Below are 142,983 nucleotides of genomic sequence, written 5' to 3'. Positions count from 1 at the left end.
GGTTTGATCAGATTCGGGTTTGATTTTTTTGGTTTTTTTTAAGCCAGCCAAACACAAAGCGTCACCATGAGTTGGAATCGACCAAGGACGACTGGTTACATCACCATGGTGTTGTGTTCTTCTTTTTGTGCTGCTAGCAATCTTTGATATGTAGTAGCTAGATCCATTAGCTCATTAGGTGTTACAAAATGATGAAATTTCAGCTGTTTCATTGCTATTTAATTTGCTAGCTAGAATACTTCCAGGAAGAGAAACTTCTTTCATCTGCTACATGGTTACTCAGTGGGATAGTTCATACAGGAAAGACCAGTTCTGAACACAGTGAGTTGGTTCATTAGCATCCTCTAACGGTGACCAATTAAAGACTTTTTTGTTGTTTTAAGTGTTGTGATAAACTCATGGCTTTAATCATATTTGATGTGCTTCAAACTATTACAATTATTATACTTATTGATTCTCAAAATATCCCATCTTTAGCCAGTGGGAGTCTCTTCAAGTTGGCTCCTGAATCCTGGTATGTAATGTGTTTCCCGTGTTATTTAAGAATATTCAAATCTATTCGAGAAACAAATAAGGAGGATAAAAAAAGGCAAACCAAACCCACTGCCATGGAGCCGAGTCCGACTCATAGCGACCCTATAGAAGCAGGTAGCTTGTGAAACATATTAGACATTAACAAGTAGAGCAGATGTGTGCTGGTGTAGGAAAAACAGACTAATCAAGTAAGCACTAAATATGCATGAGGTACATGAAACGACAAATGTTTATGAAGCACTTAAACACTCACAAAATCTTAAATAAGCCATCCTTTGTGACAGCCATTGTGGCCCTACGTAGCCTCTGCTTGAGATATACAGATAAAGCCTTTAGGCTGCCAATCAAGGTGATTGGAAAGCTACAGCTATAGCCAGAAATTCCTGCCCTCGCGCTTCCACAACAGAGCAGTACTGCTTGGGCTCCAGTCACCTCCAGCCTCATGAGCTTCCTTGTTCATCCACAACTCTGATCCTGGGAACCATCATCAGGGAAGGCTCATGCGGAAGAGAGAAAGATAGGATGTATGAACACTGCATAACACAGGACTCATCGTGGTTCTTCCACACGCTTGCACCCTAACCTAACTGTGTTAACCTTCACCATCTCTTTTTCCTTACTTCTCACTGATTTTTTTTCAATAATTTACTTTATTTTTGTTGTTGTTGAGAATATACACAGCAGAACATACATCAAGTAAACAGTTTTTACATATACAATTGAAACGGCTCACGTGGTATTCTGTCAATTCCTGTAGGCTTGTTTCTCACCAGTGCCTTCAGTGCAGCTTGGACTTCTTCCTTCGATACCATCGGTTTTTGATCATATGCTACCTCCTGAAATGTTTGAACGTTGATCAATTCTTTTTGGTGACTCCATGTATTCCTTCACACAGCCTATTTTACTCATGAAAATAGAGGCAAAATTACTAAATAAAATATTAGCAATTGACACACATTTCCTTCCATCTTCTTTTGCTGCTTCCTGTGTCTTTCAATATCTTTCCCATAGAATCTTTCAATACTGCAACTCAAGGCTTGAAATTTTTCTTCAGTTCTTTCAGCTTGAGAAATGCCAAGCATGTTCTTCCCTTTATTTTTTTTTTAAATCATGCAAAGACATTCATTCCACTGTGTGGATCATAACAAATTATGGATAATATTACAAAGAATAGGAATTCCAGAACACTTAACTGTGCTCATTCAGAATCTGTACATAGACCAAGAGGCAGTCATTCAAACAGAACAAGAGGATATATGTGGTTTAAAACCAGGAAAACCGTGTGTCAGGGTTGTATCCTTTCACCATACTTACTCAATCTGCATGATGTGCAAATAATCCAAGAAGCTGGATTGTAAAAAAGAACACAGGATCAGGATTGGAGGAAGACTCATTAACAACCTGTGTTATGGAAACGACACAACCTTACTTGCTGAAAGGGAAGAAGACTTGAAGCACTGATTGATGAAGATCAAAGACCACAACCTTCAGTACGTATTACACCTCAACATAAAGAAAACAAAAATCCTCACAACTGGACCAATAAGCAGCATCAGGATAAATGGAGAAAAGGTTGAAGTTGTCAAGGATTTCAATTTACTTGGATCCACAGTCAACACCCATGGAAGCAGCAGTCAAGAAATCAAACGACACATTGCATTGGGCAAATCTGGGGCGAAAGAACCTTTAAAGTGTTAAAGAGTAAAGATGTCACCTTGATGACTAAGGTGTGCTTGATGCAAGACATGGTGCTTTCAGTAGCCTCATATGCATGCAGAAGTTGGACAATGAATAAGGAAGACCGAAGAAGAACTGACGCCTTTGAATTGTGGTGTTGGGGAAGAATGTTGAATATAGCATGGGCTGCCAAAAGAACGAACAAATCTGTCCTGGAACAAGTACAGTTAGAGTACTCCTTAGAAGCAAGGATGGCGAGACTAAGTCTCACATACTTTGGACATGTTATCAGGAGGGATCAGTCCCTGGAGAAGGACATCATGCTTGGTAAAGTAGAGGGTCGGCAAAAAAGAGGAAGACCCTCAACGAGATGGATGGCTCCAACGATGGGCTCAAACATAAGAACAATTGTGAGGATGGCACAAGACCAAGCAATGTTTCATTCTGTTGTACGTAAGGTTGCTATGAGTCAGAACCAACTCAACAGCACCTAACAGCAACAACAACATATAAAATTCGGTGACACTGATTATATTCTTCAAGTTGTGCAACCATTCTCGCCCTCCTTTTCCAAGTTGTTTCTCCCCTATTAACATAAACTCACTGCCTCCTAAGATTCCTATCTAATGTTTCGGTTGCTATTGTCAATTTGATCCCATATAGATAGCTCTTAAAAGAACACAATGCTCAAGGCAGATATTCTTTACTAGTGAAGCTAAACTATTGTTTGGTTCACTGAATGTTCTTAATTGATTTAGAATTTTAATTTGGTCTGTGAACCGCTCTGTTTTATGACTTCTGGGATAGCTTATTATGTAGTGTATTAAGAGGTAAAATATACTACATAAAGGTGTACAACAGGGTTGTATCCTTTCACCACATTTATTGAATCTGTGTGCTGAGAAAATAATCCAAGAACCTGGACTATATGAAAGAGACTGCAGAATGGAGAAAGACTCATTTAACAACCTTCGATATCCAAATGACACAACCTTGCTTGCTGAAAGTGAAGAGGACTTGAAGCATTACTGACGAAGATCTAAGACTACAGCCTTCAGTATGAATTATACCTCAACATAAAGACAACAAAAATCCTCACAACTGGACCAATAAGCAACATCATAAGTGGAGAAAAGATTGAAGTTGTCAAGGATTTTATTTTACTTGGATTGACAATCAACGCCCATGGAAGCAGCGGTCAAGAAATCAAACAACATATTACATTGGGAAAATCTGCTCCAAAAGACCTGGTTAAAATCTTAAAAAGCAAAGATGCCACTTTGATGACTAAGGTGCACCTGACCCAAGCCATCATATTTCCAATCACTTGATATGCATAGGAAAGTTGGGCAATGAATAACGAAGACCAAAGAAGAATTAACACATTTGAATTATGGTGTTGGCAAAGAACATTGAATATACCATGGACTTCCAGATGAACAAACAAATCTGTTTTGGAGGACGTACAGCCAGAATGCTCCTTAGAAGCAAGGATGGCAACACTTTGTCTTATTTACTTTGGACGTATTGTCAGGAGAGACCAATTCCTGGGGAAGGATGTCATGCTTGGTAAAGTAGAGGGTAGTAAAAAAGAGGGAGACTCTCAATGAGATGGATTGACACAGTGGCTGCAACAATGGTCTCAAACAGCAATGATTGTGAGGATGGTGCAGGACCCAGCAGCGTTTTATTCTTTTGTACGTTGGGTTGCTATTTGTCAGAACTGACTCGATGGCATCTAACGACAATAACAATGGCTAACGAAGTTGAGCATCGTTTCATGTGCTTGTTGACAATTTGAATATATCCTCTTCGGTGAAAAGTCTGTTCAAGTCTTTGCCCATTTTTTGATTAAGTTGTCTTTTATTGTAGAAGTTTTATATATGTATTTTGGATATTAAAACCAACTCAATAGCACCTAATAACAACAACAACAGTACAGGCTAACTCTGTTTAATACAAGGGATGTATTCCTTGAAAAGGGAGAGTGAGGACTAACTGAATTGGTATTTCATAGGGCCTTTATAGCATAAGCATACCCTTTGTGGAGATGTGTTCTGGGCATCCTATTCTGTCAATTCCTTTTACCTTCTCGTTAAATTCTGTAACCATGACATGACTACAGCTGTTCTTCACATAGTCACACTTTCCAGACTGCAGTGACGACTATGTGGATTTTATAATGTCCATGGTCTTCCATCAATCCTTAATTACTTCTTGATCTTTACCCTCTGTTTCCTTGACTCATTCATTGAGGCCAGCATAACCCTGATACAAAAATCTAATAAAAACCCTATAGGAAATGAAAATTCAAGCCTATTTTACTTGTGAAAATGGAGGCAAAATTACTAAATAAAATATTAGCAAATTGAATCCAACTGTGTTAAAAAAAAAAAAAAGATAATAAACCACTACCAAGTGGGATTTATCCCAGCTATACAAATTTTTTTTTTATACAACAGTGGCTTAATATTAGAGAATCTATAAACACAATTCGCCACATAAACAGATTAAAACAGAAAAACCATTTAAACATCTCAACAGAACCAGAAAAAGCATTGGATTTTATCCCATTTGTTCATTCAATGAAAAATAAGATTCAGTGAAATCTTTTGTAGACATTACAAAGAAAAAATAAAAGGAGGGCATCCGTAGCTAGAAAGTTTAAAATTCATGCCTATTTAGGACAAAAACTAGGTATACTGAATTAGAAGGGAATTCCTTAACCTGACAAAGAGTAATTATTAACATCCTATGTCAAATGTACCCTAAATGGGAAAATATTAGAAGCATTTCCAGATCAGGAATTAGAGAAGAATGCCCACTGTCCCCACTTTGATTCAGCCTTGTATCAGAGGCCCCACCCAGTGCAGTACAGCAAGAAAACAAATTAGAATCTTATGGAACAAAAAAGAGGCAATGAAAAGCTGTCATTGTTTACAGTGACGTGATTTTTTACATTACCAAAATGAAAGAATATAGACAAATGATTAGGAATAATAGGGTATTTTGGCAAGGAAACTGGATGTAAGATTAATATATATATAGTATTAATAAACATTTCTATGTACCAAGAGCCATCAACTAAAACATAATAAAAAAGATACTATTTACTGTAATATCAGAGTATGCTCAGTACCTAAAAAGAAATCTAACAAAAAAATATATATGACCTATGTGGGGAAATTATAAACCATTATTAAGAGACATTTAAAAATAATAAATGGAGAGCTATACCAAGTTCATGTTTCCAAACACTTAATATCATAAAGATATCAATTCTCCCCAAATGGATTTCTAAGTTTATTCCATTTTCATGAAACTTAGTAAGACGATTTTAAAATTTATGTGGAGAAGTAAAAAGCCATGAACAACCAGGACACTTCTAAAAGAGAAGAGCAAGGCAGGAAACTTCCTTTATCAGATACTAAAATTTCTTATAAAGCTATAATAATTAAGATGATGTGATATTGGTTCAGGGATAGAAAAATTAGCTGCTGAAATAATATTTAACGTATAAATTAGACCTTTGCATGTACAAAACACTGATATAGAAGTGACATGTCTCATCAGTGGAGAAAGGACAGACTATTCAAAATGTGGAGCTGGAAAGACATGGTTTGCCATATGGAAAAAAAAAAAGAAATTGAATCTCTAGCTTGCTTCAAAAATTAACTGCAGATGGTTTAAGGGGCGGGGGAGGCAGGCAGGAAACAGTTGGTTTTCATTATACAAGCCTTGCAGTCCTATTTAACTTTTGATAAAAATGGAAATCAATTCTAAGAGTACAAATTAACTTTTTAAGAGAAATAAAAATATTCCCAGTGTTTAGCAAAGATGTGACAAAACAATAGTATTCGTATGCTATGTGTGTGTAAATTGGTGAAACTTTTGGGGAGGACAGTTTTACAGTACCTGTCAAAATTTTAACTTCACGTATCCTTTGGTCCAGCAATCTCTCTTCTTTGAGCTTATCCAACAGATGTACTTGCTGAAAGATACATGTACGTGGATGTTTATTATAGGTTCATTTAAAATAACAACAAAAACCTGTATACAACCAAAATGACCACCGCTTGAGGACTGCTCAAATAAATAATGGTATCTGTATTCAATGGAATCTTTTACAGCCATTACAAAGAAAAAATAAAAAGTAGGAGTCCAAAGCTAGAAAGTTTGAAATTTCAGATGTGGGAAAATACCAAGTGGTAACAAAGTCACACACTTGGGAGTACCTCAAGTGGAGTGGAGATAAAGGCCATTGAAGTTGGGGAAGTCAAAAACTTCTGAAGCCGGAAAGTTGAATTACTCAAGGTGCTGGGGATAGAGAAAAAAGTGTAAACCAGGTACAGAAGTCACTAGTGAATATGGAAAGAGGGAGAGTGGCAAAACCATCCAAAGAGGAGAGGGGAGAAACAGCCCAAGGAGAAGACTTGAGGCCTGACAGTTTATTTGGAAGTTGATCATAGGAAGCCAAAACCAGCGAGTAGGGAGAGTGAGACAGGTAACCAGAGAGCCAGTGAAGGCTACATTGTTAAGTTTTTTACTGCTCTAGGCAGTGACCTAAGCCATGATCTTTTCAATGGCCTCATATGCATGTGAAAGTTGCACACACACACACACACACAAAAAAAAAGAATTGATGTACTTGAATTGTGGTGTTGGCAAAGAATATTGAATATACCGTGGACTACTAGAAGAATGAACAAGTCAGTCTTAAAAAAAATACAACCGGGGTGCTCCTTAGAAGCGAGGATGGTGAAACTTCGTCTTGCTTACTTTGGACACATCTTCAGGAAAGACGAATTCCTAGAAAAGGACATCATGTTTGGTAAAATAGAGTCAGGAAAAAGGAGGGAAATCCTCAGTGAGATGGATCGACACAATAAATAGCCACAACAATGGGCTCAAACCTATCAAAGATCATTGCGATGGCACAGGACCAGGCAATGTTTTCTTCTGTTCTATGTTATATGCCAAGAGCCGTAGCTGACTCAACAGGCATTAATAACAACTGCTGTAGGCATCTGGAACTCAGTCTCTTTGGAGACCTCTGAGGAACCACGCAGAATGCATTACAGAATGGGATTTCTGAAGGATGGAAAGTTGGGGCCTGATCTACTAACTCCCTTCCCCAGCTAATTGGAGGCTGCCTCCTGTAGCATTCACTCTCTACCCTCCCACTCCACCCCCATTCAGAATTCTGCCTGCCTGTAAACTGAGACAGCTCCTGTGACTTACTTGAGAAGAAACACATGCGTTGTATCACCAGGCTTTTGAATTGTTCACATGATAAATCAAACTTTGTTGTTGTTGTTTGCCACCGAGTAGATTCCGAGTAATGGCAACCCCATGTGTGCACAGTAGAACTGCTCCATAGGATTTCAAGGCTTTCGGAAGCAGATCACCGGGCCTGTTTTCCCAGATGCTTCTGGGTGGGTTCGAACTGCCACCTTCCTGCTAGTAGTCGAGCACTTGACCTTTTGTGCCACCCAGGGACTCCATCAACAGAGAAGGCATCAGTATACCTCAAAACTGACTACCAGAGCTGCAACCAAAGTCAGAGCCGGGCTCAGGGGATGAGGCATCTGTAGTGGGAAAACGCAAAAATAATTGGCTGAGAGGATCAGTAAGGAAAAAGCAGAATTTTCAACCTTTTATTCTCTTGATTCTTACCCTATGATGGAGTGCAGGCTTTTGGAGAAAGATCCTGTTTTATGAGTGGGGAGGGAAAAGAAGAGCCAGGTTCCAGGCAATATAGGAGGCAGGATGAAAAAGGGTGGATGGTCTAGGGTAGTCTCTTTACAAAGGAATTCAGAGTGGCTTGAGAGAAAGACCTGAGAGGAACAATGGGATGGGGCAGAATGCAGCTCAGCTGGGGAATTAAGATGAGGAGGGAGGTTAGGTAGCCTAAGGCAAAGCATGGAGATAAGAGGCTCGGATGGAATGGACTGGTCTCAAGGTTTCCTCTTTAGGCCTAAACTTACTTTAGTGCCAAAACTGGCGACAAGACCTGAGGGTCCTCTCTGCTGGGTATAAAATGAGAGCACTGCTTGGAGATTGCAAGTTTGCAAGAACCAGAGAGAAGATGGGGACCGCTCACAAGCCAGAAGGGGAGAACATGCATGAGCACCCTCCTAGGCAGAGTGGGATCCTGGGCTCTCTAGAGGCTTGTGGCTCATGTTGAGTGAGAGCAAAATGTAGAGAAGTAGACACACCTCCTGCCAAGGGTGTGTCCATAAAGCTGATTCCCCAGTCAGTTACTGCCTCCTCCTGTTCATTTTGGGAGGGACTCAGAGACTAAGTTTGGTAAACCCAGGGTGGAGCTCCTATTCTAGAACAGATTCTCAGCTGAGATGGTGCTCCTTTCTAGACGGCCTTTTGTAAATGGGTTGTTTGTGTGGGATGTCAGAGGCATTTAGTGATGGCGCAGCAGGGGGAATCGGAAATGCTGGCATCTTCAATGCCCAGAATGGTCAGCAAAACAAAGCCTTGTCTGACATCTCACACGACTTGCAAATGGTCCATGGAATATTTATGGAGCTGAAAAGCCTGGTTCATGTCATCTGAATGTAGACCCTAACTCTATTTTATGCAATTTTGGCGGGGAGAGGGGGTTGCATGGTCTTAATATACCTTGAATATTCCAGGAATGTAACAATCAGGTAGTTTAAGGGAAGATTGTTTTGTTCAGAATGTTATGAATAATCGTTCACCATTACGGAAAACCACATCCCTTAGAGTCACCTGTACCATCCAATAGTTGGCTTTCGAAACCGAGCATTCCCTTTGATTACACAACTGACTCTTTAATTTTATCTTCTAGTGTGGATGTGTGTGCCAAAGGATTTATTTTATTATGTATTTCTTTACTCAGAGCATTGAATTGATTTGGGGGGAAATTATGTGTGTAGCTAGATTTTATTTTCTATGATTTCATTTCAGGATAGTAAAGAAATCCCTGGGTGGTACAAATAGTTAAGCACTCCACTATAATACGAAAGGCTGGGGGTTCAAACACGCCCGGAGGCGGAAGGCAGGCCTGGAGATCTTCCGAAAGGACACAGCTTTGAAAACCCTGTGAAACAGCTCTACTCTGTACACGTGGCATCACCTGTACAGAGTAGAATCTGAATCGACTCCACGGCAACTAAGAACAACAAAGGGGACGTTACAAAACAGTTGTTACACAAAGTGAGGATTTTGTCTCATGGGGTTGGGAATGACCACGTTATAAACTGGGACAGCCTTTTATTGCTCTAGTCTGTGCCGTTCCGACTGGCTGGGAACTGTTTGGTGCTGGAGGGAAAAAGACCTTAAGACGGAAAGGACGTGAGGACAGATCTTGGAGGATAGGAGAAGCAAGACGGGCGTGTTTACACGCTGATATTAAAAGTGCATGCAAATTAGATTCACACCTATTTGAAAATTAGCATCAATTCTTTTTTTCCTTTGAAATAGTGGTTTGCAGCTAGTTGTATAAGTAATACATATTCATTACAGAAAATTTCAAAGAGAAAAATTTGGGAAGAAAACTAAAAGTGTTCTATTTCTAGTCATGGGCCATTTTTGTAGACATGTTGCTGTAGTCTTTTCCTGCTGCTTTTCTAAACATACATTCACATTTTACGTGGTGGGATTATACTGTGCGTGAATTGAGAGAAGCCTCTGTCTTGATCCGTGAACTTGGAACGTTCCAGCCTCCACAACTGCGTGAGCTGTTTTCCTTGATACAAAACTCTCTCCGTATGTATTTATAGGCTTTACCGGTTTCGCTTCTCTAGAGAGCCCAGCCTACGACAGTGTGCCTGTGTCTGTGCATTTCTTTTTCTTAGGTGTGATTTACGTACAACAAAATGTACCCATTTTAAGAATATAGTTTGGAAATTCTTTGGCTTTTTTTTTTTACGGTTTGGGAATTTTAACAAATGTATAAACCATGTAGCCACCATTTCAATCAAGCTATAGAACATTTTCATCACCCCTAAAAAATTGTCTCAAGTCCCTTTGCAGCTAGCCTACCACCCACCTCCAGCCTCAGGCAACAAATGGTCTGCGTTCTGTCACTATAAACAATTTTTACTATTCTAGAATATCATGTAAATAGAGCTATGCAGCACATACTCTTTTTGTCTGGCTTCTTTTACTTAAAATAAAGTTTTTAAGATATATCCATGTTTTTGCATGTATCAGTAGTTTGCTTCTTTTTATTACTGAGTAGTATTCCATTATATAAATATACCACAATTTATTTGTTCATTCATCTATTTTTGGACATTTAGGTTGTTTTCATTTGGGGCCATTATGATTTAAAAAAAACCACTATGAACGTTCATATAAATGTCTTTTGTGGACACATATTTTTTATTTCTCTTGGGTAAATACCTAGATGTAGAACTGCTGAGTTACAATGTAAAGGTATGTTAACTTTAGTTTTTATGTTTAGGTCTGACTCATTTCAAGTTATTTATTTATTTATTTGTTTATTTTATTGTTCTTTAGGTGAAGGTTTACAGAACCAACTAGCTTCTCATTAAACAGTTAGTACACATATTGTTTTATGACATTGGTTAACAATCCCAGGTCAAGTCAACACTCTTCCTTCTTGACCTTGGGTTCCCCATTACCAGCTTTCCTGTCCCTTCCTGCCTTCTAGTCCTTGCCCCTCGGCTAATATTCCCATTTAGTCTCGTTTTGTTTTACGGGCCTGTCTAATCATTGGCTGAAAGGTGAACCTCAGGAATGACTTTATTTCTGAGCTAAAAGGGGGCGTACTCTCAGGGTTTTTCCAGTCTCTGTTAGGCCAGCAAGTCTAGTCTTTTTTTGTGAATTAGAAGTTTGATCTACGTTTTTCTCCAGCTCTGTCCAGGACCCTCTACTGTGATCCCTGTCAGAGCAGTCAGTGGTGGTAGCCAGGCACCATCTAGTTGTACTGGACTCAGTCTGGTGGAGGCCGTGGTAGTTGTGGTCCATTAGTCCTTTGGACTAATCTTTGCCTTGTGTCTTTGATTTTCTTCATTTTCCCTTTCTCCCAAAAGGGTAAGACCAGTGGAGTATCTTAGATGTACACTCACAGGCTTTTAAGACCCCAGACACTACCTACCAAAGTAGAATGTAGAGCTTTTTTTTTATATATAAACTGTTATGCCAGTTGAGCTAGATGTTCCCTAGACCATGGTCTCCAGCTCTCAGCCAAGTAATTCGGTCCCTCAGGGAGTTTGAATGTGTCTATGGAGCTTCCGACTCATAGCGACCCTCGCTATGAGTCCAAATCGACTCGACGGCCCTGGGTTTTTGGTTTATGGAGCTTCCGTGACCTTGCCTTGGACAAGTTGTGCCGGCTTCCCCCAGTACAGTGTACTGTCTTACCCTTCACCACTTATCTATTGTCTGTTTAGTGTTTTTTCCATCCCCACCCCTCCCTTCCCTCGTAACCATCAAAGATTGTGTTTTTTTGTGTGTATACCTTTTCATGAGTTTTTATATTAGCGGTTTCATATAATATTTGTTCTTTTGTGATCAACTTATTTCACCCCGCATAATGCCCTCCAGATTCATCCATGTAGTGAGATGCTTCGCAGATTTATCCTTGTTCTTTATCATTGCATAACATTCCATTGTGTATGTCTTAGGCTGGGTTCTCTAGAGAAGGAAAACCAGTAAAGCATATAAATATATATAAAGAGAGATTTACATCAAGGAAATGGCTCATGTGGTTGTAGAGGCTGGAATGTCCCAAGTCCATGGGTCAGGGTTCTCCTGATGCACGCAGCCACAGGGGCTGGCAAACCCAAGATCGGCAGATTGGAGAGCAGGCTGTGAAGATCACAAATCTGAAAGATCAGCAGGCAACACTGCAGGTAAGCTGCTAGCTCAAGTTCCAAGAACAGAGATCAGATAAACAGGAGCCAGCTGCAGGATCCAGAATGGGCAAAAGCCTACAAGCCTTGCCAAAATATCCCCTTCTATTCAACGTAGGCCACATACCCAAGGAAACTCCCGTTCAACTGATTGGCGACTCACAGTAAATCTCATCATGGAGGTGATCCCATAATATCAAATTTCATCATGGAAGTGATCACCATTATATGACTATCAAATCACTGAGGATTATGGCCCAGCCAAGTTGACCCATGACCTTAACCATTACAGTGTGTTTGTACCAAAATTTGTTTATCCATTCATCTGTTGATGGGCATCTAGGTTGTTTCCATCTTCTTGCTATTATGAACAATGCTACGATGAACATGGGTGTGCATATGTCAATTCATGTGACAGCACTCATTTCTCTTTTTTTTTTTTTATAGTCCTAGAGTGGGATTGCTGGGTCATATGGTATTTCTATTTCTAGCTTTCTAAAGAAGCACCATATCATTTTCCAAAATGGTTGTACCATTTTGCATTCCCACCTGCAGTGCATAAGAGTTCCAATCTCCCTGCAGCTTCTCCAACATTTGTCATTTTGTTTTTTTTGATTCATGCCAGTAATGCCAGAATGAGTTGGTATCTCATTGTGGTTTTGATTTGTACTTCTCTAATGTCTTTTTTTTTTTTTTTTTTTTTTAGTGATCTTGAGCATTTCCTCATGTGTCTGTTAGCTACTTGAAAGTCTTCTTTGGAGAAGTGACTGTTCGTTTCCTTTGCCCATTTTTTAATTGGGTTATTTGCTTTTTTGTTATAGAAGTTTTGGATTTTCCTGTAGATTTTAGAGATTAGATCTTTGTCCGATTTGTGCCAAAAATTTTTTCCCAGTCTGTAGGTTCTCTTTTTACTGTTTTGGTGAAGTCTTTTGATGAGCATAAGTGTTTAATTTTTAGAAGATCCCAGTTATCTAGCTTATCTTCTGGAGTTTGTGTGTCATTAGTTATGGTTTTTATCCTGTTAATGCTGTTTATTAAGGCCTCTAGTGTTGATCCTACTTTTTCTTCTATGATCTTTATAGTTTTTGGTTTTATATTTAGGCCTTTGATCCATTTTGAATTAGTTTTTGTGTATGGTGTGAGGTGTGGGTCCTGTTTCATTTTTTTGCAGATGGACATGCAGTTTTGCCAGCACCATTTGTTAAAAAGACTGTCTTTTCCCCATTTAATGGACTTTGGGCCCTTGTCAAAGATCAGGTGACCTTAGGTGGATGGATTTATATATGGGTTTTCAACTCTATTCCGTTGGTCAAAGTATCTGTCCTTGCACCAGTACCAGTCTGTTTTGACTACCATAGCTGTATAGTAGGTTCTGAAGTCGGGTAGTGCAAGTCCTCCTATTTTATTCTTCTTCTTCAATAGTGCTTTGCTTATCCAGGGTGCTTTTCTTTTTTATTTATGTGGTGGATTACGTTGATTGATTTTCTAATGTTGAACCATCCTTGCATACCTGGTATGAATCCTACTTGGTCATGGCGTATTATTTTTTTGATATGATGCTGAATTCTGCTGGCTAGAATTTTGTTGAAAATTTTCGCATCTGTATTCATGAGAGCTACTGCTCTCTAGTTTTCTTTTTTTGTGGTGTCTTTGCCTGGTTTTGGTATGAGGGTTATGCCGGCTTCATAGAATGAATTTGGAACTATCCTTTCATCTTCTATGTTCTGAAATAGTTTGAGTAGTACTGGTGTAAGCTCTTCTCTGAATGTGTGGTAGAATTCTCTAGTGAAGCTGCCCCCCAAAAATGTGTACATCAACTTGGTTAGGCCATGATTCCCGGTATTGTGTGGTTGTCCTCCATTTTGTGAACGTAACTTTATGCTGAGAGGATTAGGGTGGAATTGTAATACCACCCTCACTCAGGTCACCTCCCTGATCCAAGGTAAAGGGAGTTTCCCTGGGGTGTGGCCTGCACCACCTTTTATCTCTCAAGATAAAGGAAAGGGAAGCAAGCAGAGAGTCGGGTTCCTCGTACCACCAAGAAAGCAGCACCAGGAGCAGAGCGCGTCCTTTGGACCTGGGGTCCCTGCACCTGAGAAGCTCCTCGGCCACGGAGGACAAGGACCTTCCTCCAGAGCTGAGAGAGAGAGAGAAAGCCTTCCCCTGGAGCTGACGCCTTGAATTTGGACTTTCAGCTTACTTTACTGTGAGGAAATAAACTTCCCTTTGTTAAAGCCATCTAATGTGGTCTTTCTGTTATGGCAGCACTGGATGACTAAGACAGAAGCCCTCTGGGCCAGGGCTTTTTTTGTTGTCAGGAGTTTTTTTTAAGGTAATAAAAAAGGTTTTTTTTTTTATTACCTTTTCAATCTCTCCTCTTGCTATGGGTCTGTTCAGATTTTCAACATCATTTTCTGTTAGTTTGGTTAGGTGGCGTGTTTCTAGAAATTTGTCCATTTCCTCTAGGTTTTCAAATTTGTTGGAGTACAGTTTTTCATAATACTCTGCTTTGATCCTTTTTATTTCAGTTGGGTCTGTTTTAATGTCCCCTATTTCATTTCTTATTTGGGTTATTTGAGTCCTCTCCTGTTTTTCTTTTGTCTATTTGGCCAGTGGTTTGTCGATCCTTTCAAAGAACCAACTTTTGGTATTGCTGATTCTTTCTATTGTTTTTCTATTCTCTATTCCATTTATTTCTGTTCTGATCTTTATTATTTCCTTTCTTCTGGTGGCTGCGGGCTTCTTTTGCTGTTCTCTTTCTATTTGTTTGAGTTGTGTAGCTAATGTTTTGATTTTGTCCCTTTCTTCATTTTTGATGTGTGCATCTATTGCTATATATTGACCTCTGAGCACTGCCTTTGCTGTGTCCCAGAGGTTTTGGTATGATGTGTTTTCATTCTCATTTGATTCTAGGAATTTTTTTATTCTGTCTTTGATTTCTTCTATTACCCAGTGGTTTTTAAGCAGGGTGTTATTCAGTTTCTATGTAATTGATTCTTTTTTTTTTTTTTTTTTTTGCTCTTTCTGTTGTTGATTTCTACTTTGATGGTGTCATGATCTGAGAAGATACTTTGTATTATTTCAATATTTTGGATTTTGTTAAGGGTTACTTTGTGGCCTAAGGTGTGGTCTATCCTGGAGATCGTTCCATGTGCTTTGAAAAAGAATGTGTACTTTGCAGCTGTTGTTTGGAGTATTCTATATATGTCTATGTGTTCAAGTTGGCTGATTGTGTTCTTTAGGTCTTCTGTATCTTTGTTGAATGTCCTTCTAGATATTCTGCCCTTTACCGAGAGTGGTGTGTTGAAGTCTCCTACTATTATTATGGAACTGTCAATTTCTTTTTTCAATGCTGTTAGAGTTTGTTTTAGGTATTTTGGAGCCTGTCATTTGGTGCATAGATATTTATTATGGTTATGTCTTCATGATGGATTGTCTCTTCAGTCATTATATAATACCCTTCTTTGTCTTTTATGGTGGGTTTCATTTTAAAGCCTGTATTATCTGAGATTAGTGTTGCCATTCCTGCTCTTTTTTAGTAGCTGTTTGCTTGATATATTTTTTTCTACCCTTTGATTTTTAATACATTTATGTCTTTGTTTCTAGGATGTGTCGCTTGCAGACAGCATATTGATGGATTCTGTTTTTTTATCCATTCTGTCATTCTCTCTTTACGGGTGCATTTAGGCCATTTACATTCACTGTAATTATTGATAGGTATGAGTTTATTGCTGTATTTTATAGTGCTCTTTTTTTTATGGTGCTGACGTTTTGTTTGTTCTTCCTACTCTCCTGTGCTGAATTCCTTTTGTTTGTATATTTTTTTCATTTCTTATATTTTGTAGATTTTGTTTTTACTGAGACTTTATGTTTTTCTTCTTTATTTTGATGAGTAGGTTTGTTAACTTTCTTTGTCATTACCTTGAAATTTTTACCCTTATCTTCCTAGGTTTGAACTAGTCTTTTCTTACTTGATATTGCTTTGTCTTCCTCTCCATTAGAAAGTTTTATACCTACACTGTTTATTCCCTGTTTTATTGTTCTGACATTGTTGTCATTTACAAATTAATCTTTCTGAATTCCCTGTTGTAAATCTTTTAGTTTTGAATAGTCTTTGAGTGTTCATTTCCCAAGGTTGGTATCTGGCTGGTATGATCTTGCATCCTAAATTCAGACTGTTATCTGAGTTGTTTGTTCTCAAACCAAAGGACTCCATTTAATAATTCTTGTAACTTTGGCTTGGTTTTTACGTATTCCCTTAATTTCTGTTTATCTGGAAAATGTCCTAATTTCACCGTAATATTTGAATGGGAGTTTTGCAGGATATATTATTCTTGGTTGGCAATTTTTTTCTTTCAAGGTTTTATATATATCATCCCATTGCCTTCTTGCCTACATGGTTTCTGCTGAGTAATCAGAGTTTAGCCCTATTGTTTCCCCTGTGTATGTGACTTTTTGTTTTTCTCGAGCTGATCTCAGGATTCTTTCTTTGTCTTTGGTTTTAGCGAGTGTGATTATAAGCCCTTGTGTTTTTCTTTTGAGGTCTATGCTGTATGGGGTTTGTAGAGCTTTTTGGATGATCAGCGTTTCTCATCTTTCATGATATTAGGGAAGTTTCCTGTCAGCAATTCTTTAATGATTCTCTCTGTGTTTTCCATTTTCTCCCCCTGTTCTGGAACTCTGGTCACTCGTAATTTTTTGCTTTTGACTGTATCCTACATCATTCTCAGGGTTTCTTCATTTTTCTTCATTCTTTTTTTTTTGATTTTTCCTCAAAGTGGTATCCAAGTGTTTCTCTTCAATTTCCCTGATCCTGTCTTCCATTGTTTCAGCCCTGCTCCTCAGACCTTCTGTGACAGTGCTTATTTCTGAAATCTTGTTTATCTTTTGGATTTCTAATTGTTATTTTTGTATAATTTCTAGTTGTGAATTTATTTTGATGTTTTGTTCCTGTATTGTTTTCCTAAATTTTTCTATTGTTTTGTCTGTTTTCCATGATTCTGTTTGTCTTTTCCTTGAATTTATCTATTTTTTCCTCTGTTTTGCCTGCTTTTTGCTTCAACTCTTGGATAGCTCTGAATATTGGAGATTTGAATTCCTTATCAGGTAGTTCTAGTGCCTTTTCTTCTACTAGAAATTTACCTGGTGTTTTTATTTTGGATGCCTACTGGAACCATCCTGTCCTGTTAATTTAATATGTTCTGATATTGTCTGCTGTCTTGGGGACATTCAGTAGTTATTTTCTTTGGTTATTGATTATAGATATGTTTGTTTCATCCTATTTTTTTGTTTTATTTGGTTATGTCCCAACACGCGGGCTGTGCGTTCTTTGTTGTTTCTGTATCTGTGGGCCTAATACTTTTCACCTCCTTGTCCAATGGGCAGGACCAGTTGCTCAGCTATGGTGCAGCAGGGCAAGTCCACTCAAGGGGAGGAGCTGGGTAGTTTTATGCATGGTATGAGATAAGGGTTGAAGTTTATTTTTTTCCTAAGGGTTGAAGTTTATTTTTTCCCTAACAGATGTCTATCTAGTTGTACCAGGATCATTTGTTGAAGAGACTACTCTACCCCATTGCATTATCTTCACACCTTTGTATTCAATTGGTTATATAGGTTAGAGTATATTTCTGGACTCTCTATTCCATTCTTTTTAATTATATGTCTATTTCAATTCCAGCAATACACTTGTAAATATCCATCAGTCGAAGATAAAATAACAACATAAATTAGAGTTTTTTTAACTGAAAAAGTAAAATACAACATATTATAATTTGCGAGATGCAGCTAAAGCAGAGCTTATAGGGAAATTTATAAGTCCAGATGCATATATTAAAAAATAGCTTTCAAATAAGAAAATCTCAGAAATATTATAAACAAAATCTAGCAACACACAGGAAGGATAATATATCACAACCAAAGTGGATTTATTTCAGGACTACAAGGTTATTTTAGCATTAGAAAGCCAAATAATATGATTTATCAATTAACAGAATAAAGTAGAAAAATCATGATTATCTTAATAGGTACAAAAAAAGCATTTAACAAGTTCAGCAACTATTTATGATAAAACTGTTAGCAAAATAGAAATACAACGGAACCTTTCTACTGGGATAAGAATTTCTACAAAAACAAAGAAAGGAAAAAACCTATAGCAAACGTTATATCTAATGATGAAATGAGATCAAGAATGGGACAAGAATTCCCACCCTCACCACTTCTATTCAGCATTGAAGATCCTGACCCGTGGTATAAGACAAAAAAAAAAAAAATTAAAGGTATAAGAATTGGAAAGGATTCTCAAATGATACGGTTGTGTATGTAGAAAATCCAAAATAATTTAGAGATAAATTAGGAGAATTAGTAGGTGGTTTTAGCAAAGTTGCTGGGTATAAGGTCAATATATTAGAAAGGGTTCAATCACAGAAGCAGAACCATCAGAGTGATGCAGATTAAAGAATTTATTTTAGAGGTTTGACCTTTTACACAATTGTGAGAGCTGGTGTCTTAGTCATCTAGTGTTGCTACAACAGTAGATGGCTTTAACAAAGAGAAATTTATTCTCTCACAATCTAGTAGATTATAAGTTCAAATTCAGGGCGTTGGTTCCAGGGGAAGATTTTCTCTCTTTGTCAGCCCTGGAGAAAGGTCCTTGTCCTCAATCTTCCCCTGGTCGAGGAGCTTCTCGGGCATAGGGACCCTGGGTCCAAAGGATGCACTCTGCTTCTGGTGCTGCTTTCTTGGTGGTGTGAGGTCTCCAACTCTCTGACTGCTTTCCTTTCCTTTTATCTCTCGAGAGATAAAAGGTGGTGCAGGCCACACCCCAGGGAAATTCCCTTTGCCTTGGATCTGGGAGGTGACCTGAGTAAGGGTGGTGTTACAATCCCACCCTAGTCCTCTCAACAGAAAATTACAATCACAAAATGGAGGACAACCACACAGTACTGGGAATCATGGCCTAACCAAGTTGATGTATACATTTTTGGGGGGACATAATTCAATCCATGACAGCTGGTAAACAACATCAGTTTGGCTGTTTCTTCTGCAACTGGTGCTGAACCTGTATTCACAGGGCACCTGGTCAGGAAGGATAGATGGACACGAAGTGGGGAAAACAAGTACTACTCTAACCTATAAGGATCAATCTAGAACCTATTTATCTCTTTCTCACCAGAACCCACATTGGCCTTATCCAATCTCCAGGCCTCCAACCTCAATACCCTGAATGACCTTCTGTAGATGACCAGTCATGGAACCACACTCACATCTGGCCCAGTTATTTGAAGATGCTGAAGGAAAAGATACCACAGGAACCCAAAGATCTGTGGGTCCAGCTGCTGCGCACATCAACAAGCTAAGCCAGCAGATCTGCAAAAACTTGCTTGAGCTATAACAAGGCCTGACCTACATCAACATTTGGAGAATAAGCATGGATATTGCTTTACTCCTGCCTTCCAAATCTGGGTCAATCTTTTGTAGCTAATTTTGTAGTTAATCTTTTGTAATGAGAGTCATTACACTCAATGTTCAAAAATTCATTTCTACATACTTGTATCAAATAGGAAATGCAATTTTCAAAATATCATTTATAACATCATCAAAAAATCATATGCTGAGCCTAAATCTAAAAAATATGTGTAAAACTTTTACACAGAAAGCTATGAAACATTTTTTTGAAAGAAGTTCTGAATAAATGGAGGAATTCCATGTTTATGGAATGGAAAACTCAATATTGTGAATATGTCAATTTCTCCCCAAACTGATCTCTAGAGTGAGTGCAATCTTAATAAAAATTTTAATGGTCTGTTTTATTAATAGAACTTGACAAGTTGATTCCAAATTTAAATGAAAATGCAAAGGCCTGAGAATTGCTAAGACACTCTTGAAGAAGAAGGAGAAAGGGAAGAAGGAGGTGGGAGGACTTTCTGTACTGTATCTCATGACTTTTCATAATTCCACAATAATTAAGTCAATGTGGTATTGGCACAAGGATAGACAAATAGACCAATTTAACAGAATAGAGAGTTCAAAAACAGACCTACACATATATGGACACTTGACTATCTTTTAAATAAATAGTACTGGATCATCCCTGGATTGATGCAAACAGTTAAACACTCAGCTAACAACCAAAAGTTTGGCCGTTCAAGCCTGCTCAGATGTGTCTCTGAAGACAGGCCTGGCAATCTGCTTCCAGATGGTCACAGCCTTGAAAACCCTATGGAACAGTTCCACTTGCACACATGGGGTCACCATAAGTCCAAATCAACTTAGCAGCAACAACATGGGAAAAAATTACACTAGACTTTACACGGTGTAGAAAAGTCAGTTACATATGGATTATAAACCTAAATGTGAAGGTTAAAACAATAAAATTCCTAGAGGATAATATAGAACATTATCTTCATAAATTTAGGGTGAGAAGAAATACTAAACAGGACTCAATAATGCTAGCTACAAAAGAAACTACTGCTACTACCTGTTGCCATTGAGTCAATTCCGACCCATAGCAATGCTACAGGATAGAGTAGAACTGCCACATAGGGTTTTCAAGGAATGGCTGGTGAATTCGAACTGCTGACCTTTTGTGTGTGTGTGTGTGTGCTTTATGTGAAAGTTTACAGCTCAAGTCAGTTTCACATACAAAAATTTATATACACATTGTTATGTGACTCTAGTTGCTTTCCCTATAATGTAACAGCACACTCCTCCTTTCCACCCCAGATTTCCCATGTCCATTCAACCAGCTCTTATCCCTTTCTGCCTTATCATCTCACCTCTGGACAGGAACTTCCCATCTAGTCTTGTGTATCTACTTGAACTAAGAAGCTCACTCTTCATGAGTATCATTTTATGTCTTGCAGTCCAGTCTATTCTTTGTCTGAAGAGTTGGCTTCAGGAATGGTCTGGGGGCCATGTCTTCTGGGGTTCTTCCAGTCTCAGTCAGACCATTAAGTCTTATCTTTTTACTGGAATTTGAGTTCTGCACCACACTTTTCTCCGGCTCCCTCAGGGACTCTGTTGTGTTCCCTGTAGGGCAGTCATTGGTGGTAGCCGGGCACCATCTAGTCAAAATGCAGACCTTTCGATTAGCAGCCTGAGCTCTTAACCACTACGCCATCAGAACTTCTATAAAAGATTGATAAATTGGATAATATTAAAACTAGGAGCTTAAGTTCAGTAAAAGCCGCCACTGGGAGAGTGAAAAGCCAAACAGGGAGAAAATAATTGCAATACAACTAAATGACATAGTATTCAAAATACATTAACAACTCCTACAAACAAGAAGAAGATCAACAATTCAATGAAAATGGACAAAGTGGGCTCATCACAAGAGAGGATATTAAAATATCCAAAAACATGAAAACCTAATCAATCCCATTAGTCACCAGGGAAATAAGCATTAAAACCACAGAGAGATATCACTACACACCTGTAAGGATGGCTAAAGTTAAAAAGATTGAAAATACCAAGTACTGAAGAGCATGTGAAACTGTAATTCTCAAACATTGATGAAAATAATGCAAATTGGCACAAATGCTTTGGAAAAATGTATCATTGTCTGCTAAAATTGAACGTATGTATTCCTCTGTTGCTATTGTTGTGTGCCATGGAGTTGATTCCGACTCAGAGTGACCCTATAGGGCAGAAGAGAACTACCCCATGGGGTACCCTAAGGGGTAATATTTATGGGAGCAGTTGCTATGTCTTTTCTCCTGCAGAGTAGCTGGTGGTAGCCAAGCGCTTTAGCCATTGCATCACCAGGGCTCCTTACGTATACTCTATGACCCAGCAACACTTTTCCTAAATATATACCCAATGGTTCACAGCATCACTGTTTATAACAGCCCCAAACTGAAAAAACCCAAATGTCCTTCAAGAGTTGTTGTTGTTAGGTGCCCTCGAGTCAGTTCCAACTCACAGCAACCCTATGCACAACAGAACGAGACACTGGCCGGTCCTGCGCCATCCTTACAATCATTGTTATGCTTGAGCTCATTGTTGCAGCCACTGTGTCAATCCATCTCTTTGAGGGTCTCCCTCTTTTCCGCTGACCCCGTACTCTGCCAAGCATGATGTTCTTCCCCAGGGACTGATCCCTCCTGACAACATGTCCAAAGTATGTAAGACGCAGTCTCGTCATCCTTGCTTCTAAGGAGCATTCTGGTTGTACTTCTTCCAAGACAGATTTGTTCATTCTTTTGGCAGCCCATGGTATATTCAATATTCTTCGCCAACACCACAATTCAAAGGCATCAATTCTTCTTCAGTCTTCCTTATTCATTGTCCAGCTTTCACATCCATATGATGTGACTGAAAATACCCTAGCTTGGGTCAGGTGCACCTTAGTCTTCAAGGTGATATCTTCGCTCTTCAACACTTTAAAGAGGTCCTTTGCAGCAGATTTACCCAATGCAATGCGTCTTTTGATTTCCTGACTGCTGCTTCCATGGCTGTTGATTGTGGATCCAAGTAAAATGAAATCCTTGACAACTCCAATCTTTTCTCTATTTATCATGATGTTGCCCATTGGTCCAGCTGTGAGGATTTTTGTTTTCTTTATGTTAAGGTGCAACCCTTACTAAAGGCCGTGGCCTTTGATCTTCATTAGTAAGTGCTTCAAGTCTTCTTCACTTTCAGCAAGCAAGGTTGTGTTATCTGCATAACGCAGGTTGTTAATGAGTCTTCGTCCAATCCTGAGGCCCCGTTCTTCTTCATATAGTCCAGCATCTCGGATTATTTGCTCAGCATAAAGATTGAATAGGTACGGTGAGAGAATACACCCCGGATGCATACCTTTCCTGACTTTAAACCAATCAGTATCCCCTTGTTCTGTCCAAACAACTGCCTCTTGATCTATGTAAAGATTCCTTATGAGCACAATTAAGTGCTCTGGAATTCCCATTCTTCACAGTGTTATCCATAGTTTGTTATCATCCACACAGTCAAATGCCTTTGCATAGTCAATAAAACACAGGTAAACATCCTTTTGGTATTCTCTGTTTTCAGCCAGGATCCATCTGACATCAGCGCTGATATCCCACATCCTCTTCTGAAACTGGCCTGAATTTCTGGCAGTTCCTTGTTGATATACTGCTGCAGCCATTTTTGAATGATCTTCAGCAAGATATTGCTTGCGTGTGATATTAATGATATTGTTCTATAATTTCCACATTTGCTTGGATCCCCTTTCTGGGTAATAGGCATAAATATGGATCTCTTCCAGTCAGTTGGCCAGGAAGCTGTCTTCCATATTTCTTGGCATAGACGAGTGAGCACCTCCAGCGCTGCATCTGTTTGTTGAAACATCTCAGTTGATATTCCACCAATTCCTAGAGCCTTGTTTTTCGCCAATGCCTTCAGAGCAGCTTGGACTTCTTCCTTCAGTACCATCGGTTCCTGATCATATGCCACCTCTTGAAATGGTTGAACATCGACTAATTCTTTTTGGTATAATGACTCTGTGTATTCCACCTATCTTCTTTTGATGCTTCCTGCATCGTTTAATATTTTCCCCATGGAATCCTTCACTATTTCAACTCGAGGCTTGAATTTTTTCTTCAGTTCTTTCAGCTTGAGAAACACCGAGCGTATTCTTCCCTTTTCTTTTTCCATCTCCAGCTCTTTGCACATGTCATTATAATACTTTACTTTGTCTTCTCAAGACGCCCTTTGAAATCTTCTGTTCAGTTGTATTACTTCATCAATTCTTCCTTTTGCTTTAGCTGCTTGACGTTCGATAGCAAGTTTCAGAGTGTCCTCTGACATCCAACTTGGTCTTTTCTTTCTTTCCTGTCTCTTCAATGACCTCTTGCTTTCTTCATGTATGATGTCCTGGATGTCATTCCACAGCTCGTCTGGCCTTCAATCACTAGTGTTTAATGCATCAAATCTGTTCTTCAGATAGTCTCTAGATTCAGGTGGGATATACTCAAGGTCATATTTTGGCTCTCGTGGACTTGCTCTGATTTTCTTCACTTTCAGCTTGAACTTGCATATGAACAGTTGGTGGTCTGTTCCACAGTCAGCCCCTGGCCTTGTTCTGACTGATGATATTGAGCTTTTCCATCGTCTCTTTCCACAGATGTAGTCAATTTGATTTCTGTGTGTTCCATCTGGTGAGGTCCATGTGTATTGTCGCCGTTTATGTTGGTAAAAGAAGGTATTTGCAATGAAGAAGTCGTTGATCTTGCAAAATTCTATCGTCCTATCTCCGGCATTGTTTCTATCACCAAGGCCATATTTTCCAACTACCGGTCCTTCTTCTTTGTTTCAAACTTTCTCATTCCAATTGTCAGTGATTACCAATGCATCTTGATTGCATGCTTGATCAATTTCAGACTGCAGCAACTGATAAAAATCTTCTATTTCTTCACCTTTGGCCCTAGTGGTTGGTGTGTAAATTTGAATAATAGTCATATTAACTGGTCTTCCTTGTAGGCGTATCGATATTAACCTATCACTGACAGCGTTGTACTTCAGAATACAACTTGAAACGTTCTTTTTGATGATGAATGCAACACCATTCCTCTTCGAGTTGTCATTCCCAGCATAGTAGACTATATGATTGTCCAATTCAAAATGGCCGATACAGGTCCAATTCAGCTAACTAATGCCTGAGATATCTATGTTTATGTGTTCCATTTCATTTCTGATGGTTTCCAGTATTCCTAGATTCATACTTAGTACATTCCAGGTTCCGATTATTAATGGATGTTTGCAGCTGTTCCTTCTCATTTTGCGTCCTGCCACATCAGCAAATCAAGGCGCCGAAAGCTTTACTCCATTCACATCATTAAGGTCGACTCCACTTTGAGGAGGCAGCTCTTCCCCAGTCAGCTTTTGAGTGCCTTCCAACCTGGGGGACTCATCTTCCAGCACTATATCAGACAATGTTCCACTGCTATTCATAAGGTTTTCACTGGCTAATGCTTTTCAGAAGTAGACTGCCAGGTCCTTCTTCCTAGTCTGTGTTAGTCTGGAAGCTCAGCTGAAACGTGTCCTCCATGGGTGAGCCTGCTGGTATCTGAATACCAGTGGCATAGCTTCCAGCATCACAGCAACACACAAGCCTCCACGGTATGACACACTGACAGACACAGAATGAGTAATAAATTGTGGCATAATGCAGTATGATACAGAAATGAAAAAAGTGAACTACAACCAAATGCAACAACATGTAAGAATTTCATAAACATAATGTTGAGCAAAAGAAGACAGACACTAGTGTGATGAATGATTCCATTTATATAAGACTCACAAAACATGTAACAGTGATGTTATTATATAAAGGAAGACAACATTAAAATAATAAACAGGGACTAAGAAATGTAACCACACACCTTCCATATGGAGATGAAAATACAGCGATACAAAGATATAAAAGTTAGGTTTAAATTTAGAAAAATAGGGGCATAAAGTAAGCACAAAGGAGACAAAGTACTCTACTCCTCAAAATAAAATGCAAGAAAAAAGCAGAGACTCAGCAGAAACAAAATCAACAACAACAAATATGAGAAAAGGACAATATATAAAGATAATCTACTCAGCACATAAAATTAAGTGGGAAAAAGAAACTGTCAACAACACACAAAAAAAGACATCAAAATGATACCACTAAATTCATAACTATCCATAATTACGCTCAAAGTAAATGGACAAAATGCACCAATAAAGAGACAGAGACCGGCAGAATGGATTAAAAAACAAGATCCATCTACATGCTGCCTACAAGAGACACACCTTAGACTCGGAGACACAAACAAACTAAAACTCAAAGGATGGAAAAAAATACATCAAGCAAACAACAATAGAAAAAGAGCAGGAGTGGCAATATTAATTTCTGACAAGGTAGACTTTAAAGTTAAATCCATCCTACAGGATAAGGAAGGACACTATATAATGATTAAAGAGACATTATACTGAGAAGATATAACCATATTAAATATTTATGCACCCAATGACAGGGCTGCAAGATACATAAAACAAACTCTATCAGCATTGAAAAGTGAGATAGCCCCACAACAATAGTAGGAGGCTTTAACACACTACTTTCGGTGAAGGACAAGACATCCAGAAAGAAGCTCAATAAAGACACGGAAGATCTAAATGCCACAATCAACCAACTTGACCTTGTAGGCATATACAGAATACTCCACCCAACAGCAGCCAAGTATACTTTTTTATCTAGTGCACATGGAACATTCTCTAGAATAGACCACATATTAGGTCATAAAGCAAGCCTTAGCAGAATCCAAAATATTGAAATATTAAAAACCATCTTCTCTGACCATAAGACCATGAAAGTAGAAATCAATAACAGAAAAAGCAGGGAGAAGAAATCAAACACTTAGAAACTGAACAATACCCTGCTCAAAAAAGACTGGATTAGAGAAGACATTAAGGATGGAATAAAGAAATTCATAGAATCCAATGAGAATGAAAACACTTCCTATCAGAACTTTTGGGACAAAGTAAAAGTGGCGCTCAGAGGCCAATTTATATCAATAAATGCACACATCCAAAAAGAAGAAAGGGCCAAAATCAAAGAACTATTCCTACAACTTGAACAATAGAAAGAGACAACAAAAGAAACCCTCGGGCACCAGAAGAAAACAAATAATAAAAATTAGAGCAGAACTAAAGGAAATAGAAAACAGAAAAACAGTTGAAACAATTAGCAAGACCAAAAGCTGGTTCTTTGAAAAAAATCAACAAAACTAATAAACCATTGGCCAAACTGCCAAAAGAAAAACAGGAGAGGAAGCAAATAACCTGAATGAGAAATGAGATGGGCGATATTACAATAGGACCAACAGAAATTAAAAGAATCATATCAGATTACTATGAAAAATTGTACTCTAACAAATTTGAAAACCTAGAAGAAATGGATGAATTCCTAGAAACACACTACCTACCTAAACTAACACAAACAGAGGTAGAACAACTAAATAGACCCATAAAGAAAGAAGAGATTGAAATGGTAATCAAAAAACTCCCAACAAAAAAAGCCCTGGTCCAGACGACTTCACTGCAGAGTTCTACCAAACTTTCAGAGAAGAGTAAACACCACTACTACTAAAGGTATTTCAGAGCATAGAAAAGGACGGAATACTACCAAACTCATTCTATGAAGCCACCATATCCCTGACACCAAAACCAGCTAAAGACACCACAAAAAAAAGAAAATTACAGACCTATATCCCTCATGAACATAGATGCAAAAATCCTCAACAAAATTCTAGCCAATAGAATTCAACAACATATCAAAAAAATAATCCACCACAACCAAGTGGGATTTATACCAGGTATGCAAGGCTGGTTTAATATTAGAAAAACCATTAATGTAATCCACCGTATAAATAAAACAAAAGACAAAAACAACATGATCTTATCAATTGATGCAGAAAAGGCATTTGACAAAGTCCAACACCCATTTATGATCAAAACTCTCAGCAAAATAGGAATTGAAGGAAAATTCCTCAACATTTTTTTTTATACAAAGCCAACAGCCAACATCACTCTAAATGGAGAGAGCCTGAAAGCATTTCCCCTGAGAACGGAAACCACACAAGGATGCCCTTTATCACCGCTCTTTTTTTTATTATTATTCAACATTGTGTTGGAGGTCCTAGCCAGAGCAATTAGGCTAGATAAAGAAATAAAGGGCATCCAGATTGGCAAGGAAGAAGTAAAAGTATCTCTATTTGCAGATGACATGATCTTATACACAGAAAACCCTAAAGAATCCTCAAGAAAACTACTGAAACTAATAGAAGAGTTCAGCAGAGCATCGGGATACAAGATAAACATACAAAAATTGGCTGGATTCCTCTACACCAACAAAAAGAACATCGAAGAGGAAATCACCAAATCAATACCATTCACAGTAGCCCCCAAGAAGATAAAATACTTAGGAATAAATCTTACCAAAGATGTAAAAGATCTATACAAAGAAAACTACAAAGTACTACTGCAAGAAACTAAAAAGGACCTACTTAAGTGGAAAAACATACCTTGCTCATGGATAGGAAGACTTACCATAGTAAAAATGTCTATTCTACCAAAAGCCATCTATACATACAATGCACTTCCAATCCAAATTCCAATGACATTTTTTAATGTGATGGAGAAACAAATCACCAACTTCATATGGAAGGGAAAGAAGCCTCGGATAAGTAAAGCATTACTGAAAAAGAAGAAGAAAGTGGGAGGCCTCACTCTACCTGATTTTAGAACCTGTTATACAGCCACAGTAGTCAAAACAGCCTGGTACAGGTACAACAACAGGCACATAGACCAATGGAACAGAATTGAGAACCCAGATAGAAATCCATCCACATATGAGCAGCTGATATTTGACAAAGGCCCAGTGTCAGTTAATTGGGGAAAAGGTAGTCTTTTTAACAAATGGTGCTGGCATAACTGGATATCCATTTGCAAAAAAATGAAACAGGACCCATACCTCACACCACGCACAAAAACTAACTCCAAGTGGATCAAAGACCTAAACATAAAGACTAAAACGATAAAGATCATGGAAGAAAAAATAGGGACAATGTTAGGAGCCCTAATACAAGGCATAAACAGAATACAAAATATTACCAAAAATGACAAAGAGAAACCAGATAACTGGGAGCTCCTAAAAATCAAACACCTATGCTCATCTAAAGACTTCACCAAAAGAGTAAAAAGACCACCTACAGATTGGGAAAGAATTTTCAGCTATGACATCTCCGACCAGTGCCTGATCTCTAAAATCTATATGATTCTGTTAAAATTCAACCACAAAAAGACAAACAACCCAATCAAGAAATGGGCAAAGGATGTGAACACGCACTTCACTAAAGAAGATATTCAAGCAGCTAATGGATACACAAGAAAATGCTCTTGATCATTAGCCATTAGAGAAATGCAAATTAAAACTACGATGAGATTCCATCTCACTCCAACAAGGCTGGCATTAATCCAAAAAACACAAAATAATAAATGTTGGAGAGGCTGCGGAGAGATTGGAACTCTTATACACTGCTGGTGGGAATGTAAAATGGTACAACCACTTTGGAAATCTATCTGGTGTTTTCTTAAAAAGTTAGAAATAGAACTACCATACAACCCAGAAATCCCACTCCTCGGAATATACCCTAGAGAAATAAGAGCCTTTACACGAACAGATATATGCACACTCATGTTTATTGCAGCTCTGTTTACAATAGCAAAAAGCTGGAAGCAACCGAGGTGTCCATCAACGGATGAATGGATAAATAAATTATGGTATATTCACATAATGGAATACTACGCATCGATAAAGAACAGTGACGAATCTGTGAAACATTTCATAACATGGAGGAACCTGGAAGGCATTATGCTGAGTGAAATTAGTCAGAGGCAAAAGGACAAATATTGTATAAGACCACTATTATAAGATCTTGAGAAATAGTATAAACTGAGAAGAACAGATACTTTTGTGGTTGCGAGGAGGGGAGGGAGGAAGGGTGGGAGAGGGTTTTTACTGATTAGTTAGTAGATAAGAACTACTTTAGGTGAAGGGAAGGACAATTCAATACACAGAAGGTCAGCTCAACTGGACTGGACTAAAAGCAAAGAAGTGTCCGGGATAAACTGAATGTTTCAAAGGTCAGCAGAGCAAGGGCGGAGGTTTGGGGACTATGGCTTAAGGGAACTTCTAAGTCAATTGGCAAAATAATACTACTATGAAAACATTCTGCATCCCACTTTGAAATATGGTGTCTGGGATCTTAAATGCTAACAAGCGGCCATCTAAGATGCATCGATTGGTCTCAACCCACCTGGATCAAAGGAGAATGAAAGAACACCAAGGTCACACGATAACTATGAGCCCAAGAGACAGAAAGGGCCACATGAACCAGAGACTTACATGATCCTGAGACCAGAAGAACAAATGGTGCCTGGCCACAAACGATGACTGCCCTGACAGGGAGCACAACAGAGAACCCCTGAGGGAGCAGGAGATCAGTGGGATGCAGACCCCAAATTCTCATAAAAAGACCAGACTTAATGGTCTGACTGAGACTAGAGGAATCCCAGCGGTCATGGTCCCCAAACCTTCTGTTGGCCCAGGACAGGAACCATTCCCGAAGACAACTCATCAGACATGGAAGGGACTGGACAATGGGTTGGAGAGAGATGCTGATGAAGAGTGAGCTACTTGTATCAGGTGGACACTTGAGACTGTGTTGGCATCTCCTGTCTGGAGGGGAGGGAGATGGGAGGGTAGAGAGGGTTAGAAACTGGCAAAATTGTCACAAAAGGAGAGACTGGAAGGGCTGACTCATTAGGGGGAGAGTAAGTGGGAGTATGGAGTAAGGTGTATATAAGCTTATATGTGACAGACTGACTTGATTTGTAAACGTTCACTTAAAGCTCAATAAAAATTATAGAAAAAAAATAATAATTCACCATGACAAAGTGGGATCCATACCAGGTGTGCAGGGATGGTTCAACATTAGAAAAACAATTAATGTAATCCGTGATATAAATAAAACAAAAGACAAGAATCACATGATTTTACCAATTGATGCAGAAAAGGCATTTGAGAAAGTTCAACACCAATTCATGATAAAAACTCTCAGCAAAATAGGAATAGAAGGAAAATTCCTCAACATAATAAAAGGCATTTATACAAAGCCAATAGCCAACATCATCCTAAATGGAAAGAGCCTGAAAGCACTCCCCTTGAGAACCGGAACCAGACAAGGATGCCCTTTATCACCGCTCTTATTCAACATTGTGCTGGAAGTCCTAGCCAGAGCAATTAGGCTAGATAAAGAAATAAAGGGCATCCAGATTGGCAAGGAAGAAGTAAAAGTATCTCTATTTGCAGATGACATGATCTTTTACACAGAAAACCCTAAGGAATCCTCCAGAAAACTACTGAAACTAATAGAAGAGTTTGGCAGAGCATCGGGATACAAGATAAACATGCAAAAATTGGCTGGATTCCTCTACACCAACAAAAAGAACATCGAAGAGGAAATCACCAAATCAATGCCATTTACAGTAGCCCCCAAGAAGATAAAATTCTTAGGAATAAATCTTACCAGAGATGTAAAAGACTTATACAAAGAAAACTACAGTACACTTCTGCAGGAAACCAAAAGAGACTTACATAAGTGGAAAAACATACCTTGCTCATGGATAGGAAGACTTAACATTATAAAAATGTCTATTCTACCAAAAGCGATCTATATATTTAATGCAATTCCGATCCAAATCCCAACGACATTCTTTAATGAGATGGAGAAACAAATCACAAACTTCATATGGAAGAGAAAGAGGCCCCAGACAAATAAAGCATTACTGAAAAAGAAGAACAAGGTGGGAGGCCTTACTTTACCTGATTTTAGAACCTGTTTTACCACCACAGTAGTCAAAACAGCCTGATACTGGTACAACAACAGATGCATAGATCAATGGAACAGAATTGAGAATCCAGAGCAGTTGATATTTGACAAAGGCCCCAGAACAGTTAAATGGGGAAAAGACAGCCTTTTTTAACAAATGGTGCTGGCGTAACTGGATATCCATCTGCAAAAAAAACGAAACAAGACCCATACCTCACTCCATGCACAAAAACGAGCTCAAAATGCATCAAAGACCTAAATATAAAATCTAAAACGATAAAGATCATGGAAGAAAAAATAGGGACACCATTAGGAGCCCTAATACATGGCATAAACAGTATACAAAACATTACTAACAAGGCAGAAGAAAAACTAGATAACTGGGAGCTCCCAAAAATCAAACACCTATGCTCATCCAAAGACTTCACCCAAAGAGTAAAAAGATTACCTACAGACTGGGAAAAAATTTTTAGCTATGACATTTCCTATCAGCGCCTGATCTCTAAAATCTATATGAAACTGCAAAAACTCAACTACAAAAAGACAAATAACCCAATTAAAAAATGGGCAAAAGATATGAATAGACACTTCACTAAAGAAGACATTCAGGTAGCTAACAGATACATGAGGAAATGTTCACGATCATTAGCCATTAGAGAAATGCAAATCAGAACTGCCATGAGACTTCATCTCACTCCAACAAGGCTGGCATTAATCCAAAAAACACAAAATAATAAATGTTGGAGAGGCTGTGGAGAGATTGGAATATTTATACACTGCTGGTGGGAATGTCAAATGGTACAAACACTTTGGAAATCGATTTGGCACTTCCTTAAAAAGCTAGGAATAGAACTACCATAGGATCCAGCAACCCCACTCCTCGGAATATATCCTAGAGAAATAAGAGCCTTTACAGGAACAGATATATGCATACCCACATTCACTGCAGCATTGTTCACAATAGCAAAAAGATGGAAGCAACCAAGGTGCCCATCAATGGATGAATGGATAAATAAATTATGGTATAGTCACACAATGGAATGCTACACACCGATAAAGAACAGTGAGGAATCTGTGAAACATTTCATAACATGGAGGAACCTGGAAGGCATTATGCTGTGTGAAATTAATCAGTTGCAAAGGACAAATATTTTACAAGACCACTATTATAAGAATTTGAGAAATAGTTTAAACTGACAAGAAAACATTCTTTTGTGGTTATAAGATGGGGGAGGGAGGGAATGTGGGAGGGGGTATTCACTAATTAGATAGTAGATAAGAACTACTTTAGGTGAAGGGAAAGACACCACACTATACAGGGGAGGTCAGCACAACTGGAGTAAACCAAAAGCAAAGAAGTTTCCTGAATAAACTGAGTGCTTCAAAGGCCAGCATAGCAGGGGCAAGGGTTTGGGGACCATGGTTTCAGGGGACATCTAAGTCAATTGGCATAATAAAATCTATTAAGAAAACATTCTGAATCCCACTTTGAAGAGTGGCATCTGGGGTCTTAGCGCTAGCAAGCAGCCATCTAAGATGCATCAACTGGTCTCAACCCACCTGGATCAAAGGAGAATCAAGAAAACCAAGGACACAAGGTAATTGCGAGCCCAAGAGACAGAAAGGGCCACATAACCAGAGACTACATCATCCTGAGACCAGAAGAACTTGATGGTGCCCAGCTACAACTGATGACTGCCCTGACAGGGAACACAACAGAGAACCCCTGAGGGAGCAGGAGAGCAGGGAGATGCAGACCCCAAATTCTCATAAAAAGACCAGACTTAATGGTCTGACTGAGACTAGAAGGACCCCGGTGTCATGGTCCCCAGACCTTCTGTTGGCCCAGGACAGGAACCATTTCCGAAGCCAACTCCAGACATGGAATGGACTGGACAATGTGCTGGAGAGGGATGCTGGTGAGGAGTGAGCTTCTTGGATCAGGTGGGCACTTGAGACTATGTTGGCATCCCATGCTTGGAGGGGAGATGAGAGGGTGGAGAGGCTTAGAAGCTGGCGAAATGGACACGAAAAGAGAGAGTGGGGGAGAGAGCAGGCTGTCTCATCAGGGGGAGAGTAATTGGGAATATGTAGCAAGGTGTGTGTAGTATTTTGTGTGAGAGACTGACTTGATTTGTAAACTTTCACTTAAAGCACAGTAAAAATTATAAAAAAAAAATGAAAAAACTCACAAAACAGACAAAGGTAAATTATAGCATATAGAGATGCATGCTATTGCACGGTATAGTAGACACTGTTGGTGCCTTGCCCAGATCCCCTTTATCTGGCTGGTACCCCCATCTCCAAGCTTCTGGGAGTGTTGGCTGTTAATAGCTGACAACCCCACTGCTCACCTGAGAATTGCCCTCCTCTGGCAAGAAGCTGTCTTGACTAGAAATGCCTGGGAGTTTACCCCTTTCCCCCAGGGGCATCTTGCAGCCAATAACTGATTGGTGGAAGATTGATATGGGGGTATAAAAGGCCAGCCTCCTGCCTCAAGGCAAGACAACTCAGTGGAGTTCTTCTCTGGAGCTCCCCTGAGATCAGACTGAGGCCAGACTTCAGCTGAACCTACACTTTGAACTAGCCTCTTCTTCTCCTAACCCGCTTTCCTTACTCCTTTACGGGATTCACCTGAGGGCACTCCCCAACTAAATACAGGAATTGCCGTCTCAAGCTCTGCTTCTGCAGGACCAATCTTAAGACAGTTGGTACCAGAGCGGTTCTTAAAAGCAGATTTTAAGGATGGAATTCTGGAGTCGGATAACTTGTCAGCCAGTTGGCAACAAAGACATCAGCACCTTATGGCTGATGGCTTACAACACGATTAATGTAACTGGTATATATCACTAAGTTGTACACACGAAAAATATTGAACTGGCAAATGTTACGTTTTATATATATTATTACAACAATTTAAAAAAACATTTTTTTTAAGACCCTATCGCCATGATGGAAGATTGATAGTCCCTGTGGGAAACTGGGACAGGATTAAAGTGGAAAGGGACGCGCTTGTTCATTAAATATCTCTGGCATGTGAAAAGTTCAAGTAAATATTACTGTTATGTGAGGACAGTACTATATAAGGACTGTGGTACTGGGTGGCTGTAGCTTAGAATGGCTGATGTGCTGAAGAGAGAAAATGGCAGGCTTAGATTAATTAATTACCAATTTAAAGTAAAGCGTGAGAACCAGAAGGTCTCCTCAGCAGCATAGAGAACTTCATCTCCTGTGGCCAGAGGGCAGTCTGAGCTGAAGATAAGGCACAGATCTTCCTTATAAGAGTATAAGAATTTCAGAGAAGGATGAATTTTCAGCCTGAGAAAGTCACTTATGACAAAATCAGGGTATGACAAAGAAGAAGTGGGAACCTGAGGCTGGGATGGGAATATCTGGGCAAATGTGGTTTAGATCCGTGAACCGCCAAATATCCCTGAACCGTCTGGGACCGGCCTAAAGAAGTGGCCCATACATTCAGAGGCCTCATATACGGCAGGTGCCTTACAAGACACCATCAGCCCTCCTCAGGATCTGCCCTGACATCCCCTCCTGATCACCAGGTCAACAACTAGAGTCAAATCTCAAGACGACCCAACTGGGGAAGTGCTGGGACTGCTAAGAGAGGAGAGAGATGAAGGCGCCAAAGCAGTTGCAGGGTCTGGCTAACGTGTCCTGGCAAGAAGTGGATGAATATGCCCACGAGTGGTACAAGGATCAAGTGGGCAGAATAAAAAGCCGGATAGAGGAGGCTTTGTCAATATGGGGTCTCTTTCATGTGACACAGGATTTAACACCTGGTCATGGTGGCAGAGTGGTTAAGAGCTACGCTGCTAACCAAAGGGTCATCAGTTCAAATCCACCAGGTGCTCCTTGGAAACCCTATGAGGCAGTACTACTCTGTCCTTAGGGTCACTAGAAGCCGGAATCGACTCGATGGCAATGGGTTGTTTTATGGGCCTGGAAGCGGTCCCTGGATGGCACAAACGGTTAAGCATTTGGCTTCTAAACGAAAGGTTCGCAGTTCAGACTCACTTAGGGGTGCCTCGGAAGAAAGGTTTGGCCATCTGCTTCTGAAAAATCATAGCCTTGAAAACCCTATGAAGTACAATTCTGTTCTGCAACACCTGGGGTCTCCATGGGTCAGAATTAACTTGACAGCAACTGGGTCTTTTGGTTTATGGGCCTGGGAGATTGGATTAATACGCTGCTAGAAAATCTCTGGAGTGTTGGTAAAAGTGGGTCCACATTAAATGAAGTGGAAAATATCAGAACTGCTGTGGCAGAGTGTGGAAAAAGGACTGAAAAGTCTTACAGAAGTGAGCATGCTAGAATGAACCTAAAATATAATAGCAGAAAATTCATCAGCTGATTATATCTTTCAGGAGCACCTAGAGGGCACTCTGTTTACCAAATGCATTCTGGTGAGGGGGGCACCAGCATTGCTGGGAAGCTCAGTTGTTTTTGTTAGGTGCCGACGAATTGGTTCATAGCAACCCTACCAACAGAATGAAGCATTGCCGGTCCTGCCCCATCCTCGTAATCATTGTTATGCTTGAGCCCATTGTTGCAGCCGCTGTGTCCATCCATCTCATTAAGGGTCTTCCTCTTTCCGCTGACCCTTTACCAAGCACGATGTCCTTCTCCAGGGACTGGTCCCTCTTGATAACATGTCCACAGTATGTGAGACCAAGTCTTACCATCTTTGCTTCTAGGGAGTATTCTGGCTGTACTTCGTCCAAGACAGATTTGTTCTTTCCTTTTTTTTTTTTTTTTAATTTTTATTGTGCTTTAAGTGAAAGTTTTCAAATCAAGTCAGTCTCTCATAGAAAAATTTACACCATGCTATATACTCCTAATTGCTCTCCCCCTAATGAGACAGCCTGCTCCTTCCCTCCGCTCTCTCTTTTCATGTCCATTCTGCCAACTTCTAACCCACTCTTCCCTCTCATCTCCCCTCCAGGTAGGAGATGCCAACAGTCTCAAGCGTCTACTTGATCCAAGAAGCGCATTCTTCACCAGCATCTTTTTCCATCCCAATGTCCAGTCCAATCTCTGTCTGAAGAGTTGGCTTTGGGTACGGTTCCTGTCCTGGGCTAACAGAAGGTCTGGGGGCCATGACCACTAGAGTCCTTCTAGCATCAGTCAGACCATTAAGTCTGGTCTTTTTATGAGAATTTGGGGTCTGCATCCCACTGCTCTTCTCCTCCCTCAGGGGTTTTCTGTTGTGTTCCCTGTCAGGGCAGTCATCGGTTGTAGCCAGGCACCATCGAGTTCTTCTGGTCTCAGGATGATGTAGTCTCTGGTTATGTGGCCCTTTCTGTCTCTTGGGCTCGCAATTACCTTGTGTCCTTGGTTTTCTTGATTCTCCTTTGATCCAGGTGGGTTGAGACCAGTTGATGCATCTTAGATGGCTGCTTGCTAGCGTTTAAGACCCCAGACGCCACTCACCAAAGTGGGATGCAGAATGTTTTCTTAATGATTTTATTATGCCAATTGTCTTAGATGTCCCCTGAAAACATGGTCCCCAAAACCCTGCCCCTGCTATGCTGGCCTTCGAAGCATTCAGTTTATTCAGGAAACTTCTTTGTTTTTGGTTTACTCCAGTTGTGCTGACCTCCCCTGTATAGTGTGGTGTCTTTCCCTTCACCTAAAGTAGTTCTTATCTACTATCTAATTGGTGAAAGCCCCTCTCCCTCCCTCCCTCCCTCCCTCCCTCTCCCCTCTCATAACCATCAAAGAATATATTCTTGTCAGTTTAAACTATTTCTTGAGTTCTTGTAATAGTGGTCTTGTACAATATTTGTCCTTTGCAACTGATTAATTTCACACAGCATAGTGCCTTCCAGGTTCCTCCATGTTATGAAATGTTTCACAGATTCCTCACTGTTCTTTATTTGTGTGTAGCATTCCATTGTGTGACTATACCATAATTTATTTATCCATTCATCCATTGATGGGCACCTTGGTTGCTTCCATCTTTTTGCTATTGTAAACAATGCTGCAATGAATGTGGGTATGCATATATCTGTTCCTGTAAAGGCTCTTATTTCTCTAGGATATATTCCGAGGAGTGGGGTTGCTGGATCCTATGGTAGTTCTATTCCTAGCTTTTTAAGGAAGTGCCAAATCGATTTCCAAAGTGTTTGTACCATTTGACATTCCCACCAGCAGTGTATAAATATTCCAATCTCTCCACAGCCTCTCCAACATTTATTATTTTGTGTTTTTTGGATTAATGCCAGCCTTGTTGGAGTGAGATGAAGTCTCATGGCAGTTTTGATTTGCATTTCTCTAATGGCTAATGATCGTGAACATTTCCTCATGTATCTGTTAGCTACCTGAATGTCTTCTTTAGTGAAGTGTCTATTCATATCTTTTGCCCATTTTTTAATTGGGTTATTTGTCTTTTTGTAGTTGAGTTTTTGCAGTGTCATATAGATTTTAGAGATCAGGCGCTGATAGGAAATGTCATAGCTAAAAACTTTTTCCCAGTCTGTAGGTAATCTTTTTACTCTTTGGGTGAAGTCTTTGGATGAGCATAGGTGTTTGATTTTTAGGAGCTCCCAGTTATCTAGTTTTTCTTCTGCCTTGTTAGTAATGTTTTGTATACTGTTTATGCCATGTATTAGGGCTCCTAATGTTGTCCCTATTTTTTCTTCCATGATCTTTATCGTTTTAGATTTTATATTTAGGTCTTTGATGCATTTTGAGCTCGTTTTTGTGCATGGAGTGAGGTATGGGTCTTGTTTCGTTTTTTTTGCAGATGGATATCCAGTTATGCCAGCACCATTTGTTAAAAAAGGCTGTCTTTTCCCCATTTAACTGTTTTGGGGCCTTTGTCAAATATCAACTGCTCTGGATTCTCAATTCTGTTCCATTGGTCTATGCATCTGTTGTTGTACCAGTATCAGGCTGTTTTGACTACTGTGGCGGTAAAATAGGTTCTAAAATCAGGTAAAGTAAGGCCTCCCACCTTGTTCTTCTTTTTCAGTAATGCTTTATTTGTCCGGGGCCTCTTTCCCTTCCATATGAAGTTTGTGATTTGTTTCTCCATCTCATTAAAGAATGTCGTTGGGATTTGGATCGGAATTGCATTAAATGGATAGATCGCTTTTGGTAGAATAGACATTTTTATAATGCTAAGTCTTCCTATCCGTGAGCAAGGTATGTTTTTTCCACTTATGTAAGTCTCTTTGGTTTCCTGCAGAAGTGTACTGTAGTTTTCTTTATATAAGTCTTTTACATCTCTGGTAAGATTTATTCCTAAGTGTTTTATCTTCTCGGGGGCTACTGTAAATGGCATTGATTTGGTGATTTCCTCTTCGATGTTCTTTTTGTTGGTGTAGAGGAATCCAGCCAATTTTTGTATGTTTATCTTGTATCCCGATGCTCTGCTGAGCTCTTCTATTAGTTTCAGTAGTTTTCTCGAGGAGTCCTTAGGGTTTTCTGTGCATAAGATCATGTCATCTACAAACAGAGATACTTTGACTTTTTCCTTGCCAATCTGGATGCCCTTTATTTCTTTATCTAGCCTAATTGCTCTGGCTAGGACCTCCAACACAATGTTGAGTAAGAGTGGTGATAAAGTTGAGTAAGAGTGGTGATAAAGTGGTGATAAAGAGTGGTGATAAAAGAGTGGTGATAAAGTGGTGATAAAGGGCATCCTTGTGTGGTTTCCCTTCTCAAGGGGAATGCTTTCAGGCTCTTTCCATTTAGGATGATGTTGGCTATTGGCTTTGTATAAATGCCTTTTATTATGTTGAGGAATTTTCCTTCAATTCCTATTTTGCTGAGAGTTTTTATCATGAATTGGTGTTGAACTTTCTCAAATGCCTTTTCTGCATCAATTGGTAAAATCATGTGATTCTTGTCTTTTGTTTTATTTATATCATGGATTACATTAATTGTTTTTCTAATGTTGAACCATCCCTGCACACCTGGTATGGATCCCACTTTGCCATCGTGAATTATTATTTTGATATGTTGTTGAATTCGATTGGCTATTATTTTGTTGAGGATTTTTGCATCTAAGTTCATGAGGAATATAGGTCTGTAATTTTCTTTTTTTTGTGGTGTCTTTAGCTGGTTTTGGTATCAGGGTTATGCTGGCTTCATAGAATGAGTTAGGTAGTATTCTGTCCTTTTCTATGCTTTGAAATACCTTTAGTAGTAGTGGTGTTTACTCTTCTCTGAAAGGTGGTGGAACTCTGCAGTGAAGTCGCCTGGACCAGGGGTTTTTTTTTGTTGGGAGTTTTTTGATTACTTTTTCAATCTCTTCTTTTGTTATGGGTCTATTTAGTTGTTCTACCTCTGTTTGTGTTAGTTTAGGTAGGTAGTGTGTTTCTAGGAATTCATCCATTTCTTCTGTGTTTTCAAATTTGTTAGAGTACAATTTTTCATAGTAATCTGATATGATTCTTTTAATTTCTGTTGGGCCTGTTGTAATATCGCCCATCTCATTTCTTATTCAGGTTATTTGCTTCCTCTCCTGTTTTTCTTTTGGCAGTTTGGCCAATGGTTTATTAGTTTTGTTGATTTTTTTCAAAGAATCAGCTTTTGGTCTTGTTAATTGTTTCAACTGTTTTTCTGTTTTCTATTTCCTTTAGTTCTGCTCTAATTTTTATTATTTGTTTTCTTCTGGTGCCTGAGAGATTCTTTTGTTGCTCTCTTCCTAATTGTTCGAGTTGTAGGGATAGTTCTTTGATTTTGGCCCTTTTTTCTTTTTCGATGTGTGCATTTATTGATATAAATTGGCCTCTGAGCGCCACTTTTACTGTGTCCCAAAAGTTCTAATAGGAAGTGTTTTCATTCTCATTGGATTCTATGAATTTCTTTATTCCATCCTTAATGTCTTCTCTAATCCAGTCTTTTTTGAGCAGGGTATTGTTCAGTTTCTAAGTGTTTGATTTCTTCTCCCTGCTTTTTCTGTTATTGATTTCTACTTTCATGATCTTATGGTCAGAGAAGATGCTTTGTAATATTTCAATGTTTTGGATTCTGCTAAGGCTTGCTTTATGACCTAATATGTGGTCTATTCTAGAGAATGTTCCATGTGTACTAGAAAAGAAAGTATACTTGGCTACTGTTGGGTGGAGTGTTCTGTATATGTCTACGAAGTCAAGTTGTTTGATTGTGGCATTTAGATCTTCCGTGTCTTTATTGACCTTTTTTTGGATGTCCTGTCCTTCACTGAAAGTGGTGTGTTGAAGTCTTCTACTATTATTGTGGAGCTGTGTATCTCAGTTTTCAGTGCCGTTAGAGTTTGTTTTATGTATCTTGTAGCCCTGTCATTGGGTGCATAAACATTTAACATGGTTATATCTTCTTGGTATATTGTCCCTTTAATCGTTATATAGTGACCTTCCTTATCCTGTAGGATAGATTTAACTTTAAAGTCTATTTTGTGAGAAATTAATATTGCCACTCCTGCTCTTTTTCTATTGTTGTTTGCTTGATGTATTTTTTTCCATCCTTTGAGTTTTAGTTTGTTTGTGTCTCCGAGTCTAAGGTGTGTCTCTTGTAGGCAGCATGTAGATGGATCTTGTTTTTTAATCCATTCTGCCGGTCTCTGTCTCTTTATTGGCACATTTAGTCCATTTACATTCAGCCTAATTATAGGTAGGTATGAATTTAATGGTATCATTTTGATGTCTTTTTTTGCGTGTTGTTGACGGTTTCTTTTTCCCACTTAATTTTTTGTGCCGAGTAGATTATTTTTATATATTGTCTTTTCCTCCTGTTCGTTTTTGTTGCTTTTGTTTTATGTATCTTGATTTTGTTTCTGCTAAGTCTCTATTTTTTTCTTGTATTTTATTTTAATGTGTAGCATAGTTTGTCTCCTTTGTGGTTACCTTATTATTTACCCTTATTTTTCTAAATTCAAACCTAACTTTTATTTCTTTGTATCCCCTTGTCTTCCTCTCCATATGAAAGATCTATGACTACATTTCTTAGTCCCTCTTTATTGTTTTAATGTTGTCTTCTTTACATAATAACATTGCTGTTTCCCTGTTTTGAGCGTTTTTTTATCTTGATTTATTTTTGTGATTTCCCTTTCTGGGTTGACATCTGATTGCTCTGCCCAATGTTCTAGTCTTGGGTTGATACCTGATATTATTGATTTTCTAACCAAAGGACTCCGTTAAGTATTTCTTATAGTTTTGGTTTGGTTTTTACGATTTCTCTAAACTTCTCTTTATCTAGAAATGTCCTAATTTCACCTTCATATTTGAGAGACAGTTTTGCTGGATGTATGATTCTTGGCTGGCAATTTTTTTCCTTCAATTTTTTATGTAAGTCATTCCGTTGTCTTCTTGCCTGCATGGTTTCTGCTGAGTAGTCCGAGCTTATTCTTAGTGACCCTTCTTTGTAGGTGACTTTTCGTTTATCCCTAACTGCTCTTAAAATTCTCTTCATCTTTGGTTTTGGCAAGTTTAATTATAATATGTCTTGGTGACTTTCTTTTAAAATCTACCTTAAGTGGAGTTCGATGAGCATCTTAGATAAATATCTTCTCATCTTTCACGATATGAGGGAAGTTTTCCACCAACAAATCTTCAACAATTCTCTCTGTATTTTCTGTTATCTTTCCCTGTTCTGGAACTCCAGTCACCCATGGGTTATTTCTCTTGATAGAGTCCCACATAATTCTTAAGGTTTCTTCATCTTTTTAAATTCTTTTATCTGATTTTTCTTCAAATATATTGGTGCCAAGTGCTTTATCTTCATGTTCACAAATTCTGCCTTCCACTTGCTCATTTCTGCTCCTCTGACTTTCTATTGAGTTGTCTGATTCTGTAATTTTATTGTTAATCTTTTGAATTTCTGATATCTGTCTATGGATTTTTCTAGCTTAGTAAATTTTTCATTATGTTCCTGAATAACCTTTTTAATTTCTTCAACTGCTTTATCTGTGCGTTCCTTGGCTTGTTCTGCATATTGCCTAATTTCTTTCCTGATGTCTTGAAGGGTTCTGTATATTAATCTTTTGTATTCTGCCTCTGGTAATTCCGGGAAGGCACTTTCATCTAGAAGATCCCTTGATTCTTCGTTTTGAGAGCATGTTGAGGCAATCATGGTCTGTTTCTTTATGTGACTTGATGTTGACTGTTGCCTCCAAGCCATCTATAAGTTATTGTATTATTTTATTTTATGTTTGCTTACTGTATCCTAGCTTCTTGCTTTGTTTTGTTTTGATATGCCCAGATGGGTAGCTTGAGTGAGCTAGCTTAATTATTTTTGCCTTTGGAGCTCTGACGTTCTGTCCCCAGACGGCTATAGCTGTTATCAGGTATATCAGCCTAGGAGTCCATTCACTTTTCTTGTATGAATTCAGCTCAGGTGTCCACGTAGCTGATCATCAATTGTGTGGTACAGGCTCTGTCCTACAGTCTAGGGGCAGGGGTGATTGGTGTAGGTATCGGTATCTGATTGCAGCAGGGGGTCACACTCTGAACAAGGCAGGGGGCTGAGAATCATCCCCCAAGTGTCTCTGAGGAAAGTGTGCCCCTGTTCCCTAGAGCGTATAGGTGGGTGGGTTCTGCAGCTGGACCATGGGCACGCAGGGTTTTTTGTTGCAAGGACTGGGAGGTACCAGTTATCCTTGGACCCCTGTCGCAGGTGGCTCAGTGACCTGAGTAAAGCCACCAGTCCTTAGGCCCCTGACGTGGGTAGATGGGGACCCTGTTTATTAGGCAAAGCAGTGTCAAACATCAATCACCCACCTCTCCGCCGCACGGCTGAAACAGATGTAGAGACGCCAATGAGGGCCTAGTCTCCCGAAATAGGCCCACACAGGTCCATGCAGGGGAGGAAGGTACTCAAAGTCCACAGACCGTTCATGCCTGGACGGGAGCTGCTTCTGTCCTGAGCTCCCCCAGTTAGTGGAGCTGGCAAATTATCTTTTCCTCCAGTTGCAAATTTATTCCTTCTCCAGGGCCTGGAGGATGGCTCTTGGTGCTCAGCAGGGCCTATCTCAGGCCCAGGGGAATGAACAGCCTCTGAAGCCAGCTTGGGGGTAAGGGGGCCATGGTTAAATATACACAAGTACTTAGCTTTTGCCAAGAGCAGGTTCTTCTCTGGTTCCGGAGGTGTGAGTAGGCTGTGCGGCTGGTTGCTTCTTCCTGAGGAAACTGCCTCCGAACGCTAGTACCAGCCCACTGCAGCCACTCCCAGGAATAGTGCCTGAGGGCTCCCGGCAATTCAGGTCCTTTCTCCTCCTGAACTGTCTCTTCCTTCCCCTGCCCCTCAGTTCATTTTCTAACCTTGCCTTTGATGTTCAGGGCTCCTAGCTTGTCATAAATATACTCTTTTCACTTGTTTTTTTCTGCTATTTGTTGTAAGAGGGCTCACCGGAGGCATGTGTGTATTCCGCCATCTTGGCCCCACCTCAGATTTGTTCTTTCTTTTGGCAGGCCTTGGTATATTCAATATTCTTTGCTAATGCCATAATTCAAAGGCATCAGTTTTTCTTTGGCCTTCCTTATTCATTGTCTAGCTTTCACATGCGTGTGAGGTAATTGAAAATACTGCGGCTTGGGTCAGGCGCACCTTAGTCCTTAAAGTGACACCTTTGCTTTTTAACTCTTTAAAGAGGTCTTTTGCAACAGATTTGCCCAATGCAATATGTCATTTGATTTCTTGACTTCTCCTTCCATGGGCATTGATTGTGGATCCAAGTAAAATGAAAACCTTGACAGCTTCAACCTTTTCTCCATTTATCATGATGTTGCTTATTTGTCCAGTTGTGAGGATTTTTATTTTCTTTACATTGAAGTGCAGTCCATACTGAATGGTGTAGTCCTTGAACTTCCTCAGTAAATGCTTCAAGTCCTCTTCATTTTCAGCAAGTAAGTTTGTGTCATCTGTATAACACAGGTTGTTAATGAGTCATCCTCCAAGTCTGATGACCCCTTCTTCTTCTTAGAGTCTAGCTTCTCAAATTATTTGCTCAGCATATGGATTGAATAAGTATGATGAAAGGATACAACCCTGACACACACCTGTCCTGAATTTGTACCACTCAGAATCCCCTTGTTCTTTTCAAACAACTACTTCTTTGTCTATGTACAGATTCCTCGTGAGCACGATTAAGTGTTCTGGAATTCCAACTCTTTGTAATATTATCCATAATTAATTATGATCCACACATTCAAGTGCCCAAGCTCAATAGCGGTTGCCTAATGTAGGCCTTAGGGGTGGAGCATGGGTGGTAAAGTGGTAGAATCTCACCCTCCATGCAGGAGAACCAGCTTCCATTCCTGGCCAATGCACATCCAGCACCTGTCTGTCATTGGAGCTTGCATGTTGCTAAGATGTTCAACAGGTTTCAGTGAAGCTTCCAGACTAAGATGGACTGGGAAGAAAGGCCTGGTGATCTACTTCCAAAAACCAGCCAGTGAAAACCCTATGATGGGATCATCATGAGTCAGAGACCAACTCTAGGCAGTTAACAACAACAACAATGTGGGCCTGGGCTGAAGGTAGGAGATACTGTTATAGACCTAGGCTCCCTAGCAGTTAGGTTAGGATCCCAAAGGGCAGAGGCCAGGTGATAGCACTTAAATTTCAAAGCAGTGGGCATCAAGGTCTGAATGCCAACCAGGGCCCTGATTCACAGGAATCTATGGAGATGGCTGATAGAATATGGTGTTCCTAGGGTAAGGTTGTCAGATTTACTAAATGAAAATACTAGATTCCCAGTTAAGTTTGAATTTTAAATAAACAACAAATTATTTTTTTAGAATGCCCCATGCATATCTAGCAACTGTATCCTAGGGGCCAAGACAGGTAGACAGCCAACAAGGGTACTGCTATATATATAGTCAAAGGAGATCCAAAAATGAATGATTAGAAGGCTGAAGTAAGCTGCCCCAATGGAAAGTCATACTCCCCTTCTCAGTTTCCAGACCCGAGCGAGTTCTCAGATTCAGAACTCATCAACTGAGATTACAACATTGTGGTAGGTATAACCTAGAATTATAGAAAGGGAAATATCCAGGTCATCCAAGGGCCATTGGATACAGGGTCCCAGTTGACGGTTATAACTAGGGTTCCAAAGCACCATCATGGCTGTTAAAGGAGAAGAATACGGGGGTCAGGTGATAAATGGAATCCTACCCCAGGTCCTTCACACAGACACACCTAATATCATTTACCTGCTTCCCAAAAGTATAATTGGAGTGGTCATAGAAGTTGGAAAAACACTCACCTCAATTTCTTGACCCATGGAGCAAGAGCTATTGAATTAGGAAAAGCTAAGTGGAAGCCCTTGAAGCTTTCCCTGAACCCTCCACAAGCCAAGATAGTAAATTAAAAAATATATATATATTGCTCAGAAACCTGTACACCAATGCTCATTGCAGCACTATTTACAATAGCCAAAAGGTAAAAAACAACCTAAATGTCCATCAACAGATTAATGGATAAACAAAACATGGTAGAACTCACAATGGAATATTACTCAGACATAAAGAGAAAGTCCTGATACATGCCACAACATGGATGAACCTTGAAAATATGCTGAGTAAAATAAGTCAGTCACAGGACAAATACTGTATGGTCTCACTTACATGAAATAAGCAAACATACAGAAATATATAGAAACCAAAGCCTCCCAGGGCTGAGAGGGAGAAGGGAAGGCAGGGTTACTGTTTAGGGGATATAGAGCTTATGTTAATGGGAATGAAATGATTTGGAAAAGCAATAATTTTGCACGACAGAAGAATGTAGTCAATGTCACTGAGTTACACATGTAAAAAATCATTGAATTGGCAAATGTTTTATTATGTATATTTGTAACACATTAAAAATATTATATATATATATATATACACACACACACACACACATACATGTGGAGCCCTGGTGGCATAGTGGTTAAGAGCTTAGCTGCTAACCAAAAGGCTGGCAGTTCAAATCCACCAGTTGCTCCTTGGAAACTCTGTGGAGCAGTTCTACTCTGCCCTGTAGGGTCAGTGTGAGTTGGGGTCGACTCCACAGCAACGGGTGTAAATACACACACACACACACACACACACACGTATACCTCCTAACAGTAGAGATTAGTGCCACTTTCAAAGACTTCAAGGATGCAGGGATATTGTAGTCCTGTCATATCCCCTATTTAATTGATTCATTTGGCCCCCACAAAAACTGAAGAATCATTGTGGATGACAGTGGGCTACTGCAAAGCTTTTATTATGTTTAACATTGTTGTATTATATTCTTCCATTTTTTGCATTATTCGGTCTTCCCAAGATGTGCTTTCAGTCCTTTCATCACGTTCATTTGAATGGTCTATCGTTTCTCTTTTCTTTTGCTTCTTGTGATTTTTTTGTTGGGGTATGGAATTTTTGAGGGTGTTAATTTTCTCAGTTCTCCCCAGTATTTGGTGTTTTTGCCTGCACCTCTTTCTGCAAAAAACTCCTAGGTAGGCAGAGCCTTCAGCCTTTGCTTACAGTTTCCTCTTCCTCTCTGTGATAGCTCCTTCTCCCTCCCCGGTTTAATTAAGATCCCAATGTTCCAGATCTCAGTTTTCAATTTTCAATGTCTCTCAAACACACTAGAGAACACGCTGTGGTCTATCTGTTCACCAGTGGGCATCGCCATTCAGGAGAGATATCATGCACTAATCAGTCTCTCTACTAGGGTGCACAGTCCTCTGTCTATAGTTATTACTCCCTTGCCTTCTCTGTTTCTGCAACCACATTTTCAGTTGGAAAACCCACATCAAGTGAGCCCCCTTTGGGGCTGGGTGTTGCCCTCCAGTTTTGCCTGAGGCTTCCTTCCCTGCTCTGTGGGGGCTGCTTATATCTAAGCTGGCATTCAAGTGAAGCACAGACAGACTTTCTTCTGTTTCATAAGGAGGAGGGGCTGGCACTCCCCAGAGGGATCTCCAAGAGATCTCTCTTCTTGGTTTTAGAGCTCCAGTGGCCCTGTGGTGTTTGGGAGAGCAATCTCCACTTAAGTAACCTGCCTCTTGGCTCCACTGCAGAGAATCTTCTGTAAGAGTTTGTATCAATCCAGCAGCCAACAGGTACCAGAGGGGAAGGGGTTATTGCACTCCCACCAAATCCCCAGGGAGGTCTACCTTGTTGCTATCAGAGCGTGCTCCGTAGTATGTTGGCTGTGGGTATAGCCTCCATTCAGGATGCCTGCTTCCTAGTACACAACAGCCTACCTCAGCAGTCCTCAATGACAACCGGAAGGGGCCAGACAGACCCAAACTAACTCCCAGGGAGGTCTGCCCTGTTGGTTTCAGAGGCCTGAGCTATGGGGTGTGCAGGGAGGCAGGTGGAGTGTTGGCTATGAGAGTGGACTCTACTGCAGGGGCCTTCTATAGTAATTAATAGTTGGTTTGCAATCAACAGTGTCCACATGGGGGAGGGGCTGGCACACTCCAAATGGACTCCCCAGGGAGGTCTGCCTTATTGATTTTAGAGCAGAAGCTTGGGGTTCTGTCTCTTTGTTCAGGCAGAGGATGTGGTGGTTAGAAAAGCAGGCTTTTTTGCTAGGGCCACCTCCCCTGTTCACAGCAGCCAGCAGCCTGTGTGACTGAGTGGGGATGGGCAAGGATGGTAGGAGAAGCAATTTTCCTACAGTATGTGACTCGTTAATTCATTGAGTCTTGCCTGTCTGCAGGTCCTCACTGCTTTTCTCTGCGCTCTGATTCAGAGTTCCTCAAAGCTAAACACCGTTTCCTTGTTGTATTTGTGGGGGAGGTAAGGTGGGGTCTGGGACTGTTGTTATACAAGCCCTTCTACACTTTTTTTTTTTTTTTAGTTGTTATTGTGGTAAAATATATATAACAAAATATGTGCCATTTTAATCATTCTTAAGTGTGCAATTCAGTGACATTAATTGCATTCACCATACTGTGCAATCATCATCACTATTCATTTTCAGATGTTTTTCATTCTCCTAAACAGTCCTTACATCTCAGTAAGAACTCCCCATCTCCCCTCCCCCGACCCTCGGTAACCACTAATAAACTCTTGTCTCCGTGTATTAACTATTCTAAGTATTTCATATCAGTGAGGTCATAGAGTAATTGTTCTTTTCTGTCTGAGCTCAACATGTATTCAAGATTCATCCATGTTGTGGCATATATTAGAACTTCATTTCTCTTTATGGATGAATAATACTCCCTTGTATGGATACACCACATTTGTTTATCCGTTCATTTGTTGATGGACGCTTGGATTGTTTCCAGCTTTTGGCTACTGTGAATAATGCTGCAATAAACATTGGTTTACAAGTATCTTTTTGAGTTACTTCTTTCAGTTCTTTTGGGCCTATACCTAGGAATGGAATTGGATCATATGGTAATTCTATGTGTAACTTTTTGAGGAACTGCCAAAATGTTTTCCACAGCAGGTGGAGCATTTTACAATCCCATGAGCAGTGGATGAAGATTCTAATTTCTCCACATCCTTGCCAACACTTGTTATTTTCCATTTTTCTGATAATAGCCATCCTAGTGGGTGTGAAGTGGTATCTTTTTGTGGTTTTCATTTGTATTTTCCTAATGACTATTGACATTGAGTAGCATTTCATGTACTTATTGGCCATTTGTATATCTTCTTTGGAGAAATACCTGTTCAAGCCTTTTGCTCATTTTTTAATTGTGTGATTTGTCTTTTGTTGTTGAGTTGTAGAAGTTCTTTATATAATCTGTTTTTAACATATGCATTTATTACTTCCACAATTAATTTTTTTACTTAAAAATTAAAAGAAATTTAAAGGATCTGATTCTGTCACTCCTGTGTTTAAAACTCGTCAATTTGTCCATACAATGGAGTATTAGTCAGTGATTTAAAAAATGAGCTATCAAGTCATGAAAAACATGAAGGAGCTTTAAATGCATATTGCTGAGTATAAGAAGCCAAACCACCGAGACTCATAGCCCAGCCAAGTCGACACACAACCTTAATGATCACAGCCTACCCCTTATCAGCTTGGCACCTGTACATATATAATCTCTGAATAAAGACAACTATAAGGTCATACTTGCACCTACCATGATACAATGAACACACACACAACTGAAAATGCACTAGCCATGTTTATATCTTATATTTTATATGAAAACAAAAATATTTGATGCAGTGCTCGCTTCGGCAGCACATGTACTAAAAATTGGAATGGTACAGAGAAGGTTAGCTTGTTTCCCTGTGCAAGGATGACATGCAAATTTGTGAAGTGCTCCATATTTTTAAAAATGAAACAAGACCCATACCATGCACAAAACGAACTCTAAATGGATCAAAGGCCTAAATATAAAATCTAAAACAATAAAGATCATGGAAGAAAAAATAGTGACAATATTAAGAGCCCTAATATGTGGCATAAACAGTATATAAAACATTACTAACAATGCACAAACACCAGAAGAGAAACTAGATAACTGGGAGCTCCTAAAAATCAAACACTTACCAAAGACTTCACCAAAAGAGTAAAAAGCTTACCTACAGACTGGGAAAATTTTTTTAGCTACAACAATTCTAATCAGCAGCTGATCTCTAAAATCTACATGATCCTGCAAAAACTCAACAATAAAAAGACAAAAAACCCAATTAAAAAATGGGCAAACCATATGAATAGGCACGTCACCAAAGAAGACATTCAGGCAGCTAACAGGTACATGAGGAAATGCTCATGACCATTAGCCATTAAAAAAAGAGAGAAATGCAAATCAAAACTACAATGACATTCCATCTCACTCCAACAAGACTGACATTAATCCAAAAAACACAAAATAATAAACGTTGGAGAGGTTGTAGAGAGACTGGAACATTTATACATCGCTGGTGGGAATGTAAAATGGTACAACCACTTTGGAAATTGATTTAGCACTTCCTTAAAAAGCTAGAAATAGAACTACCATATGATCCAGCAATCCCACTTCTCAGAATATATCCTAGAAAAATAGGAGCCTTTACACGAACAGATATATGCACACCCATGTTCACTGCAGCATTGTTTACAATAGCAAAAAGATGAAAGCAACCAAGGTGCCCATCAATGGATGAATGGATAAATAAATTATGGTATATTCACACAAAGGAATATTATACAACAATATAGAACAATAATGAATCCGTAAAACATCTCATAACATGGAGGAATCTGGAAGGCATTATGCTGAGTGAAACTAGTCAGTTGCAAAAGGACAAATATTGTACAAGACCACTATTATAAGAACTCAAAAAATAGTTTTAACACAGAAAAAAATATTCTTTGATGTTTATGAAGATGGGGAGAGAGGGAGGGAGGAGATATTTAGTAAATAGATAGTAGACAAGAACTATTTTAGGTGAAGGAAAAGACACCACACAATACAGGAGAGGTCAGCACAACTGGACTAAACCAAAAGCAGTTTCCTGAATGCATCCGAAAAATTCAAAGGCCAGAGTAGCCGGGGTGGGGGTCTGGGGACCATGGTTTCAGGGGACATCGGGGTCAATTGGCATAATGAAATATACTAAGAAAACATTCTGCATCCTACTTTGGTGAGGGGCGTCTGGGGTCTTAAACGCTACCGAGCGGCCATCTAAGATGCATCAGATGGTCTCAACCCACCTGGAGCAAAGGAGAATGAAGAGCACTAAAGACCCAAGGTAATTATGAGCCCAAGAGAAAGAAAGGGCCACATAAACCAGAGACCCCATCAGCCTGAGACCAGAAGAACTAGATGGTGCCCAGCTACAACTGATGACTGCCCTGAAAAGGAACACAACAGAGAATCTCTGATGGAGCAGGAGAACAGTGGGATGCAGACATCAAATTCTCATTAAAAGTCCAGATTTAATGGTCTGACTAAGACTAGAAGGACCCCAGAAGTCATGGTCCCAGACCTTCTGTTAGCCCAAAACCGGAACCATTCCCAAAGCCTTCTCTTCAGATGGGGATTGGACTGGACTATAAGACAAAAAATGAGACCGGTGAGGAGTAAGTTTCTTGGCTCAGGTAGACACATGAGACTATGTGGACAGCTCCTGTCTGGAGGTGAGATTAAAAGGCAGAGGGGACAGGAGCTGGCTGAATGGACACAGGGAATACAGGATGGAGAGGTGGAGTGTGCTGTCTCATTAGGGGGAGAGCAACTAGGAGTACGTAGCAATATAAGTTTTTGTATGAGAGACTGTCTTGATTTGCAAACTTTCACTTAAAGCACAATTATATATATGTAATTTTTTATATACATATATATATTCAATGCACACATACGAGGCAGAAATAATTCTAACAATTACAGTCCTCATTCCTGCAACTGATCATGTGGTTATAACTGGTATTTAAAACTACCTTCTTCCATCACCCATTCCGTATTGCCTTTGCCTTCAACAAGCACCTCAGCTGGTTGTGGTTTTTGCCTGGTGGGTGGCCCAAACGTTCATTACTGAAGGGTCTGGGCGATTAGTAGTCATCTTGGGATTGGGTTGGTGTAGCTTTCCATTGACATTAATCCCAAGTCATAGTAGCACTAAGAGATACTCATCTCAACTCAAGATATTCATCTTTACCTCCATTATGTAATATCAATCTGATTTCCTTTTGGTAATCTGGACCAATCACGCTAGTCAATATTGTAACTCCCTTCTTTGCATGTTATCCAGAAGCATAAGGAGCCCAAAGTGGCCAGGTGGCATTTTTAACCCACTTCAATGGAAGGAGCATTCCTCCCTCTGGAACTAAGACCTCTAATCCTGCATAACATAGGGTCACCTTCTGGTGCCATAACTGTGTCTTTAGAAATCCATTCCATCATTTTATCAAGCTACCCCCTTCTTTTTTTTACCCCCTTCAGGATGATGGGGAACATGGTAAGACCAGTGACTTCCTTCAACACAGGGCCATTGTTGCACTTCATTTGCTGTGAAGTGAGTCCCTTAATCTGAGGCGATGCTGTATGGAATACCATGATGTGGACAGCACATTACAAAAATCCACAGAGGGTAGTTTTGGAAGAAGCATTGCATGTGGGGAAGGCAAATCCATATCCAGAGTAAGTGTCTATTCCAGTAAGAACAAAACACTGCCCTTTCCATGATGGAAGTGGTCCAATGTACTTAGTTTGCCACCAGATTGCTGGCTGATCACCTTGAGGAATGATGCCATACTGGGTACTCAGTTTTGGTCTCTTCTGCTGGCAGATTAGGCACTCAGCAGTGCCTAATTGGCTTTGGTAAGTGGAAGTCCATGTTGCTGAGCCCATGCATAACCTCCATCCCTGCCACCGTGGCCACTTTGTTCACGAGCCCATTGGGCAATGACGGGGATGGCTAGGAGAAGAGGACAACTGGTTTCCTGGTAAAAATTCTCCTCTGCCAAGGTCATCCTTTGGTGAGCATTCACATGAGACACAAATATCTTTACTTGTTTGGCTCATTCAGAGGGGTCTATCCACACACTTCTTCCCCACACCTCCTTGTCTCCAATTTTCCAATCATGTTCTTTCCAACTGCCTGACCATCCAGTCAAACCATTGGCCCATGAATTGGCCCATGATCGCATATCTAGCTATTTCTCCTTCCAAGAAAAGTGAACAACAAAGTGCACTGCTTGAAGTTCTGCCCATTGAAAGGATTTCTCTTCACCACTCTCCTTCAGTGAGGTCCCAGCAAGGGACTGTAGTGCTACCACTGTCCACTTTCAAGTGGTGCCTGCAGATCACGCAAAACCTCAGTCAAGTGATCCTAAGGAACTGCCCATGAGACCATAGGTGCAGATTGTGAGATGGAAGGTAAGGTGACAGGAGTGGAAACCATGGGCATTTGGGTCACTTCCTCACGCAACTTACTTCTCCACTCAGGTCCTATTTGGGCTTGATCTCTTATATACCACTTCCATTTAATCACGGAGTGCTCCTGTGCACGTCCAACTTTATGACTCTGTGGGTCAGACAACACCCAGTTCATGACGGGAAGCTCAGGCTACACGGTGACTTGGTGGCCCATGTTTAAGCATTCAGTCTCTACTAAGGCCCAGTAACAAGCCAAAAGTTGTTTATCAAAAGGAGAGTGGTCATCTGCAGAGGATGGCAGGGCTTTGCTCCAGAATCCTAAGGGCCTGCCCTGTGATTCACCAATAGGGGCCTGCCAAAGACTCCAAACAGCATCTCTATCTGCCACTGACACCTCAAGCACCATTGAATCAGCCAGATCATACGGCCCAAGCGACAGAGCCACTTGCACGGCACCCCGAACCTGTTGCAGAGCCGTGTCTTGGTCTGGGCCCCGCTCAAAACTAGCAGCTTTTTGAGTCACTTGAGAAATTGGTCAGAGTGTTGTTGTTGTTGTTGGGTGCTGTCGAGTCTGCTCTGACTTACAGTGACCCGAGGTACCACAGACCGAAATACTGCCCAGTCCTGCACCATCTTCATAATCATTGTTGTAAAAGGCCGTAGGTTCTTTTGTGGAAGGCTGGGAGAAAGATTAAATGTATAAAACTTTTGGCAGTGTAGTGAGGTCCTTCCTCAAAGGGACCCAGTCTCCCCTTCATTCAAGGGGTTGTGGGTCTTTAAACTTGCTCAAGTCTGAGAATTGAGGGTCGCAACTCTATTGTGGCAATTCGAGTTAAGCTGCTGTTCAGTTGACCTAGAATTCTTCTACTTGGACAGATTCAGTAAATATTTAGCAGATTTCCTGTCTGTTGCACTCCTAGGGACACCATGACTGAGTAGCCAAAGCCATATGTCTATGCGAATGGGACAGTTCTGATTACTGCTTTGACTCTGCTGTCCATTACTGTAACCACGCACACCTCGTCTCTGTGTATTGAGTGCAGCCACTTGGCCCCTACCACTGAGACAGTGAAGAGATTGGGCTGGCTGAATTAAATAAGGGCTACATTTCAAGGCCCTGTGTGCTTGACCAGCTATAATTAAATAGTCTCTGAATCTAAACCTAAGTGCAGACCACCATATAACTTTTGCTGCTGGCACCTGAAAACTACTTGTGATTAGCAAACTAGGTGCTTAGACAAGATAAAGGGCTACATTTCAAGGCCCTTTGTGCTTGACCAGCTATAAATTACTGATAATCCTCCTGAGTTGTTTTTCAAGGCCCCACCAGGTACAGAGCGTGCTCAGTAAAGATCAACGTGGCCTATGAATGACCTTCCACATTAGACAAACATGAACAGGGACCCCTTGCCAGGGCTCGAACCAAGATCCAGAGGCATCACGCATACTCAACATCCCAGAATAAGTCCTGTTCGACATCCTGATAGCCTTTGTGACAGACTCCATCTTAGTGCTAGCAACCTCTGTGAGGAAGTCCATCTTGAATTCTAACTGCATGCGCATTTTTACAATCCTTACCCTTTTCCTGGAAATCTCCCCCTATCTAATGAATAAAGATAATGCCTTCCCCTCCCGCAACCTAAAAACTTTTATAGTAAAAATTATAAGCCCTAAGAAATCCTTTGGAAACCCTGGTGGTGTAGTGGTTAAGTACTATGGCTGCCAACCAAAGGGTCGACAGTTCGAATCCACCAGGCACTCCTTGGAAACTCTATGGGGCAGTTCTACTCTTTCCTATAGGGTTGCTATGAGTCAGAATCGACTCGATGGCACTGGGTTTGGTTTGGTTAAGAAACCCTCTGTTCAGTGAGAGACTGGAGGCTAGCGTAGGTGGCAAACCCTCTCCCTCTCTCCCTCACAAGCCTTTTACTTTCTTTCTGTCCTTAACGAACCTTTGTTCGTGTGGAACTTCTGAGCCTCTCCTGGTCATTCCTGGCCGGAAGATGGTAAGAACCTAGGCAGGGCTTAGTCCCAAGCTGGGAAGCCCTGCCCTGCAACACTACCACGGGCTCCAATCAGCCCCATTGTAGTTAGGTGTCTTAATTCGGTTACAGCTGTTCCCACTGTCAAGTCTGCCTTACATAAAATAGCAATCACGGCAGTCTTCAAGGATACTGGGGCTCCCTTCACAAATTTGTTCCTCACCATTGTGGTAAAAAGGAAGTACTCTGGGCACTCCAAGTGTGGATCTGGGATCTAACCTGATAAATCCACTCTAATATGTCAGTTTCCTTAAGCCTTTGGATACCTTCCTCTACAGTATACCAAGGCAGAGCTGGTACTTCAGTTTGATTTAGTGTAGGCCACCACATAATTCATGCTTCAGGGACCCATCCAAATAAACTATTAGATCCTTTCCTAACCTCTCAAGCTGAAACACTGAATGAAGAATCTGTACTTAGTGGGCCTGTATCAATAAACTCGGACTGATCCATCTTTATGTTCCTTGCACCATTATCCCACACCCTTAGTAGCCATCACCACACATATTCCCCAGGTTTCTGTTTGTACGTATTAGAAAAGTCAAGCAGTTCATTTGGAGCATAGTGTACCTCCTCCTGGGTCACACTTTGCACTTCGCCTTTCAGGGCTTGCTGAGACTTAAGTCTAGCTATAGCTCTAGAATGGGTAGTGGGGATGTGTTTTGAGGCCAGTCAGCACTGCCTTGTAAGGCATATGCTTCAGGTGATGCCCCAGGCAACTACTCAAAGGCTGTTTAGACATAGCAGGGTTAATCTCATCCAATGGGAGTGGAGGAGCTGTAATACAGGTGAAGGGCTACAGCACTAAGCTGATACCACTCACTGAGCTGATAACACTGAGGACAGAGACAAACAGAGGCAAGAAGAGCAAGAACCGAATGGCAGAGAAATGAAAGCTGTGGTGCAGGCGATGGGAACATTGAGAACAGCAAAGAGTGATGGTGGGCAGAGTCAGCCCACAGAGAAGACAGTGGGCAGTGGACGAATTGTCCCACAGAGTGGAACTGGGCACCTTTGGGTGGTAGGTTTCCGACAGAGCTGGGCACCTTTGGGCAAGGAGAAGCTTGGGCATACACCATACAAGGGTTGTGCCTAAAAGGTTTGCCAAGAGAACTGTCGTAACATCAACCTAATCCTGGCATTGGCCCAGGGTTGCCCCAAAGCTGCTGGTTGAGAGCTAGACCAGCAAGCACAGAGGACCAGACCCAGCCAAGAAAAGCCACAAGAGACACAGAAGACAGAGAGAGATGAACACAGTCACACTGCACCTGACCTGACCTGACAACATACCTGCTGAGAGAGAGAGAGAGACCTGCTGACACCTGGTCCATGGTGTGCCTGCCTGGGGACACAGAAATGGACATGGATAATTTGGGAAGGGTGAGTGGGTACCCTTTTAGACATAAGTGGGTTTCTCTCATAGGGTCGTAGTGGGGTACTCGTGAGGATGAAGGGGATCAGTTCACCTCAAATCTGTTTCTGTTGTTTACTGTTTGCTTTCTATAAGTAATCTGTTCTTGCTGTTTACTGTTTAAATAATAATTTTCAATTACCAACACTGTGAGTGTTTTGTCTGTATGACCCACGATTGGATAGGAGAGTCCTCATCTCAGTAGTCTTACTGCCGCTAATAATTTTGAGGCAACTGGAATGTGTTTATGTACACAAACCCAAATGTCCATAAATAAACATGTTGTTATTGTTGTTGTTAGGTGCCAACAAGTCAGTTCCAACTCATAGCAACCCTATGTACAACAGAACAAAACACTGCCCAGTCTAGTGCCATCCTCACAGTCTTCGCTATGTTTGCGCCCATTGTTGCAGCCACTGTGTCAATCCCGCTTGTTGAGTGTCTACTTCTTTTTCGCTGACCCTCTACCTTACGAAGCATGATGTCCTTCTCTAGGGACTGGTTCATCCTGATAACCTGTCCAAGTATATGAGACAAAGTCTCGCCATCCTCACTTCCAAGGGGCACTCTGACCGTACTCCTTCCAAAACAGGCGTGTTCATTCATTCATTCCATGGTATGTTCAATATTCTTTGCCAACACCATAATTCAAAGGCATCAATTCTTCTTTGGTCTTTCTTATTCATAGTCCAGCTTTCACATGCATATGTGGAGACAGAAAATACCATGGTTTGGGTCAGGCACACCTAGTCCTCAAAGTGACATCTTTGCTTTTGAGCACTTTAAAGAGGTCTTTTATAGCAGATTTGCATGCAATACGTCACTGGATTTCTTGACTGCTGCTTCCATGGGTGTTGATTGTGGATCCAAGTAAAATGAAGTCCTTGACAACTTCGATCTTTTCTCCCTTTATCATGATGTTGCTTTTTGGTTCAGTTGTGAGAATTTTTGTTTTCTTTATGTTGAGGTGCAGTCCATACTGAAGGCTGTGCTCTTTGATCTTCAGCAGTAAGGGCTTAAAGTCTTCTTCACTGTTCAGCAAGCAAGGCTGTGTCATCTGCATAACACAGTTGTTAATGAGTCTTCCACCAATCCTGATGCCACGTTTTTCTTCATGTAGTCCAGCTTCTCAGATTGTTTGCTCAGCATACAGATTGAATAAATATGTTGAAAGGATACAACCCTGGTGCACACCTTTCCTGATTTTACAGCATGCAGTATCCCCTTGTTCTGTTTGAACAACTGTCTCTTGGTCTACGTACAGGTTCTGCATGAGTACAATTAAATGTTCTGAAACTCCCATTCTTTGCAATGTTATCCATAATTCGTTATGATCTACACAGTTGAATACCTTTGCATAGTTGTTATGGGTTGAATTGTGTCCTCACAAAATGTGTGTTAACTCAGCTAAGCCGTGATTCCCGTAATTGTGTGGTTTTCCCGCATTTTATGATCTGATGTAATTTTCCTATACGTTGTAAATCCAAATCTCTGCCTGTGGTTAATGAGGCAAGACTAGATTATGTTGAAGAGGATTAGGGTGGGATGCAACACCTTTACTCAGGTCACAGCCCTGATCCAGGTAAGGGTAGTTTCCCTGGGGTGTGGCCTGTACCACCTTTTATCTTCCAAAAACCAAACCCACGGCCGTGGAGTTGATTACAACTCATAGTGACCCTAGAGGACTGGGTAGAACCGCCCAATAGAGTTTCCAAGGAGCGCCTGGTGGATTCAAACTGCTGACCTTTTGGTTAGCAGCCGTAACACTTAACCACTAAGCCACCAGGGTTTATCTTATAAGAGATAGAAGGAGAGATGAGCAAGCAGAGAGAGGGGGACTTCATGCCACCAAGAAAGAAGTGCTGGTAGCAGAGCGTGTCATTTGGACTCAGGGATCCCTGCACTGAGAAGCTCCTAGACCAGGGGAAGATTGCTGACGAGAACTTTCCCCCAGAGATGACAGAGAGAGAAAGCCTCCCCTGGAACGGGCATCCTGATTTCAGACTTCTAGCCTCCTAGACTGTGAGAGAATAAATTTATTTTTGTTAAAGCCATCCACTTGTGGTATTTCTGTTATAGCCACACTAGAAAACTAAGACGATAGTCAATAAAACACTGGTAAACATCTTTCTGGTATTCTCTACTTTCAACCAAAATCCTTCCGACATCAGCAATGATATCCCTCATTTCATGTACTCTTCTGAATCCAACTTGAATTCCTGGCAGATCCCTGTCTATGTACTGCTGCAACTGTTTTTGAAATATCTTCAGCAAAATTTACTGTGTGATATTTATGATAGTGTTTGATAATTTCCATATTCTGTTGAATCACCTTTCTTTGGAATCAGATCTCTTCCAGTCGGTTGGCCAGATAGCTGTCTTCCGAATTTCTTGGCATAGACAAGTGAACACCTCCAGCGCGGCATCTGTTTGTTGAAACATCTCAACTGGTGCTCTGTCAATTCCTGGAACCTTGTTTGTCGCCGGTGCCTCCAGTGCAGCTTGGACTTCTTCCTTCAATACCATCAGTTCTTTATCATATGCTGCCTCCTGAAATGATTGAAAGTCTAAAAATTATTTTTGTAACAGTGACTCCGTATATTCCTTGCATCTTCTTTTGATGCTTCCTGCATTGTCCAATATTTTGCCCAATAGAATCCTTCAAAATTGTAAACAGAGGCTTGAATTTTTGCATCAGTTCTTTTAGCTTGAGAAATGCTGAGCATGGCCTTCCCTTTTGATTTTCTAAATCCAGGTCTTTGTACGTGTCATTATAATACTTTACTTTGTCTTCTCGAGCCACCCCTTGATATCTTCTGTTCAGCTCTTTTGCTTCATCATTTCTTAGAGACAGTACAAAGATCGGTGGTTTCCAGGGGCTCAAGGGGAGGAGTGTGTCATGGGTAGAATTGTGTCCCCCCAAAATATCTGTCAATTTGGCTAAGTCCTGATTCCCACTATTATATGATTGTCTACCATTTTGTCACCTGATGTGATTTCCCTGTGTGTTGTAAATCCTATCACTATGATGTTAATGAGATGAATTAGTAGAAGTTATATTGATGAGACCTACAAGATTAGATAGCGTCTTTAGCCAATCTCTTTTGAGATATAAAAGGGAGAAGCGAGCAGAGAGACAGGGGGACCTCTTAACGCCAAGAAAGCAACACTGGGAGCAGAGCGCGTCATTTGGACCTGAGGTTCCTGCACTGAGATGCTCCCAGACCAAGGGAAGACTGATGACAAGGACCTTCCTCCAGAGCTGACCGAGAGGAAAAAGCCTTCCCCTGGAGCCGGCGCCCTGAGTTTGGACTCCTAGACTACTGGACCGTGAGAGAATAGATTCCTGTTTGGTAAAGCCAGCCACTTGCGGCGTTTCTGCTGTGGCAGCACTGAATGACTGAGACAGCGGGGAAGAATGAATCTATGAGGCACAGGGCATTTTAAGGGCAGCGGAGCTATTCTGCATGATACTGTAATGGTGGGTACGTGATATTACGCATTTGTCAAAATCCATGAAACTATACAACACAAGTATCTAGAGCTATGGACTTTAGTTGATAATAATATATCACTACTGGCTCACACTCGGTACAGTTGTAACAAACGTACCACACTAATGCAAGATGCTAATAAACAGGAGAAACTGTGTACAGAAGGGAGATGGAGTATACAGAACTCTCTGGACTGTCTGTGTAATTTTTCTGTAACCTAAAACTGCCCTAAAAAGTAAAGTGTATTAAAAAAAAAAAAAAAAACTTCAATTTCTTCATAGTAACCTTAGAATAATCCTGAAAAATCCTTAACATGGCTTGTAAATCCCTCCCCGTATAGCCCCTGATGTGTTTCTAATCTCATTTTTGGCCACTCCGCCTCACTCTCCCTGCCTTTCTGAACTTTTGTTTTCTTAATGAATTTCTCTTAGGTCTCGGCTTCAAATGTGCTGCTCCCTTCTCTCTGTCTGGAATATTTTTCCCATCCTCCTCTCCACCTGTATCATTCCTATTCAATCATCAGATTCAGCTTCAGTGAGACCTTCTCCAGTCTATAGATTAGATAGATAGATAGATGATAGATAGATAGAGAGAGAGAGAGAGAGAGAGAGAGATTAGACAGACAGACAGGCAGGCAGATAGACAGATAGATATAGATAGCTGCTGTTGAGTTGATTCCAACTCATGGTGACCTTATGGATAAAATGTTGCCTGGTCCTATGTCACCCTCACAAATGCCGACATGTTGGGGTCCATTGTTGTGGCTATTGTGCCAATCCACCTCACTGAGGGTCCCCCTCACCCTCACTGGCCCTCTCCTTCACCAGACATGATATCCTTCTCCAGCGATTGGTCCCTCCTGATGATATGTGAGGCGGACAATGCTCCACTGTGAACCATAAGATTTTCATTGGCTAAATTTTTTTTAACTTTTCGAAGTAGATCACAAGACCTTCCTTCCTAGTCTGTCTTATTCTGGTAGCCCCACTGAAACCTGTCCACCATGGGTGACTCTGCTAGTAATTAAAATAGCAGTGGCATAGTTTCCAGCATCACAGCAACATACAAACCACCACAGCACAATTAGCTGATAGAGAGGTGGGGGCTAGGCTCCCCTTTTATCACAGCCATAGTATCTGTATTTCCTCTTTCTTATCATGAGTCTCCTGTAAGTATCTAATTATCACGCACATTTCCTTTATTTCTCCATAAAGACAGAAAGCCTATCTTGTTACTGCTATATCACTAGCACCCAGCACATTAAATAAGTACTTACTAAATTAAAGAATATTGCCAAATATTTGCTAGAAACTAAGTTCTGTAACATAAGACAGGTTATACTGCCTATCTGAGCCTCAGTTTCTCAAGCATAAATGAGGCTAAAAATAATAGCTACCTCATTGAGTTGTTTTGAGGATATATGAGGTATGTCTATAAAGTCCTTAGCACTGTGACTGGCAAATGGTAAGCATTTGGTTAACGAATGGTTAAAAATAAAGAAAGCCTGTATCAATTTACAATCACATCAGCAGATTTTGAGATTATCATTCTTTATTCTTTCCAATATTGACTATTGTGGGGTTTAAAAAAAAAAAAATACTATAGGCAAAATGGCATCTGGTGGTTTTAAGCCAATATGTATTTTTAAGTTAACTGCTTTTGATAGTGAGATAGTTGCATCCTGCTGCTCCGTGCCAGGTATAGCATAGAGCAAACATTCATGCCCCTCTCTCTCCCTGTCATACTCCCTGTCACAGCTTATTTCTGGTGGGGGTAGGGAGTGGTATTTGAGAAGAGAGCCCCCAATTTGGATGCATATTGTGCAACGCCTGGGCAGTTGAATTGCAGGTATTTTTCACAGACACCTTCAGGTTTTGTCAGAGTCCTTTTTTTAATCCTTATGGGAAGGCTGTGGGGCCCAACTCCCTCCTCAACCAACCCAGGTGGCTGCCTCTTCCTTGAACGTTTCCAAGTGACGTAGAGCCCTGCAGGCTCAGAGCCCCCTCCACACTTCCTGTCTGGGGTTCAGAAACCTGCCTCCTCTCCCATCCTTGGGTGCCTGCTTCGGAAAATGGTAAGTCTCCCTCATATAAAGCCCCCCTTTTCATCCTACCATTAGGAGGAATGGCCCCAGGGGCCTCATCTCCAGGAGATGTTTTGAAAAAATTCTCTGGTTTCTTTTTCAGAAGTAATAAACCTACCCACCTCCGCCATCTTAGGTAAAGTAAGTGTCCAGTAAGGGAAGGATGCAGCTGGGTGCTCTCTGGGTAGTTCTGGGACTCTGCCTCTTATCAGGTGAGTAGGGTGGAAGGGAAAGGGATGGTGTTTCTCCAGACCACAGGGAAGCTCACAACTTTACCTGGGCTGCCCAGTGACACCAAAAAGCCTCATTTACCAGAAGATACAAGGAACTACTTGTGCTATGATAGTGTGGGGAGTCAGGGCTGGAGGTTAATAAAAAAGATGTTGCCCAGGTGCCTGAGATGATCATGTCTACTGAAAGCGGAGATCTCTCTGCCTGCAAGAAAAAGCTTGTTCTGTCAGTGAGCCTACCAAGCCGTTAGAGACTAGTACAAAAGAGATTACAAGAGCTAACCCTGATTCTTTGTTTTGGGAAGACCAGGTAGGTGTAAGACAAATAGTGGAACCCAAACTGTGCACAGTGTAGAGCAAGTTTAGTATCTTCGAAACAGTAAAACGTCTCTTAATGGTTAGTCCTTTCCAGTTGGTCATGAGCCTTTTACCAGCTTAATCCTTTGTGAAGCAAGGTGGAATACAAATTGATAAATAACAAAGATTGTTTATATCTCTCATATGAGGTCAATAATACCCAAAAAAAAAAAAAAAAGGTTGCCATTTACCGAGTGCCAGATACCGTGTAAAGAAAAGTACATACTTTACATGTGTTAACTAATCATTACCTCCAGCTTGGAAAATGGGCATTACATGCCTTATTTTACAGATGAAGAAACTGGTACTGAAAAAAGTTGAATAATTTGTTTAAATCCACACAGCTACTAAGTGCTGAGGCTGACCTGGAAAGCCAGGTCTCCCTGTCCACAAGACCTGTCCTCTTAATGGCAGCACATGAAGCAGAATGCTTCCAAACGGATTTGTTTCAGAGACCTAGAAAATGCCATCACGTTTCCCAGCCGGGCCTGCTATCGCAGAGCTGCAGCCATGATGTCTCCACTTCCTGCTTCATCTTCAGAGTTGTTATGCTCGGGCGTCTCAGCCTCGACTGCATACTCTAGTCACCCAGGAATCTTGTTAAAATGCAGCTTCTGCTTCAGGAGGTCTGGTGGGGGACTGGGATTCTGCATTTCCAACCAGCTCCCAGGTGATTCTCTGCTCCTGGTTCGAGGGACACACTCTGAGCAGCAAGAGGCAGGGTGTGACTTCTGCAGGGAGCAGTCAGGCATTTTCTTAGAGGCCTATAGAGGCTTCTTTCAGGGCTGGATTACCCAATAAGCAAGGTACACACGGGTTTACTGGTGTATATTTACTAATCTGTAGTAACAATTTCACCTGTTTTTCACCAAGTCAAAGATGTGGTGAGACCCACGCGAAATTGTTCACTACAAATTTGTAAGTAAACACAATTAACCAAAATTTTTTTTTTTTTTGTACCTTGCTTACTGGTTAATCCGCCCCTGTGCTCTTTCTAAAAAAGGGGAACTATCAAAGGCCTGAGCCCCCACACCCGCCTAGAAATTTGGCATGGTGAGAACGTGTCTAATCTGCTCTGGCAAGGGACTCTCACCCACTATAGAGGCTGTTGGTTCAAGGGAGGTCCAGGTGAACAGAAAACTTCCAGGCAGTGCCAGGGAAACTGATCATTTAATGAATCTGACTTACTGCTGGGCAAGGGGACTCTCAGGGCCCAGTGGAAATGTGATCAGGTTTTTCTATGCACAGGCTCTAGTTGGTGAGTAATCGGGTGTCAGATATTTCCATCTCTGTCTCAGGGAGAAAACAAATGGAACAACTGAACCATCAGACAAGCAGAAGCCAGAGACGGAACAAGAATCCCTGTGTTTATACCGAAACAAGAGCATATTTTTCCTTCATAGTCAAATAGCAATTTTCAAAATGAAAGTTTATTTGCAAAATTCTTTCACTCTTTCTCCACAAAAAATGGACCCAACTTTTTTAACTTCTGTTTCTCAAATATCGTGTGTTCACGTTTAATGCTAAATGCTTCTTCCTTGCTCTGTTTCATTCTGAATTGGCCCAGAATCCCTGAAGCATCATTCCTCTGGGAGTTAGAACGACGGTGACCCAGCAGTGGGTCGGAAGGACTTTAGATGCTCATAAATGGTCAGGGTGGACCATAGCCCATTTTCTGTTTGAAATTACAGGCACTCATGACATTTATTAACTCTTTTTTTTAATTATTATTTCTTTTCTAGGTGGTACTTGGGGGCAGCCAGGTGAGATATTCTTTCCTTCCTTTTTATGAAATCAGAATTCTTTGTGTTTATGAGTGGAGCTTTCTCCAGGCCTCCCACAGAGCATCCACAGAGACAGTAAAAGAGGTTTCTACCATCTTCTCCTTTGCCTTTTCCTCAGAACTTGAAAGATATTTTTAGTCAGGAAGAGGAAAACGCCAGAGATCATAAGAAAGAGTGAGACTTAAATATTCAAAAGGAAAAAAAATGGAGACAATTAAGTTGAAAGTGCCAACGGTTTTTGTTCATTTGCGTTTCATATTTGGTGTGAGATTTTGTAGAGGGTTTGCTGTTGGAATATGTGTCTGGGGATGCACTGGATAAGCCACACTGTACAGGGATGCTGCTTCCCCCCTCGGGGGCAGCTTTTGAGTACGCAGTTGACATCACACATCTGAATACTCTGAGCGTGTCTATACCTGCGTATGTGTGTGTGTGCACATGCGTATGAGTATGCCTGGCCTGGATTTACCTTCTCAATCATAGCAGTAGAGCCAGGGGTGACTCAATATCGGAAGCCTCTCTATTCAGTTGATGGAGCCAATTTCATGTTCAAAGGCAACCACTATCCTGGTCTGCACTCTGGTGCACTGCCTAATTTGTAGTGCGTGTAGGGGTCATTGTCAAAAATGGCCATCAGTTTAAAGTAGAATCTAGAGCCCATATGTAGCAATGAGGAATTTGAAAATCCATGGTTTTCTAAAGGATAAGGGAAGAGTCCTATAACCCATAGGAGCAGGGGCTGACCTTAATAGCTGATAAGAGTGTTGCTAATGGTTTCTTATCATTTCCTTTTCAGAGAGTGAAGAACCTGGTAAGAGGATTTTCACTTTATATAACCTCTTTTCAAACGTGGAGCATAACGGTCATAGAGAACAATCACAGTGATTAAGAACCAGAGCTGTTAAAGGGAAAATACGACTATCTTTCAGTAGGATCTATATGAGATGTGACTATATTTGTTGTTAGCGGTCATGTCTGACTACAGCTAAGCATGATCAAGCGATGTATGACAAGTATCCCCGAGCATATGATCGGGGAAGAATACACATGTGGGTGAGGGCTGGAGTGACCACACATTTTAGGGTAAACTATGAGTTCCTTGAAAGCAGGGACAGCATCTTATTTACCTGGCCTAGTACCTGCCACATACTGGTTGCTCAAAGAATATTTTTTGAATGAACAAATGAACAAGCACATGAATACATTGCTAATTCTCTCTCCTCCAGAAGCTGGTGGTCTTGTGTGAGAGACAAATAATCCATAATATGATGTGTTATGTGCTATGATATGGGTGGATACCGAGTAAAATAAAGTATATAGAGAGGACTGGTCAACTCTACAGAGGGTAGCTGGGGAAGGCTCCCCAGAGGAGGTCATTCTTGAGCTAAGTCTCAAAGGATGAGCTGACACTCTATGGAAGAAGAATGTCTTAGGCAGAGGGGATAAAGCTGTACAGCATGAGGCAAAGGCTCTAACTCTGAAGCTAGACAGCTGTGTTTGAATCTTGGCTCAACTCCTTACTTGCTGGGTGTCTTTGAATAATTTACTTAACTTCTCTGTGCCATAGCGACATCATCTGTAAAATGAAGGATGGGACCCTCTTTGGGAATGCCTGGGGCAGTATCTAGTCTCACCTGAATAATTGGACCTGCAATTTAAAACTTAAACTAAGGTTATTCTCTTACCACTCTTTTCTTTTCTCATTTTCAGATGAAGATACACAGAAGAGTGAGTTTGTCAAGTCTTTTATTTATGCCCTTTCTGAGAATGTGTATTCAGTGGGTAGAGGAACCTAGTTTATAGGTTCATTGTGAGGATTATATGAGCAATTTATTTAAGGCACTTAGAATATTAGCTAGTATATAGAAGGTAGGAGGTAAATTTTAGTTATTATTATATAGAAAACAGTTTAATAAGCACCTTTGTTCTAGATGTTGCCTAAATATTTTACCTGAATTTCCTCATTTAACGTCCCCATTTTACAGATAAGGAAACTGAGGCTTAGAAAATAAATGGTGCAATCACAGAAATAGATATAAGTGCAGATTTATCAGATACTGAAGCTCCTTTTCTTAACCACTATGAATTACGGTTTCTGGACGTGTAAAAAATCTTTGTAAGCACAACTATTTCCAAGCACAGACATGGCCTCTTGTAGGAGCACGTGTAAGCTCTGCAACTGAATTTGTTCCGATAAAAGACAAGTTAGGAGCAATTTTCTTTACATTTTTTTTCAGACAAATACACCAAGCGCGGTATAATATTCGTTTATTTTCGAATTACTCTATTTGTGATTGCCAGTTGATTTAACATTTCTAGAAAACATCAGTGCCAAAAAATCATTTATGATCCCAAATCATATCAATTACCTGTTGTCGTTATACTCAACTCCTAATTATCAGCAGGTGGGTAAACCACTGGGGAGTGATCTGTTTACATTCTGTGCAGTCTCGCCGGAGGACTCCCTGAGCACCTGGGTCAGAGCTCAGTTCCGTTCTCCATTGTAGCAGGAGCCCAGGGAGGAGAAGAGGAAAAGAACTAACATCCTTCCTGAGCATCTGCTGTGTGTCATTCACTTTCACCTTCATAACCATTTATTTCTCACAAAAACCCAGGGAGGTGGGTCTTTAATCTCCGTTTCCCTGATGAAGAAACTGAGGTTTAAAAAAAAAAAAAAAGGTTAAATGACCTGCCCTTGCTTACATGCCCTAGAGTAGAGCTGGGATTCCAGCTGCGGGCTCCTGACTCTGAGCCCCATTTCATGCTGTAGCAAAATGCCCCTAACAGGGAGAGGGCTAACTCTGAGTGCCACCACCTCTCCTCTCTACCAGCTGTCATGTCCACCCCCTGGCATAGTCTTGTGCTGCCCAGCATCCTAGTCCAAAGACCCCCAGGAAACAGAGATGTACCCAGGACCCCACCTCCCACAGCAAAACTGCCTGCTATGAGCAACGTGGCTGGATCCCCAAATTACATTGGTGGATTATTTATGGATTTCAGTTGTCTGCACCAATGGTCCCTGCCTCTAACAAAAATAACTGAGGTGATTTAAAATAAAGTTGCCTTTTATTGGAAGAACCATTCCTAACAATATGCAGAGTACTTCAAGTCACTATAACGGAAGTAACAGAGAAGTAACAGTGTATGGAATAAGAAAAAAAGATGTTTGATCTCAATTATAGACTGTTTGTTTTAAGAAAAAATTCATGAATAATGGGAAATAGGTAAGCCCAAGAATCAGTGATTCAAAGTTCTTTATCTGTAAGGAGATCCTTCATCTCCATCTGGAGTGTGGTCTGGCTGATGCAGGAGGATCAGAATTCTGGAATTCACTTTCAGCTTTAGGACCTAAAAGCTTCGGTGCATCTAGGTCTAGGAGTACATACTGGTAGGTTTGCCATTGGGAGTATCTGAGCTATATCTGCGAGCATACTCTTGGGCTAAGTGTATACCTCACCTCCAAGGCCTGGGGCTCACTGAAGGATGGGACCCTCTTTGGGAATGCCTGGGGCAGTGTCTAGTCTCACGTGAAAAATTGGACCTGCAATTTAAACTTAAACTGAGGTTATTCTCTTACCACTTTTTTCTTTTTTCATTTTCAGCTGAAGATACATGGAAGAGTGAGTCTATCAGTCCTTTATTTATGCCCTTTCTGAGAATGCGTATTCAGTGGGTAGAGGCGAAGGAATTGATTCAGAGAGATTAACCCTAAGAACTAAGGTTTTCGCAATGATACGTTCCCAACCTCCATTTTGAAAAGATTCCAAACAGGGACCTTTATACTTTACTTCCGTCCTCCCCCTGCCATGTTTAAACCCTGAAGGCACCTTTTAAAATGTTCTCCAGTTCCGCTCCTCCCACATACCCCTCTTTTACACCCTCTACACACAGCCAGTAGTGTTCCCTTCTGACAAGCCAACCTAAGACCCTAATGACAGGTAACTTTCTGCATTTGGTTGGCTCTTTTGTCAGTAGTTTGCTTTTTCTGAAATCCTCCTGGTTTCTGCCTCTGATTTCTCTTCTCTTCTTTACTGTTCCCCAGAATATAAAGTCTCCATCTCTGGAACCAGGGTAGTGCTGACATGCCCCGTGGAATCAGAACAAATACAATGGGAGCACAATAAAGTGCTCCTACGCGCTGAATCTGAAGTCCAGCTAGTACGGGAGTATTTTTCAGAAGTGGAGAACAGTGGTCGTTACTCCTGCTGTAAAAGCACCGACAAGGAGAACAAGCACCATCTCTACCTGAAAGCAAGAGGTAGTACCGGTCTCGGGGCAAGGACTACCAGATTGGGGAGGATCACTGTGAAAGGGCGTTCCCAATTCTTTCCTGTAACCCAGCTCACAGTTCCCTGGCATCCCTGTGCTTCCTTCTACACTTAATCCTGGGGTTCTCTAGTACCACCCAGCATCAGTGTTTTCTGAAATATGGATTAAACACCAACGTGGGGCTGTCTGGGCAACCTAAGTCAGCCCTGGACCTCAAGCAGCAACCTCCCAAGAAACAGGATGGGGCCATTTGCATTGTACCATGCTCAGAATTATGACACATCCGTATGAGTTTCTCTGATGCTTTATCCAGAGAAGTCAGAAGGATTTGCAAAGGAGACTCAAAGCCACTATAATAAAATTTCTTAAGCTAAGGCATAATAGTAATATAATAATGATAGCTAACAGGTTGCAGGAGAAAGATATGGCAGTCTGCTTTCCTAGAGACTTACAGCCTTGGAAACCATATGGGGCCTCTATGAGTTGGAATCAACTTGATGGCAGTGCGTTTGATTTTTTAAACGCAGGTACCATACCAAATATTTGCCAGGGATTATTTCCTATAATTCTCTCAACCATCATATGCATTAAGTACTATTTTATTTCCATTGTATAGATGAGGAAACAGAAGCTATGTGGGTTAAAAACACATTTCACAATTCTCACAGCTAGTGATTAAAGGAGCTAGGACTTGAACCCAGGACTGTCTGGCTCCAGAGGCTCAAGCTGTAACCACCACACTTGGCTCAGTGGCATTGTTGTTATTATAAACATATTGAATAGGAGGGCTCCGGCTATCCAAGCAAGTGAGTACAGAGGGGAGAATCACCTTCATTTTTCGTTTATCATATCCAGTTCCCTCATGTTTTTCCTTTCTTCTCACCTCTCTATACCCCTGCCACAGTGTGCGAGAGCTGCATGGAGGTGAATCTGATGGCGGTGGTCGCAATCATCATAGTTGATATCTGCATCACTCTGGGCTTGCTGGTGGTGGTTTATTACTGGAGCAAGAACAGAAAGGCCAAGGCCAAGCCTGTGAAGCGAGGGATGGGTGCTGGCGGCAGGTCCAGGGGTAAGAGCTCAGAGCTGGGTCTGAGGTGATTCCCACCAAGGGAGAGTCCAACCTGGGCCACATAGGCTTCCATAGAACATGCCTGTGAGGCCAAGATCGCAGCAGAAGGTTGTGTCTCTGGTCATTCCTCTCCTTCCCAACCTAGAAAAGTATCAAAGAAGTCTATTAACATATAGCTTCCTCAAGAAGTCTATTAACATATGTTGTTGTTGTTAGGTGCCCTGTGTGCAACATAGCGACCTTATGTACAACAGAAGGAGACATTGCCAAGTCCTGCGCCATCCTCACAATCGTTGCTATGTTTGAGCCCATTGTTGCAGCCACTGTGTCAATCCATCTCCTTGAAGGTCTTCCTCTTCTTCGCTGACCCTCTACTTTATCAAGCATGATGGCCTTCTCCAGGGACTGGTCTCTATATTAACACATAACTTCCTCAAATGCCCATCAGTGTTCTGGAGTAATCAGATTCCATCCCCAAGCTACGTGAAGAGAGACCTTGGGTCATTAGTTAGTGCCTTTTCCTTACCCTTCCCCAGTAAAAGAAACATTGGGAGAATCTTGAATCGAATGTCACAAAAGGATGAGAGAAGAAGGTAGGGTCTTTAGTAATGGGATGAAAGAAAGAAAGGAGAAAGGGAAGCTGCAATGGGAAAAGGGAGAAGTAAAGGAGAGAATGAAGGGCTTTGACATCCTTGAGCTGGGTCTCATCAAGGCAGCCATTACTGCAAGATTGGTGTTACCTCTTGGAAACAAATCCCTTTCCCCTCCCTCCTCTGCAGGACAAAACAAGGAGAGGCCGCCACCTGTTCCCAACCCGGACTACGAGGTAATGGGATAAAGTAGGCCAGGAAGTGGGGGGGGGGGCCTTCTAGGGGAAAAGGGAACAGAAGGGACCACCCATCTTTCCTGCCAGAGTCTTCAAAGCACCTCACTCAGGGCTCCCAGGAGAACCCACCATGTGCCCACCTCTGCCTTCTCATGGTAGGGCAGGACCGTCTGTCTCTAAGGCTCCACAGCTTCCACAGTCATGATGGGAAGTGGGGAAGAAGGCAGACACACTCTTCTTTTCCTGACTTATTCACTGGCTGGGATATGGCCATGGAGAATACCATATATGTAAATTCTAACACCATAAACTCAAGGCTGATACTCTACTACCAGGCACCAGTACACTTAACATTAGTTATTAAAATATTGAAATACTTCATTGGTAAATAGCCCCAAGCTTGCCCCCCTACACACACACACACACACACGCGCGCGCGCGCGCGCACACACACACAGCCAGCTATCAAAGCCCCTCCCACAGATCCCACTGGTCTGCCTCTTGATTTGGCAACTAAAGAGTTAATGTTTGGCATACCAGGGGACCACCAGAATTATTCTGACTGGTTGGTATGTGTGCACTCCCAGTTGTTAAACATTTTGAATATCACCCATGGATAAACTCAACAAATATTTATTGAGCACCAACCAGCCAAGTATATATGGTATTCACTTTCTCATGAATGGTTTCATTTAACCCTGACAAAAGCCCTGAGAGGTGGGTCTTTAGATTCCCAACTTTGAGATGGGAAAGCTGAGGCTCACAGGAGAGGACCAGCTGAAGTCTCCTACCCAAACCCCACCCAGTCTCCTACCAGTCAGGGCTAAATCAGGATTCGAGCCCACCTCCTGACTCCAAGTCCAAGTTCCTTCCATTGCACTAAACTTACATCTTCAGAGACCCTTCTTTCTTGGGAACTACTTCCACCCACCTTCCTGACCAGACCCTCTCTCTTTCACCCCCAGCCCATCCGGAAAGGCCAGCGGGAGCTGTATTCTGGTCTGAATCAGAGAAACGTCTGAGGGCTCCTGATGATCCCTGCCTCCCACCACCCAGGTCTGGCTCCTCTCTGGGCCCCCTGCTACTGCCTGTTCCCTGGACAAATCTTGGACCCCACAAGAGAATCGTCCCTCTGCCTTGTGGTGAACTCACACCCTACAGCCTTTTGCCCAGCTCCCACCTTCCTGCCTTCTCTGTTCAGACCTAGGATATTACTGTTCTGTTGCCCTTTGAAACATCATTGCTAGGCACCCCCTCACACCTGGCAGCCCCTCTTGTCAGGATATTTATTTCTGCTCTTCACTTCTCCCCACCCCACCCCCATGTCTGTTCCTTCTCCCTTCAGTTCCCTCCTTTTCCGTATAGAAGTTGTCCCATTCCTAACTATTCCATCTGCCTTTCTATTTTCCAGCTCCTGCCCCTTTCACAGAGCCTGGACCTGGAGCCAGCCCTGGGCTCCCTCCCCTCTGCCTCCACTCAGGGCCCCCGGGCAGTCACTGGCATCACCCCCAGCAATGCTCTAGCTCCTCATCAGCTGAGAAAGAAGAGAAATAAAGTGTCTTTGCCTGTAAGAGCCACTGTCCCTCTTTTCTCGGAAGCCCTCAGGGGCCACATTAATTCCTAAGGCGTCTCAGGTCCTCCCTGCCATCCCCACCCTTCCTTTCACTAAATTCTCACCACAGTCACAAAGGCAAGTACGGCCTATTTTCGCAGCTGGTAGGGGGATTTTTCTGAAGCTGTCCTTTGCAGAGGGCATCAGGGAGCAACTGTTTGACTAACTTCTCTTGGAGGAAAACATGAAGGGTGACAGGGAGTGGCTGATGGGTAGCCGACAGAGTGGTCAGCTCAGAAAACAAGCGAGACAGAAACAGAGGCCTTAGCAGGTAGATGAGGCAGCAGAAGAAGGGGGGGAGGTGTAATGGGGCTGGGGGGTGGGGCACAGGTTTCCGCATGCTGCCAGGAAGAGTGAAAAGCCAGGGTTGGGGGAAGGAGGTGCTCTCAAGCAGGCACCGCTCCCTCCACCGGAGGGGCAGCTGCCTGAAGCCAGAGCCAGGCTGCGGTTCGGGGCGCAGGATGTGGTCTTCGCTCTCTCGAGGCTGTGAGAGGTGGGGCGGCAGGAACCCAGAGGCTGGACCCCGGTGGGGAAGACTTCTTTCTCATGCTCCCACAGCACACCTCAGCTGGTAGCAAACAGAGACCAGAGCTTTGAGGGCCTGTCCAGATCAACCCAGCAGGCTCTTCTCTTCCTCTCTGCACTCAGAACCTTCCCGACCTACCACACAACTATTTATGTGTATGACCACGACTAAAGAGACCATTTGTGGTTAGCAGCCCTCCACACACTGTCCACACTCGGCTTTGGGCTGTGTCTACAGCTCCTATTTGTCAGTCCCCTGTTGAAGTGTATGATGTTGCCCACCACTCACTAACTGCTGATTCGCAGGCTAGCTTGGAGGCTACAGTTCTGACCCAAGCACATTTGGTTGTGACCGATCAAGGGGAGGCATGGCTCAGCGTGATAAAACCTGTAACAACTAACATTTATTGAGCATTACTTTGCTCCAGAAATTGTGCTTAGCACTTTACATCTGTTATCTCATTTAATCCTTATGCCAACCCGATGCAGTAGATGCTGTCATCCTCGTTTTACAAACAGGATACCGAGGATGAGAGAGGTTAAGTTCCTTGCCCAAGGCACACAGTTAGTGAAGGACATAGCGGAAATTAGCAGACAAGGCTGTCCGACTCCAGTGCTCTGGATGGCTACTCGGTACTGACTGTGACCATCACGAATGTTCTCCATTTTCCTGTTCAGTGCCATAGCAACAGGCTAGCCTCCACGGATCAGCAAGGGGTGGCTGCACGTGAGATGCGTTGGTCAGGAATTGAACCTGGGTCTCCTGCACGGAAGGCAAGAATTCTACCACTGAACCTCCCATGCCCCGTGTGCTAGTTGCTTAACCCTGTTGCTGCTGAGTCAATTCCAACTCATAGCAACCCTATAGGACAGAAGAGAACCGCCCCATAGGGTTTCCAAGGCCATAAACTTTTGGGAAGCAAACTACCACATCTTTCTCCCACAGAGTGGCTGCTGGGTTAAAACCTAAAAACCAAACCCATTACAGTCCAGTCAATTCTGACTCACAGCAACACTATAGAACAGAGTAGATCTGCCCATAGGATACCCAAGCAGCGGCTGGTGGGGCAGAACTGTCAACCTTTTGGTTAGCAGCCATGCCCTTAACTACTGTGCCATCAGGGCTCCAGCTGGTGGGTTAGGAAATGTAAATAAATAGTTTCTGTCTTTAAGGAGCATGCAATTATATGAGGGGCCAAGCTGTGCAACAAGAGCAACACAAGAACAAGTGATGTGGTTAAGCAAACAGTTACAGTGTTACAGGCATTCAGGGGAGAAATTGAGGGAGGTGAGGAGGAGGAGAGATTTGATCTGGACCTTGAAGGAAAGGATGGATAGAATTTGGAGACAAAGGAGAAAGCCGTCCAGACTGGGGGAGGTGCGTGAACTTAAGACTTAGAGGCAAGCATGCCTCTCACATCCCCAGCCCACGACCCACTCCCAGAAACAAATAAGCATAAGGAAAGGAGAAGGAAGCTGACCCTTGTAGGCACTTACTACTTGCAGGCCCTGTCCTAAGTACTCAACCAGCTGCTGTTGAGTTGACTCCCACTCATGGTAACCCCGTGTGTGTCAGAGTAGAACTGTGCTCCCTCAGGTTTTCATTGTCTGATTTTTCAGAAGTAGATGGCCAGGTCTTTCCTCCAAGGTGCCTCTGGGAAGACATGAACCTCCAATGTTTTGGTTAGCAGCCAAGCGCGTTACCTGTTTACAGGACCCAGGGACTCCTTCCTAAGCACTAGATACGCATTATCTGTGCTGCAATATAGTTGGCAGCTCCTGAGGACCCCTGCCTCCCACCTGCACGAGTAAGATAAGGTAACTGAGTCTCAGGAATAGTCAGTAACTTCCTTAAGATCTCACAGCAGGGAAGCATTGGCACTGAAATTAAAAACCAGGTCTATCCACACATCTTACTCCACAAATGCCTGGCTCTGCTTTGCTGAGATACCATGAGTATGGCAGGTCCCCCCACTGCATCCCAGGACTTTGTGGTTTCCTGGCTGTGTCTGGCCACGTCAACGTAGAGAGTTTGGCCATCTTTTTTCTTGTCCTACTCAGCTACTCATCTCCTTCTCATTTTCCCCTGAGCAGCTGTGCCACACCTTCAACACTATCCTCAAACTCCCACCCAAGCCCTACCCTGCCCCCAGTCTGAGCGGATGATGTCAGCTCCAGCTTCATAGACAAAAAGAAGGCCACCCATTAGGCCTGCAGCCAGTCTCCTACTTACCCTCTCACCTGCCTCCCACCTTCCCTCCTGGTGTCAAGGAAGAGACATTTCTCATATACCTAACTCTCGAACCCCTCTCCTTTCAACTGCTCTAGTGTCTTAGTATCACCTCTCTCTCTCCCCACTATTACCAAATCTCCCTTTTTACTTGCTCTTTCCCTTCTCTCTCACATTTCTCCTGTGCTAAGAAGAGCTCCCTGGACCCTGCATGCCCCTTGCTGCCCCAGCCCAAATGCTTCCCTTTCTTTCTATTTCCATCTTAGCCAAGTTTCCCAAAAGAGAAGTCTAGACGAACTAGCTCAACTTCCTCATTTCCCTTCCACTCACCTGAACACTCCAGAAACGCCCACTGAGTCACAGCGTCTCCTGATACCAATTCCTAGAAGCATATCATGGTCCTTTCATAGTACACCTCTCAGAGGCATGTGAAATGTTGACTGCTCACTGCCCTGGTTTCCATGACTCCACTCTTCCCTTGCTTCCCTCACAGTTGCTTCTCACTCTGCCTCCTGGGCTCCTCCTCTACCTGCTCCTTCAACACTGCTGTTTCTCAAGGTCTGTTCTCATCCCACTGTTCTGCGTACTTCACATATATTCCTTGGATTCCCATATCTCTAGACCTAAACCTGACCAGATCTCCCCTGGAACATTAGACATATTTTGGGTGTATCCACATGGAAGCCAACAGACATCTCAAATTCAAGATTTTCAAAACTGAAGTCATTGTTCAACCCCCACCCTCCCACATCCTCCAACGATCTCCTCCACCTGTATATCCTACCCCAGTGGCATACCTATAGACTAGGCCAGAAACGTGGCAGTTGGCCTGGATGCCACCTCATCTTGCAAATCCAGTTGGTCACTATCTTAGTCATCTAGTACTGCTATAACAGATATACTACAAGTGAGTGGCTTTAACAAAGAGAAGTTTATTTTCTCACAGTCTAGTAGGCTAGAAGTCCAAATTCAGGGTGTCAGCTCCAGGGTAAGGCTTTCTCTATCTGTCAGCTGTAGAGGAAAGTCCTTGTCATCAGTCTTCTCCTGGGCTGGGAGCATCTCAGCACAGGAACCTCAGGTCTGAAGGACACACTCTTCTCCTGGAGCTGCTTTCTTGGTGGTATGAGGTTCCCATGTCTCTCTGCTCACTTCTCTCTTTTATATCTCAAAAGAGATTGGCTTAAGACACTACCTAATCTTGTAGACCTCATAAACATAGCTGCCACTAATCCATCTTATTCCATCATGATGATAGGGTTTACAACACATAGGGAAATCACTTCAGAAGATAAAGCAAACGGTAGACAATCATACAAGGGAATCAGACCTAATCAAGTTGACAGATATTTTGGGGGGACACAATTCAATCCATGACAGTCACCAAGGCCTGCTAATTGTTCTCCCTAAATAGCTCTTCAACCTGACTTCTCCTCACTGTTTCGGCTACCACTGCCCTACATGTGGCCCTCATCATCTTGCTTTTTCTGAAGTATTTTCTAACTGAGGCTCATGTCTCCAGGCTTGTTCTTGCTCTCCTCAGTTCCATTCCCTTCACTCCTGCAAGAGTTAAGTCTCCCCATATCACTTCCTGCTTGAAGCCCTTCAAGGACTCATCATCACCTCCTTCAGGAAAAACCACACTCCTCAGCCTTGCACTAGCAGCCCTCCACCTTGGATCCCTTCCACCTCTGCAGGTCACTCCTGACACTCTACACCTTGAGTTTCATACTCTTGTAAAATTAAACCTCTTGAAGCTCTCCTGATCTCCACCTCCGTGATGTTTCTCACCACCATATCTTTGCTTATGCTGCTTCCTCTGCCTGAACTATCTTTTCCTTGCCTCCAGTTTTCATCTGGCTGACTTCCACATGTCCACAAAAATTTAACCAACTATCATCTCCTCCAGGAAGTCTTCCAAATTCCTTCCCAGAATGGGCTACGAGTCACTATTCTGTGGTGCCGTAAAACCAAGCCAAACTCATTGCCATCAAGTCGATTCCAACTCATAGCAACCCTGTAGGACAGAGTAGCACTGGCCCATAGGGTTTCCAAGGAGCAGCTGGTGGATTTGAAACGCCAACCTTTTGGTTATCAGCCAAGCTCTTAAGTACTGCGCCACCAGGGCTCCTGTGGTGCCATAGAAGCCTGTTTATAAATCTATCATTTCTTACCACTATATTAAATTTACCTGTTTGTACAGATGCAGAAGAAATATTTGACAATACCCAACATCTATTTTTGGTAGAAATTCTCACCAAACTAGAGAGGGGAAGTTCCTCAACATGTTGTAGAGCATTTAAGAAAAACCTACAACTCACATTGTATTTAATGATGGAATACTGAACACTTTCCCCCTAAGGTCATGAACAAAACAAGGTTTTGTTTTTGTTTTTGTTTTTTTTCTCTCCTCCTACTCAACTTTGCACTGGAGGTTCTAGCCAGTGCAATAAGCCAAGAAACAGAAACAAAATGTATCCAGATTGGAAAGGGAAAAGTTAAACTATCTTTATTCACAGGCAACATGATTGCCTATGTAGACTATCCAATGGAATCTACAAAAAAAGCTACTAGAATCAGTAAGTGAGTTTAGCAAATTTGCAGGATACAAGATCAATACACAAAAATCAATCGTATTTCTATATACTATCAATGAACAATTAGAAATTGAAATTTTAAAAATGCCACATATACCCCCTGGACTCTCTGTTAGCCCAAAACTAAAACCATCCCCAAAGCCAACTCTTCGGACAAAGATTAGACTGGACTATAACGCATAAAATGATACTGGCTAGGAGTGTCCTTCTTACCTCAAGTAGACACATGAGACTATGTGGGCAGCTCCTGTCGGGAGGTGAGATGAGAAGGCAGAGGGGGACAAGAGCTGGTTGAATGGACAGGGGGAATACAGAGTGGAGAGGGGGAGTATGCTGTCACGTTACAGGGAGAGCAACTAGGGTCACGTAACAATGTGCGTATAAGTATTTGTATGAGAAACTGATTTGAACTGTAAACTTTCACTTAAAGCACAATAAAAAAAAGGAAAAAAATGCCACATATAGTAGCATCAAAAATATAAAATACTTAGGGATAAATTTGACAAAAGATGTGTTCATGGATTGGGAGACTCAATATTGTTAAGACGTCAGTTCTCCCCAAACTGATCTATAAATTCAATGAAATCCTGTTCAAAATCCCAGAAGGCTTTTGTGAAGTAACTGAGCAGCCAACTTTAAAATTCATGTGACGGCGCAAAGGACCTATAGTAGCCAAAACAATTTTCTTAAAAAGTTGAACATATACCTATCGTATATCCCAGCCATTCTACTTCTGGCTATTCACCCAGAAGAAATGTCCACACAGTGACTTATGTATAAGCATTTATAGCAGCTTTATTTGTAATAGCCCAAAACAGGAGACAACATAAAAGACTATCACAAGTGAATGAGTGACAAATTGTGGCATAGCTACACAGAGGAATACCATTGACCGATAAAAAGAAAGGAGCCACTGATACGTGCAACAAGATGGATGAATCTCAAAACGATTATGCTGAGTGAAAGAAGCTAGACCCCCCAAAAAAGTACATAGTACAATATTTTATTTACGTAAAATTCTAAAAAAAATGAAAATGAGTCTATAATGACAGGTCAGTGGTTACCTGGGAAGGGGGTAGGGGAGGGAGATGTGGTAGGAGGGAGGGATTGCAAAGGCATACGAGGAAACTTTGGGGGATGTTGGATATGTTCATTATCTTGACTGTGGTGATATTTCACAAGTGCATATATTGTCAAAACTTCTCCAATTGTTTTAAATAAATGCAATTTATTTACGTCAGTTAAACTTCAATAAAGCTGTTGCTTAAAAGCACAACAAAAGAGAACAGAAGCAACACGGGTTCAGGAAGGGCTGAGGTGGAGGGCCGTGATCCTCACCCTTGGCTTCACATTAGAATCCCCTGAGGCAGTTTTAAAAACTCCAGTGTCCAAGCTGCACCCCAGACCAACAAAATCAGAGTTTCTGGGGATGGCATCAGCATCCGCTCCCCAGGAGATTCCAATGAGCAGCCAACACTGACACTCAGCGCACAGGGGATGAAAGAGAACGTGTGGCATATATGAGGAATACAAGGCAGAAGGCACATACACCTACACCTTACCATATCCATATATCCATATATCCACATACACATATGTGCAGGGTATAGGAAGGATACAAAGTATTAGTGAAATACTGGCCATGGAAAGGATGCCCATGGTAGTGGGATCCAATGTGAAAGCAGGATCCAGGGTTAGAAGGGCTACAGTACTAGGTAGATAATGGGTAGGAATAAATCAGAACCGGGGAATGGAGCATGTGTAAATTGGAAGTTCGTTCTGTCTCTAACAAAATTAGCATCTTGTGTCTTGAGGAGATGGTGGGCAGAATCATCCAGGTCTCAGGCCATGTGGTTGTTAATTTGCTTCTCCTTTGGGAGGTACCTGGACCATGGTCTAGGAAATTCCCGCTGTCATTAAACTGTCCTGAAGTTCCTTAAATTATTCTGTATTCAGAGAACGGAAGGGGGTATTCCCAGCTATGGGAAGCCAGGAATGGAGCATAAAGGACACAGGAGAGTAAGTGGCCTCGGTTCTTCTTTTAAACCAAAGGTTCTCTAAATCTGGACTACTTCAGAATCACCTGGGGAGCATATGCCTAGAGTAGGGCCCCACTATCTATAATTTGGAAAAGTCCCTGAGACTCCCAAAGTTTCAGAATGACAGCTAACCCATTTCCTGAAGCCAACATCTGTTTCAAATTGTCCAAGTTCCCACCTAGTCTCTAACCCCAGCTTCCCAAGTCGGGGGAGAGGGATAATGAGCTTTAATTGATGAACAGTTTCTGATCCAGTTTATTGTGCAGAAGGCAGGGACAGGGCAGGGACAGGTCCTGGGGAAGAGAAGAGTAAAAAGGTACCTTCAATACAAAGGTACCTGGGTGTTACAAACAGTTAACCTGCTTGGCTGCTAACTGAAAGGTTGGAGGTCTGAGTCTGCCCAGAGGCACCTCAGAAGAAAGGTCTGGCAACCCACTTCTGAAAAATCAGCCACTGAAAACCCTGTGGAGCACAGTTCTACTCTGACACACAAGGGGTCACCATGAATTGGCATCGACTTGGTGGTGGCTGGTCATACAGGGGGAAAGGGAGTGCTGAAGGGTCCTCAACTGAGACTCCTCATAGCTAGTGACAACCACTCAAAGCCAAGGCAAGTCCCTCAGCAGCAGTGAGACTTTGTCATACACACATCCTTTCAAGTCTTGACAAGAAGTGAGTCCCAGGGCCCTTTGATGTCTCTGCCACCCCCACGCATGATGTCATGGAAACCCCACAGTTTCTGTGTAGCTGGACTCCTGAACTCAGCCGCCTTCCCTCAGCTGTGGTGAGGCAGCTGACACCCTGGAAGGGTTGCTATAGAGGACCGGAGTCAACAAGCAGTTGAGGGAGTGTAATGGGGCACAGCCTTGAACTTCCACCCACAGGACCCAGTAGGTCAGAAGAGTAGGGAGCCTGCGGGCCACGTTTTGTCCATGCAGGGCAGAGGAAGGAAAGAGATGAAAGAAAGACAGAGGTGGGCAAGGTGGACAGAGAGCACAAAGTCCTAGCCAAGTCAGGCCAACTCCTATCTCTTGCCCAGGAGTCTTGAAAAACCCAGAAACCTGTTGAGTGAAAGCAGACATTTTTATTGGCTGAGAAAGTACAGTTGATAAGTGATGCTCTTGTAAGCCACCAGTCTCAGGTTCACTTGTTCCGAGGCCAGTTTCCTCCAAGACGGCTGTACTGAGCATCATCCCGATTTCTGAGGGGCTAAAAGATGAGAAGGGAGAACAGTGAAGCAGGGCCAGAACTCTTCTGGATAGGGCTCCAGCAGGCCCCAGAGGGGAGAGCTCATGTATGACCGTTCCAGACTCTCAGTGATGAATTCCCCACCATGACTCTTCACACATGCGCATAACACCTAGTGTCTATCCCTCCGTCCCATTCACACTTCCTCCCATTCTTGTCTCTTCCTCACCTGGTAGAGCTGGTCATTCTTGAACAGAGCTTGAGTGTCAGCAGCTAGAAGAAGCAGGGAAAGAGAGTCATCAAGGGCCTAGAGGACAGACCAGTGAGACCCCAGAGACACTGCTAGGGGGGTTGCAGCTGGCCACACCCTTCCAGGCCCTCTGGATCTACATAAGCAAAATGGGCACACAAGTTCTTTCAATAGCCAGTTGTAAGAGTCCTGAGGGGATAAGAGTGACTCCCAGGTGAGAATAAACCTCATCACTAGCCTCATTCCCTAGCAGGTGCATGAGCTCCTTGGGAAATCACACATACACACACTCTCCCCCTCCCACTTACCCCCAGAGAGCCTTCCAGTCTCATGTCCTGCAAAGCAGTAGACCCCCAAAGCAAGGAGCAGAGTGGCAATGATGTCAGTGATGACGATGCCAGCCAGGGTGGCTGAGTCCAGCTCCACACAGTTCTGACACACTGTGGGGAGGGAGGAGAGAGGAAAAGTAGAAAGCCTTCAGGATCAGGAGCCTACTCGGCTTCTGAGGGCAGCTCCAGGATCTCTCATGACAAGACCCAGACTTCAGTAAGATCCTAGGAAAGAGGCCTGCTGATGGCCTAGCTATGTCCACCTCTACCTTTAATCCCAAGGAATTCCTGAGGACAGCCAAGAAGCTGTCTCAGCCTTGTGGGGCTATGAACAAGGAGATGAGCCAAACCATTCCCCCAACCAAGCCCCAGGCTCCTACTGCTCTTCCTCACTTAGCTAAGCTCACTCTCCCACTCTGAGGCCACCAAAAGCAGGGCTTACAAGAGAGTAGACCCAGTGTGTTTAGAGAACAGGTTGGTTCAAAACAACCCCCTCCCACCAGGAAGTTCTCATATCCAAAGGCCCCATCCACTCCAACCCAAAGGGTCCAGGAGGCACGTACTGCGAAAGTATACTTCCAAAGTATATGTTTTGCTGTCTTTATCATCAGCCTTCTCGTAACACTGGTACAGTCCTCGTGGGTCCAGGAGGCCTTTTCCCAGGTCCATACTTTTATTGTCTGACAACAGTTTTCCGTTTGTTCCCTCTAAGACCGTGATGTTGCCATTGCAATTCAAAATCACTTTATCCTCATGTTCTTCCACGGTCATCTCAGAGAAGCTTACTGAAGAAAAAGGAAAAAAAAAAATACAATTGGTGCCACCTCTTTGCTCTGCACCAGACCCTTTTTTCTGCTGAGGGTCATACTACTGAAGGATCACTCCTAGTTTTGGGCAGTATATCAGTACAGTGTTCCTAGGAGAGAGACAGTGTCACAAGAGAAGGCTTTAGAATGTTCCCCATGAGATGCAGGGGCAAAGATACAAGGATGCAGTTGTCCATGCAAAGGACAGGTCCTAAGGGGCACAGAGCAAAAGAGAAATCTATGGAGCTGGGTTGATCTGAGAACCTTTCTAGAAATGCATTCAGACCACTGACTAGAAGTAGGAGGGAAGCACAGATGGCTGAAACACCCAAGAGATATGGAAAGGCAGAAGAACATTCCTCGGTTGGTCATGTCTGCATTTTTTCTCCAAGAAAACTTCTAATCCTATTTCCCAGCCACCTGCAACACTCACATTTCAACTTCTCATCCTTTTTCTTCCCCATTGCCCCACCCTCAACAACAATTACCAAGGGCATGAGCCTCTCACTACTAAAGCCTTTGCCAGGGCCAATGATGTTTGGAGATGGAGGAGAATCTGGCATAAATTATGAGCCCAGTAGTCTAGAGGGAGCCCAGAGCAAACCCCATGTAAACTTTTTTAGCTCTTCTACCCTTGCTGGGTAGGGAGTGGGAAAGTTTGTATTGAATCCATTCTTGGGGCTCCAGCTTCTGGGTGTCATCCCACAAGTCAAGTCTAGTGGAGTGGAGGGGTTGGAGGTGAGCACAGTACGTGTCCAGATCCACTGACTTGCTATTGATCTCTGACAAAATAGACTTACAGGCAAAAACCAGCCTAAGAGATGAAGAAAGGCACTATATAATGCTTAAAGGGACAAACCAACCAGAGGACGTAACCATAATAAATATCTATACACTCATTGAAAGAGCTCCAAGATACATAAAACAACTTTAACAGAGTTGAAAAGAGAAGCAAACAACTCCACGGTAATAGTAGGAGACTTAATTCACCACTTTCAGGGAAAGAACAACCAGAAAGAAACTCAAGAAAGCTCCTGTCATGGATGGAATCGTGTCCCCAAAAACATGCGTCGACTTGGTGAGGCCATGATTCCCAGTATTGTGGTTGTCCTCCATTTTGTGATTGTAATTTTCTGTTGAGAGGATTAGGGTGGGATTTGTAACACCACCCTTACTCAGGTCACCTTCCTGATCCAAGGTAAAGGGAGTTTCCCTGGCGTGTGGCCTGCACCACCTATTATCTCTCAAGAGATAAAAGGAAAGGGAAGCAAGCAGAAAGTTGGGGACCTCAGACCACCAAGAAAGCAGCACCGGGAGCAGAGTACATCCTTTGGACACAGGGTCCCTGTGCCTGAGAAGCTCCTCGACCAGGGGATGATTGAGGACAAGGACCTTCCTCCAGAGCCGACAGAGAGACAAAGCCTTCCCCTGGAGCTGTTGGCCTGAACTTGGACTTGTAACCTACTAGACTGTGAGAAAATAAATTTGTCTTTGTTAAAGCCATCCACTTTTGGTATTTCTGTTATGGCAGCACTAGGTGACTAAGACAGATACAGACGATCTAAACAGCACAATGAACCAAAGTGACCTCATAGACATATACAGAATACTCCACACACCAACAGCACAGCACACATTCTTTTCCAGTGCGTATGGATCATTCTCCAGGATAGACTATAAGTTAGGCCATAAAGCAAGCCTCAAAAATTCAAAAACATCAAAATAATACAAAGCGCCTTCTTGGATCACAACACTAAAAAGTGAGAAAACAATAACAGGAAGAACAAGAGAAAAAAATCAAATACATGGAAACTGAATAACACCCTTTTTTTTATTAGAATCAAATAGATCTACTAACTTGCTGTGACGGCCTGAGAGCATCTCCACAGGCCACGGGAATCAGTATCTTCAGCTCCAGGGAAAAGTGGAATCCACGTTCTCTCTGAGCTTCGTACTCTATTACCAACTTGAATACAAGAGCATCCTAGAGCCCCTAAATAGTAGTAGCTTCTCGTACCTCTGAAGCAGGGAGACACATGTACATCAGATGCTTCATATCCTACAGGCATGTGTTCCTTAAGGATCTGTCTCCAGTGGAAATTCCTGTGTCCTGGCGCAGCTATGAGGATGACCAATTGTCACTTTAAGGACTGAGGTGCACCTGATGCAAGCCATGGTGTTTTTAATCACCTCATATACATGCAAAAGCCAGAAAATGAATAAGGAAGGCCAAAGAAGAACTGACACCTTTGAATTACAGTGTTGGTGAAGAATATTCCATATATCATGGACTGTCAGAAGAACAAACAGATCTGTTTTGGAAGAAGCACAGCTAGAATGCTTCTTAGGAGCAAAGATAGTGAGATATTGTCTCACATACTATGGACATGCTATCAGGAGGAACCAGTTCCTAGAGAAAGATGTCATGCTTGGTAGACAGTCAGGGAAAAAGAGGAAGACCCCCAAAGAAATGGATTGACACAGTGGCTGCAACAATGGGCTCAAGGGTAACAACAATTGGGAGGATGGCACAGGACACCTGGCAGCAATGCTTCCTTCTGTCTTGCGTAGGGTCCCTATGAGTTGCAATTGACTCCATGGCGCCTAAAACAACAATCATCCCAGTATGCCCAGGATGAGGGAGTTTCTGAGACACAAGACTTTCAGGTTGAAAACCAAGACAGCATGCAAACCAGGATGAGTTGCTCACCCTACTGACTACGCAGTAACCTCCCAAATCAGCCCTCCCTCGCCCTCAATCTCAAGTTCACTGTTCTCTTAAGGCCTTCCCCCTGGGAGCTGAGGCATGAGTCCGTGTGATGATATACTGATGCCAAATGACATCTGCCCCGGAAGGCGCAATGCATGTAGCTCTGCTCTTTTTACCTGCCTCAGGCTTAGGCACACACACACTGCCCCACTTCCTGCAGATTTCGGGCCTAAGGCCTTCAGAGAGCCATTCAAGGCCAAGAAGCACCCCTGGCTAGAGTGGGTCAGAAGTCAAGGGCCTGTTTTCCAGATGCTGTGCTACATCCCAACCCTGCCCTCCTTTTCACCCTGGGGTGCCTATGAATGCTAGTATTGAGAAAGATTCTCAAGTGGACCTCACTGGATATGCTCTCAGTGGTAATGTCCCTCTCAAATCCCTTCTCCAAGATGCCCACCCACCTGAAGAAGCCTTACCTTGGGGGAGAAGGGCAGCCAGGATCAGGGCAGCCAGAAACCTGCTGTGCTTCATCTTTCAGCCAAATTCATCCAGTAGACCCAGATCAAAGAGCAATCAGCCAGAGTGAGAGCGGCCCTCCCGCACTGACTCACGGGTACCCGGAAAAAGTAAAGGGTGAGGGAGGAACCAGAAGGCGAATATTTCTCTGCCTTCTGCTGCTGATGATGGGTAGAGGTAGAGGCTGGTGATGGGGTAGGAAGGAAGCAGGTGCAAATTGCTCTTTCTCTGAGCAGTGAGCTTGGGGGCGGGGTGGAAGGGAGCACAGAGAATATGGAAAAGCTTGCCTGGTTTGTAGGAAGTGAAAAGAACTTTAGGATTGCCTTTCCTAAGCTGCTGATGAAAAACAAGAACTTTAGAGTCCCGTTAACAACATTACTACATTTTCTCACTACCTAAAAACCGTAGTGAGAAACCCCTTGAGAGAAACTGTGAGCTCCATTGTACAAGCCGTAACAGCTAGGCTCCTCCTGTCCCTGATCTTTCCTCAGGGTCCTTCACTGGGCAGCCTGGGACACCAGACAAAGCAGTTTCTTTCCGGGGGAAGGTTGGACCTTAGAGCCACCCGGCCAGAGATTTGAATTCTGGCTCCAGTACTACTTACATGTGGAGAGTGGGTGGAGTCACTGGGCGGTGCAAACAGTTAATGTACTCGGCTGCTAACCGAAAGACTGGCAGTTCAAATCCACCCAGCAGTGCCTCAGAAGGAAGGCCTGGTGATCTACTTCCAAAACTCCAGCCGTTGAGAAATCCGTGGAGCACAGCTCTACTCTGACACTCATGGGGTCGCCATGAGTCAGAAGCCATTCAACAGCAACTGGTGTGGATATTTTTTGGTGGGGCCTGGGCCTGCCATGTAACTTTTCAGAGCCTAATTCCCTCAGTATTATCATAAGGATTCAAACAAAATGTTTGCATGATGCCTGCCACGTCATATAGGCTCGGTAAGAGGGAGTTTTTAATAACAATATCATTGATTCACAGGCAGGATTGAGCCTCCCCAGAAAACAGAGACTTTTCCCCTATGGCCTGTGGGCATCTGAAACTCTACCTGCCCTAATCAAGCTATAATTTACCTGAGGGCAGGGATAATGTCTTTCTTGTTCACTGCTGTATTCTCAACACCTAGCTTATGCCTCGTACAACATGAGGACTCTGTAAGCACTTTTTGATTGATTGACCGAATGAGTGACTGAAGGAGACAGGGCCCTGAGGCCCTGGAGAGTCAGTCCAGGCCCGGCCCTGGGCATATGCTGGCCTGTCTTGTGGAAATCATCCCACCTATGCCCTTCCAGGCAGGCACCACTTTGATGATCTCATCTCAAAAGAAATCTCCAAAACCCCTGAATGAAGACCTGGGCTGAGGTGGCTTTGCGTTCAGAGCTGCAGCCCCTAGCACCTAAGGGCCATGCCTAAATTCATTAGTTCTAGTAACAACTGGCAACAGGAAAATTTCTCTCCCACAGGAAGAAAGGGGCTCAGGATCAACTCCCAAGATGGCTCTGTGAAAGCCCAATCTCTGAGATGGCAGCACTTTCTCCCTACCCCTCCCACCACCTCCCACCTTCTACTCCATCCATACCCCGAGCAGCCTTAACGGAAAAGCAAGAGACATCTGCACCTGCAGCTCTGCTCAGACCCTGCCTCCCACGCTTGAAGCAGAGAGAGGAGGCTCTGGGTTCTTGCAGGGGCCCCAGCCTGAAGGGTGCTGGGCGGAGCCAGGCTAACTGCTACGCAGGCCAGAGGACTGCTAACTAAGGGTTGCTCAGTGCTTTTGCAGGGAAGAGCAAGACTGAGATGGAGCAGGGGAAGGGTCTGGCCAGCCTCACACTGGCTATCATTCTTCTTCAAGGTAAGGGACCTCAGGAGGGTTCTGGAAGCCTAGGGAAGGGCTCAAGGGATGAAACCAAGGGAGGGGCAGGAATATCGCGATCCCTAGCCTCAAACCTACCTCAGCTGTTACCCTAAAGTTCAAAAACCAAGGGTGGAAATGAAGCCTGCTACTGTTCCCTGCTAGAAAGAAGCAGTGCTTCCTCAGAGAGCTGGGGTCCTAGTCTCTGAGAGATCAAAACAGGAGCCTTAACTCGCTAGAGAGAGGACTCTGCTGCCGCCATCTTAGGCTTGAATGTAACCCAAAAGGGCACAGGCCAGGAACCCGAAAGGAAAAGGTACGTGTTCTCTAGCTCATAGCTGGGGTTAGGAGGAGATCTATAAAGATCACTCGGCTGGTCAGTTGGTCAACAAATATGGCTGAGATTCTACTATGTGATAGACAGGATGATATAAAAATGAATAAAAAATATCTACCCTAAGGAGCTCACTGTCTAATGGGACAGATAAGTTCAGTGTTACCAGACTGGTGTGAGGTGCCTGTAGGTATATATTCAACAGGAGATGGATTAATGAGGCTGAAGCCTGGAGTCTGGACTAGAGATGGTTCTCCACATATTCAACCTATTGCCGTCAAGTCAATTCCAATTCATAACGACCCTGTGGGACAGGGTAGAGCTGTCCCATAGAGTTTCCAAGGAGTGTATGGTGGATTTGAACTGCTGACCTTTGGTTAGCAGCCGTAGCACTTAACTACTACACCACCAGGGCTTCCCTCCACATATTAAGCGGTAGCCAAAACCATGAATGTTGTTAAAATCACACAAGTACTGTGTGATATGTGAGAAAGAGAGAGCTGAGGATAGAACTGTGAGGACACCAACCTTGAAGGGACAATTACATAAAAAATGATCTCAAGAAAGAAGCAAAGTAATGATCAAAGAGCTAGGAGAAGGAGGCGAGTGCCTCACCTCTCCCCATCACAAGCTCTACCTCTACCATGTACTTTTCCAAATATGTTTCCTTGTTCAGCTATTCTTTCTACCCAGAATGCCTTTCTCTTTCTGGTGAATTCCTTCTACTCATTCTTCAAGCCAAGCCAAATGTCGCCACCTCAATTTAAGCCTTCTCTGACCCTCCACCCTTGGGCAAAATTAATAGTTTAATAGATTCTTCTTCCATTCATATGCATTTATAATAGGTACTAAAAGAGCATTTACCAGTTCTATTAATTATATATAATTTGTTTTTTCACTTCATCGTAAACTCTCTGGAAGCAGTGACTGGTTCCTTATATTATTGCCTTTTTCTTTCACAATGTTTAACCGTGCCAGGCACATAAATAATACTCAGTGAATGTTTGGATTGAACTACTCCGATGGTAAGTCTCTGTAATACATCTAACATACAACTCTACTACTCTGAGCTTTGAGACAGATTTGAGGGCTATTGGATAGCTAACTCCTCTGGGACATCTAGGGTTTCCATATGAAATGAATCACCAAGGCCGAAGAGTTTAGAAGTAACTCAGCATTAAAAAGTCTGAATTCTTTGGCTAGTACAGACCCACTCCTTACCAGGGCTTTTCCTGCTGAAGGAGCAGAGTATTATGGACTATGCAGGCAATACCCTGAATCCAATTTGGTAGTTTAGGCAATGATCCAGGAAGTAGGTATAGATACTGTCATCTCTGGTCTTGGCCTTAACTGATGATGAGAATGATATCACAGGGCGTCTGGACAATTCCATACCAGCTGATCCTCTCCCTCTCATCTGTCTCTACAGGTACTATGGTCGAGTTGAAACAAGGTAGGGGAAATACCTTCTTTTTATGATCAAACACTGAGAAAATTCACAGAAATGTGGCTTCCTACAACAGTAGTCCTACAAAAGCCAACAATTTAAGAGGGATGGGATGATGGGGGTAGGGTTGGATAGCCGGCCTCTCCATTACCAACCAAATCACTGGCCAGCCATGACCTGTTCTAGGCAGCTTTCCAATAGTTAAGCAATTAATGGTCTAATTCTTGCAGGAGAAACAGGACCTTAGTAGCTAGGCAGTACCCAAAATGTGATCCATGAACCAACAGCATAGGCCTCACCCATGAGCATGTCAGAAATCTCAGAACTACTGAATAGAATCTAAATTTTTAACAAATGCCCATATGACTCAAGTTTACATTAAAGTTTGAACAGTACTGCTTTAGTGGTCTTCTCCTGGTACTTGTGGCAGGGAGAATACCAGAGTCAAGATCCAGACCAGAACCATGGCTTTTCCCTTTTTAGGAGAATATTTGCTAAAAGTGGATGACAGTCGAGAAGATGGCTCAGTACTTTTGACTTGTAACTTGGCAGATAAACATGTCAAATGGTTTAAAGATGACAAGGAAATAAACACCTTAAATACATCTAAAACATGGAATCTGGGAAGTGCTACCAAGGACCCTCAAGGGACGTACTGGTGCCAAGGACAAAACAGCACTTCAGAACATCTCCTAGTGTATTTTAGAAGTATGTAATACCCTTTGATTTGTTCATTGGTTGGTTGCGAAATTAAGCAGTACTTGTTGTTCTGGTGAGCTTCCTGTCTGGGGTGAGGGTGGAAATGGACGCTAAGCAATGATATACCAGCCAGTTGTCTTAATCTCACCTTGCCTTCCTTTGAATGTGACAAGACAGTTATCCCAGCATAGCCAGTTCTTTCTGTAAAACCTGGCTTACTTTTGGGTGGGCCCCACGGATTGGAGCAGCTTATCTTCTTTTGTAATCTGCATGTGGGGGGAGGTGAATGAGGGCAATAACTGCACGGTGCTTAGCAGTGTGGCGTGGAGGGCAGCTGAGCATGGAGAAGGGCATCTGGCTTTTCTCCCAGCCTGTATAGTTTCAGTGAGGTTACATGGGTTTCCCCAGGACTCCAGGGACACTGAGAAACATCAAGAAACATAGCGTTCTTAGTCTAAGGGTATTCTCAAGCAATTCTGTTGCCATATCACCTACAGAAGGAGAAGCCTGCGGTCCTAGACAGACGCAGTATAGCTGGTAGGCAGGAGAAAAAGATTCAGGCAAAGCAACTTTCCCAGCCTGAAGGAGGCCTTTCCCTGCCTTTTCCCACAGTGTGTCAGAACTGCATTGAACTAAACGCAGCCACAGTAACCGGCTTTATCTTTGCTGAAATCATCAGCATTTTCTTCCTCGCTCTTGGGGTTTACTTCATTGCTGGGCAGGATGGAGTTCATCAGTCACGAGGTAAAAGAATGTTCTTAGATGAAAGATGTGACCACCTGGGACCCTCAGCCCCCTTCCTACCAAAAGAGACCAAATAGAAGAGACTGAGTTGGCATGTGCGGCTAATGTGCACAGTCGGGTGAGGCCCTTTGTGTGGCAGGAGGAAAGGATGCCTGGGACTATGACAGCATATTTGCCTGTCTTCAGATCTGCCTTCCTCGGACTTGTCCTCGTGTTGTTAAAAACTTTTTATCAAAGTGAAACATACGTGCAGAAAAGTGGATAAATCACAGCCTACAGATCAAAAAATTTAACACACACACACACACACACACACACACACACACACCCATCAATTCAGCACCCAGTCCAAGAATGTTACCAACACTCTAGAAGCCCCCCCTTGTGGTCACTTCCAGTCACTACCTATTCCTAAAACTAAGCACTATTTCGACTTCTAACATGGATTAATTTTGCCTGTTTTTGTTCTTTATATAGACTTGTAGAGTAAGTACTTCTGTGTATGGTTTCTTTCATTCAACAATATGCTTGTGAGACTTATCTATATTGTTGTGTGTAGGTGTTGTTTACTAATTCTTATTGCTGTTTTGTAACCCAATTTATTATCCATTCTCTTTTGTGTGTTTTGTTCTTTGTACAGCTTCAGACAAGCAGACTCTGTTGCCCAATGATCAGCTCTACCAGGTAAGGGAATTATGAATCAAAGAGATATTGCTTCAATCAGAGGGGGTAAAACTTCTGGATTTGGGGGCAAGTCATTTGGAAGATACTCTACAGATAAAAGGAGCCGTCATGGCCGTACAGCGATTACAGTACTTGGCTGCTAACCAAAAGGTCAGTGGTTTGAACCCACCGGCCATTCTGTGGGAGAAAGATGTGGCAGTCTGCTTGCATAAAGACTCCAGCCTTGAAAACCCTATGGGGCATTTCTACTCTGTCCTATAGGGTTCCTGCGAGTCATATTCAACTCATGGGTTGAAGGCTTTTGGTTTGGGATACAGATAAGGAACTGCTTAAGGCACACCAGATGATGGGATAACTATCCCTTTGGGTAAATGAATGAAATAAAGATAAGAGTTGAGAGAGACTGAGGTCAGGACCCAGTGAGAAAAGCTGAAGAACATACTGACAAAGACACAAGGAACTGTATCCAGAGCCTCCATCTCCTTGCCCTTTCTCTGCCCCCAGGGCCGTGAAGCACCCACTCCAAACCCTTGCACATAAAAAGCACTCAATAAACATGTATCAAATTAATTAACAGGATGGAGAAAAACAGACTTATGATTGTGCATTCTTTTTAGCCCCTCAAGGATCGAGAAGATGACCAATACAGCCACCTTCAAGGAAACCAACTCAGGAAGAACTGAGATCAGGACTCAGAGTAGGTGTGTCCTTCAAACACCAATTCTAAGAAATTACCTTGGCATTACCTGCCCTCCCAATTGCTGCCAACGCTATCTGCCCGCCCCAAGCACTGTAAGGATCAGACTGTGGGGTAAGACTGATCATAGAGGCCTTTTTTTTTTAAGGCATTGGGCCAGTATTGATTTTCTTTGCCTAAGAAAATGTGAATGCTGTGTGTGTATGTAATCCTCTTAGAGCAGGGCCTAAAGCAAGGGAGATGCTGAGTATTAATGTTAACCTGTATCAGGGTTTCTCAGCATCTGCACTATTGACATTTCGAGCTAGATAGCACTTCGGGGTGGGCGGCTGTCCTGTGCACTGTAGGGTGTTTAGCAGCATTCCTCATCTGAATCCACTACACGTCGGCAGCACCCCTCATTCATGACAACCAAGAATGTCCCCAGACATTGCCAAGTGCCTCCTACTGGGCAAAACTGCCCGTGGTTGAGAACCACTGACCCACATCAACCTTTCAATCAGTCAACCAGAAATTTTAATCAAGAAGACAAAGCCACAAGCATTATTTGGTTTTCTGAACCAATTGCTATTTTTTTTTTTTTCTTTTCAGTCCAGGCGTTATCTCTTCTATTCACTTCTCAGCATCAAAGCAATATATTTTGGAGAACTCTTAGCAGAGAGACTTTCAGCCCTAAATCTAGACTTACGGTCTCCCAGAGGTACCAAATGAAGAAGAAAGATCATTAGAACAAACTTGGCTTGGGTTTTTCTCAAAATAAGATAAGCAGATTTTTAGGCAGATAAAAATATATGAGGTGTTTCAGGAGCGCCACCTATTGGGAAATAATTCTTCAGTAAAAGAAAAATGAAAAAGCTTAAATAATCCCGTTTTTTTTTTATTTGCATAGAATTTTTTTAGGTTTTAGTTTTTACGTAGCGTTTTTGTACGTAATTTACATGGTTTAAAATATGCAGTGAAAAGCCACCATCCACCTCCCTCCCCCAGCCATCCAGTTGCCCTCTCCAGAAGCAAATAATGTAACTAGCTTCTTAGATACCCTTTAGGAGGTACTCTAAGCACATACAAGCAAATTCTGAAGTATACATTCCTCCCCCTGCCCCATTTCCTACACAAATGGTATCGTGCTATACATCTTGTACTTTTCATTTAATAAAACCTAAATATTACTTCACATCAGTATTAAAAAGCTTTTTTTTTTTTTTCCAGCCACATTGCACAGATACACTATAATTTATTTAACTAGTCTTCTACTGGTGGAAAGTGGAGCCCTGGTGGTGCAACGGTTAACAGCTTGGCTGCTAAGCAAAAGGTCGGCAGTTCAAACCCACTAGCTACTCCATGGGAGAAAGATGTGGCAGTCTATTCCCGTAAAGTTTACAGTTTTGGAAACCCAGTCGGGCATTTCCTCTCTGTCCAGTAGAGTCACTGAGATTCGGAATGAACTCAATAGCAATGGATTGAATTATCTGCTCATGGACATTTAAGTTGGGTTCAATCTTCTGCCCTTACAACAATGACAAACATTGTATAAATGTCATTTTTTTTAAACAATTTTATTGAGATATAACTTACATGCCATAAAATTGATTCATTTTAAGTGATTTCTCCTATTTACTGTGATTTTTAGTAAATTTACCCAGTTGTACAGCCATCATCATAATCCAATTTTAAAACATTTCCATCACTCTCTTAAGATCTTTTGTGCTGTCTGCAGTTACTCCCTGTTTCCACCCCCAGCCCCAAGCAACCACTATTTTCTGTCTCTTTAGATTTGCCTTTTCTGGACATTTCATATAAATGGAATTACATAATGTGAGGTCTTTTGTATCTAGCTTTTTTCACTTAGCATAATGGCTTCAAGGTTCATCTATATTGTATCACGTATCAGTATTTTGTTTCTTTTTACTGATGAATAGTATTCATTCTATGAATACAGCACGTTTTGTTTATCCATTCACCCATTGATGGACGTTTGAGTTGTTTCCATTTTTTAGTCATGAATAATGCTGCTACGAACTTTCTCCTGCAAGTCTTTGTGTGGACCTATGTTTTTATTTCTCTAGGGTAGATACCAGTCATATGGTAAATTTATGTTTAGCTTTTTTTAAAAAGCTGTTTTCCAAAGTCTCACCAGCAATGGATGAGGGTTCCTGTTTCCCCACATCCTCACCAATATTTATTAGTTTGTCTTTTTTATCATAGCCTTTCTATTGGCTGTAACGGAGTCCCTGGGCGGTGCAGATGGTTAATGAACTGAGCTGCTAACCAAAAGGTTGGAGATTCAAGTCCACCCAGAGGACCTCAAAAGAAAGGCCTGGAGATCCACTTGCAAAAATTCAGCCGTTGAAAACCTTATGGGACACAGTTCTACTCTGACACAAACGGGGTCCTCGCCAGTTAGAGTCAACTCGACAGCAGCTGGTTTGGTTTTGCTTTTGCTTTTCTTTTAGTGGATGAAAAATGGTATCTCATTATAGTTTTAATTTGCTTTTTTTTTTTTTAATGACTAATGATGTTGAAAATCTCTTCAAGTGCTTATTTGCCACTCAGATATCTTCTTTGGCGAGATGTCTATTCAAATCTTTTGTGCATTTTTTTTAATTGGGTTGTTTGTCTTCTTACTACTGAGTTGCAGAAGTTCTTTACATTTTCTGAATACAAGTCCTTTATCAGATACATAATTTGCAAATATTTTCCCCCAATCTGTGACTTGTCTTTCATTTTCTTAATAATGTCTTATGAAGTGCAAAAGTTCTGAATTTTGTTAAGTCCATTCGATCAATATCTTATTTTTTTGGATTGTGCTTTTGATATCATCTCTAAGAAATATTTGCTGAACTCAGTTCACATAGATTTTCTCCCATGTCTTCTCCATGTCTTCTTCTCTATCTCTAGCAATAAATGTCATTTTGAACATGATTAAGACCATTTTGTAACAGAAATACAAATAAATGAAATTACTGGGCCATAATGTATTTGCACTTGTAATTTTACTAAATATTGACAAAATGGAACTCCACAGAGGTTGTATCAATACATACTCCCACCAATAGACAAGAGTGCCTATTACTCAACCTTTCCAAGTATATTATTAAACTTTTAAAACTTTGCCAATATAAGTTAAAAATGTCATCTCAGCGTAGTTTTAATTTGCATTTTTCTTATTAAAAATGGGAGTGAGCCATTTGTTTTTCATTTTCATGAAATATTCGCTCATATTGGTCTTTTTCGTCTTGGCTTGCAACACTCCTTTATATTTTGGAAAACCATGTCTTTTGTCTGTGATAACAGCTGCAAGTGTTTTTCTAATTTTGTTATTTTTTAGTTTGCTTATGATTGGTTTTCCATGCACATTTTAAAAAATATTTTTAAGTAGTAGAATTCACTTATCTTTTCTTTTATGGCTTCTAGGTTATGTTTCATATTTACAGTCTTCTCCATTTTAAGATTATTCTTTTCAAGAAGTTTTCCCATGAATTCATTAGCATTTTCATGGTTTCATTTTATACATTTAAATCTTTGATCTTTCTGGAACTTTACTGTAAATCCTAACACACTGACCAACTTTTAAACCACAGATTTATCCAGTTATTCCAGAGCTATTTGTTGGATAATACATTTTGTGTCCATTGATTTTACAAGCTATGCTGCCACCCCACCCTTACCAGACTGCAAACTCCAGGAAGACTTCACACCAGTATTACAAAGCTCTTTTGGACCAGTAGTGCCTAGGACAGGGTAGGCACTCAAATACCTGAAAAAAAAAAAATGAAAATACAAAATTCCCATTGCGTAGCGCTTCTAATACTTGAAAAGTATGCTTCCATTGCCTTTTTGTACCTCATAACCTTGTAGGACGCATACTGTCTACACTTTGCTGTTAAGAAAACTGAAAATTCAACAAACGATAACTTATTATCTACAAAGACTACTCAAACAAGCATAAGACTGGCGGGGAAAATAGAAAGCAGGGGACCACTAACGCGGCAGACCATACTAAGGACCGGTTTCCAACACCCTGCCTCAAATTCCACTAACCTCCAACCCACCCCGTCGGATCTCCGCCCGAACCTCAACCCCACGCTCACTTCCTGCCACTTCCGCCGCGCCCCCAGCCGGCATCAACTAAGCCAGCGCATGCGTTGTGGGGATGTTTGCGCGCCCGCTACCGGTGCGCAGCGACACAACCTGCTTCCGGCGCGTAGAGGAGATTAAACAAGCGCGGGCCCCTACAGATGACGTAAGCTCCGGTTGCCGACCTGAGTCGGAAGTGGGACCCCCTTCGGCCGCTGGAAGTCAGTTGTGTCGTCGCTGCTGGCCCTTCAGGCTCTGGTAAGAAAGAAAATTGCTTGCGGGGAGGGAATCGAAGGTCTGCCGTGAGCTTTTTAACCCCTAGTCGAATGCCTGTCCAGGCCTCTACACTTTTACCTCCTCCAAATTCCTTCTGCTCTGCTTTCCTGACCTATGACCCTCTGCTTCATGAGCTTCGATCCTGTCTGATTTGAGACCCTTTACAGTGCTGCAGCTTTTGGTGTCTCTGTGCACATTTCTTTCCCCCTCTTTGCCATGCCCTTCGTAGAAAAGGCTGGAATACTCGCCTTGCATTACCTTTTGATTTCCTTTCTCTAGAACGTGTACCGGGCAGGCGGGTCTCCCTCCCTACCCCGTATCTCTTATGGAACCTGGAGGGACAAAATATAAAGGGTAAACAGCAGATAGTCAGATGCCAAAGAAGATGAAGTTAAGCACGAGCCGGAAATTAAGCCAGCTGAATGCGTATGGCAGGGTGTTGACATTTCTTAAGGCGAGTGATCAAAACCTCAAACCCTCCTGGCACCCTGCTTCATCCTCCCTCAGCAGTTGGATTTAGAAGACACTTCTAAAATTGAGTAATCAAAGCCCAGGAACTTATATTTTGATGAGTCTTCCCCTTGGGATCAGTTTTTCGCTGTCATGAACTGTTTTGGTCCCACGTGGGAGCCTATCGGAGATAAAATGGAGCTCAACAAGGAATGCTGCTCTCTTTTTGACTTGAGAGTCCCTTCTAGTTTGCTGATGTATTGAAAGGTCTGTGGCCTCATAAACATGGCTTGAAAGGATTATTGGATGGAACATATAACAGCAAAACCATTTTTTTATTTCTGTTTTGGTTTGATACATGCATCACCCTCCAGGACAGAGGTGTTTATGGAGTATGATTTAATAGAGCTTGATTTTACCAATGCCAGTTGTATGAAGTATTCCAGATATTTCTGTTTAGAAATATCGAGTCTGATGTTAAAGTATTTATGTGTTCATCCCTTTAAGAGCTGATAATGACACTTAAGGAGTTAGTACTGTCCGTAAACAAAAGATTGAATCATGAGAGGGTGAGAGGATTTTGTAGAACTGGAGGAAGACAGTTATTTTAGATGTAGCTCGTAGTGGTGGGTGTATCAGAGAGAAACTTGTTTTCAAGCGGGACATACTCAAAAATAATTAAATTCGAAAGTTTCTAAGTATTGGTAGTTGAGTACCACCCCAAAGGCTGACAACAGGATAGTGCTATATCTCTGTATGACAGTTAAAAATAGATTATAAATCCCCAGTGACTATTGAGTATTTAAAAAAAAAATCAAGGTTTTGTTTTATCAGATCTTTCTTTTGGGGTGGGTGATATCTGTGTACTCTAATTTATATCTGTAAGACCATTGAACAGCTCTAAACTGGCGTCTCCACAAAGGTTTTTTTTTTTTCCACAGACAGAAGAGATTTGTTTACTTTTCTCTTATTCTACACATGCTGAAATCCAAAAGAGCCACATTGTCTGGCTCTGTAGATTGGCTTTCCACTGCAATCCAAGACAAATAGTAAAGCCCTTATCTTCAAGTAGGATCATAGGTGCTGCTGTTAATTATGAGGAAGTCAGGAGTAATTACATGTGAGATTGGGTCAATCAGTAAATATTTAATTAGATTTCATGATTGTGATGTATAATGCCAGGCACAGAAGAATAGAAAGAATAATCAGATATGAACCTATACTCAAAGAGCTTATAGTCTAACAAAGTAGAAGATCTACATTAATCATACAATGTAGAAGGTTATGAATCCTACTAAAATGTATCGATAAAGTATAATGGAAATCTAGTTTCTTTTTATAGTATGGTAGTATAGTATTTTGAAAGAAGGAACTCATGCAATTATGATGATAAATCCTCTTTCCATCTCTCTTGATAGTCTTAAGAGCCTTTCTGCATCATATGTTCTATATTCCTGGCTTTCAGTTTACTTCCTTCTGCATAGGTGGTGCAGATAATGTATCCCCTTTGTATTAATCTGACTCTTTTAAATTGTGGTGTTTTTTTTTTTTTAATTCAACCTAGCTTACACAATATACAAAAAAAAAAAAACTAAACCCATTGCTGTCTGGTCAATTCCAACTCATAGTGACCCTACAGGACAGGGCAGAACTGTCCCAATAGGTTTTCCGTGGGGCACCTAGTAGATTCAAACTGCTGACCTTTTAGTTATCAGCTGTACCTCTTAACCACTGTGCCACCAGGGCTCAAGCTTACACAATATAGGGGAATTTTATTGGCTATTATAACTAAAAAGTCTAAAATACTTTTTTTGTTGTTGTTACTTCTCTCAGCTCTGTTTTTCTGTGAGTTTGTTGACTTAGTCTTATGCCAGACCTTCTCCAAATGGTGAAAAGATGGCCAGTTTATATCTTACCAGCCTGGCAACTCAAGCAGAAAAAAAAAAGTTCCTTTTGCTGTCAGTTTAGCCAGAAGCCTGGAGTTGGTGTGCCTTGGCTCTGATAGGCCTTACTAGGGTCTTGCGCCCACTTCTGAATCAGTCACTTTGCCCGGAGGAGTCTGTACTCCTTTTGGCTTGAGCAGAGTCATATGCCCATTCTTGGAGCTAGTAGGTAGTCTCAACACATGGACTGAGAGTGGGGTGGATCCCCAAAGAAAAAATGTTGGGTGTCATGTGAAAAAAGAGGAAAATGTTTTGGAGATGGAAAATAATAAGTGCCAACTACACCTTTTGCATTCCTGTGGACTTCAAGGTACCTTCGGATGATGGTACGGTGGTGGTCAGCTAGCAATTGGACAAGCCTTGGCACCTCTACACAAATTAGGGGTAATAATTAAGTTTATGCAGTGGTTGGATAAGGATTGTTGATTCCAACACTAAATATGATTATCTTTTTTTTTTTTTTTTTGCATTACTAAGCTCATCTAAAATGTATATAGCAAAAGATAAAATACATAGTACAACATCTAACAGTCCAATTCCTTGAAGCAGTAATGCCCAGCACCATGCTGAGAGGAGACTAGACTGTCTGCCTAAGTCATTACAGCTAATTAGCCAGTAGTTCTTACGCAGAAAACACCACAGAGGAGCGTGAAGCAACTGGTGGAGACGCCTCAGAATTGTCAAGAAATGTTATAGTCTCTCTTTCTCCAATTAATAAGGGTAACTTTTCTGGCTTACGTTAGCTTTTGTTAATATGATTCTGTAAGGAGTCTTACCTCAATAAACTAAAGGTAGACTGAATGTTCTTTTTTTCTCTCTCCTTCTCTTCTACCCCCACACCCACTCTTTCTAAGCTTCTGTCCTTATAGCAGCTCAGCATCCTTGTAAGCACAATATTCATACCCTTTGTCTCTTCCCACCCTTTTCAGGGTTGTATTTCTATGCTGTGGCCTTAAAATTTCAGAAAGGGGAGAAAGCCTTTCAGGGAGGTCTGTTCATCCTGTTATGCCACTGAGTCCACTTGGCGCTTGAATGAGGAAATGTAACCGGAAGAGTGCAAGTGCAGGTTCTGTCAGCTCCACTAAATACCTTTGAGGTATATGCCCCCTTCATGTTACACGTTGGACCTGACAGTTGGAATTTGTGTCTCCCTTCATTGTTGTAAAAAATCAAATATACAAAACAATACAAAAAATCAAACAATGAAAGTTACATACAGACTTAAGCAAAGATCATTTAGTTTTTAGTGGGAGAAATATCAGTTTTAAGCCTAGGAGTAGACATAATTGCTCGATATGTATTAAAAGCCCACAGCATAAAGCTGATCTGGCTCCTGTCCTGATTCGCCATTCCAAATCTATGATGTGGGCTTAAAATTAGTTTATAGACCAGATCAATATGTAGCTAACTAATTCTCGGCTATAACCTGAGCCACAGAATTCTGAGCAAGTGCTACTTTGTCCTCCCCATGGTAGATGAAAACTAGTCTTCCAGCTTAGAGATTCATGGGAATCCAGTAGTTCTTGTTTTATTATTTTTTAAGTGCCAGTCAGTTGATGGGAGCCCTGGTGGTGCAGTGCTTAAGAGCTGTGGCTGCTAACCAAAAGGCTGGCAGTTCGAATCCTCCAGCTGCTCCTTTGTAACCCTATGGGGCAGTTCTGCTGTGTCCTGTAACGTCACTATGAGTCAGAATCAACTTGATAGCAACGGGTTTGGTGTTCTTTCGTTTGTTTTTTTGGTTTATTGGTTGGTGAGATCTCTCTTTGGCTTCAACAATTCTTTCCTTTTAACCTACTTTTTTAAAGGTATAGCTGAACATTTTTTAGGCCTTTTGGTTTTACCAAAACAAAACCCACTGTTGTCGAGTCGATTCCAACTCATAGTGACCCTATAGGACAGAGTAGAATTGAACCATTGGACTTCCAAGGCTGTAAATCTTTATGGAAGCACACAGCCACATCTTTCTCCCATGGAGCAGCTGGTGGGTTCAAACTGCCAACCTTTCGGTTAGCAGCCAAGTGTGTGTAGCTACCCCCAAATCAGGCCACCTTGTGCAGTTGGTAGGTTTGTAACCATTTCGCCAAAAATGCCTCGCATCTTGGAACAGGGAGTGGAAAGTTCTACCCCTAAAGCCTTTTAAAATGTATTTGAGAGCTGGGAGAAGGAACACCTGTAGGTATGCTACAGCTGTTGTGTTACCTGTCCGTCTCTGTCTAATGCCTGTCTTTTCTAAAGCCCCTCCCCCCAGGTCTGGATGGAGGATACTTTCAAGTGAAATGACAGACCAGGAGAATAACAACAACATCTCAAGTAACCCCTTTGCTGCTCTTTTTGGCTCCCTGGCTGATGCCAAGCAGTTTGCAGCAATCCAAAAAGAGCAGCTGAAGCAGCAATCTGGTAAGTGGAAGAGCCAATAGCAGCAGAAGAGATGACCTAGAATGGGATCTTCTCAAATTAAGTGTTCTTTGGGTCCTCAATTGTAATTGTAGTTTTAAGTTTAGGGCAGAAGTTATTTGTTTAGGGTATATGTTGATTTTGTTTGTTTTTGTTTTGGGGTCCTCCCCTTTTTCCCCTTCCCTCTTGCATACAAAGAGAACCCTGCAGTAACAGATACCCGTAGTGATTCCAAAGCTGTCCAGTTGTTTTGGTTTTCAATCACCCAGTAAAAACCATTTAAATCTACTTTTTAACATAGAAAACTGCGGTTGGCGGCTTAGATGTGGAAAGCAAGTCACGTGCAGTTGTAGAAAGTGTATGTATAAAAGGAACAGTGATCAGACTTCTTGGCTTGTAGACAGATAAATGAGATTTGTTCCCAAGCCCGGTGCTGCAGTGGCCCGCTCAAGCAAAATAACTTGCATTTCACTGATTGGCCTCTTTACTGCTGTTAGGAAAGACTGCTGAGAAAATTTGATCCTTAGCCCTAATGTGAAAAAAATCAGAGCAATATTTACTAGTCAGAGAAACGACTTTCCTAATCTGGGACGAAATTTAAGATCAAGTCCAGCTTCCCATCAGAAGACATACAAGCTAGAAGAATTAGGATGTTTCTCAAGTATATTGGTCTTGTGAGGGCACTCAAAATCTTTCAAAACAGAAATTGCTCCCTTTCTCTTTCCCCCAAAGAGACTGATAGTGTTTTTCTTTTGAGAAAGGAGAAATGTTTACATTTTCCCTTTCTTTTGTATATTTCAAAAAAGAATCAGATGTATAGCTGAGCTGTGACCTTGCTGTCTGATTACCAAAAACCCATTGCCCTCGAGTTGATTCCAACTCGTAGTGACCCTATAGCACAGAGTAGAACTGCCCCGTAGGGTTTCTAAGGAGCACCTGTGGATTCAATCTGCCCACCTTTTGGTTAGCAGCCAGAGCTCTTAACCACCACGCCATCAGGGTTTCCACTGTCTAATTAAGATTGAATAAAAAGGAAATAAGACAAGACAGATGAGTGGTAGACAGGGTGATGGATGGAACACGTGAGAAATAACCAGAGTGCTGACTTTTTAATATGATGAATTAAGCAGCTCTGGGTCGCTGTCTCTGAAATCTCTCCCAGATTTTTATGATAACAGGCTCAGACTGTGAAACCCTGGAACTGGAGGTGGTAGGAGAGAAACGAGAGTGAGGAATAGGAAAACCGGGGAAATGGAAAAGTATAATCTAGGGGCATGTAGTTGAGGGGAATCTTGCTAAACAGTTTCTTACCTCCTACCACTCTTGGCGCTCGGAGAACTTAGCAGTATAGGAGCAGAGTGACAGAACATTCTTCCTTCTAGCTGTAAACAGACGTAAGGCTGGCTGGAGCTGAGGGCATTGCAGGCACCAAGCAGTGGGGAACAAATCAGGTACATGCCCTTCTGTTAGTATTTTGGCACCTCATCTTAGCTTGTTTACACTGGGTTTATCATGCTACCAGGTCTAACCTGTTTTCCACCAGCGATGGGTACTCTGCCAAAACCTTTGACCTTCTAAATTACGCTTCACTTTTACTGAATTCTCCACACTGAGGCAACTCTTACTTCCGAGAGTTTTGCCTGACTTAAAGAATAGCCGTTTTGTCAGTAGAGAAAAGCACATACAGTCTCCTGCGTGGCTTTTAGCGAGTGAAACTACTTTTATCCAGCACAAGTGCTGTTCTGAGAGTTACTCTTTCATGTTACTTTATACTAAAAATTAAAGGAATTCTCTCATCTACTGTTGGTGGGCATGTAAGTGAGAGCAGTCTTTCTGAGAGTAATTTGGTAATATGTGTTAACTTTTAAATGTTCATGCTCTTTGACCCAGCAATTCTGCTTCTATGAATTTATTCTGCCAAAATACAGAGTTGCACAAAAAGGGTAACATATTCAGTGCAGTATTGTTCAGATAAGGAGTCTTGGTGGGGCAGTGGCTAAACACCTGGCTCCACAGGAGAAAGATGTGGCAGTCTGCTCCTGTAAAGATCACAGCCTAGGAAACCCTATGGGGCTGTTCTACTCTGTACTATAGGGTCGCTATGAGTCGGAATAGACTCGATGGCAACGAGTTTGGTTTTTTATTTTGTTGTTCAAAATCATGAGAAATTGGAAATAGCCCAAATGTTCATCAGTTGATAAGAAGCTACAGAAATCACAGTGCGTGCATGCAATGCGATACAGTGCAGCTATTGAGAATGGGGTAGGTGTATAAATGACCTAACAGGGAAAGACGTTCATGCCGATTGTTAAGAAAGTTAAAAAAAAAAAAAGTATTATAGTATGATCCCATTTAATTTAAAAAAAAAACAGCCTCGACTAAAACTCATAGTAAAGCATTTGCATAGGAATAGGAAAAAAATCTGAAACACTTTACTAAGTTAAGCAGTTGTCAGTAAGGAATTGGTTTGCCAGAGACTTTCTTCGTTGTATTTTCTTGTATAGTTTGGAATTGTCACAAGTGTGTCCTCTTAAAATCAGGAAAAAGCCATATATTTAAAATAATTAAATGCAGTTTGATCTATTGGAATTCCGTAGGGAAGGCAGTGTTGCTATTTTTGGCGGGGTAGAATATATTGTGAGCTGAAATAATATTTTTGCTTTGTAAATGCAGTAGGATATATAGCTAGAGATTTCAGAATCCTGTACTTTTAACTTGCCTGCCTTGAGACGTTCACTAATTAGGTGACTAACTTCTTTCACATCCCAAATTATCCTCCTTTTGGTTACATTTATCATTTTTGGTAGTATACTTATTTCTTTCTTACAGAGAGGGGCGTAATTTTTAACGGCTTACATTTTCTGACAGATGAACCCCCAACTACCCCGGATGACTCAGATAATAGTGTGTCAGAGAGCCTGGATGAATTTGATTACTCCGTGGCTGAGATTAGCCGCTCGTTCCGTTCACAGCAGGAAATATGTGAGCAACTCAACATCAATCACATGATCCAAAGGATCTTCCTCATCACTCTGGACAACAGTGAGTGATAGACTGGCAATCAGCGTATTTGTTACTCTGCCTTTCCTACTTGCGCTAAGCACTTGCTCTCAGAAACCTGTTGCTTCTAGTAGTTAAACTCACAGTCCTGCCTGGAACACAGGGCTTAGGTTTCAGTGAAGCTTGTGGTGTGACCTAAAAAGATGTTTAGATGTAATTTTAACTTTCATTCCCGTTTTGATACTGACTGGGCCATACAACTACTTGCCTCTACTACCTTAGAGGGGAAATGGGAATGGCAGCCAATGGTTAGGTGAACTACACATCCAGTGGCAGTCCCTAGAGGTCTCATACTGTGTTTTCTCTGTGGGCCCTAACTTGTAGTTAAACCCCAAAGTTAGTGCTGTTGTCTTATCACTGGGATTTGCTCTTTAAATACCACCATGTTAGGTTTAGAGCCCTGGTGGCGCAGTGCTTAAGAGCTTGGCTGCTAACCAAAAGGATGGCAGTTCAAATCCACCAGCTGCTCTTTGGAAGCTGGAGGAGTTTCCACCCTATCCCATAGGGCCACTGTGTGTCGGAAATGACTCGATGGCAACAGGTCAGATATGTTAGGTTTATAGCAGAGCCCATGTTCTGTGACTGGAAAAAGATTTAAATCTTTAGCTACTGTTTTGTGTGCCAGGATCATTTTTGTATTACCTGACAGCTTAGAGTTCAAGAGAAATGCTGTCGAGGTAAGTATTCTGAATACGAAGCATTATCCTTAACTACCAGATTAAAAACCATTCCCCAGGTGACCCAAGCTTGAAAAGTGGGAATGGCATCCCCAGCCGTTGTGTGTATTTGGAAGAAATGGCAGTAGACCTGGATGATCAAGACTGGCTTGATATGAACAACATTGAGCAGGTACCATTCTTATGTTGCTAATGTGTGCCCTCAGCAAAAATTGGCCATGCCCCCGAACTCTACTCCCCTCTCTCCAACAGTGCCTGTGTTTACCTCCATCTCTTAACACTGTTTGTGGTATTTTTCTTTTGGAGTTATCTCATCTACCATGGCCAAATGTTCAGATCTACTCATTCTTTAAGACCCAATTAAAATGCCATCTTATTTACCAAGCCTTGCCAGGTAGGAGTGGTTACTCCCTCCTCTGAGTTCCTAGAGTGATCTATGTACCTCTAATGGTAATTGTCACATTCTCTCACATAGTGGGTTTTTATGTACCTGTCTTATCTCCCCTACTGGACTCACATTCTTGAGAGCACGACCCACCTCTCTTGTCCTCTTTATATCCGTTCCAAAATCAAAGTAGCGCTTTGTACCTTGTAGGCACCCAATTAGCATTAAAGAAATAAAAGCGTGATAGGAAAGACACTTGACAACTTGCCAGTTAACCTTACACATTTAAATTATGTTTAAATAAGTCTGGGTGAGATCAACAATCACATAGAGTAGTAGATTTCACACATAAGTTTAATCATAGATTCTCACCACCATTCAACAGATACTCTTTTAAACCTGCTGTGTGCTAGGGGATATGCTAGGTAGTTAAGGCTTGATTTAGGATTACTTTATGTCCATAGTTATTTTCTAATGTTCTATGGGCAGATGTAGTCTGCAAAATAATAAGATACTGAGTTCTCTGTTAACCCTTCATTCTGTATCCAAGTCTGTGGTTCTGACACACTTCCTGTCTAGAGATAACCTGTGCCAAAATTGCCTTTTACGTTTTGATGTTCTAAGATTAACTTTGAAGTGGTTTAGTTTTTTGTTTGTTTGTTTTCCTTCATAGGCCCTCTTCTCTCGCTTATTACTTCAAGATCCAGGCAACCACTTGATTAACATGACTTCTTCTACAACATTGAATCTCTCCGCTGACCGAGATGCAGGGGAGAAGCACAGTTTTTGTTACCTTTACTCCTGCTTCCAAAGAGCCAAGGAAGAGGTAAACAAGTAATCCTCGTTGAGCGCTATATTGCCCTACAACTTCAGCATGTAAGCCAGAGAGTTGGGTCAGTGTTTTACATACTAGTTTTTATATATATCATAGCGTATCTGGAACTGTAGATCAGAAACATTACTCATTTGTCTTCTAAAGCTTTAGTCTCCCCATTCTGTGGCTTACGTTCTATCTCACATACTGGGGTCCTCCCCTTTGTCCAGTTAACCAGTGCCTCTTACTCTGTCAACAAAGCGTTTCCGGTGAGATGTAAAAAATAGACTAGGCTAAGCAAAATCACTTCTAGGGCTGGAATTTTAACAGATAGTGATTCCTTAAGCCAAGGCATGAATCTCGTGAGTTCTCAAACGTCCGCAGGAGAGCAGTATCTTTTGTCTGTTCTGTTCTATTTGCTGTGTCTACTGTTGTTCTAGGTCATAGAACTAGACTTTTCCTCGTCTTCATTTTGTTTCCAGATTACCAAAGTCCCAGAGAACCTGCTACCCTTTGCAGTGCAGTGCAGGAACCTCACTGTGTCCAATACCCGAACAGTTCTCCTCACCCCAGAAATCTATGTTGACCAAAACATCCATGAGCAACTGGTAGATTTGCTGTTAGAAGCCATCCAAGGAGCCCGTGAGTACATAAGCAAGATAAGTGAGCTTCAACATTTTGATTTCCCAATGTAAAATTCTTCTAAATGCACTAGAAAGTCTCAGAATCATTATGGTTCCAGTATAAATTAAGGAAGAGTGCTCACACCTTGGCCTGGGAGGTTGAATGCCAGTTAAAGCAGAAGGGTAAGTATTAGTTCTGATTAGGCAATATCCAACCAATTAGCACGACAAAGTTGAAATTTCTCAGTAGAACTACGAAAAGTATCAGAAGAGTAAAGAGCCAGTGTGTAAAGGCATATCAAAAAGTCCTCTGGCCTCCTTTCTCTCTTTGCCTTCTGTTAGATTTTGAAGATGTTACTGAGTTTCTGGAAGAAGTCATTGAAGCCTTGACAGTGGATCAGGAAGTTCGGACATTTCCAGAAGTCATGATTCCAGTGTTCGATATTTTATTGGGCCGAATAAAAGATCTAGAGCTCTGTCAGATCCTCCTGTATGCGTATCTGGATGTTCTTCTCTATTTTACCAGGCAGAAGGATATGGCAAAGGTAGGTCTGCAAGGTGGTATTAAGTTGAGCTGGAGATTGAATGCTTCATGCTTCCCTGTCCTAGAGGTACTTTATAGGTATCTGTACTAAAGTAAAATTCCCTATAAGATAAGAGAAAGTTATACTGATGGTTGTATGGGCGTAACTCTTTGGCGCCCTCTTACTCCTATCGTCTTTGTCTCACCGTACAGAAGGATAAATAGAACTTGTCTTCTCCTATAGGTTTTTGTAGAATACATTCAACCCAAGGACCCTAGCAATGGGCAGATGTACCAGAAGACCTTGCTGGGAGTAATTCTGAGTATCTCCTGCTTGTTGAAGACTCCAGGTGTGGTAGAAAATCATGGCTACTTCCTGAATCCATCTCGCTCCAGTCCCCAGGAGATCAAAGTACAGGAAGCCAACATCCATCAGGTAGGGCCGTTTACCGGGGTCTCCCAGACCCCTGATCTTAAACTAAGAAGAGTTTCTTCAGGAAGGAAATGCAGATAAGGCTACTTGAGCGTCTTTGGGAAAGCAGATTGATCTGGTTGGCTTTCTACCTTAACCATGTAAAGAAATCGCCCTCTTCTTAGCATGCACTTAGAACAGAGGATAAACTAGGCTCTGAGGATACGCTGCTGCTGGCGCACTGCCATTTCCCCTCAATCTTCATTTTTCTCATCAAACTCTTTCTTGTAACTTGAGCTTCTAAAATCTTTCGGTGAAACTCCACTCTAGAAGCTCCAAATTTTTTTGGTTTTGTTTTTCTTTCCTTCCCTCCACCTATGTCCTCTTTATTAGGCTTCTTAGCATAAATTATAGTAGAGGTCTGGCCAGTGTGAGGCAGTAAATGGTTGAATTTGGGCTAGTTTAAGCCTCTCATTTTACCGTTTATTAATCGACACAACTCTCTAAAGCAGGGGTTGGAAAATTACAGTCATTACAAAATGTGACCTGCCACCTGTTTTTGTAGATAAAGTTTTATTGAACATAGCCACACCCATTCATGTATATACTGTTTATGCCTTGATTTCACGCTACAACAGTAGAGTTGAATAGTTACTACAGAGACCAGTTGACCTGCGAAGCTGAAAATATTTCTTACCTGGCCCTTTGCAGAAAAAGTTCACCGACCCCTGCTCTAAAGCTATATAATTCATCTTCAGTTTGACAGCTCACCAAGGAATCTTTCATAAGTGGCCAGAACTGGGGGGTGAGGCATAGGAAGAGTGAGGGGGATCATTAGGATGAGCGTGCTTTCGGACACTGCCAGTTGCTAAAGTTTGAGAGTAAAAACTATTAGGATTGTGAAACTGGAATGTTCTGTGGTTGTGTTTTCTGGTTAAACAGTTCATGGCTCAGTTCCATGAAAAGATCTACCAGATGCTGAAGAACTTACTCCAGCTCTCTCCAGAAACCAAACACTGTATCTTGTCCTGGCTTGGAAACTGTTTGCATGCAAATGCAGGCCGCACCAAGATTTGGGCCAATCAGATGCCAGAAATCTTCTTCCAAATGTATGCCTCGGATGCCTTCTTTCTGAATCTGGGTGCTGCTCTTCTGAAGCTATGCCAGCCATTTTGCAAACCCAGATCCTCTCGGCTCCTCACCTTTAATCCCACTTACTGTGCCCTGAAGGAGTTGAATGATGAAGAACGAAAAATAAAAAATGTACACATGAGAGGTAGGGGGGAACTGGACTTCTCAAAATTGTGTGTATGTGTGTGCATGTGCGTGTGTATGTAATATCCAAGGCATTCACTCTTTTTTCCTTTTTCACAAAGGTGCCTCTTTGTCTCAAAGGAGATGAGGCAGAGAGAAGAGCTTTTTCTAATTAAAAAAAATGAGGCAGACTTAAAAAAAAAAAGGTAGCTTTTTAGGTTGTTTGCTTTAGTGAAACCTTTTTTCTGGATTTGGTAGTCCTGGGTTTTACTCATTTTTCTTTATAAAAGTGAATAAAACACAGTCCCTGTCCTTTCTAACTCAGAGGCTCCAGGAGAAGGCAGATATATTAACAGATAATGATAATATGGTACAGGGCCAAGCTGTGAGAACACATTTCTGCAGAAGGTGAAGGTTATGGAAGTCCCCAAACAGCCTTGAATCAGGAGTTGCATTTTACCAAAGAAGCGAAAGAATATGCTTTGTCTGAGGGAATAACAAATATAAAGGCACAAAGCTGTGGAAAGGCTTGACTGAGGAATAGTGAGAAGCTCAGTGTAGCTGTATCAAGGGGGCAGGTAGAGGACTGGGGGTGGAAAGTGGTAGGAGGTCAGTCTGGGGAGGAAGGAGATCTCAGCTGGAGGACCCTGAACAATACAGAGAAGTGTAAAGAAGAAAAGTCACTTGTAATCCCACCACTGAAAATGAATCACTCTTAATTTTTAATTTTGGTTCCAGTTTTTTAAACTGTTCTATTTATAAAACTAATACATGCTCAAAAGCAAATAATCTCAAATATAGGAAAGTGCAATGATCCGTCATCTATCACTTGGAAAGATCTACAATGTTAATCATTCTTTTTAAATTTTGGTAATTTTATGATCAAACTGAAGAGATATAACTTCACTTCTGTAGGCAGCAAGAAGCCAAAAGATGTTTTTAAACAAGGAGGTAATGTGCTAAGATTTGTTTTTAAGAAGGCATCATTGGTAGCAGTGTGGAAGTTGGACTAGAGTAAGGGGAGACTGGAGACCAAGATAGATGTCTGCGGCACCTGTCCAGCCACTCAGTGTTGCTTTTTTTAAACTTCTTTGAGGTTTGGACAAAGAAACCTGTTTGATCCCAGCTGTTCAGGAGCCGAAATTTCCCCAGAACTACAACCTTGTAACAGAGAACCTTGTCCTGACAGAGTATACTTTGTACCTAGGATTTCACAGGTAACTACTCTGATGTCATTAGTAAAGAACTGTGTAGTTGTATTGATAACCAGAAGGTTGAAAATGAGCCTTAGAGATATATTCTCTCTTTATTCTAAAGACTTACATTAGGATTCAGTAGGAAAAGGGCATTATATTGCGTTTATTTGTGTTTACATGAGTCAGCTGTGTTCAAATAGTGGATTTGTTTCCAATTTTTAGCCTGTTAACATTTTAAAACTAGAGGTACACTAGTGTTCTTCTCTAAATCTGTGAATTTTTAAATCACCATCTTTCTGTTGTCATCTGAGAAAGTAGAATTGCTTTTATTTTACGTTTTATTTTCTGTTCTTCAATTGTCATTAGTTACTACTCCTGATGAAAAAAAAAAGGCAAAGCTCTATTCTACAGGGTAGAGGCAAAATTAAGGAAATGTTTATAAGGGATTCAAATGAGATCAGTAGAACCACAAAAGATCTATGTACCCAAGATAAAGATGATTCTAGATGTGTGAAGATTTGAACACTAGAGTGTATGATCATTGCACTTGTGTGGTGTAAAACTATCCTGTCAGGCTTCTTGTACTTTGCCAAATAGCCATTAATTTTGCCTAATAACAGTCCAGTCTACACTGTGCTCAACCAAGCTGCTGTTATTTAGATGGTGCATTTCAACTGAAGGCTGCTAACTTACTTGTAGTTAGCTTCAATTATGTTGGGTACTTGATAACATTTTGCTGGTCCAATGTCCCCTGCCTCTGTCTTGTCAGTAACTTTTATGACTGCCTCTGTGTCATAGCAGTTGTAGCTCCATATAGGCTGAAAGAGAAATCTAAAATGAGGATTTGTTTTTCTGGAATAGTCTGTACTGGACTGCCCCTACATGAGCCTCTCTGACCGCATCTCCTTTGCTTTCTTGGAGGCAGGTTGCATGATCAAATGGTAAAAATCAACCAAAATCTGCATCGGCTGCAGGTTGCCTGGCGGGATGCTCAACAAAGTTCTAGCCCTGCCGCTGACAACCTCCGTGAGCAGTTTGAACGACTGATGACCATTTACCTTTCTACCAAGACTGCCATGACTGAGCCTCAGATGTTACAAAACTGCCTAAACTTGCAGGTGTCCATGGCTGTTCTTCTGGTCCAGCTGGCCATAGGCAATGAGGGCTCACAGCCAATAGAGCTAACTTTTCCTTTGCCAGATGGCTACAGCTCTTTAGCTTATGTGCCAGGTAAGCAGGCTCTCTCCTGGGAACTTCCTATTTATAGCCATCTAAGTTTAACTGGGTCACTTTAGAAGTTTAATCCTCAGAATGCCCTCCATTAGTTATCATTCTGCTGCTTTTGGAGAAACATCTGTGACTTGTTCTTCCCAGTTCAGTCATGGCCAAGGAAGCAAAACCGGAACAGACTCAAATTTTCAAAATTTGAGTGAACCGGAATGGGAAAAATTAAGAGTTGAAGCCCTGCTAGCAACCTAATCTCCCCCTTAGAAAACAAGGGTAGCATACGCGTTGCATAGGAACGAAATCTCTTGCCCGTCAGATTTTTAGCAGAGTCAGAAACAGTGGCGCCAACTGCCGCTTTGAACGTGTATCGTTCCCCACAGTCCTGCCAATAATGCAGCCTCACACATCAGGCCCCTGGGAGGCGTTGTGAGGCCTCTTCAGAGTCTCCCGTTCCGGGGTTTTGATCTGTAATTTTTCCTGTTTCAGTTACCATTCTGGATCACCAGAACTGTAAAAATTTGGGTCTCTTCCGGTTTCACTTCATGGCCAAGGCTGAACTGGTTCAAACCTGTTCAAAGCCCTGCTATCTACTGGGGAAAGTATGGGGAAACACGCAGCTTGTTCCTCAGCCTCCTGTCCCCATTGTATGCACATCAAAACAGTCTTCAGAGTATTAAATGCAGTCAGGGTTTTCAGAGCTTTTAGTTTCTACCATTAATATTGTTTGTTACTCAACTTACAAATATATCTAACTCTTCCTGTGCTTCTCTTTAGAAATAAAATCATCATCTGTTGGTTTACCCAGAAGGGAGAGATAGATTGTGTGTGTGTGGTTGGGGAGGAAGAGAGGGGGACAGCAGGTATTGTCCATCAAATCAAATTTTATCTTCTTGATCACTATGTTCGTTATCTATTGCTATGTACAAAATTACCCCAAAACATAGCAGATTAAAACAACTAATAGTTTCTGTGGGTCAGGAATCCAGGAGTACCTTAGCTGGGTGGTTCTCACTCAGGGTTTCTCATGAAATTACAGTTAAGCTGTTAACCAGGTTTGTGGGCATCTGAAAACTCAACTAGGGCTGAAGGATCCACTGAACACCCTCAACCACATGGTGTTTGACAGGCCTCAGTTCCTTGCTGGCTATTGGTCAGCATCCTCTTTTCAGGCTATATGGGCCTCTCCATAATACTGCTCACGAAATGGCATTTGGCTTCCCCCTAGAGCGAATGACCAAAATGGAATCTGCAAGCTTTTATACCCTAATCTCAGCAATGACATACCATCACTTCTGCTGTATGCCTCAGGGATTATCTTCTACCCTGAAAACTTTGTAGGAGAGGACTACACAAGGGCATGAATACAAGGAGGCATGGACTATTGGGAGGCCATTCTGGAGGCTGGCTACCATAGTCAACTAATGAATTATCCTTTTTAGAGATTCTTCACATCCAAAGGGTTGTTCAAACCTTATCTAACCTTGAGAGTAGAAAAAAAAAAAGAATACTTCTGTAAACTTAGTAAGTGTACTTTGCATGTTAATGATTTTTTATGTCATTACCGTTCATATATTTACTTGGATAAAAATGAAAACTAACATTTAAAAGAGATTTTACAATTATTAACCTACCGCTATTCCTAGTAATTAGGGAGTCCTGGTGGTGCAGTGGTTAAGAGCTCGGCTGCTTACCCAAAAGGTCAGCAGTTTGAATCCATCAGCTGCTCCTTGGAAAACCCTGCAGGGCAGTTCTGTTCTGTCGTATAGGATTGCTATGAGTCGGAATCAGCTCAACAGCAACGGGTTTATCCCTAGTACCTACAAGACATTTGGTTTTTTTAAACTTCATTCAGTAGGGTGAAAGGCAGAAGTTTAAATGTTGCTTAGTTCAACTAGATAGATGTTTGGCTAATTCCAGTCAACATTTCCCTTTCAGAATTTTTTGCAGATAACCTGGGTGATTTCCTCATTTTTCTCCGCCGCTTTGCGGATGACATCTTGGAGACGTCAGCAGATTCCCTGGAGCATGTCCTTCACTTTATCACCATTTTCACTGGAAGCATAGAAAGGTGAAGTGGTGACAGCTTGGCTCTGTCACTGTTTAGAGCTGCAAAACATTTAGAAGACTTCTAGACCAAGAGATAAACAAGCCTGAATCATAAGGGGTTGCCTTCAGAAGTTATGTTAACATTAATGAACCACCTGACCATCCTTATGGGTAGCAAGAAATCCCACTCTTGAGAGGCATAATAAGCAAAGGACTTTGCCCACAGAGAATTTGAACCTGCATATAAGGTACCTGATGGGAATTCCACTGCTAGTCCCTGGTTAAAATAGTTACCATAATGCCAGAAACCTTACCAGTTGCAGTCAGGTGCTAATGATCTTCTAAAATAACTAGAAAATAACAAAGCTTGCTTTTGCAATACTGGGTTAGATGAGCAGTAAATCTCAGTAAATGTTTTTTCTGATCTCAAACACTCACTCATAGCTTCTAGTCCTCTTGCCCAAAGGAAGATACTCACTGTGACCAGTAGAGTTGCATCTCTGAATCTTTGGTGCCTTCACCAAAGGAGATAGAAACTGTGTAAATAAGTGAAGATTCACTGCACCGAGAAGAAAATGATCCACAAATCCCCGAACGATGTCAGTGAGAATTAGGTAGGAGCCAATCCTTCACTGAGCTGAGCAGACCTAACGAAAAATCATTAGTCTACATGTATTTATTAGGCATATGTGGTCTACGTCATGGATGATAATAGCCTAGCACTTGCCCTCAGGGAGTTCAGAGAAGTGAGTTTAGCCCAGATGGAACTGTCAAAGAAGAGTAAGCAATAAATAATGCGTCATCATAGAGAAGTGAACAGAATGGTTAATCGGTACACGGAAACTTTAGCACTTACCCTCCTACTCGGTGAACTGTCTTCTCAAGAGTTAAATGGTCTGCCCTGAATTATCTCCCAGAAGCTGACAGGTTAGAACTGCAGAAGTGGACCCTGTTTTCTCCTGTAGTGGTGGTTTAGGATGATTTGGCTTCTTAGGTAGAGAAGAACAGAGCAACATTGAGACCTAAGTGTCCGCCTTTTCACCTGGCTTTCTGCCCTCTTTTGCAGGATGAAGAATCCTCACCTGAGGGCCAAACTTGCTGAGGTGTTGGAAGCGGTGATGCCCCACCTAGATCAGGCCCCAAATCCCTTGGTATCCAGCGTATTCCACCGGAAACGTGTATTCTGCAACTTTCTACATGCACCCCAACTTGCAGAAGCTCTAATTAAGGTCTTTGTGGACATTGAGTTTACAGGTAAAGCAGCCATGAAGCCCGAGTTCAGAGCCGGGAAACTGATACGAGTGGAGTTCTTTGAGTGTCAGAGAAATGTCATTAGTCATCATTTATTGAATAACTACGATGTGTCAGGCTTAATGCTAAGTGCTTTTTTTAATATCTCATTTGGCACTACCTAGAAAGTTTTACTTTGTTATCCCCATTTTATATTTGAGTATACAGATGCTCAAAAAGGTTAAATTAAAATTATTAGTCCAGGTCATACAACTAATGCTAGAACCAAGATTAAAGTCCAAGTCTGTTTCACATAAAGAAACCTGAATATTCTTACCAACTTCATTATATTATTCAATCAAATTCATACTCAAACAAATTAAACTGTCCAGTTAAGACCTGGGTATTTATTTTTCTCTGCCTCAAAGTTATGGGATAGTGGATAATAAGCCAGTGTACCGATTGAGAGAGCCTTTGATCTTAACCAGACTAGCTGGTAACCATCTCATTGTTAGATTAAGAACATGAGCAGACAGCATTCCCTTTCTCTCTTGGCCATTTGAGATCTAATCCTGAGCCCTCACGTTTGAGTAAACAGCACCCAATCTCAGCTTATTTAAGATACATTATGCAGTTATTTAAGACTTATTTTTAAAGGGTTTTTTTACTATCCAATGAATGGAGCCCTGGCGGCGCAGTGGTTAAGCGTTAGGCTGCTAACTGAAAGGTCATCCGTTTGAACCCACCATCCACTCCATGGAAGAAAGATGTGACAGTTTGTTTCCATAAAGCTATACAGCCTTGGAAGCCCTATGGGGTAGTTCTGCTCTGTCCTAGAGGGTCGCTAGAGTCGAATTGACTCTACAGCAATGGGCTTGGTCTTTTTACTGTCCAGTGATATCTATAACTAACATTTAAAGAGGCATTTAACATTTTACTGAATGCCTTTCCATACTTGAATTCTGTCTTTGTCCCTCGCTCACATCTATGAAGTGAGTCAAAGTGAAGATTAAATGAGGTAATTCTCTTTTCTCAATTATGAGCACTCTTTTCTCGATTATGGGCAGCACATGAAGTGCAAGTAATCTTCATTATCCATAAGGAGCTGCATGACTGATTTAAAGGTGTTATATCTCTGTTTTTATATCTGAGGAAGTGGTAGTTGAAAAAGGTTGAGAGACTTAAGTGGAATCAGAATGAAAACCTAGGTCTTCTGACTCCAAATCCTATGCTCTTTCCATTATTATATGACCTATCTTGTAGATCTCTATTAATACTTTGGTGTGGCAAAACCAGTATGAGCTGGTTTTGAGGTCCTGACCTGATTTCAGAGTTATCAAGAACCAGTTAGATCAGGGCGGGAGGGAAGGGAAAAGGGGAGGTTAACAGTGATGGAACTATCACATTGATTAGGGTAGGTTTGCACAGCCGATTATTGTAATTGCTGTCAATAAGTTGTACACCTGTAAAAGCTTGAGTTGGCAAAAGTTGTGTGATAGATATGTTTACAGCAATGACAAAAAACAAGAGTAGCTGCTGAGCCTGCTTATGTACAGTCAAAAACCTCATGGGATTTGGTTCCTTGGTTTGGAGGTTTAGAGTCATAGTTTCATGGGACATCCCAGTTAATTGGCCTAATAACATGCTTAGTGCTTCTGTTCTACTTCCTAGTTCACTACATAGTGCCTGGGGTCTTAAAAGCTTCAAGCAGCCATCCAAGGCACAGCTGGTCTCTATTAGCCTGGAGCAGCAAAGGAAGAAGGAGCATCAGGGACAGGGGGAGGATATGGAATGTGTTGGTAACTGCCTCCGTGAACAACTGCCTCCTTTGCCATGAGAGCAGAACTGGATGGTGCCCGGCTACCATTTTTGAGCATTTTGATCAAAGATTCTGTAGAAGAATCCTGGTCAAAAGGGGGAGCATGCAGAACAGATTTTAAAATTCTCATGGACTCCAGACTTCCTGGAGTCGTGAATGTTGGATGAACTCCTGAAACTATTGCCCTGAGATAATCTTTAAACCTTAAACCAGAAATATCCCCTGAAGTCTTCTTAAAAACAGACAGTAGTTTAGCTTAACTTGCTTAGCTTTTATTTTACAACTTGGTCCTCCTCCGTTGTTGAATAAAGTGTTCTTTGTATGTATATCCAGATATAAGGTATCTGTCTCCCTCCTGTTCTGTCAGTAAGGAAATGAGCAGACACTTGGCCACAGCTCTTGACCTTTAGAAATTCCCAGTATTCTTGACACATTCAGAATAAGAGAAAACACCTACACATAGACATAAGCCCTAACTCTTTGTCTAATAACACCACTTTTGCTAATTTTTTGCTCTTCCTCATGGTAGGAGACCCTCATCAATTTGAACAGAAGTTTAATTACCGCCGTCCCATGTATCCCATCCTGAGGTACATGTGGGGGACAGAGACCTATCGGGAGAGCATTAAGGTAAGAGAGTTTTTGGTGAAACTGGTTTCTTCCAGTAAGCCCAGTGCGTTGTGGTTCAGTACTAAAACGGTGTTCTCCCGGGCGGGACTTACAGGATCTGGCTGACTACGCCTCTAAGAATTTAGAAGCCATGAATCCCCCACTTTTCCTCCGCTTTCTTAATCTGCTTATGAATGATGCCATCTTCCTTTTGGATGAAGCCATACAGGTAAAAAACAGATTTAACTGCCCCCATACCATCATATTATCATCAGTATATGCTTTTTGCCTTTTAATCATAATAGAGCAATATTTATGCCCCTGGTATCAGTCTTGAACACCAGAAATTTGTGAGTAGTATATACCACCAAGGCTGCCATTGGAGAACCCCCTAGTTTATGTTAGAGACGAAGGTCAGGCATCACTGAAGCCTGAGGACTGAGATGGGCACTTTGGCAGAGTTGAAAAGGTAGCATGATGAACCCAAACTGAGATGCGTGACAGAGCTGTTAACAGTGCAGCACAACAGAAGGATCCTGCTTTTGGTCAGTGACTTTCGGCTGCTTCCTATCCAGCACATCAGTGACAGTGCCTCACTAACCCTCTCTCCAAAACGATGCCACTTTTGACACCACTCCTTGAAAAAAAATTCTGTTTGGGGTCATTTTTCCATATAAAGACTCCCAGGTTGTCATTATTCTTCATCTTTACGTGCCTCCCAAATCATTAACTATATTGTGAAACAAGGGTTTCACAAAGTACAAACCTGGCTCCTTGGGTATATCATTTCCTTAATCATCCCTTAGATACAGACCTTCCGTAGAGCAACCTTTCATCCCATGATGAGAATCAGGCAGACACGAGTGACTCAGGGAGGCGAAGCAGGTGAATCATGATGGTAGCCTACTCTCCAGGCACAAGATCCTGTTATTGATTAGCATTCCTCAGAGTAACTTACATTGTATTTGTGAAAAAGGTTTGATCTCCTGCTTCCTTTCATAAGCTTCTACTTTAAGATGCAGGATAGATTTTCTTGCAGAGAGCAGGCCCTGTTATAAACAGACGCTCTTAAGCAAGAGCTGTGTGACACAAAGAATGAAGCAGATGGTGTTTTCATGGGACTGTAAATTTAACACGTTGTTCAATACAACTGTAAGAACACTGAGAGATAGAGGGTTTTAAATAATTGTGGTTCTCCTTCCAGACATCTTGTACATTTGATAGAATTTTAATTTTTGGTAAGCAGTTTTTTTTTTTTAATCTTTCAAGGAGGAGCCATCCTATTTTCACTGTAACCTGTTTGTTTTTGCTGAGTTTCATATATTGTGCTATTTCTCCTCCCTTCTGTTACATATACTGTACTACTTCTGGGGGAATTACCTACGATTCTACCCAGGCTGAAATAAATCTACATGAAGCCACAATTTCTTTTTAAGCTTCAGTCAGCCTGTGTTGAGAAATAAAGTCTCATGCCACTTATATAGTCTCTGGTTTTCCCAGCTTAGTCGAGTGGACTTTAAGTAGAACCTCTTAAACACTATCTTCCTTCAACCGCACTTTGTTCTCTGACATATCCAACCTCTGGCTTCTCTAGTATTTGAGCAAGATAAAGATTCAACAGATTGAAAAGGACCGAGGTGAATGGGATAGTCTAACTCCTGAAGCCCGCCGAGAGAAAGAGGCTGGCTTACAGATGTTTGGACAGCTGGCACGTTTTCATAACATCATGTCCAATGAAACAATCGGTACCCTTGCCTTTCTGACATCAGGTAAGGACATGAAGCACTGATTTCCCAAGAAATATAAAGGTTAAGATTTGCTTCCCTTGAGGGATCATCCCAGCTGAAATTAAGAAAGGACAACCAAGGATCACCTGATGTTTGAGGAAACTCTCTAATATGAGACGCAGATAAGAGATGAAAACTTCTTTTTTTTCTTTTAACTTTATTTTCTCTTTTCGCATTTGACTGATATGTATTAATAAAGAGAAGGTACAGCATCCACAAGATTAAAACAAAGAGGCAATAAAAAGGATTTTCAAAGAAAAAGAGCTTTTGGATATTGAAAATGTAACTTTAGGAATGTAAAACACTCAGTAGAAGTGTTAGAAGATAAATTCAAGTAAGTCTTTCACGAAAGTAGAACAAAAAGAACAAGAGATAGGAATGAGAAGAGAAAGGGTAAGGAAATAGAGCATCAATCTGGGAAGCCTCAAAAAGAGAAAAACGGGGCAAGGGGGAAGAAATTATCAAAGAAATAACACAAAAAATTCCCAAAGACTAAAAGACAGCCTCAAAGTTGAAGGGGCCCACCAAGTGCCTGGCACAGTGAATTAAAAAAAAAAAAAAAAACCTCACACAAAGGTACATTATTGTGAAATTTCAAAAATTTGAAAAAAAAAAAAAAGAATATCTTAAAAGCTCCCAGAGAGAAATCAGGTCGTGTACGGTGGTTTAGGTACCAAAATGATTTTGAACTCATCAGAGGCGTTTGAAGGGAGTAAACAGTACAACATGCCTTCAGATTCCTGAGGGAAAATCTGTTTAGTTTAGAATCCCATAGCCAGCCAAACTATCAATTCAGTTTGAGGATAGAATAAAAACATTTTCAGACATGATGGTATCAGATTTACTTTCAATAAACTCTTTACTGAGAAGCTACGAGAGGATATACTCCATCAAAATGAAAAAGTAAACCAAGAAGGAGGTAGGTGAGGTCCAACACAAGAGAGACGCAAAGAAAATTCCCAGGATGCTGGTAGAAGGAGCTTGTGGTGGTCACAGGGTAGCAGGCCTGCAGAGCAAGCCATCTAGATTGAGGTGAAGTTCCAAAGAAACAGGTCAGAAGGAAATATAGAACTGCTAGAATTGACCGTATATAGAGTTTTATAATTGCAATGGAGAGTTTGGGAAGGATTTAGTGATGGATACTTTGAAAATAAGCAAATGAAAAAGCAAAAACAAAAAGTTGTACTAAAAAAAGAACTATATAACCATGAGAACACTGTGTGGCTCTGCCTTAAAATTTATGTAGTCTTAAAGATATAAACTCTAAATTATTTAGCCCAAAATTTGATTATATACTGGGGGGATTGTATATTTGGGAAAGGGGACGGAAGTAGGAGCTAAATCCTTGTCTTCAGTAGAGAATAGACAATGACTAGAACTGGAAATCAAGAACTAGCAGTATTAAGCAGGCTTTACTACTTCTTTAAGCAAAGCCTATGTGACTTTAAACTTGGCCTGTATTAATTTATTTTTTTAATTATTATTTTTTTAAGTTCAGACTCTTTGACCTAGCAATTTCCTAAAAAGTTATTGTAAGGAAATAATAAAGCCAGTATATAAAGATATATATACAATGAAGTTCGTCAGTAAGTAAAAAGGCTATAATAGCAAAAATTTTAAAACAACCAAAATGTCTACCAGTAAAGATGGGTTACATAAATAACTTATGTTTCAGCCATAAGCTGGAAAACTATATGGCTATTAAGAATGGTGTAAATCAGTGCTATCCCCTAGAACTTTCTGTGATGGTGGAAATGTTCCTGTATCTGAACTGTCCAGTACTGTGGCTAGTTTAACTGAAGAACTAAATTGTTTAATTAATTTAAATTTAAATAGCCACACGTGTCCAGTGGCTACAGCATTGAGCAGCACATATTCACTAAAATGGAAAGGTATTTATGATATAGTTAATGAAAAAAGTTATAGAATATGTACCATGTGATGATCATTTTTGTTTTGCAAATGTATGTATATTTATGTGTATAAATATGGACAGAAAAGCTAAAAGGAGATGTGACAACATGTTAACAATGTTTATCTCTGGGTAGTAGGTTGGTTGGTTTTCCTTGTCCATGTTTTCTAATATGACTGTAGTGAAATTGTATTATTTATGTAATAATAAAAAAATATCAGTCCCCAGAGGTCTCCAAGTAAAACACTTAAGGCGTAATAAGTAAAAGATTGCTGATGGGTTGAGCTTTCAGAGACTTCGGCTTTTTTTCCAGAGATCAAGTCACTCTTTGTACACCCCTTCCTGGCTGAGCGCATCATCTCCATGCTGAACTACTTCCTGCAGCACCTGGTTGGCCCTAAGATGGGGGCCTTAAAAGTCAAGGACTTCAGTGAATTTGACTTCAAACCCCAGCAGCTCGTATCAGATATCTGCACCATCTATTTAAATCTTGGGTACCTGAGATTGGAATTGGGCAAGCCAGAGGGGCTATTAATGTGTTAATTTGGGGGTTTGCTAGTGGAATGAGTAGTTGGTAATTTTGTGGAAATAGGGGAAAAAATGGTTCATTTCTAGTTGGTTGAGGAAGAAATCTTTAGTTTTAAAATAATTTAATTTTGTATGACCTGGGTTGGACATTGCTTAGAATTCCAAACATCCTGCCTTGGTCTGTGCAAGGATAAACTTTACTAGTTGTACCATAGTTTGGAAAAGTAGTATTCTTTTCAGGCCACAGGATACTTGATAGGCTTCCTCCCTAGAAAATTATAAGTCTTTGTATATCCAAAGAATATTCATGGCTTGTAAGTAATGGAGAACCTTCTTCCCCAACCCATTTGGTGTCTTCTGCATTTGACCTAACCTCTGATAGAGTTTCTTTCTGATGCTGACCTTCCAGGAATGAGGAGAATTTCTGTGCCACTGTGCCCAAGGATGGACGCTCCTATTCCCCGACTCTCTTTGCACAGACAGTCCGAGTCCTGAAGAAAATAAATAAGCCTGGAAATATGATTGTGGCTTTCAGCAATTTGGCAGAGAGAATCAAGGTGAGGAAGAGGAAAATTTGTTTGCTTACATGTTAAATAAAAATCACACTATCAACTCACTGTGCTGCTTTTTTTTTTTTTTTTTCCCACCCTATTTGGGGGGAATGAGGAAGCATTGCCTTGAGAAACTATAAACATGATTCTTCTTGGTCAGTTAGTACCTAGAACTACCATATTCTTATTACTCTATCATGAGGATGAGAACAGAAAATTGATTAAAGAGGCTACCACTAGACAAGAAGAATGTACAAATTTACATAGGCTGTTTTTATGGAGACTCCTGCACAGTGTTACCAATAGATTTGAAAATCTATTTCAAGGTTCTGTTACTGCAGAAGAACTTTTTATAATAGAATTTAAGATTGGTAGTTTTCAGTCATTGATTTTTATTGATTTTCTCTGTATTTATGGCTGACTTGTATTAGAATATACGTACATTTTAAAGATTAAAATACTGTATTATATTCAGCTAGTCCCCTTGGAGGATGGCTGAGCTCCATTAGCAGTTATGGAGAAGGTAAAGTCACAGCACAGAAGTCTAATAGAAGAGCTTTCTTTTTCATTCAGTTTTTCCGTTATCGAAGTTACTTATTCATCGAGATAGGCTTCCTCTTTGCCGAGAGGTTAGCCAAATGGATCCCTGAGGGACTACAGTTGTGAAAGAATCAAATATTCAAGGCACTTTTCAATTCCTGTACCTATTTGGTGTCTAATTATGTGTGATAATTGATAATCCTATTTCCATATGTTAAGTTTGGCTGTTGTTGAGATTTATGTACCTAAAACCGGAAACTGCTTTTCATACCCAGACCACGTGAGTGACTCTGTAACGATGTAAATAATAACCCTCCCACACCTTTTGAATTATGGGATTTACAACAGGACTGTTGCCAAAGGGATGTGGCAACAGTCCACAGGATGTTGTATGCTGGTGCACTTCTTTTCCTGCTAACACTTACACCCGTCTCCAGTCCAGACTGCTAGCAGCTGAGCCAAATTCTAGTTGCAGAGTTGGAGCTCAGTGCTAAATTTACTCTTACAATATCCATTTTGGCTTGATTTTGAAAAAATAAAGCTGAGTTTTATCTTATTTGTCACTGTCAAGGGTTATTGACAACAGAGATAAAGGTATAATCATTGAGTCTTTTGACTTGAGCTGCACTGTGAAGTCCCCTTAACTACCAAATGCTTTGTGCACAGTCTCTTGCAGATCTCCAGCAACAGGAAGAAGAAACATATGCAGACGCCTGTGACGAGTTCCTGGATCCCATCATGAGTACACTGATGTCTGACCCTGTGGTGCTGCCATCTTCCAGAGTCACTGTAGATAGGTCCACCATTGCCAGACATTTGCTCAGGTATACTGATCCTAAAAAACAGCCTCAGGGGCACAAATGTATACCTGTTTGCTATCATCTCTTTCCCACAGATACTTTAATACAATTCTCAGCACCCAGTAGATCCCCTATGTAGTTGATTCATCGATGTATTGGGTAGAGACATTATCACTTGATGGTTAACGATTTAAACAACCAAAATAAGACATCCTGTTGAGAAATGCTAGCTCTAACTTTACCACTTCCTTCCTTAAGAAAATAATTTTAAATAATTTCTATTGACATATGTTATAAAATATGTCTACCTGGAATTGACCTGAAATTTTTTTTTTTTTTTTTTTAAATATAAAAGACAAGTTTAGTTTTTTGTTTTTATTCTGGTTTTACATGATACTCACCGTGTAGATTAACTCACATCTTGCTGCTGTGGTTGTGCTCGGTGGCGGTGACCTGCTCTTTGAGGAGTCTGCCCCTGATACCTACAGAAAAGACAAGGATTAGAAGTAATAAATGATACCTTATTAGCTACTCAAGTGGCTTCTTAATATTTTTAAGTGCAACACTAGGTAGAAATTAGTATTGAGAGAATCTGCCTATTTAAAATTAAGTTATATAAGTTGACCCAATTTTAAGGAAATAACAGTTTTTTAAACATTGACAGAAAAGAATTTTCTACTTCATGGTATCTGGTATTATGCATGATGCTGTGTGCCAGTTGGTATGTCTTTTCCAAAGTGCCAATGAAATTTATATTTTATAGTGGATCTCAGAATATAGAGAAAAGATATAGAAGTCCCTAAAGTATGTTAAGAAACTGGTAGCATACTGGTTAAGAGCAATGGCTGCTAATCAAAAGGTCCATGGTTCAAATCCACCAGGCACTCCTTGGAAACCCTGTGGAGCAGTTCTGTTGTGTCCTGTAGGGTCGCTATGAGTCGGAATTGACCCGACAGCAGCAGGTTTATTTTTTTTTTTTTTTTTGGTTTAAAGTATGTCTTGGAAACCCTGGTGGTGTAGTGGTTAAGTGCTGTGGCTGTACACCAAAAGGTTGGCAGTTCACATCCACCAGGCACTCCTTGGAAACTCTATGGGGCAGTTCTACTCAGTCCTATAGGGTCACTATGAGTCAGAATTGCCTCAGCAGCAATGGGTTTGATTTTTGGTTAAAGTATGATATGGACCTTCTTCCAAAAAAAAAAAAAAAACCAAACCTGTTGCTCTCAAGTCAATTCCAACTCATAGGAACCCTGTGGGACAGGGGAGAACTGCCACATAGGGTTTCCGAGGCTGTAATCTTTATGGAAGCAGACTGCCATGTCTTTCTCCCGCACAGTAGCTGGTGGGTTCGAACCGCTGATCTTTCGGTTAGCAGCCGAGTCTTTAACTACTGTACCACCAGGGCTCCTTGCAATGAACCTTCTTACCTGTCAAGAAACCATAATCTGCATTTACTTGTATAGCAGTCAGCTAACTAAATCGAGTGTCAATTTATAAGACTTAATCCTTTTTATTTTTAATTACATACATTATAATTCAAATACATTGTTTCAAAAATCTGTTACTTTGAAAACCACAAACAGCTCTTTACACTGACATGAATGTACAAGGGTCTCTGTGCCTTAGGGAAACCTAAAAGTTGGTGGCAGAAGGATAGCATTTTTTAATCCACTGGAATCAAATATCTGAACAGCAATGTTGAGATGAAGTTTGTTAAGAAGCAGAAAGAGAGAGTGGCTAAGAAATCTGTGCTTAGAAAGAAAAGAAACTTCCTGAATCACTCCCTTTGTGTATTTTCATTTTTTGGAACCCCAAGTCAGCATTCAGTTCAAAGTTATAACATGTGCTAGTCAGGCCAGCTTCAGCCTGGGTCAGAGTGAGATGTCTGGGCTTTCTGCTTGTGGCTTATACTGTTGGAACTTTTGGAAATAACCTTAATTCCCTTTCTCTCTTTGTCCCAGTGACCAAACAGATCCCTTTAACCGTAGTCCCCTCACCATGGACCAGATCCGGCCAAACACAGAACTAAAAGAAAAAATCCAGCGGTGGCTTGCAGAAAGGAAACAACAAAAGGAGCAACTTGAATAAATACTGTGAACTAAACAAACCAAAACCAACCCCAGAGAGTAGATAAACAATTGTTTGTGGTTTCTCTTTCTGGTTCTGTTGCTTTTCTTTCTTTTTTTTCTTTACTAAATTAAAGAACTCCTCTGGCTCAAATTATGATAATTAAGATTCCGAAGAACTTTACAGTGCTTCCCTGGCTTGCAGAAGATTATACTTCTTATAGCGTCACCATCCTTAGAGATCATCACCAATTCTCACCCTTTCCCTCATCCTATTCTTTCGTCTTCCCTTTTCTGACCATAAATTAATCTATATTAAATTCAAACTACTAAAACTTTCTGCCACCTTTTTATTTCTCTTCAAAGTGCTGCTCAAATGTTTTTGGTGAGCACTGCTTCTAAGTGTATGATATTACACGTTTCACTGACAGCTGATATCATCAGAAAGACCTGTGTTACCAAGGTATTTACTAGTCCTCCTGAATTGAGCCCTTTTCCTTGTTATAGCTCTGTAATGATATAGAATGACTTTTCACATGAAAGCAGATACCTTGATGTTTATGTGGATTTTCAAATAAGATGATAGACAAGATAGGAGGAAAGAAGGAATCTTATGCAATTTCTGTTGGTAGCCCTTAATTTTTGTTATCTTGTAACCGAAAGATACTATCTCAGACACTCTCCCTTGTCGCTGTTGAACACTTGCCCTAAAATGTTTTTATGAGGATTGGTAGGGCAAACTTGAAGCTTTGACACTTTATTCAAAAAATGCTGGGGTGAGTGAGGGAATAAATAGGATGCTGTTGGACCCTTTTTCTCTTGCTACAAGGACTAGGCCTGAGTAAAAGAGTTAGGCAACAAATATCATAACCATGAAGAATGTAATCTCAAGACACTAATATCAACAGTATATCTCAGTATACATATATATATATATATACACCATGTACTTTTTTTTATATTGGTCTAGTGTAAACTGAGTACCACTGTATTGTATAGCATATCTCACATGGTAAATGTATACAGTGTGTGGCCATGTTTACTGATTGACACATTCTAGATACTGAATAAAATTCGGAGACTATAAAATGTATATAGTTAATATTTGTTTGGCCTGTGACCTGACTCCTAAGAGCTGCTTCCGACTCAGGTCATTAATTTACAAATAGGAATTTGGGCACAACCTTGCCTGTAAGCCATTTTAAATATCTACCTAGCCCTGTGTAGTTAGTAGGTGGATGGGCCTCACTTTCACAAGTTGAGCTTGAGCTCCGTACTCAATTGTGTGGCTTAACATGCCGAGGGAGGCACATCCCCCTAGGGACTGTCTTTATGTCACTGTCCCTGTAAACCTGAAGATATGAGAGACAAGAAGAGTGATATAATCTGGAAACAGGGATCATTGCTTCATTTAAAGGGCATTATTGTAACCATGGCCACTTTCAAATAGGATGGTAGTTTTATGATATCCCAACACAAATTGCTATAAGCAGTCCTTGATGTATTTTGATGGTATCAGCTAGAAAACCTCCAATCAGAGCAGGTATCCCACACTAGGTGTAAAGTAGACATTGCCTGTTGCTGTGCTTATAAATGAAAGGGAAGTCAAGGACCTTTTTACGAATGCCAGAACGTAAGATTAATTCAGTGTGCTCCCTTGCCTTTAATGTGTGAGTTGACAGGGTTTTTTTTTTTTTTTAATGTTCTTCATTTCATATTTATTTTCTTCCTTTCCCTTTCTGTGAACGAACTATGTATAAAATAAACTATCTGCATATATTTATCTTCCAAAATCAATCTAATAGGATATTTTAATTTGAAAAAGAAGGAGGGAAAAAAAGACCAGGAGAAAATTAGAGGAAAAAATGGGCACAAAACCTCAGAAGGCAGCTGTTTTCAGCAGCTTTCTAGCTAACAACCTCTTTGCTGCCTGTATTACTTGTCTGTATTCTACTTCTGTGTTTAGTTTTTAGATTGTAAGCCTTTTCTTCAAGCTTTTTTTTTTTTAAAGCTCTTTTCCTGAAACTTACGAATGGCTAAGGCATCATTAATGCTGCTGAACGTCTTTAAGTTATCACAAAGGCAAGCGTGTAGCATAAGGCCACTATTGGTAAGGAAACCAAGTGTCCTCTGTGCCTTTTTTCTTTCTAGCTGTGAAGTAATTTAAGGACATGCAAAAAATGAGACTTTTAAACATTATCATTTTGGTATTAACAGTACGTATGTGCACTGGGAAGCCTGCAGAGGTGTTTCATTGCCTGGAACTCGGAAGCAGCTCTGAAACTACTAGAGTGAACTTTCTGACATGCCTGGTGTCCTTATGTGTTGGCTTTGCTGGAATATGATAGGAAAATGAAGACTTTAATCAGCTCTAGTGTTGCTCATCATCTACCAAAAGGGTAATATTAAACTTGGATGATTACTTACATAGATTTTATGAAAGTCTGAATTTTTGGGTTTTTTAAATGTACTTTTTAATGGATGCTTGAAAACTGAAGGAAAAGGTTTTTTAATGGTACAGTTGAAGATGCCAGTTGCTACTTGGTATCACATTCTACAAAAGCTTCCTTCCTTTATTTGATGCTGGTTGCTAAGCAGCCATTGCACAGAGCAAAAGCCTACTGGGTGCCTGAAGCTGCACTGTTGACACCTGTGAGGAAATAACATACATGCTCTAACTGCTAAACAGGGAAGGAACCCAGAAACAAAATGAAGAACAAAACAACAAAAAGGTTGATTGAAATAAAACTCGATCAACATACCTGTATTTTAAAACATTCCAGGAAGGTTACTTCTCATCAAACTTGCCTGAGGGTGTTTATTCAAAACTTATATTTAATAAACGAACACCTGACTTACAGCCTTTGTCATCACTTCCTTTATTACAGTATTAAAAACTAATGGCAGTTTCACCACAGGCAGAATTGCAGCCAAGACTCGGGCAGGACCTGGAACCAGGAATGGAGACGTCATCAGGACTCTTCATCCCTCATTTCTACTTCTGTGTATCTATTTTGTTCTTCCTTCTCAGAACAGATGGGCTCTATTTTCTGGTCCATGTGGAGGAATATGGCCACCTCACGGTTATAGCCACCCACATACACTGATTATCTGTATCTGAAACTCAACTACACTTTCTGGGAAGAGAGTACAGTTCATTCAGCTTGGGTCAAGCACCAACCCCTATGGCTACAGGATAAAAGGCTAGCATTTTCTAAGTCAGCAGTTCTTCAAATGTGGTCCCTGGACCAGCAGCACCACCTGAAAACTTGTTAACAAATGTTAATTTTCGGCCCCACCTGAGTACCTACCAAATCAGGAGCTTTGGAGACAGGGCCCAGAATTGTTACTGAACCCAGGAAGCTGGGTCTTTGTCTCGCGCACTCAGGCTTGCCAATTACCTGGACACTGGTCTTTGAGAAAAAAGAAGTAATTTTATTGCAATGTGCAAAGCAAGGAGCCATGAGGATGTTCTTCAGATCCGACTCCCTGAGCTACAGGAAGTAGGGCTTATTATGTGTTTTGGGCAGTAAGATGATGGTGGCGCAGGTGTACTTGGTAGAGAAAATTCTAGAAGGTGACCAGGGACCAGGAAGTGATGTGGTTCTCGTCAGACCTCTCCCTTCTAAAAAGGGTCTGGGTAATGATTTTCCTTCCTCTTGTTGGCTGCCGCCTCTGTTGAGGTCACCTAGCGTCACAGCTGGCCCTTCTGCACGTGCACAGCTGGCCAAATCTAGTTTGGGCTAAAGACTAAGGGAAATTTACCGGCATTCATAGGGTCAGGTTACAGAATCTGTTATTACAAGTCGTCTAAGAGATTCTAATGTACGCTAAAGTTTGAGAAACACTGTCCAAAACATTTACCCCATTTTTGGTTTTTTGAGGGTGGGGGGGGAATAACAGTTTTTCCAAAGTGGCTTATTGGAAAAGTCAGGTCTTCCCATCAAAAGATGTCAGGTGAGTTTTGCATTCAGTGAGTTTTCAGAAACTCAGGATTTCAGAGCTTTTGGGGTTTCGGAATTGTGGATAATGGGTTGTGCTGCTCTCATCAAGTGGTCCCGGATGTATTCAAGTCACAACGAACCACAATTAACTACCGTCCTTTTTTTTTTTTTAACATCTTATGGTTACTAATCTGTACTACATGCAATGTTGCACACTTAATTTGCTGGTATTATTCTTATGCCAACCTCCAAAGACAAAGATCAGATTTATAAAGATACTGATAATAAAAAGCAATAATAATGAAAACTAAAATAAAAAAGAAAAAACTAAAGGCAGTTCCAGATATCCCTGTGAAAATTCAGAGGACTCTGCCCTTCCCTTTTTTTTAAAGGTAGTATCAAGTGTGCGTGACCTGGCTGACCTCATCTGCCTTACTAGAATGCTGAAGGAGGCCCTGGAGTGAGTCATCAGAAGATGAATCTCATGACACGTTTTCTCCTAATCAGTTCCCTTTTGGCTTCCCTTCTTTTCTTTATCTGGCCTAAACCTCAGTTTTTTATTTTTAATCATTCACTATCATGTTCCCCTTTCTTGTCCATTGTTTCTATGACCCCAGACATTCAAGACCTCAGCTAGATAAATCTAATCCAACCATTCCCCTCTGCTCTAATATCCAAGCTAAAGGCCACTGATGGAGAAAGATGACACACTCTTTAGAGTGATGTAGCCACAAACATGGTCTCTGACATTGTCCAACAACCATTCTGTATGCCCTGATTTCCTCAACAGCTATTACACACTTTCATCTCATTCCTCAAATTCTCTCCTACCCTCCCACTTACCCTTCACACTCAGATGACCTTGCCTTTTACTTCACTGGTAAGATAGACCTTCAGAATCTCCACTCTTACACTTCCGTCCCATCATCAATCTGTGGAAAAGGCCCCTCCATTTCAAGGCTAATCCCTCCAACTTCCTTCCTTTTCTATATAAATTCCACATCCCCCTTTATAAACATTCCTTTATAGCCATGTTTCTTACCTTTGCCCATCCATTCACTTTGGTTTCTCTCCTAAGTCTCTCAAATTGCTCTAGCTAGTGTCAAAAACTTTTCATATATCTGGACGAGCTTTCTCATCCTTGGCTTCTCTGCAGTATCAAGGGCAGCTGAATCACCTAAAATGCTGTCTTGGACCCTTCTGATACATCACTTCTAATTTTTCTGCCCACCTCTAACCATTTTGTCAATCAGTTTTACTTCTGCTCAGGATCCCCCAGGGTACATCACTTGCCTTTCTGCTCTACTCACCAAATGCCAGTTCTCTACATACATCTCTGTTTAGTCATTAAATTATAATGTTTCAACGCTGTCATACTCAAGGATCCCCTCCTAGGAGGTCTTCCCAGATCAGCACCATGCCTAACCTGATAGTGTTGTATACGACAACCTCCAGATTCCAACTTCTGCCACCTGTAGCCTTGGACACATCACTTACCAATCCCAGTCTCAATGGAGACAATACCTAACACACAGGATTTAAATTTCAAAATATCTAGCATAGAAGAGACTGAGTAAATGTGATTTTGTTCCTCACAGCCTTATAGCTCCTTGTGGTTGAGAGAGCTAGGGCAATCGGATTCCGATCCTGATACAGGATGAGGAGGGGTGGGGGGTGGGGGGAAGAAGGGTGACAAAGGATCAGCTAAGGAAAGGCAACGGGCTGAGTCAGGTAACTTAGGTTGTGTAGTGTCTGCTCTGCCACAACTTCGCGTTTGGCCTTGGACCCTCCTCTCTGCCTCTAAAACCGTGGCGCTAGTCCAGAAAACCTCAGCGACGCCCTCCCACTCTTCGGCGCTAGGGAAAGCGCGGGAGGCCCATGGCGCATGCGCCCTTCTTTCCTGGCCGCGGCGGTCTCCCGGACCTCACGAGGGGCTGTCCCAGGAAATGCCTGTTTCTCCACGGAACCCCGTCGTTCCTCACGTGTCCTCTGGTCCCATTTTTTTCATATTCACTTTCTCCTCGGTGGCTAAGAAAAAAAACTGACCAGCCGAATTCCAGAAAGTCAGTCGGAAACTGCAACATCTTGGACCGGCGCGGAGAGAGGAGGCCTGGCCTCGGAAGTGGGCCGGGGTCCTGGCGCGGCGGGTCCTTCCGGAGGTGACATTCAGCCGGCCGTCGGGGGCAGCGGCCGTTCCATCCTAGAAGCATGGCCCGGTTTGTCCGTAACCTGGTGGAGAAGACTCCGGCCATGGTGAACGGTGAGCGGGCTGTCGGAGTGCCGAGGCGGGCACACAGGCGGACGGGAGCCTGAGAGTAGGAGGCGGGCCGCGGTGAGCCTGGGGGCCTGCGTGGGCCACGGGCGGCCTCGGCGGGGAGCGAGCCGGAGGCGGGCTTCGCCGTCTGCCCCGGCGCTCAGGTCGCTCGGCCCGCGGCTTGAGCGCGTCGTGCAGCCTGGGAGCTCTTTCCTGCCGACCACGGCAGTGCGGAGAGAGAGTGGAGAACCGCGGAGCCGCCCAGCAGCTACCTGCAGGCCCCTGACCTTAGAGCTCTGGCGGTAGGAAAATGGAGGCTTCGGCTCTGTTAGGAGCGCTGGGGAGAGGAAGAGAGCTGGGCAGAGGAAGGGCAGGCTCGGGTGGGAGCGCGTGAACTCGACTTCGTCAGGTCGTCTGATCTCGGTGGAATACCTGGAAGTCTGCAGAAACCTCCACGGGCGGGTGAGCTTTAGGACGGTGACTTTGCCTTGTCCCCTGGCCAGTCTCTGAGATCCTTCCACTTTAATCCGAGGAAAATTCTTGGTGGAATTGACTTTATGAATGAGTAGCCTTGCCCCAGGGAGCACAGGAAGGCATGCGTGTAAACAGTAATCTCTTATTATTAGTACTTAGCATTCGTGGAGTTTTTTCACTTTGAAGAGCCGAAACCTCACTGGTATACCGCTGTTCTGAACAACCCTGTCCTGTCAGGAAATATTTCAGGTGTCTCCTGGGTAATAAGGTATTCGTTTTATTCCCAAAGTGAAATAAGTTAAATTGTTTTCCTTTGTTAGATGTGTTATGCTCTAGTAAGTGGCTCAGGGCCTAATCTCTCCAAATAATAGCATTCAGTCAAATTTGATTCTGAGATGTCAGTAGAAAGCAGAATTTTTAAAAAAGATAATACGTAATGATTTTGAACCTATTTTACCGTCTTTGGTTGGTATTTTCTTATTCATTCTCTGCTCCTTTCCACAAGCAGCCAAAGAAGGAGTTATTACTGAAGGCCTTTCTGTGCCAGATACTGTAATACTTAACTCGCCTCCTTCAGAAGCTGGCACACTTTCCCAAAAGATCCTAAGTTTGCAGCTTTTACTTAATCTAAGATTATCAAGGTATCTGTTTTGATAAAGCTTTACAGTTTTACATAAATAAAAAGAGAAAGATAGAGGCGTCAGCCTTGAAGCAATTTTTTTTTTTTTTTTAGTATTTTAATGGTTTTTTTTCATAGATTTTTTTTTTTTACTTTCACATCTTCAGATGGGGTGTGTGTTGGGAAATTGGGAACTAATTTCAATGATAAAATCCAAAAAGAAAAGTAATACCAAAATAATTTTGCTAATGTGTGTGTTATATAAATCCTTTATTAGTGTGAAAAATTGAAAGATAACTGTTGCTATTCTTCTAGATGTACTCAGAGAGCAGGACTCACTGTGGCAAAACTGCTAAGCAAGTAGAAATATATTTTGCTTTATAACATACTTCAGTGTATCAAATGTGAATATTAAGTACCTAATAAAAACTACTGACTGTATGTGTTAATTCACCTGAGAGCCAAAGAAGTTGATGGATATAAGTAATTTTATCATCAAACTTCCCCAGAAAGATCATAGTTTGATTTTTTTCCCCCTACTAACAAAATTCAAAACTGTTTGGATTTTACCAGTTTTTCCATTTATCTTTTTCTGTTCCAGGATCTAATCCAGAAGTACCACACTGCACTTAGTTGCATGTCTCCCCAGTCTCATCTGGTCTGTTAACAGTTTCCTAATCTTTCCCTGTTTTTCCTGACCTTGTCAGACTCTAGGAATACTGTCTAGGTATGCTGTAGAATGTCCCCCAATCTGGATTTGTCTGGCTTTTCTCATGATTAGACTGGAGCTAAGGGCTTTTGTTTAAAGAATACCGTAGAGGCGAAGTGCCCCCATCCCATCCTATCAGGAGGTGCATGATATCCATATGATGTCACTTGTGATATTATCTTTTATCGCTTGGTTAAAGGGCATTTTGCTAGGTTTCTTGACTGGAAGGTTACTATTTTTTCTCTTTCTATGCTCTCTATTCTTCAGAAGCAAGTTATTAACTCTCGTTCTGCACTGGGTTTCTGGGTTTTGCTATAGCCTGGGGGGGTTAAATTTGTTTTCCTATAGGAGAAAGCATTTATATATATTATTAAATGGAGTTTTTCTGTGAGAAAGATTTGTCTTTTTTTTTTTTTTTTTCATATTATGTGGACTCATGTATACTTATTTCATACTACATACATCCAGTACTGTTATTTATTTCCTTATTCAAATTGTTCCATTGTTCTGGTCTTGGCCGTTGAGAGCTCTTTCAGGTTGGCATCTCTGTCCCTTTGATATGCCCCCATCTTTTTGTTTTTTGAGTACTTCCTTACTTTTTGGTACTACAAAATGCTTAAGAATCGTCTTGTATTTTCCTTGCCCTGCTTTATAATCAGTCATCTCTCCAGGGAGCCCTACTTTCTTTTATTGAACGGTGGTGTTTAGAAACTAAGATCTGTATGCTAAATGCGTTTCTTGTCACTACAGTATTATTGGTTCTAGGACCGCTCAGTGGTCAAAGCTAGGTAATGTATGTATAAAAACCCGCGTATGTACATAGGTTTGTAGTTTTTTTTAATTGTTGTCGAGAATATACACAGCAAAACGTATACCAATTCAACAGTTTATACGTGTACCATTTAGTAACACTGATTATATTGTTCAAGTGGCGCAACCATTCTCACCCTCCTTTTCTGAGTTGTTCCTCTCATTAGCATAAATCCACTGCCCCCTAAAATTCCTGGCCAATCTTCAAGTTGCTGTTGTCAGTTTGATCCCATATAAAACCCATTGCCGTCGAGTAGATTCCAACTCACAGCACCCTTATAGGACAGAGTAGAACTGCCCCATGGGGTTTCCAAGGAGCGGCTGGTGATTTGAACTGCCGGCCTTTAGGTTAGCAGCCAAATGCTTAACCACTGTGCCACCAGGGCATATAGATAGCTCTTAAAAGAGCATACTGCCCAAGGCAGACATTTTTTACTAGTTAACCTAAACTACTGTTTGGTTTTAAGACTTCAGGGGATGTTTTTTGGTTTAAGCTTTAAAGATTATCTCAGGGCAGTAGTTTCAGGAGTTCATCCAGCCTTCGTGGCTCCGGGAAGTCTGGATTACATGAGAATTTGAAATTCTATACTGCATTTTCCTCCATTTGGTCAGGATTCTATAGAATCTTTGATCAGAATGTTCAGTAAGGTAGCCAGATACCATCCAGTTCTTCTGGCCTCATGACAAAGGAGGCAGTTGTTCATGGAGGCATTTACCAACACATTTCATATCCTCCTTCCATTCCTGATGCTGCTGTTTCCTCTGTTGCTCCAGGTGAATAGAGACCAGTTGTTGTGCCTTGGATGGCCTCTTGCAAACTTTTAAGACCCCAGGTACTACGTAATGAACTAGAAGGTAGAACAGATGCGCTAAACAAGTTATTAGACCAATTAAATAGGATGTCGCTTGAAACCATGTCTCTAAACCTCCAAACCAAGAAACCAAATCCCATGAGGATTTCGGTTGTACATAAGCAACCTTAGCAACTACTCTCTATTTATTTATTTTGTTATTGTAAATATGTTTATCACACTTTTGCCAATTCAGCTTTTTGCAGATGTGCAACTTATTGGCAGCAATTACAATAGCCAGCTATGCAGCCCTACCCTTAAGCAATGCAATATTTCCATCAGCATTAAGCACCCCCTTTTCTCCTCCTTCCTTTCCGTCCCCGGTAGCACTAATAAATTTTAGTCTCTACATCTTGGTCAATTGGCATAACAGTTTATTAAGAAAATGTTCTGCATCCCACTTTGGTGAGTGGCATCTGGGGTCTTAAAAGCTAGGAAGCAGCCATCTAAGATGCATCAATTGGTCCCAACCCACCTGGAGCAAAGGAGAATGAAGGACAACAAAGACACAAGGAAAATATTAGCCCAGGAGACAAAAGGGACCACGTAAACCAGAGAATTCCATCAGCCTGAGACCAGAAGAACAAGATGGTGCCCGGCTACCACCAATGACCACCCTGACAGGGAACACAACAGAGTCCCTGATGGAGCAGGAAAAAAGTAGGGTGCAGAACTCAAATTCTAGTAAAAAGACCAGACTTTAATGGTCTGACTGAGACTAGAGGAACCCCAGAAGACATGGCCCCTGGACTCTGTTAACACAGAACTAAAACCATTCCTGAAGCCAACTCTTCAGGTAAAGATTAGACTGTAAAACATAAAATAATACTCGCGAAGAGTGTGCTTCTTAGTTAGAGTAGATACACAAGAATAAAGGGGCAGCTCTTGCCAGAGGCGAGATGAAAAACCAGAAGGGGATAGGAGCTGATTGAATGGACACGGGAAATCCTGGTTGGGAAGGGGGGAGTGTGCTGTCACATTACACGGATAGCAACTAGAGTCATATATGTGTATAAATTTTTGTATGAGAAACTAACTTGAGCTGTAAACTTTCACCTAAACCACAATAAAAAAAATTGGGGGAGGTCTCTATACATCTGCCTTTTCTTATCTTTTTATATATAAAGAGGTCGTACAATATTTTTCCTTTTGTGACTGACTTGTTTCACTCAGCATAATGTCTTCCAGCCTCGTCCATGTTGTAGCAGATATCAAGTCTTCATTTCTCCTACTGGCTAGGTAGTATTCCGTTGTATGCATGTGCCACATTTTGTTTATCCATTCATCTGTTGATGGGCATTTAGGTTGTTTCCACCTTCTGGCTGTTGTGAATAGTGCTGCAGTGAACATTGGTACACAAGTCTCTGTTTGAGTCTCTGCTTTCTGAGTCTTTAAGGTATATATCAAGGAGTAGAATTACTGGGTCATATGGTAGTTCTGGAAACCCTGGTTGCATAGTGGTTAAGTGCTACGGCTGCTAACCAAGGGGTCAGCAGTTCGAATCCACCAGGTGCTCCTTGGAAACTCTGTGGGGCAGTTCTACTCTGTCCTGTAGGGTCGCTATGAGTCGGAATCGACTGGGCAGCGCTGGGTTTTTTTTTCTGGGATGGTAGTTCTATTTTTAGTTTTTTTTTTTTTTTTTTAAGGAACCAGTACACTTTTCCACAAGGGCTCTACCATTTTGTATTCCCACCAGCAGTGGGTAAGGGTTCCAGGTTTCCACCACATCCTTGCCAACATTTGTTATTTTCGGGGTTTTTTTTATCTTAGCCATTCTAGTGGGAGTGAACGGTATCTCACTGTGGTTTTGATTTGCATTCCTCTGATGGCTGATGACACTGAGCATTTTTTCATGTGTTTGGTGGCTATTAGAATGTTTTCTTCGGTGAGATATGTATTCAGGTCTTTGCCCACGTTATGATTGGGTTGTCTTTTTTGTTATCGTTGTGAAAGTTTTACATATATTGGTTATTAGACTCTTGTTAGATAAATGGTTTCCAGAGATATTCTCCCAATTGGTAGCTTGTCTTTTCACTTTTTTGGTAAAGTCTTTTGATGAATAAAAGTTTTTAATTTTTATGAGGTCCCATATTTATTTTTATTTTGTCTTTTGCTGTTTGTGTTTTTGTTATTGTTAGATAACCCATTGTTAAGTGCTAGGCCTGACAGCCTTGCCCTCTTTTTTCTGATAAGAATTTTATGGTTTTGGGTTGCACATTTACATCTTTAATCCGTTTTGAATTTGTTTTCGTGTATGGTGTGAAGCGTGGATCCTGTTTCATTTTTCTGCGTGTAAAAATACAATTTTCCCAACACTATTTATTGTATTATTTTATCAGCTGATTACTATAGCTGTATTAAAAAAAAAAAAAAGTTGCCGTCAAGTCAATTCCAGCTCATAGTGACCCTATAGGACAGTTTCAAAAAAACACCAAGCCCATTGCCATCAAGTCCATTTTGACTCATTAAAATCAGAAAATGTGAGTCCTCCTGCTTTGTTCTTCTCTTTCAACATTGTTTTAGCTATTTGGAGCCTCTTGACATTCCATATAAAGTTGAGGACTGGTTTTTATAATGTTTCTTTGTATGTCACTCTATACATATTAAGCTAAACATGAATCGATACAGCTTCTCTGACTTTAATGGAGTACCACAGGTTTTTCCCGCTTATGTATAACTTCCCTCCTACAGTGAGAAACCTGGCTCTTACCATCCATTTACTTAGGTTTTGTTCATCCCGCTTACACTTAGAAAGCAGTTTCGGATTTTTAAACCTGTACCCCCAAGAAGCAAATTTACCAACTACAGTGTTCATGTATAGCATACTGATTCATTTTCAAAAGGATAAAATATCTGTGTTAAAGATAGTTTTAAAGATAATTGGTTGACTGTTCCTCAAGACTTTATACTTTTTGATTGCCCTATCACACAAATATTCCTAGCTCTCTTTAGAACTATCTCTTAGAGCTTTAGGTTTGCTTGAAGATTGACCCATGGTCCCAAGTGCAGGATGATGGAGATAGTAAGTCTGTTGTTAGTTGCTGTCAAGTCTGCTCCACCTCAGGGCAGCCCTTGTGTGCAGAGCAGAACTGCTCCACAGGGTTTTCAAGTCTGATCTTTCAGAAGCAGATCACCGGGCCTGTCTTCCCAGGTAACTCTGGGTGGCTTTGAACTGCCAGCTTTTGGGTTAGTAGTCCTGCACTTAACCATTTGCGCCGCCCGGGGACTTCTTATAGTAAGTCTAAGAGTAGTGAATTAATAACAAAGAAAGCACTAAGAGCCTTGGATAACTCGTCTCTGAACAACAGATGCTGCATGGATGTTCATGCATTCTTGCTATTTTTGTTACATTTCTTTTGTAATGGTTTTTATAAAATGCTTTTTTCTTGCTGAAATCACTACCATAGTGATTGTTAAGGATCTTTTTTCTTGAGATAGTAAATCCTTTAGGAATTTCAGCTTAGTAATAACAGATTGGAGTTTGGGCTACTTTTAACAATACATGTAGATTTTACTTTTATCATTTGTTGTGTTTTTGAAGGAGCAGCAGCTGTGCTTTTGTTAAAGAAAGGTTTAATCCAGTACAGATTGATGAGGATACCAAAAATGGATACTAATTGGTATAATTCCATCTGGACTTGTGGCCAATATTGTGACAGTTTTAATTTTATTCTCAAGGATGCCATTCTGTATAGCTCCTTCTCTTCTGCACCTCTTCCCTGCAAATTACTCTGGTCTCTCTACCAAGAAAATACGGTGAAGTGGCTGCTGTTTTCTTGTTTTCAAATCCAGCTTCTGGTAACTTTACAGTTAACTGGATTTGCCATTCATAAATGAAGTAACAGGACTAGCTGGCCACTAGTGAAGTCTTGGCCTAATTGAATGTGCATATAGGCTTCCTGCCTGATTGAACTTCCCCTGTGACACAGGTGTTCTGCATCTTTAAAAGCCTCTTGTTACCAGGGAGCAGCTTTGACGTTTCACACTGGGTGCACATTTGGTACAAGCAGTGAATGAATGTGATGCATGAATAAATATTTGTGTTCAACCCACACATCTGCTTCTTTCGGTCTCCAGTGAGTTTATCCTGGTTTTTTTGTTTTGTTTTGTTTTCCAGCTGCTGTAACTTACTCGAAGCCTCGATTGGCCACATTTTGGTATTATGCCAAGGTGGAGCTGGTTCCTCCGACCCCTGCTGAGATCCCTACAGCTATTCAGAGCCTGAAAAAAATAGTCCACAGTGCTCAAACTGGTCGCTATAAACAGCTCACAGTTAAGGTAACTGTAGGCCAAATGAAAATATATGTCCGTAAAAGAAAATATCTTCCCTTAGGGTTTTTCAGATTGTTTTGATTAATATATGTATTTTTCCAGTGAGACTGAACCCAACATAGTGAGAGATAATCTCTTCCTTGACTGCCTAAGAAGACATTTACTTTTATAATTTTGTCATCTGGGTAGAAATAATGGACTGTTTTCTTAGTTTCCTGGTAGGCTTATTCTGTAGCAAAGAAGTAAGCATTTTCAGTAGGAGAGGAGAGGTTTTTTTTTTTTTTCTTCCTACTTTGGATCATATACTCAAATAGAATGGCTAACTTTGTTGATTCTGTACTTGTTTTCACCTGTAGTCCTAGAACTGTCCCTAATTGGGCCAAAAGATCTCTTGGATCATATCACACTCAGGAAGCTAACATTCGTGTGGAGGGAAAAAAAACTCAAAACCTGGACAAGCGTATAATATGATATGAAGTGATATTAACTGGCATGAAGATAAAAATCTAAAGACTGTAAGAATTAGACCTTGGATCTTATGTTTACTTGACTGATCCAAGTAAAGGGTCAAAAAGTCTAAATAACTGAAATTATTAGGACCTATATCTTGGAAAATACAGGGGTTTTCTTTGTTTTTGTTTTGTCGTTGTTGTTTGTTTTTCCAGAAGACTTCTAATAACTTCTTATCTAATTTGAAGGGGAAAATTCGCTTGCAGAAGTGCTAAGTTTTGTAGGAAAGGTATTTTTTCAAAAAGATTGTCAAGATCCATATTTGTGTGTGCATGAAACAATGCTTTCTGGAACATTATTTGTACTTTGTCTCTTCAGAGCAGTAAAGCATTGGACTGTGAAACTGAGTAATTTCTGAATACTTGGAAAGAGTTGACACAAATAATAAATGAATAAAAATGATATCTAAGGGGGAAGACAGAGCCCTTCATCTTTCAACAGGTTTCTTCGGCCAGACAGAAGTGTCTCTTCAGAGACTTGCCTTCCTGGGGCCGTCCTTTCGTATGAATGCCCTGTCTCAACGTGTCAGCTCTTTCCAGGGTGTGGGTTCTTTTAGGGCAAGTAAAGTGTCTCGTAAACTAATAATGAAAGGGTTAAATCTGTTCGGGTCTTTAAAGACTTTACATGTTCTGGACTACATACCTTACACAATTGGAAGTTAAGGATTCTCAGCAGTTGAACACAGTTAACCTCAGTAATCCTTGACTTGGACTAAAACTGCCCTCTAGTTTGAAAAACATCCTTAACATTCTCTGTCATTTAATCCTAGAATAGAATAGGTTTCAATATATGAGAAAAAAATGTACGTTTAAAATTTGTCTTTTTTTTTTTTTCTCCAGGAAGCTCTGCTGAATGGTTTGGTGGCCACTGAGGTGTGGATGTGGTTTTATATCGGCGAGATCATAGGCAAGCGTGGCATCATTGGCTATGATGTTTGAAGACCAATCTTTAACATCTGATTATATTTGATTTACTGTTTGAGTGTTCTTGGACCATGTGTAGATCAGACTGCTATCTGAATAAAATAGATAATGTATGAAATTCGATGTTCTATCAAATACTACGTGGAAAGTCACAATTTTTCTTCGTATTAAGTTGGGGTGTCTTTTGTTTTGACACATTAATACAGCTACAAATGCTTGTCTTTCTTAGCCTGAAATTGAAAAGGATATATGTGAATATATCAGCCTGGTAAACATATATATGAGGATAACATTTTTATTTGAGACCGAAGGTTTTTTTTTGTTTGTTTTATTGTGCTTTAGATAAAAGTTTACAGCTCAAGTTAGTTTCTCATACAAGGATTTATACACACATTGTTATGTGACCCTAGTTGCTATCCCTGTAACGTGACTACACACTCCTCTTTTCCACCCCAGATTGCCTGTGTCCGTTCTGTCAGCTCATATTCCTTTCTGCTTTCTCGTCTGGCCTCCAGACAGAAGCTGCTCTATTAGTCTTGCATACCTACTTTAACTAAGAATAAGAAGCACAGTCTTCACAGGTATCATTTCATGTCTTATAGTCCAGTCTAATCTTTGTCTGAAGAGTTGGCTTCAGGAATGGTTTTCGTTCTGGGTCAACAGAGAGTCCGGGGGCCGTGTCTTCTGGGGTTCCTTCAGTCTCAGTCAGACCATTAAGTCTGGTCTTTTTACTAGAATTTGAGTTCTGCAGCCCACTTTTTTCCTGCTCTGTCAGGGACTCTCTGTTGTGTCCCCTGTCAGGGCAGAGACCAGAGTTTTAAGTACATGATGTTAAAGCTTTATTTTTAGGAAAATAGGAGGCCAGGCCTTGAGAAAACTAGAACTTGCTACAGTAGGAGAAGTAGTAATACCATGTGCCGAGTGATAGAGTTAAATCATGTCATAAAGTATAAAATTTGGACTGTTCCTCTTTGCTAAAATCACAAAAAGATCCTTTTGACAACAGCTATGTCTATAAATATTGGGGTACTTGTCAAAGTGAATATAGCTCCCCAAGAGAGAATGTTGTTAGTTGCCATTGAGTCAGTCCCGACTCATGGTGAGTCCGTATGTGCAGAATAAAACTGCTCCATGGGGTTTTCAAGGCTCTGGCCTTTGAGGAGCAGATCACCAGGCCCGTCTTCCAAGGTGCCTCTGGGTGGATTCAGAACCACCAGCCTCTTGGTTAGTAGTTGAGCACTTAACTGTTTGTGCCACCCAGGAACTTACTCCAGAAAGAACAGCAGGTTGGTATTTTACGTGTGTAACTCTGTAACATCTTCAGTGATAGGACAGAATGAAAAAGAACCTTGATCTAATTTTGCTAGAGTTAATATAATTTTGATATGTTTGTCTGTCTGGCTTTATGATTTTTAGACCCTATTTTTTGAAAAATAAAATACCCTACAGATAAAGTTATAAGTTAGTATCACCCATTGGCCTAAATAGCATATTAGGTCCTGAAATAGTAATTAGTATCAGTCTGTCCTCTTAAACCACTTTATTAAGGATATAGGGAAGATTGATCATTCATTGACTTTTCCTGGGAATCTAAACAATTCTTTGGTTGGCTCATTGTCACCTTGCTAAGTCCATTGTAACTCTCTTGCAGCCATACCAAAACCTGCAGTACCAGTTGATGATAACAAAAGATGATTGCATATTTATTGAAAAGCATCTTGGCCGTAGTATTAAACCATTATCCAGTCAGTCCCAAATTTATCCACTGCATTCAGAATACTACTGCTTTAGCCCAATAAGGGGAGCCCTGGTGGCACAGTGGTTAAGAGCTGGGCTACTAACCAAAAGGTCAGCAGTTCAGATCCACCAGCTGCTCCTTGGAAACCACATGGGGCAATTCTGTTCTGTCCTGTAGGGTCACTATGAGTCGGAACCGACTTGATGGCATCTAACAACACAACAGCCTAATAAGGGCACTTTTCTAAGTGATAAGCAGGAAAGTCTCCATAGAAACTACTGCTATTCTGAAGTATGAAGTAATGCCCAGCTTACTGCATCTGCAGTAAACACAGGTGGTCAGAAACCGAAACTACCTCTTTCTGAAAAGAATGTGGTAACTTAAAACTAGGCATCGCAAAAGGTGGAAAAGATCCTGACTACTATGATAATGGTTACCTTTATGAGTTTCTGATTGCATGCAATGAACGAGTATTAAAATCAACCAAAAACATTTTTAAAGGTCTGAGATGAGCTAGGACTAGTAAGAACCTACAGAAGCCTAGTTGATCCGTGATCTGTAATGTGACCTTTTTTTTTTTTAAACCACATGATCACACCAGAAAGTCCTCAAAATAAACATTTACTACTCACTTCACTGCCACTTCCTCCTCCTTTGCTAT

The 142,983-nt window shown here is 41.4% G+C and overlaps 5 protein-coding genes and 1 non-coding gene across 12 annotated transcripts; 5 read left to right on the top strand and 1 right to left on the bottom strand.

The window, feature by feature from the left end:
- Positions 1-49,560: 49,560 nt before the first annotated feature.
- LOC111752851 (U6 spliceosomal RNA) lies at positions 49,561-49,669 on the top strand. The gene has a single exon (XR_002787745.1). It is a non-coding gene; the product is annotated as a U6 spliceosomal RNA (small nuclear RNA).
- A 12,418-nt stretch (positions 49,670-62,087) lies between these two features.
- Positions 62,088-72,357, top strand: LOC100654724 (T-cell surface glycoprotein CD3 epsilon chain). Of its 2 annotated transcripts, XM_023558189.2 has the most exons (11): positions 62,088-62,219; positions 62,332-62,440; positions 64,558-64,578; positions 65,396-65,410; positions 66,310-66,327; positions 68,202-68,219; positions 68,642-68,857; positions 69,773-69,940; positions 70,720-70,766; positions 71,732-71,822; positions 72,178-72,357. In XM_023558189.2, exons 2-10 carry the CDS (start codon positions 62,392-62,394, stop codon positions 71,786-71,788), a joined length of 609 nt encoding a protein of 202 aa, XP_023413957.1. In that variant the 5' UTR covers positions 62,088-62,219; positions 62,332-62,391; the 3' UTR covers positions 71,789-71,822; positions 72,178-72,357. The 2 variants fall into 2 exon arrangements, with proteins under 2 accessions (XP_023413957.1, XP_023413958.1); XM_023558190.2 differs by lacking the exons at positions 62,088-62,219; positions 62,332-62,440; positions 64,558-64,578; ... (1 more) ...; positions 66,310-66,327; positions 68,202-68,219 and adding an exon at positions 68,237-68,537.
- A 5,909-nt stretch (positions 72,358-78,266) lies between these two features.
- LOC100661471 (T-cell surface glycoprotein CD3 delta chain) lies at positions 78,267-85,684 on the bottom strand. Of its 2 annotated transcripts, XM_003418319.3 has the most exons (5): positions 85,523-85,679; positions 82,097-82,318; positions 81,513-81,644; positions 81,184-81,227; positions 78,450-80,975 (listed from the first exon to the last, which is right to left on the bottom strand). In XM_003418319.3, the coding sequence occupies exons 1-5, from the start codon at positions 85,575-85,577 to the stop codon at positions 80,910-80,912; spliced, it is 519 nt and encodes a 172-aa protein (XP_003418367.1). In that variant the 5' UTR covers positions 85,578-85,679; the 3' UTR covers positions 78,450-80,909. The 2 variants fall into 2 exon arrangements, with proteins under 2 accessions (XP_064125072.1, XP_003418367.1); XM_064269002.1 differs by lacking the exon at positions 81,513-81,644 and having other exon boundaries at positions 78,267-80,975; positions 85,523-85,684.
- A 1,581-nt stretch (positions 85,685-87,265) lies between these two features.
- On the top strand, positions 87,266-95,020 carry LOC100661940 (T-cell surface glycoprotein CD3 gamma chain). Of its 2 annotated transcripts, none has more exons than XM_003418321.3 (7): positions 87,266-87,414; positions 89,178-89,201; positions 89,679-89,903; positions 90,507-90,638; positions 91,279-91,322; positions 91,940-92,019; positions 94,225-95,020. In XM_003418321.3, exons 1-6 carry the CDS (start codon positions 87,360-87,362, stop codon positions 92,003-92,005), a joined length of 546 nt encoding a protein of 181 aa, XP_003418369.1. In that variant the 5' UTR covers positions 87,266-87,359; the 3' UTR covers positions 92,006-92,019; positions 94,225-95,020. The 2 variants fall into 2 exon arrangements, with proteins under 2 accessions (XP_003418369.1, XP_023413959.1); XM_023558191.2 differs by having other exon boundaries at positions 87,270-87,414; positions 91,940-92,023.
- A 1,205-nt stretch (positions 95,021-96,225) lies between these two features.
- UBE4A (ubiquitination factor E4A) lies at positions 96,226-125,553 on the top strand. 4 transcript variants are annotated; one of them, XM_064268998.1, is made up of 20 exons: positions 96,226-96,354; positions 101,001-101,162; positions 104,028-104,201; positions 104,956-105,068; positions 105,955-106,107; positions 106,578-106,737; positions 107,061-107,263; positions 107,486-107,677; positions 108,596-108,929; positions 110,004-110,124; positions 111,029-111,333; positions 113,266-113,398; positions 114,443-114,630; positions 116,955-117,055; positions 117,150-117,263; positions 118,629-118,803; positions 121,047-121,227; positions 121,671-121,818; positions 123,019-123,176; positions 125,114-125,553. In XM_064268998.1, the coding sequence occupies exons 2-20, from the start codon at positions 101,042-101,044 to the stop codon at positions 125,238-125,240; spliced, it is 3,201 nt and encodes a 1,066-aa protein (XP_064125068.1). In that variant the 5' UTR covers positions 96,226-96,354; positions 101,001-101,041; the 3' UTR covers positions 125,241-125,553. The 4 variants fall into 4 exon arrangements, with proteins under 4 accessions (XP_064125068.1, XP_064125070.1, XP_064125069.1 ...); XM_064268999.1 differs by lacking the exon at positions 96,226-96,354 and adding an exon at positions 99,267-99,861; XM_064269000.1 differs by lacking the exon at positions 117,150-117,263.
- A 5,713-nt stretch (positions 125,554-131,266) lies between these two features.
- Positions 131,267-140,702, top strand: ATP5MG (ATP synthase membrane subunit g). Its single transcript, XM_003418169.4, has 3 exons — positions 131,267-131,422; positions 138,997-139,157; positions 140,501-140,702. Exons 1-3 carry the CDS (start codon positions 131,371-131,373, stop codon positions 140,597-140,599), a joined length of 312 nt encoding a protein of 103 aa, XP_003418217.1. The 5' UTR covers positions 131,267-131,370; the 3' UTR covers positions 140,600-140,702.
- The last annotated feature ends 2,281 nt before the right edge of the window (positions 140,703-142,983 follow it).

The sequence above is a fragment of the Loxodonta africana genome, chromosome 15 (genome assembly GCF_030014295.1).
Source record: "Loxodonta africana isolate mLoxAfr1 chromosome 15, mLoxAfr1.hap2, whole genome shotgun sequence".
NCBI classification, from domain to species: Eukaryota; Metazoa; Chordata; class Mammalia; order Proboscidea; family Elephantidae; genus Loxodonta; species Loxodonta africana.
The sequence above is the reverse complement of the archived record's forward strand: the minus strand, read 5'-3'. Positions and strand labels throughout refer to the sequence as shown.

Excerpts from the sequence above, each read along its gene's own strand:
- LOC100654724 (XM_023558189.2), top strand. The coding sequence starts at position 62,392 with ATGCAGCTGGGTGCTCTCTGGGTAGTTCTGGGACTCTGCCTCTTATCA. Across the intron at positions 69,941-70,719 it reads TGCTGGCGGCAGGTCCAGGG|GACAAAACAAGGAGAGGCCG; the intron begins GTAAGAGCTCAG and ends CCTCCTCTGCAG. Across the intron at positions 70,767-71,731 it reads TTCCCAACCCGGACTACGAG|CCCATCCGGAAAGGCCAGCG; the intron begins GTAATGGGATAA and ends TTTCACCCCCAG.
- LOC100661471 (XM_003418319.3), bottom strand. The coding sequence starts at position 85,577 with ATGAAGCACAGCAGGTTTCTGGCTGCCCTGATCCTGGCTGCCCTTCTC. Across the intron at positions 81,228-81,512 it reads GACTGGAAGGCTCTCTGGGG|CTGCTGACACTCAAGCTCTG; the intron begins GTAAGTGGGAGG and ends TGCTTCTTCTAG. Across the intron at positions 80,976-81,183 it reads AGAATGACCAGCTCTACCAG|CCCCTCAGAAATCGGGATGA; the intron begins GTGAGGAAGAGA and ends CTCATCTTTTAG.
- LOC100661940 (XM_003418321.3), top strand. The coding sequence starts at position 87,360 with ATGGAGCAGGGGAAGGGTCTGGCCAGCCTCACACTGGCTATCATTCTT. Across the intron at positions 90,639-91,278 it reads TGGAGTTCATCAGTCACGAG|CTTCAGACAAGCAGACTCTG; the intron begins GTAAAAGAATGT and ends TTCTTTGTACAG. Across the intron at positions 91,323-91,939 it reads CCAATGATCAGCTCTACCAG|CCCCTCAAGGATCGAGAAGA; the intron begins GTAAGGGAATTA and ends CATTCTTTTTAG.
- UBE4A (XM_064268998.1), top strand. The coding sequence starts at position 101,042 with ATGACAGACCAGGAGAATAACAACAACATCTCAAGTAACCCCTTTGCT. Across the intron at positions 111,334-113,265 it reads CTCTTTAGCTTATGTGCCAG|AATTTTTTGCAGATAACCTG; the intron begins GTAAGCAGGCTC and ends TTTCCCTTTCAG. Across the intron at positions 123,177-125,113 it reads ATTGCCAGACATTTGCTCAG|TGACCAAACAGATCCCTTTA; the intron begins GTATACTGATCC and ends TCTTTGTCCCAG.
- ATP5MG (XM_003418169.4), top strand. The coding sequence starts at position 131,371 with ATGGCCCGGTTTGTCCGTAACCTGGTGGAGAAGACTCCGGCCATGGTG. Across the intron at positions 131,423-138,996 it reads GACTCCGGCCATGGTGAACG|CTGCTGTAACTTACTCGAAG; the intron begins GTGAGCGGGCTG and ends TTTGTTTTCCAG. Across the intron at positions 139,158-140,500 it reads ATAAACAGCTCACAGTTAAG|GAAGCTCTGCTGAATGGTTT; the intron begins GTAACTGTAGGC and ends TTTTTTCTCCAG.